Below are 139,987 nucleotides of genomic sequence, written 5' to 3' on the forward strand. Positions count from 1 at the left end.
GGAACAACCCCCCCGGCCCCCTCCAGAAGCTGTGAATGCTTCAACACTGGAGGTTTTTGAGAAGAGACTGGACAGCCATTTGTCTGAAATGGTGTAGGGCAGGGATTTTCAAACTTGGCCCTTTTATGACTTGTGGACTTCAACTCCCAGAATTCCTCAGCTAGCGTGCCTGGCTGAGGAATTCTGGGAGTTGAAGTCCACAAGTCATAAAAGGGCCAAGTTTGAAGACCCCTGGTATAGGGTTTCCTGCCTGAGCAGGAGGTTGGACTAGAAGATCTCCAAGGTCCCTTCCAACATCATCATCATCATCATCATCATCATCATCATCATCATCATCATTATTACTATTATCCTCCACCATGCAATCAGAACTGAGGAAGCCTCTTGGATGAGAAGCGAAACATCTTCAGGCCAAATTCAGGCCAAAAAAAAAAAAGACAGTCCAGTTCCTTTTTGAAAAAGCACCTTTGGGAGAACCATGACCTGGATGACTGAGAATGTCCACAGACATGGAACAATTTACGGTTTGTGGACTTCAACTCCCAGAATTCTCCAGGGAGCCATTTTGGCTGGGGGATTCTAGGAGGTGAAGTCCACCACATCGTACAGTTGCCAAGATTGGGGAAGACTGCTCTAGAGTTTTCCCTAACCCTTTCCCGCCACTTTTTCCTACCCACCATCGGCCTGTGTTTTGATGGCCCATCACAATAACAACGTGCCAGCCTACCTGTGACTGCAGCTTCACCATTGCTGCTTCCATCTCACTGTTGGATTCATTCAGTTCACTGATTTCGTTGTTTAACTGTTTGATTTCTTCGTCATTCTCTAGAACTTTTAAGACACAAGAGGGGAAGAAAACCACCATCATCCCGGTGACAACAATAACACCTTAGGTGTGTTTTTTTTCCAAACCCAGCCCCAGATGTATTCAAATATTTTCTAAAGAAAAGAAGATACAGGGGTGACATGATAGGAGTGTTCCAGTATCTGAGGGGCTGCCACAAAGAAGAGGTGGTCACATTATTCACCAAAGCACCAGAGGGAAGGACGAGAAACAATGATTGGAAACTGATCAAAGAGAGAAGCAAAACCTGGAATTAAGGAGAAACTTCCTGACAGTGAGGACAATCAACCAGTGGAAAAGCTTTGCCTTCAGAAATTGTGGGCGCTCCCATCACTGGAAGATTTTAAGAAGAGACTGGACAGTCACTTGTATGAAATAGTATAGGTTCTGCTGCTTGAGCTGGGGGCTGGACTAGAAGACCTCCAGGGTCCCTTTCAGATTCTATTCTATTCTATTCTATTCTATTCTATTCTATTCTATTCTATTCTATTCTATTCTATTCTATTCTATTCTATTCTATTCTATTCTATTCTATTCTATTCTATTCTATTCTTCTATTCTATTCTATTCTATTCTATTCTTGGAATTATAATGAATCATAAAAACAACAAATCAAACTCATCAGCCCCAAGAAATTAGGTTGGCCAATGCAGGTAGTCCTCGACTTACAACCACAACTGAGTCCATAATTTCCGTCGCAAAGTGAGTTTGGCCTCATTTTATCTTTTTTTGCCACAGTTGACTCACCGCATTTGTAAAGTGAATCATGCGGTCATTTAGCAAATCCAGCTTCCCCCATTGACTTTGCTTGCCGGACGCCAGCTGGGAAGGTCACAAATGGTGATCACGTGACACCCCCCCCACCCCCGGGACAGTGTAACTGTCATAAATTCACGCCAGTTGCCAAGTCTCCGGATTTTGATCATGGTGCAGCCGTTGTAAGGGTGAACACTAGTCATATTTTTTTTAATGCTTTTGAAACTTCAACTGGTCACTAAATGAGTAGGACAACCTTGGCTTTTTATGACTCGTGGACTTCAACTCCCAGAATTCCTCAGCCAGCCATGCTGAGGGAAAAGGGAGAGGTTTCCATGCTGAGCCATGCTGGCTCAAGAATTCTGGGAGTTGAAGTCCACGAGTCAGAAAAGAGCCAAGGTTGCCTACCCCTGACCTATAGGTAGAGGTAGTCCTTGCTTAATGACTGGTTGCCTAGCAACCATTTGAAGTCATGATGGAGCCCCCAAAAGATACCAGACTTCAAAGTTCCGATTGCCCCGCCCACTCCTTGCATTTTGGGTGCTGGGCAACCAGCTTGCATTTACAACTCTTTGCAGCATCCTGCAGTCACATGACCAGAATTTTTGATGGTGTTTTTTTTTTGGCCAGTTTTCGGTGTCCTGGTTTCTGGCAAAACCCCACCCATTAGATATAATGGCTTCATTTAACAACCCTCTTGTTCATTGAACGACCCTTGCCAAAAAGGTGGTCAAATCAGGCGCGGTTATTTGGTGACCCGCTTAACGACTGCCGTGGTCTACAGCTTTAATTCCCTGCTCATTTACGGTCGCAAATTGAGAACTACTGGTATTCATGATTAGAAATAGATTTCTTGAACAAAATTTCTTTGGAAAGATTATACGTTTCGTGGACGTGTTAGAGAGGTTGCAAAGAGAAGCAGAATCTGTTCATAACTGTGAGGGACTTCCGAGGTGCAAGGGAATGGGAATCCCTTTGCTGAAATTGTAGTGCAATTTTTAAACAAATTAAAGGTAAAGGTAAAGGTTCCCCCGCACATGCGTGCTAGTTGTTTCCGACTCTAGGGGCCGGTGCTCATCTCCATTTCAAAGCCGAAGAGCCAGTGCTTGTCCAAGGACATCTCCGTGGTCATGTGGCCGGCATGACTAGATGCCAAAGGTGCACGGATTGCTGTTACCTTCCCACCGTAGTGGTCCCTATTTTTCTACTTGCATTTTTATGTGCTTTCGAACTGCTAGGTTGGCAGAAGCTGGGACGAGTAACAGGCACTCACTCTGTTACGTGGCACTCGGGATTCGACCCGCCAAACTGCCGACCTTCTGATCAACAAGCTCAGCGTCCTAACCCACTGAGCCACCGCGTCCCTATATTAAACAAATTAGGTAGCTCAAATTTAACCTGTATAGGTTATCCTGACCAGAGAAGAATATTAATATGGTGGTTATGTACAATGTATAAAACAAAGGTGCATGAATGGATGATATTACCTGGCTGGGTAATGAAATGGCTGCAAGAAAATAACCAAGCTCAGAGAGAGAGAGAGAGCACCCGGCACCCCAATGTTAGATTGCTCTGCCCCCGAATTACAAAACTAGCTGAATAATAAGACAAATTATTTTTTACCATCGCTGGTCTTGAATTTAGCATTGAGTATATCATCCCCTGAGATTTTCCCTTTTTTTCCAGCAAAAGTCGCTCTTGGACACCCCGATAAGCTGAAAGAAAAACGAAAAAAATTAGAACTTCCAAAAGGAGCTGTAACCACGAAATAATTCAAGCTCAATTGACATGATGTAGTACGGTATATGTTGAAAAAGTGTGTCCTAACTTGTTCTCCTTCCTTCTTTCCTTCCTCCGTCCTTCCCTACCATTTCCTTCTTCCCTCCCTCTCATCTATCTTCCTTCCTTCCTTCCTTCCTTCCTTCCTTCCTTCCTTCCTTCCTTCCTTCCTTCCTCCCTCCCTCCCTCCCTCTCCTCCCTCCCATCTTCCTTCCTTCCTTCTATCATGGTTCAAAGAACATTGGATGTTCTTGCTTTGACTCCTTCCTTCCTTCCTTCCTTCCTTCCTTCCTTCCTTCCTTCCTTCCTTCCTTCCTTCCTTCCTTCCTTCTTTCCTTCCTTCCTCCCATTTCCTCCCTCTCTCCCGTGATTCTGGGCAGCACACCACAGATAAAACAGAAAATATGAAAAGAGCAGTTAGAAATATAAAAGCCACATTAACGTGGGTAATTAAATCTTATTCCTTACAACAACCCAGAAGACCTCTGTTATCGACATCCCTTAATATTAAATCTGGCGTAGCTCGGTGAATTCATTACATGATCGTTAATCGGGTAGATTGAGTCAGGAAATGTTAGGAATGGACAAGCGGTCAGTTTCAAATCCTAGAATATTGCTAATTGTCGAAGGCAAGTATAAATTAGATAGCTTTTGATTTTGCTATACAGATAATCCTCGACCTACGACCGGAATTTCTGTGGCTGACCCGGGAAGTCGTTAAGTAAGTTGCGCCCAATTTTACAGCCTTTTTACCACGGTTGTTAAGTGAATCCTGCGGTTGTTAATGAATCACACAGTCATTTATCAAATCTGGCTTCCCCCATTGACTTTGCTTGTCAGAAGCTGGGTGGGAAGGACACAGATGGTGACCACGTGACCCCAGGAGACGAGCCGCTTGCCAAATGCCCAAATTTTGATGTTACTGTGGGATGTAGTGACAGTTATAAGTGTGAGGACCTGCTGTAAATCACCTCTTTTCAGTGCGGTTATAGCTTTGAACAGCTGGCTGCTAAACAAATGGTTTTACGTCAACTCTACCTGTATCACAAACAACAAGCAGTCACAGAGAAAATGTTATACTGTATGCCCTACAATATTCTTGCAGCAGTAATCAATTTAATTTCTGTGTGCTCTGTCCAGTGGTGGTCATGCATGCAAGCGCTTTTTTTTTGGAACGTTTGAAGAACGCATGAGCAACGGATGAATCATCAAACTGGTAGCATCTGATAAACTGCTCTCTCATTTTATTTTTGTTCCATCGGCTGTACAAGCCAACGTTTCCTTCCGTACCAATCACTACGATGACATTTCAGCCTCCAGCCACAAAAGCAGTATATTTTGCTTGCCTGCCCTGTCAATTTCAGGATTAAAGGTTACCATAAAAACTAACCAATCTCCTTTCCTTCTGCTTGGCTGATGGGAGCGTACGCTTGGATCGCTGTTCTAGTAAAGGCTTCTTTAAAGAGCCCTGGAGGCCCAGTGGTTAGAATGCATTATTGCAGGGAAATTCTGCCCACAGCCTGAAGTTTGATCCTGATAGGGCTCGAGGATGACTCAGCCTTCCATCATCCTGAGGTCAGCAAAATGAGGAGTCACATTGTTGGAGGCATTATGCAAACAATGCTTACATTGTAAACTGCCCGGAGAGGGCTGTAAAGCAGGCGTCCCCAACCTGTGGCCTGTGGCCCGATAGCGGGCCGTGGCCTGCTGGCTACTGATCCGTGGGACAGGCTGGCCAGTGTGTGCGTATGTGCATGCACACCCCCTCACTTGCATTAGCACCGTGGCCGTGGGGCGCTAAAACAGGAAGCCGCACCACGGGGTGCAAAAATGGGCTGCTGCTCCACCTTGGGGTACAAAAATGGGACACCATCGCAGCACAGGGCACAAAACCAGGCTGTCGCCACGCTGCAAGATGCAAAAATGGCCACTGCAGTGCCGCGGGGCGCAAAAACAGCCGTAGCAGTGCTGCAGGGCGCAGAAACAAGGCACTGCGCCATGCGAGAATGGGGCAGGGCTAGTGAGCATCACGCAGGCACTAGCCCCGCCCCGTTTGTGGCACAAACGTGCTCGCAGCCCCATGCTCACCCATGCGCACGCACATAAAATGCTTCCCTCTCTCTTTTCCCTCCAGTCTGCCAACTGAGAAAGGTTGGTGACCTCTGCTGTAAAGCACTACCGGCCAGTATATAAAAACTAAATCCTATTGTTTGTGAAGACCAAAATATTTGGTCAATGACTGCATTGCACCCAAGTACCGTCTTTGCTATATCCTTCTTGACATTACAGGTAGTCCTCAACTTACGACCACAATTGAGCCCCAAATTTCCATTGCTAGGTGGGACCGTTGCTAAGCTCCATTTTATGACCTTTCTTGCCACAGTTGTTAACTGAAGCACTGCAGCTAAGTTAGCAACCCCGTTGTTAACCGAATTGGCTTTGCTCGTCAAAAGGCCGCAAAAGGAGATCACATGACTGCAATCGTCATAAATATCTGCCAGTGGCCGAACATCTGAATTTTGATCACGTGATCACGGAGATGCTGCAGGGGCAAGTCATCAGTCACTTTTTTCAGTGCTGTTGTAACTTCAAATGGTCACTAAACAAGTGGGGCTAAGTCAAGGACTAACTGCATGAACTTTGTTCACTGTCTTAAGTTATCAGCCGTGGTTGCGCAGTGGTTAGAATGCGGTACTGCAGGCTAATTCTGCTGACTGCCAACTGCCAGCAGTTCGGCAATTTGAATTTCAACAAGCTCAAGGTTGACTCAGCCTTCCATCCTTCCGAGGTTGGTAAAATGAGGACCCAGATTGTTGGGGGCAAGAGGCTGACTCTGTAAACCGCTCAGAGAGGGCTATGAAGCGGTGCTATTTCTATCTATCTATCTATCTATCTGTCTGTCTGTCTGTCTGTCTGTCTGTCTGTCTGTCTGTCTATCTATCTATCTATCTATCTATCTATCTATCTATCTATCTATCTATCTACCTACCTACCTACCTACCTGTATGTCTGTCTATCTCTACCTACCTACCTATTTAACTTGTCTGTCTGTCTGTCTCTCTCTCTCTCTACTTACCTACCTACCTACCTACTATATCTATCTATCTATCTATCTATCTATCTATCTATCTATCTATCTATCTATCTATCTATCTATCTATCTATCTATCTATCTATCTATCTATCCATCCATCCATCCATCCATCCATCCATCCATCCATCCATCCATCCATCCATCCATCCATCTATCTATCTATCTATCTATCTATCTATCTATCTATCTATCTATCTATCTATCTATCTATATCTGTTCCAATCTATCTATTAGAATGCAGTATTGCAGGCTAACTCTGCATTCCACTGCCAGCAGTTCGATCCTAAGCGGCTCAAGGTTGACTCAGCCTTCCATCCTTTAAAGGTCGGTAAAAATGAGGACCCGTATTGTTGGGGGCAACAGGCTGATTTTGTAAACCACTTAGAGCTGTAAAGTGCTGTGAAGTGGTATATAAGTTTAAGTGCTATTGCTATTGCTATTTGTAAAAACAATAAACGCAGGATACAAATAAATAAAATAAAATAAAATAAAGAAGTCCGGAACGAACCCCCAAATTGAACACCAGCTCTGTCTGTGGAAGGGTTGCTCCACTGAGAGTTAAAGGTGACTGTTGACCCACACATCTGGTATAACAGAACCCTCAAAAATAATTAGGGTTAGGGTTAGCGCTAGGCAGATGCTATTCTGAGAATTTTTTTCTTGGAAAGGATTCACTCGTGCAAATGTTTTCAGTTCTGATTTTAAAAATAGAAGATCACTGAAAAGTTTGGAAACAGAATAACAGAGTTGGAAGGAACCTTAGAGGTCTTCAAGTCCAACCCCCTGCTCAGTCAGGAGAGCCTATACCATTTCAGACAAATTGTGGTCCAATCTCTTCTGAAAAACCTGCAGTGTTGGAGCACCCACAACTTCTAGAGGCAAGTAGTTCCACTGATTAATTGTTCTAAATGTCAGGAAGTTTCTCCTTAGTTCCAGGTTGCTTCTCTCCTTGATTTGTTTCCATCCACTACGTCTTGTCCTGCCTTCAGGAGCTTTGGAGAAGAGCTTGACTCCCTCTTCTTTGTAGCAGCCCCTGAGATATTGGAACACCGCTATCATGTCACCCCTGGTCCTTCTTTTCATCAAACTAAAGGTAAAGGTAAAGGTTCCCCCGCACATGCGTGCTAGTCGTTTCCGACTCTAGGGGCCGGTGCTCATCTCCGTTTCAAAGCCGAAGAGCCAGCGCTTGTCCGAGGACGTCTCCATGGTCATGTGGCCGGCATGACTAGATGCCAAAGGCGCACGGAACGCTGTTACCTTCCCACCGTAGTGGTCCCTATTTTTCTACTTGCATTTTTACGTGCTTTCGAACTGCTAGGTTGGCAGAAGCTGGGACGAGTAACAGGCGCTCACTCTGTTACGCGGCACTCGGGATTCGACCCGCCAAACTGCCGACCTTCTGATTGACAAGCTCAGTGTCCTAACCCACTGAGCCACCGCGTCCCCCTTCATCAAACTAGACATACCCAATTCCTGCAATTGTTCTTCGTATGTTTTAGCCTCCAGTCCCCTAATCGTCTTTGTTGCTCTTCACTGCAGTTGAAGAAAATGTGTTTGACTGACATGACATTCATTTTCAAACAAAATATTTTTGCCTTCTTTGAGAGGAGAAGGATTGATTTCTCTAATTCCTGCTTTTTTATTATTTTTCTCCTTTGTCAGGGGGAGGAAAATTAGAAAAAGAAAACATCTATTTTACATTTGTGCTAAATTTGTTGCTCAATGGCATCTTTCCCCTCGAGTTTATAAGCAATATTTTTTATACATCCATTAGAAATTCATTATCACATGAACAGCCTTGCATTTGGGTAAGAATTTATATACTAGAGGAACTCGGTTGCAGATTGCCCATAAAAAGATACAGTCATACAACTTGGCCATAAAATGAAGTTTTTAATGGAAGTGAATGCTTGATGTCTCCTAAATTTGGATTTCTATATTACATTGTTAAGATAGTCCTCGACTTACGATCATAGCTGAGACCAACATTTCCATTGCTAAGCAAGACGGGTGCCAAGTGAGTCATGCTCCGACTTTACAACCTTTTTTGCCACCGTTGTTAAGCAAATCGCTGCACTTGTTAAGTGAATCTTAGGGTCAATAAGCAAATATGGATTTTTCCATTGATTTTGCTTGTCAGGAGCTGACTGGGAAGATCACAAATGCAATCATGTGGGACGCTGCAACTGTCATAAGAACACGTCAGTGTTGTGATATGATATGATGTGATATTTGTATTGCTTGTAGTCACTCTATAAGAGCTAAAGTGCGATAGATTTAATAGTTCATTGTTGTTAGCATATGGTTGTTTATGATTGTTTTTACTTTTATACCTTATATTTAGCTCTGGGAAGTCGGGGACGGGGAGGGTGGAAGGGGAGGGTGGGAGGGTTGGGTAGGGCTGGGAAGGGGGTGGGTGGGTGGGGAGGGGTTGTTAAAGATAAAATGTATTGAAAAACCTTTCAATAAAAAAAAGAACACGTCAGTGGCCAAGCGTCTGAAATTTGATCAAATGACTATGATGATGCTGTGACAAACATTAGTAGGAGGACCTGATGTGAATCACTTTTTTTCCAGTGCCAGTGTAACTTCAAATGGTCACTAAAGGAAAGGCTGGTCACTAAAGGAAATTGTACTGTACTGCTCAGGACTTAGATTTGAGCATTCCACAAGATACCATTATTAAGAACAATTCTAACCAGAATTCGCCATACAGATAGTCCTCGACAGTTATTTGTACATTCAAAGTTACAATGGTGCAGAATGGAATGGAATAGAATGGAATGGAATGAGAATAGAATAGAATAGACTAGACTAGACTAGACTAGAATAGAATAGAATAGAATAGAATAGAATAGAATAGAATAGAATAGAATAGAATAGAATAGAATAGAATAGAATAGAATAGAATAGAATAGAATAGAATTGGAAGGGACCTTGGAGGTCATTTAGTCCAACCCCCTGCTCAGGCAGGAGACCCTATACCAGTGATGGCAAACCTTTTAGAGACCGAGTGCCCAAACTACAACCCAAGACCTACTTATGTATCGTTGGGTGCCGGGTGGGCGTGGCCCATTGGGTTGGTGTGGCCCATTGGCTGGGCGTGGCTGTGGTGTTAACGGCAGACTGGGTTTGGACTAAAAGGTTCAATCAAGCAATTCCAACTTTGCGAGATCTTTTTTTGTCCCGTGAGAAGTTGAAATTGATTGATTGATTGAACCTTTTTTTTTTTGCACACGGCTGGCGGAGGCCTAAAGCGAAAAGGTTTTATAAAACCCAGCTGAAGGCCTAGGACTGGGGCGACGGTGTGCGTGCCCACAGAGAGGGCTCTGCGTGCCACCTGCGGCACGCGTGTCATAGGTTCGCCACCACGGCCCTATACCATTTCAGACAAATGGCTGTCCGTTCTCTTCTTAAAAACCTCCAGTGTTGGAGCATTCACAGCTTCTGGAGGCAGGTTGTTCTACTGGTTAATTGTTCTCACTGTCAGTAAGTTTCTCCATAGTTCCAGGTTGCTTCTCTCCTTGATTAGTTTCCATCCATTGTTTCTTGTCTTGCCTTCAGGCGCTTTGGAGAATAGCTTGACTATTAAATTAAATTAGACATATCCAATTCATGCAACCATTTCTTCTATGTTTTAGCCTCCAGTCCCCTGATCACCTTTGTTGCTCTTCTCTGAAAAAAGAGCAACACTTATGACTATTACAGCGTCCCCATGGTCATGTGATCAAAATTCAGACTTGGTTTGGCAACTGGCTAGGAGTTATGATGGCTGCAGTGTCCCCAGAAGTCATGGAATCCCCTTTTATGGGGATTTTTTATTTTTTTTATGGGGAAACCAGATTCACTTAACATCCGTGTTACTAACTTAAGAACCACAGTGACTCAGTTAACAACAGTGGCAAGAAAGGTCATAAAATGGGGCAAAACTCACTCCAGAACTGTCTCGCTTAGCCACGGAAATTAAGGCAAGGGCTCAGCTGTGGCCGTAAGCTGAGGAGCACCTGTAGTAAAAATGGGCATAAAACAGGGATATTTAATCTTTATAGAGATTTAATCTTTATAGGGGCTGCCACAAAGAAGAGGGTGGGGTGGGGTGTCAAGCTATTCTCCAAAGCGCCTGAAGGCCGGACAAGAAGCAACGGATGGAAACAAATCAAGGAGAGAAGCAACCTGGAACTGAGGAGAAATTTCTTGTGTGAACAATTAATCAGGGCAGGGGACTTCAAACTTGGCCCTTTTATGACTTGTGGACTTCAACTCCCAGAATTCCTCAGACAGCTGAGGAATTCTGGGACTTGAAGTCCACAAGTCATAAAAAGGCCATGTTTGAAGACCTCTGAATCAGGGGAACGACTGTCCCCGAACCCCCCCCCCCCCAAGAAATTACGGATGCTCCAACACTGGAAGTTTTGAAAAAGAAACTGGAGGGCCATCTGTCTGAAATAGGGTTTCCTGCCTGAGCAGGGGGTTGGACTAGATGACCTCCAAGGTCCCTTCCAACTCTAATTGTTATTGTTATTATGTCGCGCCGGATGCTTGAAATTTACCTTCTGTGAGTGAGGAAGCTTCCGTTGGCGTGGCCCGAGCCATCGCAGCCAGGAGTTGGGCAAGTGGGACCCTCATTCTTGAGCGACTTCCACGAAAAGGAGGAGCCATTGAGGGAACTTTCCTTCTGTCTCCGGGCTGCAAGGGGACAGCCTGAGGCACTGCGATGGGAGGCGTATTTGCCACTGATGTGTCCGAGTCCAACACAACCAGGAACAGGGCACCTAGAGGAGTACAAAGAAGTCTTAAGGAATGGCAACTCAGAATAGGAACCCCAACCCCTCCCCCTCCCCATCTTATGGAATCTGATTCACTCAGAGGCCTGAGCCCCCCCCAACTTAAGACCAGTGGTGGGATTCAGCCGGTTCACACCGGTTTGGTAGAACCGGTAGCTAATTTTTTGTTGCCCGGGCCTAGAATGGACGTCCGGAAACGGCATCCATGCAGAGAAACGTTGGTTCACATATTTCAGGGGTCTTCAAACTTGGCCCTTTGATGACTGAGGAATTCTGGGAGTTGAAGTCCGCGAGTCGTCAAAGGGCCATGTTTGGAGACCCCTGACGTATTTGAATCCCACCATGGCTTACGACCCTGCTGGAGCCCAGCGTTTCTGTTGCGAAGCGAAGCGTTTGTCGAGTGAAATTTGACCTCTCCATTTTGCGACCTTTCTTGCCACAGCCGTGAAGTGAATCCCTGCGGTCGTAAGTCGAGGACTACCCGTATCCACCTGTTGAATCATTCCCAAGGACTAGTTATGATTATCACTGTAATACACGTCAATTCAAAAGCATACACTAGTGTCTGCTACAGGGTGGTGCTGTTAAAAAAAAAAGAGGGGGCGTGTATAAAAGAGAATATTTGGAGCTCAGGTGTTGAATTGTGACCAGCTCAGCAGCAGCAGCAGCAGCAGGAGGAAGAGGAGGAGGAGGAAGAGGACTGTTGGGTCCTTGGTGCTCTCTGAGTTTGGTGGTTTTTTTGCAGATGTTTCATTACCAAATTAGGTAACATCATCAGTGCACTGATGATATTACCTAGGTGGGTAATGAAACGTCTGCAAGAAAACCACCAAGCTCAGAGAGCACCAAGGACCCCACAGTCTCCCCCTCCATCTCCTCTTCTCTGCACCCCCTACTCCCTTGATGGTGCTACCTAGTTTGGTAATGAAACATCTGCACACTCATTGTTGTCCTCCTCCTCCCCCCTCCCTCCCTACAAACCCCCCCTCCTTTCTAGCACTGATGGTGCTACCTAGTTTGGTAATGAAACGTCTGCAAGAAAACCATCAAGCTCAGAGAGTGCTAAGGACCCCAGAAAAGGGAATCTTATTTGGGGGGGGATCACGACCACACTGGAGGTGGCAACTAGGCCGACAGCAAACCCCCCCTTTCCCTCTCACTCCCTGCCCATCTTTCATTCTCGTATCGCTCTATTCTCATCGTTTTCTTTGTCATTGTTTATTCCATTGTTCCACTATTTTGCTACTGTTACGTTTGCCCTTGTTTTCATTGCTCCCTTCTTATTGCCATAAGCCTCCTGGAATAGCCCCACGGCGGGACGGGCAAGAATAAATAAATTTAACAAATAAAATAAATCTGACGGAATAGAACGCGAGCTACCCCTTTAACGCAGCGAAACCATTAGGAATCTCAAAGGCAATCGTCAACCTATATACTGTGGTTTGGCTTGAGTTTCATTACTCTATGTTTCATTGTTATCTCCATCAGCATTTTAATTTTATTCCATTCGAAGAAAGCAAGCGGAGGAGTTGACGACTGGGAAGCCCATCGCGGCTATTTCATTCCCCCTCTGAGATAATTCGGAAACCCTGATCCTGTTTTAAATCACGTGCAAATGTGGCACAATTCACCTATAATATCCCTGCGAGCAGGTTGCTGAGTACATTCATAACAGCCCCGTTGTTTATGTGTTCGCAAGGAATTGACGGAAATCTCCGGAGAAAGAGGGAAAGAGAAAGAGGGAAAAGCGAAGGCGACAATTAGAATCGGCACTCAACGGCACGACCGTTACATATTTTACGTTGCTAATTTAACTTTCGTTGGATTCGTATTATAAAAATAAAAAATAAACCAGCATCTTGTTGGCGCCAACAGCTGGCTTGAGATCTACTGAGGGCGTTTGTCTGTATGAGGTTGTGGGAGAGAGTTTCAAAATGTTTTCTGGCTGTTTTTAATGGGACGGATGGCAAAGGATGGCCAATTAAATACTGGTCATCCTCAATTTATGACTGCAATTGATCCCAGGATATTTGTGGCTAAGCGGAAAAAAAAATTATGAAGTGAGTTTTGCTCCATTTTACGGTGTTTCTCGCCACCGTCGTTAAGGGGATCACTTCAGCCGTTAGGTTAGAAAAACACAGTTGTTAAGTCAATCTGGCTTCCCCATCGGAAGGTCGCAAAAGGAGAATCACATGAGCCCTGGGACCCTGCAACCCTCACAAGTACGAGTCAGTTGCCAAGCGGCCGAATTTTGATCCTCTGACCACGGGGATGCTGCAACGGTCGCAAGTGTGAAAAACGGGCATGAAAAGGGTGCCGTTGTAACTCTGAACGATCCCTAAACAAACGATTGTAAGTCAAGAGCAACCTGTAATTCAGAGAAAGTAATACAGCTGATGTCAAATTGTTCTTCAAATAGAGATGTGGAATGATGTGCAACAGGGAACTAATTAGGATTGTGATCCTAAAAAAAAAAAGGTGTGTGTGTGTGTGTGTGTGTGTGTCCGTCAAACCCTCCCTTTCCTTGTTTAGGTTTATTACGTTTATTAAAAAAAAATTTTTATACCGCCCTTCTCCCGAAGGACTCAGGGCGGTGAACAGGGCATATCATAAAACTACAAAAATACAAAAGTTAAAAAAAGAATAAAATTATTGCCCACAGTAAAAACAATAGAAAATATATATAAATATTAAAACCCTAAATAACTCCCCATCAGGCCAGGCCAGCTTGTTCAAATAAATGGGTCTTTAACCCGTGCCGGAAGGAGCGGAGATCCGGTGCCATCCAGAGCTCAACCGGCAGCTGATTCCACAAAGCCGGAGCGCCCACAGAGAAGGCCCTCCCCCTGGGGGCCACCAGCCGACATTCTCTGACCGGTGGCACCCTGAGGAGGCCCTCTCTGTGGGAACGCACGGGGTGGAGGGGAGTCGACGCCGGCAGCAGGTGGTCCCCGAGGTATTCCGGACCCATGCCATGTAAGGACTTAAAAACCATCACTTGTGATCCGGTTCAGATGCCATTGGAGACAAACAGCAGTTTGCGTTAACAACCACCACTAACGTGCAATCAATTTGAGCAGAAGAGTTTGTTCACATGGGAAAACAGAGACAAACCGAGTGCCTGGGGTCGGTAGTTCTAGTTTAAGAAAGAATCTTACAACAGCTGTAGGATTCTGCGTGGTGCTATAGCAGGGCTGGAAAGAATGAGGGACGGTGAACCCACTTCAAGTGTTATGCAAATGCCAGGCGTGGCAATTCTGATGATGGCTGGGAGGTAATTAATTGACCCTTGTGGTCGAACCATGGCAGCATGGGCAATTCCTAGACCACAGGTCTGCAACCTGCGGCTCCGGAGCCGCATGCGGCTCTTTCAGCCGTCTCCTGCGGCTCCCAGTCTTCTGCCATGTGCAGTCCAAAAAAAAAAAAAGTGGGACTAAAAAAGTTCAACCAATCAATTCAAATATGCAGGGTAGGTGCATATCTCGCCTTGGCTCCCACTCTTCAGTCAAAGCCTGTTCTGCGCATGCGCGCATGTACGTGCATGCGCACACATTTTTTGCGGCACCCAGTTTATCCTTTTCTGAGGGAACCGGTTCCGAGTGGCTCTTTCACTGTTTCAGGTTGCTGACCCCTGTCCTAGACTGTGGCTGGATTTTAAACACCCTCTCCTGGCAGGAATTCAGACCTCGGGGAGGGGGGGGTAGAGAAATGCATTTTTTTTTCTTTTTCAAATTGTATCCTGCTGCGGCAGGTGGGGGGGGGGAAACAGGAGGAAGAGAAGAGGAACAGGGAGATGGAGGGTGACATGCTGTGATCTCACCTGCCCTGACATACAGGTAGTCCTTGACCTGCAACCATCGACCAATGAAGGAGAATTAATTGTAGCTCGGGGTTGAAATGAGGGGGTCCTGGATGCTCTCTGAGCTTGCTTGTTTTCTTGCAAACATTTCATTACCCTAACTAGGTAACATCATCAGTGCTAGAAGGGAGTGGGGGGCATGGGGGGAGGAGGAGGAGGAGGGGGAGGACTGTGGGGTCCTCGGTGCTCTCTGAGCTTGATTGTTTTCTTGCAGACGTTTCATTACCCAACCAGGTAACATCATCAGAAGGGAGTGTGAGGGGGGCATGGGGGGGAGGAGGAGGAGGGGGAGGAGGGGAGGATTGTGGGGTCCTTGATACTCTCTGAGCTTGATTGCTTTCTTGCAGACGTTTCATTACCCAACCAGGTAACATCATCAGTGTTAGAAGGGAGTGTGGGGGAGCATGGGAGGGGGAGGAGGAGGAGGAGGAGAGGATTGTGGGGTCCTTGATACTCTCTGAGCTTGATTGCTTTCTTGCAGACGTTTCATTACCCAACCAGGTAACATCATCAGTGTTAGAAGGGAGTGTGGGGGAGCATGGGAGGGGGAGGAGGAGGAGGAGGAGAGGATTGTGGGGTCCTTCATACTCTCAGAGCTTGATTGTTTTCTTGCAGACGTTTCATTACCCAACCAGGTAACATCATCAGTGTTAGAAGGGAGTGTGGGGGAGCATGGGAGGGGGAGGAGGAGGAGGAGGAGAGGATTGTGGGGTCCTTGATACTCTCTGAGCTTGATTGCTTTCTTGCAGACGTTTCATTACCTAACCAGGTAACATCATCAGTGTTAGTAAAGGAGTGTGGTTTGCTGCGGGTTTATATTCCAGCGTCTTGCCTGTCTGGGTGGGTGGGAATGATCTTAGGGATTCTTCGGTTGGGCTGTTCACTAATGGCTCTTTGGCACTTTCTTGACTGGAGTATGGCTTGCTTGGTGGTTGGTCTGAAGGTGACCAAGGTTTAGATCAGCTCCAAGGTCACCTTCAGACCAACCATCAAGCAAGCAATGCGCCAATCGAGAAAGATTCATTTAAAAACTGCACCGATTCACTTAACAGCTATGGGGGGAAAAAGGTGGCAAAATGGGGAAAAACCTCACTTAACCTTGCTTAGCGATGGAAATGTTGGGCTCAGTTGTGGTCGTAAGTTGTGGACTACCTGTATCATATTACCCACAGAGGCAACCAAGAAGGAGAAAGGCGGTTTTCAGAAATAGGCAACAGACCCTGTTTTTTTTCCCCGAGAAGCAAAAACGCTCGCACGAAATCCATACGTTAGTCTGATGCAACGCAATGTTTGCATTACGAAAAAGTGTCTACGTGCGAACATGGCCCAGGCTGAAAGCTGAACCTTTGTTAGATTTGCTTGCTTTTTTTATAAACAGATATGGACTGGATTCACACAACATGTTGAATCAGATCGGTAGAAGTTCTTTCAGTGACATTTGTGCAATGTGTTAAGCTTGCTAAGCGTTCACTTGATTTTGTTCTGGCTTAAGCGTGTTAGGTAACTGCGGGGACGGTTGGTGTGGGGCTCAATTTTATTGCGTTAGCCCCCCCCTGACATGGGTTAATGGTGTGACTCTCAGATTTAAAGGTCCCCAAAAACAGGAGAGGTGTTTTCGCATCTGCATGCATATTAACGTGCGTGACATTTGCGTAATTTGCATTTTATTATCCATGACATTTTGAGTCACTTGGCCCCCAACAACCTCAGTTTTCTGGAGGACCGTATCTCTGATAATACTTCATTTTCAAGCGATCCTGTGGAAAGGGACCAACACTCTCACTTCACGAATGAAGGTGAATCTACGTGTCCCGGGATAATGTTGCAGGATCCAATCTGGGTCGGTCACTGGGATTGGGGTTTTTGTCTTCCAAGCTTTTGGACTTGTGCTGGATCCCATCCTCAGGGAGTTTCTCTCCACCCTGGAGAGGAAGACAAATTCTCTGGTCCCGCTGACTGACCAAGATTGGATCTCTTAATTCAACATTATTTCATTCCCTTGTCCACTAATCCTGGTATACCGTGTTTCCCCAAAAGTACTCTTCCCCCAAAATAAAGCCCCAGCTGATTTTGGGGGGAGGGTGGGCTTAATATAAGCCCTCCCCCCGAAAGTAAGCCCTACTTAAGAGCCTGCGCAGATGGCCGCCCGCCGATTCTGTCTGGTTTCCACCATAGACATGAGGTAAGGGAGGAGGGGGAGCTGCCAGTACCTCGGTGATGAGGCAAAGCACGTGCCCCGCTAGCCAACGATATACCAGTTCCTTACTGCTGCCCGGCTTTTTCCACGGCCAGTTTTGGCCAGCCACGGCTGTTTGCTGCTGGCCGTGGCTGTTTGCCACCACACTTGTCTTGCACAATGACGCTGCCATGAGGCTGTGGAGCAAGCCAGGCAGTGGTAAGGAACCGGTACACTGACACGTGGGTCAGATGGGGGGAATCCGTCAAGCCGAAAGGCCTCCCAGACTCAGAACGGCCCACCGGAAGTGCATGGATGCCACTTCCGGAAGTCCGTTCTGAGCTGGGGAGGTCTCCCAGGCCCAGAACAGCCCACCGGAAGTGCATGGATGCCACTTCCGGAAGTCCGTTCTGAGCTGGGGAGGTCTCCCAGGCCCAGAACAGCCCACCGGAAGTGCATGGATGCCACTTCCGGAAGTCCGTTCTGAGCTGGGGAGGTCTCCCAGGCCCAGAACAGCCCACCGGAAGTGCATGGATGCCACTTCCGGAAGTCCGTTCTGAGCTGGGGAGGTCTCCCAGGCCCAGAACAGCCCACCGGAAGTGCATGGATGCCACTTCCGGAAGTCCGTTCTGAGCTGGGGAGGTCTCCCAGGCCCAGAACAGCCCACCGGAAGTGCATGGATGCCACTTCCGGAAGTCCGTTCTGAGCTGGGGAGGTCTCCCAGGCCCAGAACAGCCCACCGGAAGTGCATGGATGCCACTTCCGGAAGTCCGTTCTGAGCTGGGGAGGTCTCCCAGGCCCAGAACAGGCCACCGGAAGTGCATGGATGCCATTTCCGGAAGTCTGTTCTGGGCTTGGGAGGCCTCCACGGCTCAGAACGGACTTTTGGAAGTGGCGTCTACTTTTGGAAGTGGCGTCTACCAGTTGTTCAGGTATTTGAAACCCACCACTGCAAACGAATGTAGCTTTTGGTAGTTGAGGTAGCACCTGCTCAATAAAATCACTTTTGTGAACGGTTCAGACATTTTTCCCTCACTTACTTCATCAGTTCAGGATCCTCCTTGTCATCCTTTGTGGGTGGGATTTTCATTCCACTTTTCTTGGCACGAGGGCAACCTGATAAACTATAGGATTTTTTTTAAAAAAAAAACAACAGAAGAAAATAAAATGGACATCACAATGAGTTTGGCAAATTCCTTCCCATCCTGATGCTGGTCGTCTTTGATGGACAACGATTCGTTTAGCGACTGTTCGAAGTTACAACAGCTCTAAAAAAAAACCTGGTCCTTGCACTTATGACCGCTCTGGCTCGGTGACTTTGGTCAATCACCAGGAGATGGTGAGTTCTAGTCCTCCTTAGGTGTGAAAACTGGCTGGATGAATTTGGGCCAATCACCAGGAGATGGTGAGTTCTAGTCCTGCCTGAAGTGTGAAAACAGCTAGGAGACTTTGGGGCAGTTATTCTCTCTCAGTCCAACCCACCTCACAGGGTTGTTGTAGGGAAATCAGGAAGAGTAAGGGTATTACTTTTGCCTGCTGCCTTGAGTTACTTGTAACAAAAAATAATAAAGGCAGGATATAAGTAAATACAGGTAGTCTCTGACTTACAGCAGTTCATTTAGGGATCGTTCAAAGTTACAATGGCACAGGAAAGAGTGACTTGTCCATTTTTCACGCTTACAACCATTGTGGCATTCCCCCGGGTCACATGACCAAAATTCAGATGTTTGTCAACTGACTCATACTTATGACGGTTGCAGCGTGTTGGGGGTCATGTGATCACCTCGTGACTTTCTGACAAGCAGAGTCAAGCAGATTCACTTGACAAACCACGTTACTACCTGAACAATTGCAGTGAGTCACTTAACTGTTGGCAAAATGGGGCAAAATTCACTTAACAATTTTCTCACTTAGCAACGTCAATCCTGGGCCCAGTTGTGGTCATAAGTTGAGGACTACCTGTAAATAGCTAACTAATCCTGGCAAAATTGGACGTGAGTAAAGAAAGAGGAAGTTCTACTATCTAAATAATTCACCGGCTGACCCCCAAGTTGGGGAAATTTTCCTTACACATACCCCTTACTCCCAGGAAAGTATTAATTGATGGGGGGGGGGGGAAGAATCCTTTTCTCCTGAAAATGAACATCTTATTTTCATCCTCACACCGAAAGGAACCAATTCCCCCCCTTTGATGCTCCCACACGTGCTTTGATCCGATAATTTCCGTTTCCACACCTCAGAGGGGAGGCAAGCGGTAGTGAAAATTAAAAAAGAAAATGAAGGGGATGAAAGTCGTTTGCACTGAGGGGGTGCAGCTTTTACAATTAATAGTGTCTGGCTAGGAAGGTACTTGCTAGCAGATGGCAGATGTTAATGGAGCTGTTGAAATGGGAGACAGCCGAGGTCCGCATTAATGTTTGAAAAAGATAATAGGAGTCATAAATACGGTGGTGTTATTAACAGGAACTTTGCATCAGCTAAAATCTGAGCCTTTCATCTTTAGGCTGCTGCAGAGAAGGCAAGCGAATCCGGTCCTGGGAAGTTTAGCTTTGTTTGAAAATCAGATTGAAGAGACGATAGTCGGATTCATCTCTTGCTAATTTTTCCAAATACATTGCGATTTGTCTATTGCGCGAAGGGGGAAAAAAAAGATGTCGAGACTTTGGAAAAAATGCAGAGAAGAGCAACTAAGACGATTAAAGGCCTGGAAACTACAGAAGAACAGTTGCTGGAATTGGGTATGTCTAGTTTGATGAAGAGAAGGACGAGGGGGGACATGATAGCAGTCTTCCACTATCTCGGGGGCTGCCCCAAAGAAGAGGGAGTCAAGCTATTCTCCAAAGCACCAGAAGGCAGGACAATAAACAATGGTTGGAAACTAATCAAAGAGAGAAGCAACCTGGAATTAAGGAGAAACTTCCTAACGGTGAGAACAATTAACCAGTGGAACAGCTTGCCTCCAGAAGTTGTGGGTGCTTCATCACTAGAGGTTTTTCAGAAAAGACTGGACAGCTTCCTGTCTAAAATGATCTTGGGATCTCCTACTTGAGCAGGGGGTTGGACTAGAAGACCTCCAAGTTCCCTTCCAGCTCTAATCTGAACTGAACTGAAAGAGCAACTAGAAATGGCTGCGGAATTGAAACTAAATTATTATTATTTTTTGAGGAATACATACGTAATATATATTTTAGTCACATCCTGTCCAGTTCTGTAGGCTCAGGGCAGGAAGTTGGAAAATTGCAGAGGGGAAAATTATTGATTTTTATTGCCTTAGAATGTTCCTTAGCATCGGGTGTTTTGTTTTGTTTTTACTTGAATTTGACTGGCTTCTCTCTAACAGCTGTTTTATACCGTTCATGCCAACAGAGGAAAATATTTGTAGCTCAGAGTTGAACTGACGGGGTCCTTGGTGCTCTCTGAGATTGACTGTTTTCTTGCAGACGTTTCATTACCCAACCAGGTAACAACATCAATGCTAGCAAGACAATAGAGTACAGAGAAGAGCAACAAAGATGATTGGGGGACTGGAGGCTAAAACATATAGGGAACGGTTGCTGGAATTGGGTATGTGTAGTTTAATGAAGAGAAGGACGAGGGGGGACAGGATAGCAGTGTTCCACTATCTCAGGGGCTGCCCCAAAGAAGAGGGAGTCAAGCTATTCTCCAAAGCACCTGAAAGAAGGACAAGAAGCAACGGATGGAAACTGATCAAGGAGAGAAGCAACCTAGAACTAAGGAGAAACTTCCTGACAGTTAGAACAACTAACCAGTGGAACAACCTGCCTCCAGAAGTGGTGAATGCTGCAACACTGGAAGTTTTTAAGAAGAGACTGGACAGCCATTTGTCTGAAATGGTATAGGGTTTCCTGCCTTAGCAGGGGGTTGGACTAGATGACCTCCAAGGTCCCTTCCAAATTATTATTATTATTATTATTATTATTATTATTATTATTATTATTATTATTATTATTATTATTATTATTATCAAAGTCAGACAGCACCAAGGACTCCGTACTGTTCATGGTTACGGCAGATGAATGGGGAACAAATACAGGTACCTGGCTCAACAGTAATAACTGTGAGAGGGATCTGGGAATCCTAGTGGACAATCACTTAAATATGAGCCAGCAGTGTGCAGCAGCTGCCAAGAAAAGCCAACCTAGGCTGCATTAACAAAGAGATAGAATCAAGATCACGTGAAGTGTCAGTACCACGTCATAATGCCTTGGTAAGGCCACACCTGGAATACTGCATCCAGTTTTGATTGCCACAATATAAAATAAACATTGACCATTGCCTTCAGAAGTTGTGGATGCTCCATCACTGAAGGTTTTTAAGAATGACACAGCCCTTTGTCTGAAATGCATAGAATCAAAATCACGTGAAGCATTAGTACTGCTTTATAAATCCTTAGTAAGGCCACATCTGGAATAATGCATCCTGTTTTGGTCGCCACAATACAAAAAAAGATGTTTGAGACATTGGAAAAAGTGCAAAGAAGAGGAAATAAGACGATTAAAGGTCTGGAGATTAAAACATATGAAGAACAGTTGCAGGATTTGGGAACGGCCAGTCTAGAGAAAAGAAGGACTGGGGGAACATGATAGCAGTATTCCAGTATTTGAGGGGCTGCCGCAAAGAAAAGGGGGCCAATTTATTTCCCAAAGCACCAGAAGGCAAGACAAGAAACAACAGATGGAAACTGATCAAGGAGAGAAGCAACCTGGAATTAAGGAGAAACTTCCTAACAGCGAGGACAATTAACCAGTGGAACAGCTTCTGTTCAGAAGTTGTGGATGCAACAACACTGGAGGTTTTTAGGAAGAGACCGGACAGTCAGTTGTTTGAAATGGTATAGGGACTCCTGCTTGAGCAGGGGGTTGGACTAGAAGACCTCCAAGGTCCCTTTCAACTCTGTTGTTAATGAACTGAACACGAGTGAGGCTTTCTCAGCCATTGGTTCAGCTGAGACCACAGCACTTGCTTCATGACCACTGCGAAAAATGTTGTAAGATCGGGTCAGTCACAGGGTGGCCCAATTTATGACTCTCACTACTTACGACTTTAATGATCGGGCTCCATTATGGTTATAACTCGAGGACTGCCTGTATCTGCACCACCCTTAAAAAAAAATCCCACTAGTGCTCAGATTAGCCTCGACTCTGCTCACCTTTGGAAACCTTTGAAGCCTTGAATATTTCCCTGTTATGGTGATCGGGGGAGTAAGTGAGCCCACCCTGCCTGTGTAGGGTTTCTGTGGCAGCCATTTTCTGTCTGAGTGGGTAAAATGTCCTTTTTTTTTTAATCTTGTGCTTTTAAGCCTTTGATAGATGCCCTGAGTCAGATTAGTGAGATGGGCGGCTAAATAAATCACTTTTAAATAAATGCATAAATAAGTAGGATAGGATGGAGGCAAAAGATCAAGATGGTGGCCATGATCAGGCATTGGATTGTGTAGCCACCATCTTGACTTTTTTTGACCTCCTTCAAAAGAGGCCTGGGCTTATGAGTTCCCCCAAGGCACTAATTCCCCTCTTCTCTGTCTGCCATTGGCCTCATTTTTGTATACACATTTTCAACTTACCTCCTATGTGATGCATAATTTCCTGTTATATGACCCGACCCATCACAGCCAGGAGTTGGGCACCTGAGAGGAAGAAGAAGGAGGAGAGGGAGGGAGGGAGGAAGGAGAGGGGAGGGAGGGAGGGAGGGAGAGAAGAAAGAAAGAAAGAAAGAAAGAAAGAAAGAAAGAAAGAAAGAAAGAAAGAAAGAAAGGGAGGGAGGGAGGAAGGAGAACAAGAAGAAGAAGAAGAAGAAGAAGAAGAAGAAGAAGAAGAAGAAGAAGAAGAAGAAGAAGAAGAAGAAGAAGAAGAAGAAGAAATATCATCATCATCATCTCAGGATTGAGATAGGAAACTTTTCTTTTTTTAATGTAGAAAAATTTCAATGAAGAAAATTCCAGTTCAACATCAACATGATTGTAAATCTGCTGTCATTTGTCACTGAAGACATGTTGGCTCCTATGATTCTAGGAGCACAGAAAAGAGAAAGAAAGAAACCATAAAACCGAGGGGATGGGTGGTCCTATCAAATTTATTATTATTAAATGGGAGATCTGAAGCAGTATTTAAGACGAGAACAAACATTTGTGCTGGAGCCAGCCTCGTGACCCATCCCGGGCTGCATAAACCAGCCAGGAGGGGCACGGGTCCAACAAACACGTGGTGGAGCTCAGCTTCCCCATGATCCTGTCCACATCTTCAGGAGTCACAGGATCAAACTCCTCCCAGATAATATCGACAAGATAGGCCCTCTCTTTCAAATCTAAGATTGTCTGAATGTGGGTAGGCATGTCAAACTGCCTGCCCATGGGCCAGATGCGTCATGCCAAAACCACGCCCACCCCATTGCCGGCAATGGGGAAAAAGTTGCGATACATCATGCAACGTCATATGATATTGTGAATTTGACATGCCTGGTATAGGGTTTCCTGCCTGAGCAGGGGGTTGGATTAGAAGACCTCTAAGGTCCATTGCAACTTTATTATTACTATTACTACTACTACTACTACTACTACTATTATTAAAGGTAAACGTAAAGGTTCCCCCGCACATGCGTGCTAGTCGTTTCCAACTCTAGGGGCCAGTGCTCATCTCCGTTTCAAAGCCGAAGAGCCAGCGCTTGTCCGAGGATGTCTCTGTGGTCATGTGGCCGGCATGACTAGACGCCAAAGGCGCACGGAAGGCTGTTACCTTCCCACCGTAGTGGTCCCTATTTTTCTACCTTTTTACGTGCTTTCGAACTGCTAGGTTGGCAGAAGCTGGGACAAGTAGCAGGCGCTCACTCTGCTACGCGGCACTCGGGATTTGACCCGCCAAACTGCCGACCTTCTGATCGACAAGCTCAACGTCCTAACCCACTGAGCCACCGCGTCCCTTAAACTATTGTTGTTGTTGTTGTTGTTGTTGTTGTTATTATTATTATTATTATTATTATTATTATTATCTTGCCAGCCAGCTTCTAGCAAGCAAAGTCAATGAGGGAAACCAAACTTGCTTAAGGAGCATTTCATTCATTTATCAACTGCATTATTATTATTATTATTATTATTATTATTATTATTATTATTATTATTATTATTATCTTGCCAGCCAGCTTCTAGCAAGCAAAGTCAATGAGGGAAACCAAACTTGCTTAAGGAGCATGTGATTCATTTATCAACTGCATTGATTCGTTTAACAAACATGGCAAATAAGTCATAAAATTGGGCACGGCTTGCATAACCACAGAAATCCTGATCCCAATTGTGGGTTGTAAATTGAGGACTATCTACAATTGACTGTTTGCCTTAATTTCCCATTATATGTTATAATTTTTTTATTTTTATTTCTTCTTTTTTTTGCCAAGTATCAGAAAAATGCAGATAAATCTGTGCTTTGAAAGCCATGAATGGGCTGAAGACGATGACAATGATTTATTTAATATCCTTTTTTCTGGCCTGGGGGAACATAGGGAGGAGGAATTTTTATGACTTCTAACTGGATTAATACAGGTAGTCCTTGACTTACGACCACAACTGACCCCAAAATTTCTGAGACATTTGTCAAATGAATTTTGGCTCATTTAACGACCTTTCTTGCCACAGTTGTTAAGTGAATCACTGCAGGGGTTAAGTTAGTAGCATGGTTGTTAAATGAACTTGGCTTCCCCCACTGGCTTTGCTTGTCAGGTCACAAAACGGGATCATGTGACTCCAGGACGCTGCAACTGTCATAAATACAAGTCAGTTGACAAGCATCCGAATTTTGATCATGTGGCCATTGGGGATGCTGCAATCATTGTGTGAAAAATGGTCATAAGGCACATTTTTCAATGCTGTTGCAACTTTGAATGGCCACTAAATGAACTGTTGTAAGTCAAGGACTACCTGTAGACTCCTATTTTTTAAAAAAAATTTTTTACACAGGGATGGAAAGGATAGCTGCACATCGGGCTAACAGTGTGGAAATATACTCTCTGGAATTGCAATACAAATAGTTACCACTTCACAAGGGTGGCAAAAACTCCTTCAGAATCAGAGGGGAGAGTGTGTGATTAAAAGGGACAGGCGTCCTGAAGGCAAAATGATAATTTCCACACAATGACTTAGTGTTCCCCATAAACATATGGACTAACTTTCACCTCCTTTTGCATTGAAAATCTTTGAACAATTCTCTCGGAACTCCTTATATACAATAATTCACAACTTTGCTAATGTAATTAGCACCTTATTAAGTCACCCGGCAACTTCTGGATCAAGTTGCAGGTAGTCCTCGACTTACGACCCACCATTGAGCCCAACACTTCTGTTGCTAAGCGAGACATTTGATAAGTGAGTTTTTGCCCCCTTTTACGACCTATCTTGCCACGGTTGTGAAGTGAACCGCTGCAGCTGTTAAGGTAGAAACGTGGTTGTTAAGTGAATCCGGCTTCCTCACTGCTCGTCAGAAGGTCATAAAAGGGGACATGACGGCCGTTATAAATATGAGCCGGTTTGCCAAGCATCTGAATTTTGATCACGTGACCCTGGAAGATATTGATTCGGCCAATTCAAAGGTCACCCCAAGAATAGGCAACCTTCTATATCTCTCAGCTTGATTAACCGACCTTCTGTGATTGGCAATTGCAGGAATGAATGGATCTTAGGGCATGGGTAGGCCACCTTGGCTCTTTTACGACTCGTGGACTTCAACTCCCAGAATTCCTGAGCCAGCATGGCTCAGCATGGAAACCTCTTCCTTTCCCCTCAGCATGGCTGGCTCAGGAATTCTGGGAGTTGAAGTCCACGAGTCATAAAAGAGCCAAGGTTGCCTACTCCTGTCTTAGGGAAAATGTTTGCGATTCATGACACAGCGCGAGTTGATCAAAAGTCCTGTCTATGCACAGCATTCAATTTGTGGTGCCCCTGGTGCCCTCGGAACGCGGTTGTTTTCTTCCAGACGTACGATGACAAAACTAGTTGACGAAGACTCAGTCATCCCGGTAGAGATATCTGGAAGTTGAGTCACAGCAACCGGGCTTCTGCTTTTGCTGGTTTGAAGTGTTTTTACTGCTTATCCGCTGGATAATACAGGACGTCCTCGACTTATGGCCTTAACTGAGCCCAAAATTTCCATAGTGAAGCGAAACATTTGTTCAGTGAGTTTTGCCCCACTTTATGACCTGTCTTGCCACAGTTGTTAAGTGAATCATTGCAGTTGTTAAGTTAATAACACAGTTGTTAAGGGAATCTGGCTTCCCCATTGATTTGGCTTGTCAGAAGGTCGCCAAAGGGGATCACTGTGACCCAGGACACTGCAAACGTCATAAATAAGTGTCAGTTGCCAAGCGTCTGAATTTTGATCAATCAGTCAACCAACCAACCAACCAATCAGAATGCAGCTGGGAGGGACCTTGGAGGTCTTTTGTCCAACCCGTGCTCAAGGAGGAGACCCTATACCAGGGGTCTTCAAACTTGGCCCTTTGATGACCTGTGGACTTCAACACCCAGAATTCCTCAGCCAGGCACGTTGGCTGAGGAATTCTGGGAGTTGAAGTCCACAAGTCATCAAAGGACCAAGTTTGAAGACCCCTGCCCTAGACCATCTCATATGATCATGTGACCATGGGGATGCTGCAACGGTTGTCAGTGTGAAAAATGGTCATAAATCCCTTTTTCAGTGCCTTCCAGTGCTTTGGTGACTTCCAACGGTCACCAAACGAATGGTTGTAAGCCAAGGACTACCTGTGGACTGAAGAAGCTAGTTGAATAAGCAACTAAATCTTTCAAAACCAACAAGCAAAGAAGTCCGATTACCCAACTAGGTAACATCATTAGTGCTAGAAGGGAGTAGGGTTTGCCCTTAGCTTTTATATACCAGTGCAGGAGTAGGCCACCTTGGCTCTTTTATGACCCGTGGACTTCAACTCCCAGAATTCCTGAGCCAGCATGGCTCAGCTTGGAAACCTCTCTTTCCCCTCAGCATGGCTGGCTCAGGAATTCTGGGAGTCGAAGTCCACGAGTCATAAAAGAGCCAAGGTGGCCTACTCCTTGTACTAGCGTTTCCTTGATTAGGCTGTTGTTTGCTCTTTGATGGTTTGTAGGTCGGTAATTCCTTGATCGTAAAAATGGGTGGAAAATAAACGCCAATATTATCTATCAGCTGACCACCTTTGAGAAAAAGATTTTTATTTGATTTTTTTAAAGAAAAAAGATTGTTTATGTGACGACTAAGGAGATGTTCAGTCATCCAGGACGCAGTTGTCCCAAAGATGTTTTTTCAAGAGGCAACTGGACTTTCTTGTTTTTCTTGGAAGACGTTTTGCTTCTCAGCTGAAGAAGCTTCTTGGATGAGAAGCGACACGTCTTCAAAGAAAAACAAGGAAGTCCAGTTGCCTCCTGAAAAAAGCACCTTTGGGATGACTGCTTAGGTGACGCAACCATTTGCCTGAACGTGGGAAACAAACCAGTAGAAAAAGACCCCAGATGCTTGATGCAGGGTGAGTGAGACTGGTTACATTCATGCTTCAAAAATGAACAAATTGTTGACCCAGACTTAGAGGACAGTATTAATTGTGAAAACGTGCAAGGTGGCCCCGCTCTCTCTGGCCACTTGCAGAACCATGAATGCAAGGTCATAAAAGGACAGCTAAAGGAAATGCCCAATATCCTAACCCGCCCGGGAACATCTGGTGGCTGAGGGAAACACCTAAACCAGCCAAAAGGGAACATCTGGTGCCTTGGGGGAACACCCAAAAGGGCACATTTTTAGCTACTTCTGCTTTCTTCCTTCTTATCTACAGCAGGGCTTTTCAACCAGTGGTACGGGTACCACCTGTAGTACATTGGCACCTGGCAGGTGGTACGCACCGCACGAGCCTGAGTGAGAGACAGCTGGAGCTGCAGGACTGTAAGAGCTCAGTGGAAGTGCCAGGATCAGCACCAGGCTCCAGCTGGAGCTCGGCACTGATCCTGGCACTTTTGAGCCCAGAAGAAGCTCCGATCAGCTGGAATGTTGCAGCATCTGCAGGGTCTTGTGATTTACATTCAGATGCTTGGCAACTGATTCATATTTATGATGGTCACAGTGTCCCAGGGTCATGTGAAGTGACCAAAACCTGCTGCAATCACCCACCAGAGGGGGGGGGGAATAAAAACCAAACACACCCCCACCCCACCCCCGCTGCCAATCCTCAACAGAAATGCTCACAACAATGAAAACCTCGGACAGGAGGAAGAGCACCACTGGGAGGGCAGGCAGGTGTCTTGCTCAGCTGTGGCTTGGGGGGCACTTTTCTCAGTGCCATTGTAACTTCAAACAGTCACTAAGCGAACTGTTGTAAGTCGAGGACTACCTGAACTTCATCATTTTTTTCCTTTTTTTTTTTTGGTCATCAAGTTTTTGACACCTTGCTAGGCGACTGGTGGTACTCGGATGTTGCCATATCCTAAAAGTGGTACAATGGGTGATAAGTTTGAAAAGCCCTGATCTACGGTGTGCCAGCCTTAAAGGGCGAAGTCTTTATCTTATGTGTGTCAGCTTTGCTGGGTGGATTGCTTATGTAATCAAAGATGGTATAAAAATAAGGCTTTTCTGATATTTGGGGCTTTTTCTCTTTTTTTAGAGAAGCCCGTCTTTGTTCAGCTGAATAAAAACGTAAAGCTTGAAGGCAACTTCTGGTTTCCTGTCTTTTTTTTATCCAGCAAAACCTCAGCATAGCATTGTGTGCTTTTTTTCTCTGAATTCCCCTTCCTTCTGCAAATACAATTCCACTCAAATATATACCGATGAAGTCTTGCCATTATTCTGACCCTGCTGAATACAGGTAGTTCCTGACTTACGACTGGCCACTTAACGGCTGATCGAAGCTACAACAGATCTCCTCGGAGCTACGTACAATGTGGTTTCCAAGTTTCAATGGCTGCCCACCTGTGGTCACGTGACTGGGCATTTGGCAACTGCTCCGCTATTATGGCCATTTGGATCCCATGGTCACATGATGGTGATTTGTGACATTTTTTTTTGCCGGAAACTGGTGTTTACTTCCTGTTTCTGTCCAAAAAAAACAACAACACCACCTACAGGGTGTAATGGGTTTGCGTAACAAGCGTGGCCTTCTCTTGATGACTGCGGTGTTCATTTAAGAATCACTGTAAAAAAACAATTGTAAAATTGGTTGCAGTCATAGTGACTTGATTAACAACTGCCACGACTTACGACAATAATTCCGGGTTCAATTTTGATCCTAGGTTGAGAATTACTCGTAGTAACTTTGAATGCAGTGATGTGTAAAGAAGACTTAGCTAATCGAGTTTTAATGATGCCGTCATCTGCAGACAGAACTGATAGAAATTCTCAAGTGTAACTGAGGGAGAAGCTAGACCAGGGGTAGGCCACCTTGGCTCTTTTATGACTCGTGGACTTCAACTCCCAGAATTCCTGAGCCAGCCACGCTGAGGGGAAAGGGAGAGGTTTCCAAGCTGAGCCATGCCGGCTCAGGAATTCTGGGAGTTGAAGTCCAGGAGTCATAAAAGAGCCAAGGTTGCCTACCCCTGAGCTAGACCGTTCTTTGAAAAACCTTGGACCCTTTTTCCAGTGTGGACCAGGCATTTGCTGTCTTCGTAGTTTGTGGTCCATGAGTTGTCAACTCTGCTAACAAAACCAGCGCTGTTAGACAGGAGACGTACTGCTAATATTGCATTGTTTACTAGAAAACCATTAAAGAGATTTGGGGGAAAAATAAGTTGCATTAGTCAAGGATGCCCAATCAAAATCTGCCTGAGAGTCAAATATATAAATAAATAATAAATAAATAAAATTCAGGCAATTTTTCCCACCATCATCCACCATCATCCAAACTCCATCTCTCTTTGGTTGGATGGCCAATCAAAATCTGCCTGAGATTCAGGCAATTTTTCCTACTGTCATCCAAACTCTGTGTCCCTTCCCAATCCAAAACAGGTAGTCTTTGACTTACGACCAGAAAAGTTTCCATTGCTAAGTGAGTTCAGTGAGTTTTGCCACATTTTTACCATCTCCCTTGCCACAGTCGCTAAGTGAATCACTGCGGTTGTGAAGTAAGAAACGCAGATGTTAAGTGAATCTGGCTTCCCCATTTGACTTTGCTTACCAGAAGTGTTGCCAAAGGGGGATCACATGACACACGCACCCTGGGACACTGCAACCGTCATAAGTACATGCCAGTTGCCAAGCGTCTGAATTTTGATCACGTGACCGTGGGGAATGCTGCAACAACGGTCGTAAGTGTGAAAAGCGCTCACTTTTTTCGCGGCTGTTGTAACTTTGGCCACTAAACCAATGGTTGCAAGTCAAGGACTACTTGGTACTCGGTAGGTAAAATCAGCTCCCAGGCAGATTTCGGTTTTAAAGGGAAATTGCAAGCAAAGAATAAGAAGCGGGGAGGGATAGGGAAAAAGAAACAGAGATCTGAGTTTAGCGCAAACATACTTGAGGTCAGCAGAGTGGGCAGCCATGAGGTTTCTGAGACTCTTGTCAGCAAGAGGACAACCAGAAAGGCTGAAAAAGAAGAGATGGAATATTTGGGTAAGCTAAAAAAAAAAATAGTTGGGAAAATCAAAGCAAGGGGAAGAGGGAATAGACAGGGCTGAGCAATTGGAGCAACTTTATAACTGGTGGACTTCAACTCCCAGAATTCCTCAGCTGCCTGGCTGGCTCAGGAATTCTGGGAGTTGAAGTCCACTGGTCATAAAGTTCCCGTAGTTGCCCAGCCCTGGAATAGAACCAAAGTATCCACACTTTTTTTATTTTTTTTTCTTAAAGAAAAGATTTTTTTAATTTTTATTTTTTGTTTTAAAGAGACGGTCACAATCCGAAAAGAGTAAGGGTAGGTAAGGTTAACTAACCTGCGATGAGAAGCATAATTTCCCGTGATGTGTCCGCTGCCATCACAGCCTGGGGTAGGGCAACTGAACGAAAATAATTATGGGGAAAAAACGTGAGTGGCCAAAAAATATAAAGAAACCAGTAAGATTCGTGCATATGTGAAAAAAAATAGATATCTAAAAATAGGAAAAAAAGGAGAAGATACGGTAATCTCTCTCTTGCTCTCTCTCACTCTCTCTTTTTGTCATAGAAATTTGGGTGGTTGGAATTATAACAGAGTTTTGGGGATTTTTTAGAAGTCCAATCAGCTTCTCTGGGGTGCTGGACAGCTTTGTAGAGCTACATCTGGTGAGCAGCAATATTATATTCTTACTAAGCCCCCCTCCCCAGCACCTCACCCCCACGCCCCCCATGACCCTCACGATGTAACCTCCCCATCACAAGACCCATCAGGTGTGAAACCCATGTTTCACACCTGACCCACCACAAGACCCTCACTTGACATACCCACACCTGATCCATCACAAGACCCACAAGACCCTCACTTGACACACCCACACCTCACCCATCACAAGACCTACAAGACCCTCACTTAACACACCCACACCTGACCCATCACAAGACCTTCACTTGACATACCCACACCTGACCCATCACAAGACCCATCACAAACCCTCACTTGACACACCCACACCTGACCCATCACAAGACCCTCACTTGACACACCCACACCTGATCCATCACAAGACCCATCACAAGACCCTCACTTGACACACCCACACCTGATCTATCACAAGACCCACAAGACCCTCACTTAACACACCCACACCTGACCCATCACAAGACCCTCACTTGACACACCCACACCTGATCCATCACAAGACCCATCACAAGACCCTCACTTAACACACCCACACCTGACCCATCACAAGACCCATCGATCACCTGACCTGATGTGACCTCACCATCACATACCTACTGACCACACAAAGCCCTTATAAACAGACACTGAAGCATCACTAGACACCCCCTTACTGTAACTCCACTGAAGATGCTACCTAGACTGGTAATGAAATGTTCAGAAACCAACCCACAAGCTCGGTTAACGAACCTTCACTTATAATCTTTTATATATCTACAAATTTACCTATCATATTCTTTTATACAGAAGTCCTTGACTTACAATGGTTCATTTAGTGACCCTTCAAAGTTACAACGGCATTGAAAAATGTGACTGATCACCGTTTGTCAGAGTTACGGCCTTTCCAGCATCCCCATGATCACGGGATCACAATTCAGATGCTTGGCAGCTGCTTCATATTTATGACGGTTGCGTTGTCCCAAGTTCATGTGATTCCCTTTTGGACAAGCAAAGTCAATGGGGGAAGCCAGATTCGCTGAACAACTAATTTAAGAATGGCAGCAATTCACTTAAGAACTCTGGCAAGAAAAGTTGTGCAAAAAGTGTGGAAAACTCAGTTAACAAGTGTCTCACTTAACAACAGAAATTTTGGGCTCAAAAATTGTGGTCGTAAGTCAAGGACTACTGATGTATCTGCCTAGTTTGCAAACAGAATCCTGAAGCATCACCTTAAGGCAGGGGAAGGCAACCTTGGCTCGTTTATGACTCGTGGACTCCCAGAATTCCTCAGCCAGCCATGCTGAGGGGAAAGGGAGAGGTTTCCCAGCTGAGCCATGCTGGCTGAGGAATTCTGGGAGTTGAAGTCCACGAGTCATAAAAGAGCCAACGTGGCCTAAGGGGAGGAATGATAAATTGATTGCTGTTTAAAGACAAATCTTCCCCAAGAAGTAAGTAATTTGACATCCTGATTTCCCATAATGTGCCAGAGAAAATGGAGAGAGGATTTGTAAAATTAGTTCACAGCCCATGCTATGGATAAAATGGGAATAGGCCATAGATTAGACCTGGGCATTTTATGATCCTTGGTCTGGCCCACGTTAGGTCAATTGGACATTAGAAATCAAATGTAAATAAGTGCATGCCACTGCTAGCTATTTATTTATTTATTTATTTATTTATTTATTTATTTATTTATTTATTTATTTATTTATTTATTTATTTGATTTATATACCGCCCTTCTCCCGAAGGACTCAGGGCAATAAAAATAAGAATACAGGATACAAGATTTAAAGTTAAATGATTGTGCCCAATGTAGTAAGTTAGTTAAAAATAATGTTAAAACCCCAAACCCATCAGACCAGGCCGGCTTGTTCGAATAGATAAGTTTTTAGATCACGCCGGAAGGAGCGAAGGTCGGGGGCCATCCGTAGTTCAGCCGGTAAGCAGTTCCAAAGGACTGGTGCGCCCACCGAGAATGCTCTCCCCCCGGGGGTCACCAGTCGACATTCTCTGACTGGTGGTACCCTGAGGTAGTCCTCGACTTAGGACCACAAATCCTGAGTCCTTCGGGAGAAGGGCAGTATAGAAATTCAATTAAATAAAAATAAATAAATTGAGCCCCAAATTTCTGCTGTTAAAGAGACATTTGTCTGAAATGAACAATATATGTATTGTATATATGACAGGATAATTACTATATAATGAAATGGGGAAATGTGGGCTACCCGAAAACTAAGTTTTCTTCTATATATTATAGGCTAGTTCGGATTATTTTATTCCAATTAAATAAAACGTAAAAACAGGACATGGATATGTATATGTGAAAATATAAAGAAAATTGTGCTAATTGATTGCGTTATAATTAGAAATGTATTCATTTGATTAATTTGACTATGCTATCATAATTAAGGGCATTGGAGAGGGAATTCTTGTTGATGTAACTTGACCTGTCTACAAATGACTTGTTATTTACTATTGTTTACTATCAATTACCCAACCTCCGTATTGCTTCATAAATACCTGGATGTAAAATTAAAAAAAATCAATAAAATTTGTATTAAAAAAAAAGAGAGACATTTGTTAAAGTGAGTTTTGTTGCATTTTACAAAGTTTCTTGCCACAGTTTTTAAGCGAATCACCGCAGTCGATAACTTGGTAACCCGGTTGTTAAGTGAATCTGGCTTCCCCCATTGACTTTCCTTGTCAAAAGGTCGCAAAAGGGGATCACGTGACCTCAGGACACAGCAACGGTCATAAATATGAACTCAGTTGCCTAGCATCTGAATTTTGATCACGTGAGCATCGGGATGCTACAAAAGTCATAAGGGTGAAAAATGGTCATAAGTCATTTTTTCAATGCCGTTGTAACTTTCAACGGTCACTAAATGAATCATTGTAAGTTGAGGACTACCTGTATTTCAAAGGCAACTGCTGGGTTCCCCCCCCCAATTAATGTAGGTGCATGCTTGTGTGTCTACCCATGTTTCCCCCAAAATAAGACTGGATCTTATATTAATTTTTGCTCCAAAAGACTCATTTGGGTTTATTTTCTGGATAGGGCTTATATTCAGGGAAATAAGGTACTAAATGCGTCCTTCTGGTTGATTATCTCTAATGGGGCTTATTTTTGGGATGGGGTTTATATTACAAGTGTCCTGAAAAATCATGCTAGGGCTTATTTTCCGGTTGGGTCTTATTTTCAGGGAAATACGGTATGTATTTTCACAGCCCTATTGGTTCAGCCTTCCATAACAGTACCAATTTCTCATACGCCCCCTTGGGAAATTTAACTGCCCTTGCCGTGTTATGCCATGACGGCTTGGTTACAGAAAGGGATCAAGCTGGCTTATCATATGAAGTAGTTACTGAGTGGTTCAAAGGTAAAGGTAAAGCTTCCCCCGCACATGCGTGCTAGTCGTTTCCGACTCTAAGGGCCGGTGCTCATCTCCGTTTCAAAGCCGAAGAGCCAGCGCTTGTCCGAGGACGTCTCCGTGGTCATGTGGCCGGCATGACTAGACGCCAAAGGCACACGGAACGCTGTTACCTTCCCACCGTAGTGGTCCCTATTTTTCTACTTGCATTTTTACGTGCTTTGGAACTGCTAGGTTGGCAGAAGCTGGGACGAGTAACAGGCGCTCACTCTGTTACGCGGCACTCGGGATTCGACCTGTCAAACTGCCGACCTTCTGTTTGACAAGCTCAGCATCCTAACCCACTGAGCCACCGCGTCCCTCACTGAGTGGTTAGCAGCTGCCTATTCTCAGCTGGAAAAAAAAATCACTTCTTTTACGAGATCCTTGGTGCCCTCTGAGCTCGGCTGTTTTCTTGCAGACGTTTCATTACCCAACTAGGTAGCATCATTACTACTTTCTTCTGGCTCGTAAACCTGGAGGTGGCAAGACCCACAAAGATGTTAAGGGATCTGGAGGCTAAAGCATGCGATGAAGGCAACTCGGTATGTTTAGCTTAATGAGGAGAAGGCTTAGGGGTGACATGCGCTAAGAGCTGTCCCAGAAAAGAGGGGGCTGACTTATTTTCCAAAGCACCTGAGGGCAGGACAAGAATCAACGGATGGAAACTAAACCAAGAGAGAAGCAACCTAGAACTAAGGAGAAATTTCCCGACAAGGAGAACAATTAATCAGTGGGACAGCCTGCCTCCAGAAGCTGTGAATGCTCCAACACTGGAGGTCTTCAAAAAAAGATTGGACAACCATTTGTCTGGGATGGTATAAGGCCGTGGTGGCGAACCTATGGCATGCGTGCCACAGGTGGCACGCAGAGCCCTCTCTGTGGGCACGCGCGCCGTCGCCCCAGTCCTAGGCCTTCAGCTGGTTTTTATAAAACCTTTTTACTTTAGGCTTCCGCCGCTGTGTGCAAAAAAAAAAAGGTTCAATCAATCAATCAATTTCAACTTCTCGCGGGGAAAAAAAAGATCTCGCAAAGTTGGAATTAACTGGTTGAACTTTTTAGTCCCACCCAGTCTGCCGTTACTACTGCAGCCAAGCCCAGCCAATGGGCCACGCCCAGCCAATGGGCCACGCCTAGCCAATGGGCCACGCCCACCCGGCACCCAACGATACATAAGCGGGATTTGGGTTGCAGTTTGGGCACTCGGTCTCTAAAAGGTTCGCCATCACGGACTCCTGCCTTGGGCGGGGGGGTTGGACTAGAAGACCTCCAAGGTCCCTTCCCGTTGTATGACTCTATGTTTTACCATGTTGCATGAACCATGCCTTCACATTAAGCCATCATATGGTTTATTTCTTTGTCAAATGCAAGGTTATACGAACTCAACCGTTGGATTCTGTTAACCTGCCATCGTTGTCTCTTCCATTATCAGATGTGGCTATGAGGTCAGTGGTTAAGCAGCTGGAAAGCTCCTTTAAACCAAGTAAATGTTCCAAAAAGATTTGAACATCTTGACTCTTGTACCACAGATTCTCTCAGGCTCGTCAACTTTTTAATTCGAAAGGTGAGAACCGTGCCAAGTCCTTTAATATTGTAGCTAAGCAGCTAAATCCTCTTAACGATTAACCAGAGGCTGAAGTTTATCTCAGCTCCCTAGAATATTAAAAGTAGAGAGGCTAGACGAGTTGAGGAGTAGATTTCAGGGAGAAAAAAAAATTGGTTTTTAAGAGAATCTACAACCACAGGGAAAGAGTGCCAATGAAGGTATTCGTGTAAATATAAACTCTTATCCTTTTTTTTCTTTCAACGTTCCTAAAAGCTAAAGCAAAGAAACTTGCTCACGATTTTTACCTTGCCGTGTGTTGTGTATTTATTCCAATAGACGCATTACATCCATTGCACACCCCCTCCTCCCCTTTTCCACTTGGAAAAAAATCACACCTCCAAATATGAATTTCAAAGACTCAACAACCCGTGAGGATCTAACAATCGCAAATGCTACTTAATCCTTCTGTCTTACAATTTTATCCACCACCACCCCTCAACCTTCTGCAATCGCAGGGCAGGAGAAACGCCGCTCCGCCAAGAAGGTTGCAAAGAGGGCGGGACATTTCAGAAGGGGTTGTGACAGTGTGCAAACAAGGAAGCAAAGCAATATGTTTAGGAAAAGTTGTTTTCTGCTCCCAGAGCATCACCAAACATTCTAGCATGAATGTAAATAAAATGCATTTATCACCGCTTCAAACAGGCGTACGTTTGGGGTGGCTCTGATTAACCGCTCCTATCCCCCCCACCCCAATTCTTAAATCGTGGCAAAGCTTCAATTTAAGAAGAGACCCTATGGAACGGCTCTTCGCATCAACATATCAGGGACAGCTTTGGGGTTAAATAAAATCCTTCCTCTATGAAACCTGAATGAATCTTGGCTGGGATTTTGAATGCAGAAACATAGAAAACGGATGGCAGAAAGAAGATCTAGTGATCCATGGAGTCTGTCCTTTGAGATTTTTGTTATTTTTTAAATATAAGCGGGGGGGGGGAATGATGCTCTCTGAGCTTGGTGTTTTTCTTGCAGACGTTTCATTACCCAACTAGGCAACATCATCAATGCTAGAAGGAAGTAGGGTTTGTGGAAGAGAGGAGGAGGAGGAGGAGGAGGAGGAGGAGGAGGAGGTGGAGGAGGAGGAGGACTCTGGTGTCCTTGGTGCTCTCTGAGCTTGGTTGTTTTCTTGCAGATGTTTCATTACCCAACTAGGCAACTTCATCAATGCTAGAAGGAAGTAGGGTTTGTGGAAGAGAGGAGGAGGAGGAAGAGGAGGAGGAGGAAGAGGAGGAGGAGGAGGAGGAGGATGACGACAACGACAACGATGACTCTGGTGTCCTAGGTGCTGTCTGAGCTTGGTTGTTTTCTTGCAGATGTTTCATTACCCAACTAGGCAACATCATCAATGCTAGAAGGAAGTAGGGTTTGTGGAAGAGAGGAGGAGGAGGAGGAGGAGGTGGAGGAGGAGGAGGAGGAGGAGGAGGAGGACTCTGGTGTCCTTGGTGCTCTCTGAGCTTGGTTGTTTTCTTGCAGATGTTTCATTACCCAACTAGGCAACTTCATCAATGCTAGAAGGAAGTAGGGTTTGTGGAAGAGAGGAGGAGGAGGAGGAGGAGGAGGAGGAGGAGGAGGAGGAGGAGGATGACGCCGACGACAACGACGACTCTGGCGTCCTAGGTGCTGTCTGAGCTTGGTTGTTTTCTTGCAGATGTTTCATTACCCAACTAGGCAACATCATCAATGCTAGAAGGAAGTAGGGTTTGTGGAAGAGAGGAGGAGGAGGATGACGATGACGACGACGACGACAACGACGACTCTGGTGTCCTAGGTGCTCTCTGAGCTTGGTTGTTTTCTTGCAGATGTTTCATTACCCAACTAGGCAACAACATCAGCGCTACAAGGAAGTGGGGTTTGTGGAAGAGGGGAGGAGGAGGACTGTGGGATCCTTGGTGCTCTTGGAGTTTGGTGGTTTTCTTGCCCGACATTTCATTACCCAACTAGGCAACATCATCAATGCTAGTCATTTTTGACATACTTAATTATTATTTTTAAATTTAAATTTATTTACTTATTTATTTAGTTTTATTTTTTAATTTTTGGCCAGATGATTGACATAGCCCAAGCATGTTTCAGCTCAGTTATTGATGACCGATCCGCTACCTCGGCTGGAAGCTGGTTTCAAACTTCTACCACTCTTTCGCACTTTCTAGCGTGACCTTTGAATGTCTCAAAGACATTCATCCAGCCAAGTTATCTCTTCTTTTGTAGAATTGCGTGCCAGAGTCCTACGGTGGGGCAGGCCCCTTCAATGGAGCCCGACCCCTGCCAAGTACAGGAATCTAGACGAAAGCAAACTAGAAGAGAGCTGGGGACTCTGTGGCAGTAGGTTTCTGGTAAATTAGAAGCCATTTGTGAACTTTCTGCGAGTTACAATACAATCATAGATGGTTAACAGAACTGTAACTGTGGAAGTTAGCTTGCTGTCGGGACTACCCGTTAACTGCTTTATTCTATAGTAGACAAGATCAGAGGTCACCAACCTTTTTGGTTTGGCAGCCCGGAAAGGCAGGCACCTTTACACACGCGCACGGACACACAAAGGGGCCATGCATGAGCGCACATGCATGTGCAAACAGGCCACATGTGAGCGCATGTGCACATGCAAACGGGCCTGTGCGAGCACCGCAAATTTGGTGATGCTAGCACTGGCGGGACACTTGGGGGCGGGGCGACGCTAGCACCAACGGGATGCTCGGGCAGCACAAGCATGAGTGTGGAGGTTGAGCGCATGCACACACACGCGTGCACTGGCCATCTCTTCAGGCCACTGCCCGGTAATGGGGACCCCCGAGATAGATGGTAGGTCAAACTGGTTGACCGATAATAGATTTTTATCTTTGAAATATTTTTTTAATGCCGTATACTGGTAATTCAGTAAACAGAGATCTAGAAGTTCCTAAACGGTGGACCTGTTTCGCAACGGTAGTGCGGGGGAAACTATTACTGCTGAAATATATTTATCTGTAGTTCACCAGAGCGGTACAATTATGTGTACAGGAAGTCCTTGACTTACAACCGTTCATTTAGTGACCATTTGAAGTTACAACGGCACTGAAAAAAGTGACCCGTGACCGTTTTTCATAATTAACGACCGTTGCAGCATCCCCACCGTTGCACCGCCAAAATTCAGATGCTTGGCATCTGGTACTTACGACAGTTGCAGTGTCCTGGGGTGGGGGGTGTCCTGTGATCCCCTCTTGCGACCTTCTGACAAGCAAAGTCAGTGAGGAAGCCAGATTCACTTAACAACCGAGGTGCTAACTTCACCCCTGCAGTAATTCACTTAACAACCGCATCAAGGAATGGGGCAAAGCTCGCTTAACAAACGTCTCGCTTGGCCACAGAGATATGGGGCTCAGTTGTGGATGTAAGTCGAGGACTACCCGTATCTTTGTTATTTCTGTGGTTAGGCGCATTTTTTTTCCTGGTGTTGTGATTCAGGGTCAGCCTGTGGGTTCGGCAGTTGGGTCGGACTACGACTCAGAGGAGGAGGGGGGTGTTGAAGATCTTGCTGATGATTGCCCTCAGCCAGGCCCCTCCCACCTGCTCACGACGGAGACCCAGCTGTGTGAGCCTGACAGTGTGGATGAAGATGACCCACAGCTGGCCCTGTTCAAGGATGCCCGACGCAGGAGGCAGTCAAGTAGGAGTAAACAGAGGAAGGCTGTGGGACTTCTCGGAAGGAGGGAAAGAGACGCCACGCCCTGAACTCTTTATAAAGGGAATGTGTGGGGAGGGCTGGTTTGCTGAAAGCAACCGCTCAGATAGTGTTTCAAAGCTCCTGTATCTTGGTACGTGTCTTGTTTGTTTTTGTAATAAATTTGGCAGACGTATTCCAGCCTCTTGCCGTTTATAAAGGGGTTGCCTTTTCTGCAAGGCCGGTAGCAGGCTGGTACAGAACACCTGGTTTTGTTGTCTTTGGTTGCCTTTCCCCCCCCCCCTTTTTTTTTCTTTTCTCCTTTTTACGTTTTCTGGTTTGGTTTTGTTCTCTCTCTCTCTCTCTCTCTCTCTTTCCTTTTTTGGTCTTTTAACTTTGGAAATAAAATAAACGTTTTATAAAGGGAGAGGGAGGAGCTTCTCCCCTTTGGGGATCTTTTTGGTACACGACTGCTTAGCCAAGCGGCCAGACTCACGTGAGTAACTCTTTCTTGATTTCCTTGGACAGGAACTTAAGCTTGAAGTTGGTTAAGGTGATCTCCCCGGGATATTTTCTTTCTTCAAAGTTTTCTTCGGGGACTTCTTGTTCGTCGGCTTCCGAGGAGGTGAAGGAATGAGCAGCGGGTTCTGACTGCAAAAAAAAAAAAAGCAAACCCAGTTAATTTTCCAGAGGGAGTAGAGGGAGCTTCGCAGAACTACCCCCAAGGCACTTGGGGCAAAACTCCAGAGAATTCCTGAGTGGGGTTCGCGAGTTAAAATGTGGGTTAAAACATGGGAAGGCAAAGAGAAAAGTCAGCAGAGTCGATTCTGGCTTATAAAGACACTGAGGAGATTTATCCTGAGGATCGGAGCACCCTGCAGATCCACGGTGGCGATAAAGCTCCCGAAGTCTGTGAATTTTACGGGAGGAAAGTTATATTAGTCTACGGTAGCGAGAAATCAAGAGGGGTCTGATAAGAGCCAGTCTCTGGCTGGCCTAGAAACCAGACAACAGCCAATCACCAGGAGACCGTGAGTTCTAATCCTGCCTTAGGCAGCTGACTTTGGACCAATCACCAGGAGATGGTGAGTTCTAATCCCACTTTAGGCATGAAAGCCAGCTAGGTGATTTTGGGCTAATCACTAGGAAACCATGAATTCTAATCCTGTGTTAAGCATAATAGCTGATTGGGTGACTTTGGGCCAATCACCAGGAGACTGTGTGTTCTAGTCCCATCTTCCGCATGAAAGTCACCTAGATGGCTTTGGGGCAATCACCAGGAGAGGGTGAGTTCTAGTCCTGCCTTAGGGCATGAAAGCTGGCTGGGTGACTTTGGCCCAATCACCAGGAGTTGGTGAGTTCTAGTCCTGCCTTGGGCATGAAAGCTGGCTGGGTGACTTTGGGCCAGTCTCCTTCTCTCAGCCCAATCCACCTCACAGCATTGTTGTTTTGGGGAAAATAGGAGGAGGAAGGAGTATTAGGTGTTAGTTATAAGCTAACGTGCATAAACTAACACCTCAGGTTAGTTATAAACAATAATAAAGGTGGAATAAAATTCAAAGAAATAAAAGGAACATCTTTTCTGACTAACAAATGCTATTGGGTTCACTCCAGATCTCTTCCCTTCAATGCTTGATCCCATGGGACCTTGGAGATGCACCACCTGAGATTCCAGGCACCCCGAATTTTAATCTTCCAGAAGTCCATGAAGATTTGGGTTCTTGCCCAAAGCTTTGGGCTAGGAAGGGGTTGAATGAGGGGGAGTCAATGATATGGGTGGTCTGGTTCCTGATGTATGTTTGTCCTATTTCAATCTTGTCATTTTCATTGGCGACTCTGTCTAGGATTTTATGTGAGATGAAAGGAAGGAAGGAAGGAAGGAAGAAAGAAAAAAAGAAAGAAAGAAAGAAAGAAAGAAAGAAAGAAAGAAAGAAAGAAAGAAAGAAAGAAAGAAAGAAAGAAAGAAAGAAAGAAAGAAAGAAAGAAAGAAAAGAGGCAGAAGTATTGGTGAGCTGTAGTTTCCTTCACCAGATACACAGAAAGGCCAGTGAGCTGCAGCTAACAAAACGTTTGCTCGGTTTGCTTTTACTAAATTTCAACAATTTTTTTTACCAACATTTGTTGGAAAACATGCTACCAGATTCCTGATGTTAAGCTCAGCTTTTTCAATCTGCAATACACATGGAGAAGCTGTGTTGTTTCTTCTCAGTGCCTGTAATGGCATGAGCGAAAGACCCCGGGAGACAGGGTGAAGAATAATCAGATAAGAGACAGCATAGCCTGCAGCTGTATAGTGGGCCAGATAAGAACCTCACAAGAGACTTTTCCTATTTCCTCAGGCTGCAAAGAACATTGCTCTTTCAGACTCACATGTATCTTTACAGTAAAGTAGAATTACTTTATCAGGTGGTGTTTCCTGCCGGGCCTACCCGTTAAGACTCATAACGTATAAGACCCTGATCACCCAAGAGGTGTTTCCTCTGGCTGGACATAACATCCTTCAATATAAGTGCCTACGGTGTCTTGCAAGCACAATTCAGTTAATACAGAAATATGCCAAACAAATAATCCTTCCTCCTCTCTGCCCCCCTCCCTCCTCAATTATTTTATTAGAAGAGGCAAACAAGACATTAAGAAATGCACACATCAGCTGGGTGCAATCTAAATTGTGGGCACTAAGGCAATTTAAACCTTCAAAGATAACAATTTATATCAAGGTTAAATATAATTTCCAAGACGTTAATAAAGGTAACGTTGTACGTTGGAGTGTACAGCTAAGGATGGTATTGATCGACCGTTGCAAAGCACATTCAATTGTTTTCTGATATTAAAGAAAGGTTTCCATCTGGAGTGCAATGCTTAATCCAAAGGTCTCCGCTGTATTGTTGTACATTATTGCTTATAAATGTTAAATGACCTTTTTCTTCCAATGGGCAGAAAAGCCCCATTCTTTGAAAAACTGCTTGCATTTTCAAGGATACAAGTGAACAGGAATTGACATTATGTTAGCGTGTATGTTGTGTCTTTAGATTGCGGTACTGGCACAACTGGTATAAGTCCCAGCAGACAGCACTTGGCTAATCTTGAGAAAGTTAAGCAGAATGAAAGTTTGCAAGGAAATCCCAAGCAAAACCGGGAAGAAAAATATCCCAGAACATAGCAAAGAACCTTGAGACGCCCATTAAGACATCTGGGACTGAGTCAACACCTGGCTTTCTATACAGATAGCCCTCGACTTAACAACCCTTAGTTTAGTTACCTATCTCAGCCTAAGCCACCTCACAGGGTTGTTGTTGTGGGGAAAATAGCAGGAAGAAGGAGTATTAGATATGTTCACTGCCTTGAGTTATTGGTTAAAAATAATAAAGGTGGGATGTAATTAATTAAACACATCTGTTCTTAACTGATTCTGTGCTTAGGTAATCTGTGTCAGCTGATCACAGGATGTAGACCCATTTTTGAGGATTATCTGTAATCATGGTTGGTGCTTCTTGTCTGGACCAACTCAAATGGCTGACGAGTGAAGGCGAATATACGTGGATAGTGTTGTAGGTTCAGTGGTGGGATTCAGCCAGTTTGCACCAATTTGGTAGAACAGGTAGCTAAATTTTTGCTGTACTCAAAGAACCAGCTGGCTTCCAGAAGTCTAGTCTAGGCCTTGGAGGCCTGGAGGCCTTCCAGGCCTAGAATGGACCGCCGGAAGTGCGTGGATGCCACTTCAGGAAGTCCGTTCTAGGCCTCGGAGGCCTAGAATGGCCCATTGGAAATGCATGGATGCCACTTCAGGAAGTCTGTTCTAGGCCTCGGTGGCCTCCTAGGACTAAAATGGCCCACCGGAAGTGTGTGGATGCCACTTCCGGAAGTGCATTCTAGGCCTCGGAGGCCTCTGAGGCCTAGAATGGCCCATCGGAAATGCATGGATGCCACTTCAGGAAGTCCATTCTAGGCCTCAGGGGCCCAGGCCTGGATCGAATAAGAGAACCGGTTGTTGTTCAGGCATTGGAATTCCACCACTGTGTAGGATCCAATCTGGGTTGGTCACCGGGACCAGAGGTTTCCACCTTCTGAGCTTTTGGATTTGGGCTGGAGCCCATCTTCAGGGAACTTCTGTCTAGCTAGTGAGAAGTTCCCTGAAGATGGGATCTAGCATGAATCCGAAAGCTCAGCAGACGAAACCTTCGGTCCCGGTGACCCGACCCAGATTGGATCCTACATCAAAGGGTTGACATCGACCTTGCTAGTCTCAAAATAGATCTTCCCCCGCCCTCACCTTTACAGTCCAAGAAACAAGGGCAGGAGTAGTCAACCTTGGCTCTTTTATGACTTGTGGACTTCAACTCCCAGAATTCCTGAGCCAGCATGGCTCAGCTTGGAAACCTCTCCCTTTCCCCTCAGCATGGCTGGCACAGGAATTCTGGGAGTTGAAGTCCACAAGTCATAAAGCGGCCTAGGCCTAAGCCAGGTGTAGTCAACCTTGGCTCTTTTATGACTCGTGGACTTCAACTCCCAGAATTCCTGAGCCAGCATGGCTCAGCTTGGAAACCTCTCCCTTTCCCCTCAGCCTGGCTGACTCAGGAATTCTGGGAGTTGAAGTCCCACGAGTCATAAAAGAGCCAAGGTTGCCTACCCCTGAACGGGGGTCCCTTTTGAGATGCTTGCTCCCCTGCCCAACCCCTCTCTTCCTCCTGTCTCCCCTCCCCACAGCTTACTCAGGGTTCAGGGCTGAGTCTTCTCCCCACCCTAAGAAAGGTAAGCAACATCCGAGGAGCCTTGCAACTCCTCCTCCAGTTTACCTCCTCCAGTTCCTCTTCTCGCTGTCGGTTTGGTTTGGTGTAGTCAATGGGCCCGTCCCACTCATCCTGGCGAGAGGTGTGGCTGGACTGGGGCGAGGTGGCACTGGTGCAGTTTTGGCGTTGGGACACGTCGGGGTATTTGATGCTGGGGCTACTGCTGCAGCTGCTGCTGCTGGGGAAGTTGCTTTCGCGTTTGCGATGCTTGTTCATGCTTAAGTCCAGAGTCCCGTTTTCATCCACTTCAATGTCCGTGGGCTGAAAGGTGGAAAGTTTTGACAGCTCATTTACGAGGTCTTCTTTCAATCCTGCAAACTCAAAACCGGCTGTTTTTCTGGACACCCTCCTGTTGGGGGTGGACCTAACTGTCTTACACCGGAATTATCTGTGGCGTGCTTGGTGCTCTCTGAGTTTGGTTGTTTTTCTTGCAGATATCTCATTACCAAACTAGGTAATGCACAACATGGTGGGGAGAGAAAGGAATAAACGAGGTACAAGACCGAACACATGGCGCGCCCTGCCATACATCAAAAACATTTCGGAAGCAGTAGAACGTAGCTTCCGAGATCTGCAAGCGGGCATCGCACGCTGCCCAGGGGCTACCACGCGACAACAAATTATGCATTGTAAAGATCACTTATGCACAAATAAAAAGGTATTAATCTAACCGTCTGGCTTGTATCCTATTTAGCGAAGGGCACGCCGGGCTAAGACCCTTATTATGATTCACAGCTTACATTTTTATATTGCCAGCTGCCCAGCATTGCTGTATCAGTGAGGGTGGCATACAAATTAAACAAACAAACAAACAAACAAACAAACAAACAAACAAATAAATAAATAAATAAATACAGGTAGTCCTCATGATCACAATTGAGCCCAGAATTTCTGTTGCTAAGTGGGACCTTTGTTAATTTGAATTTCTTGCCAGTTGAGTAAGCCTCAGTTGTTAAGTTAGTAGCACAGTTGTTAAGTGAATCCCGTTGAGTTGGCTTGTCAGACGGTCACAAAAAGGGATCAGATGACCCCCCCTCCCCCCGGGACAGTGCAACTGTCATAAATGTGAGTCACTTGCCAAGCATCTCACTTTTGCTTTGAAGAAATTTCCTGAGAACTAAGAAGAAATTTCCTGAGAACTAAGAAGAAATTTCCTGAGAACTAAGAAGAAATTTCCTGAGAACTAAGAAGAAATTTCCTGAGAACTAAGAAGAAATTTCCTGACAGTTAGAATAAATAACCAGTGGAACAACCTGCCTCCAGAAGTTGTCAGTGCTTCAACACTGGAACTTTTTAAAGAAGAGATTGGACAGTCATTTGCCTGAAAGGATATAGAGTTTCCTCCACGAGCAGGGGGTTGGACTAGATGACCTCCAAAGTCCCTTCCAACTCTCTATTCTATTCTATTCTATTCTATTCTATTCTATTCTATTCTATTCTATTCTATTCTATTCTATTCTATTCTATTCTATTCTATTCTATTCTATTCTATTCTATTCTATTCCATTCCATTCCATTCCATTCCATTCCATTCCATATTCTATTCTATTCCATTCCATTCCATTCCATATTCTGTTCTATTCTATTCTATTCCATTCCATTTTCTATTCTATTCTATTCCATTCTATTCGATTCTATTCCATTCCATATTTATTCTATTCTATTCTATTCTATTCTATTCTATTCTATTCTATTCTATTCTATTCTATTCTATTCTATTCTATTCTATTCTATTCTATTCTATTCTATTCTATTCTATTTTCTATTCTATTCATCATCATCATCATCATCATCATCATTATCATCATCATCAGTTGGAAGGGACCTTGGAGGTCATCCTAGTCCAACCCCCTGCTCAGGCAGGAAACCCTATACCATTTCAGGCAAATGGCTGTCCAGTCTCTTCTTAAAAACTTCCAGTGTTGGAGCATTCACAGCTTCTGGAGGCAGGTTGTTCCATTCTATTCCATTCCATTCCATTCCATTCCATTCCATTCCATTCCATTCCATTCCATTCCATTCCATTCCATTCCATTCCATTCCATTCCATTCTATTCTATTCTATTCTATTCTATTCTATTCTATTCTATTCTATTCTATTCTATTCTATTCTATTCTATTCTATTCTATTCTATTCTATTCTATTCTATTCTATTCTATTCTTGATCGCTGCAGTGACTGTGTGAAAGGCGGTCGTTAAGTCACTTTGTTCACAGGCGTTGTAGCTTGGAACGGTCCCTCAATGCACTGAGGTAAGTCCAGGACTCCTTGTCACGCTTCCATGGGGCTGTTCGCTCTCGCCTGCTCACCTTGCCGGAGAGATCTTGCTGCTTGGTGCTGAGGTTTTCAGGCATTTCCCAGCAGCGGGTGGAGAGGTTCAAAATGGCGGTGGCAGCCATGTGGGCGGCTTCGGCGTCATGGGAGTAGTCGAAGCCTGTGGACGAAGACGAAGCGTTCTTCACGTAACTGCTGGAAGGGCTGTGGCTGGGGGAAGTGGAAACCTTTGGAAAAGGTTTGCCTGTAAAAAGGGAGCAAGAGAGGCAGAAAGGTGTGGATGGCTTCAGCCATTTGTTTATTTCTTGCTCCCTTGTCTTTCCTGCAGGAATTCAACACATGGAAAAACTCCTTCCTCTAATACTCCGACAGCAAGAACCCAGTTTGGTTTAGTGGTTAAGGCACCCAGGCCAGAAAGTGGGAAACTGTGAGTTCTAATCCTGCCTTAGCCATGAAAGTCAGCTGGGTGACTTTGGGCCAATCATCAGCGGACCGTGGGTTCTAGTCCCTCCTTAGGCATGAAAGTCGGCTGGGTGACTTTGGGCCAATCACTAGGGGACTGTGAGTTCTAGTCTCGCCTTAGACAAGAAAGTTGGCTAGGTGACTTTGGGCCAATCACTAGGGGACTGTGAATTTTAGTCCCACCTTAGACAAGAAAGTTGGCTGGGTGACTTTGGGCCAATCACTAGGGGACTGTGAGTTCTAGTCCCGCGTTAGACAAGAAAGTTGGCTGGGTGACTTTGGGCCAATCACTAGGGGACTGTGAATTTTAGTCCCACCTTAGACAAAAAAGTCGGCTGGGTGACTTTGGGCCAATCACAAGGAGACGGTGAGTTCCAGTCCCACCTTCGGCAAGAAAGTTGTTTGGGTGACTTTGGACTAATCACTAGGGGACTGTGAGTTCTAGTCCCGCCTTACACAAGAAAGTCAGCTGGTCTATATTGGTCCAATTGGCTGGACCACAAATAAATAACCACAACCCCCCGCCCCCGCCATAAATCCATTTTCCCAATGGCCGTCCATGACCAGACGCAACTTACATTTAAAGGCTTTAGGTGAGGTTTCACTAGACTGAATCTTTGGGGCAAGCATGCGTTTGCCAAAAACCTGAGCGTCAAAACTTGCATAATCGAAGGTGACTTTGGAGTACTTCTCCAGCTCCTTGGCCAAGTTGGCCCTTGGCGTGGAAGGAACCATGTTGGGCCTGTAATTTCCATACTGAGGCACCTCGAGTTGCTTCACAAAACACATAGGCCTGAAGTAAAGAGAAAGGAAAAGAGGGGACTTTGGTAAGAGGTTCACGATTCTGGGCGAACGTGTGAGAAACAACTTGGCTATAAGGGTCCCTGTCAGGAAATATACAGTCATCTTTCCGACAGAGGAGAACATTTGCAGCTCAGGGTTGAAATGAGGGGTCTTTGGCGCTCTCTGGGCTTGGTGGTTTTCTTGCAGACGTTTCATTACCCAACTAGGCAGTGTCATCAGTGCTAGAAGGGAATGAGGTTTGTGGAGAAGAGGGGGAGGAAAAGAGGGGGAGGAGGAGGAGGAGGAGGAGGAGGACGACTGTTGGGTCCTTGGTGCTCTCTGAGCTTGGTTGTTTTCTTGCAGACGCTTCATTACCAAACTAGGTAACATCATCAGTGGTAGAAGGAAGTGAGGTTTATGGAGAGGAGGAGGAGGAGGGAAAAGGAGGAGGAAGAGGAGGAGGAGGAGGAGGAGGAGGAGGAGGAGGAGGAGGAGGAGGAGGACTGTTGGGTCCTTGGTGCTCTCTGAGCTTGGTTATTTTCTTGCAGATGCTTCATTACCAAACTAGGTAACATCATCAGTGCTAGAAGGGCCTTATATACTGTATAAACAGAGAGCAAATCTCATCCCTTTTAGCACCAATGATGTTACCTAGTTTGGTAATGAAGCGTCTGCAAGAAAACAGCCAAACTCAGAAAGCACCAAGGATACCTCGTATTCATCCATTAAAGACAAACATAAACGTAAAAGGTAAAGGTAAAGGTTCCCCCGCACATGCGTGCTAGTCGTTTCCGACTGTAGGGGCTGGTGCTCATCTCCGTTTCAAACCCGAAGAGAGCCAGTGCTTGTCCGAGGACGTCTCCGTGGTCATGTGGCCAGCATGACTGGACGCCAAAGGCACACAGAACGCTGTTACCTTCCCACCGTAGTGGTCCCTATTTTTCTACTTGCATTTTTACGTGCTTTCGAACTGCTAGGTTGGCAGAAGCTGGGACGAGTAACAGGGGCTCACTCTGTTACTCTACTATTTTACAAACATAGGAAAGATCAAATCCAATCAAATCCAATCACAGTATTTTATTATAATATGAAGAAAGAATCATTTGGAATTATTTTCTGAGCAATTGGGAGTTGAGGCTATAGATACTGTTTGTGTTCAAATTTTTTTTTTCCTGGAACAGAATCCATTTAGAAACACATAGTATGAAGTATAAAAGGGAAAGGTATATAGCAAAATGGAAGAGATTATAAATATGCTTTTAGGAAACAATGAATGATTCTAAGTGTTACCAATTTTCATGTCTGATAGAAAACGTAGTGTCTTTAGAGAGCAATAGTAAAATCCTATACTACAGACTTAATTCAATAGAATGAAAGGGTTTACACCAATCCACAAACAGCTCAGGCATTATTGGATTTTATGACTTTGTCTGCTTTTGGAAGCTTTAATTTGATTTGTTCTGATTTATTTCTGGCTCTGTGCTTTTGATCTGAAGAAGTGACAAAGTTGGAAGTTCCACTTCTAGGCAACCTGTTTTTAGCAAGAATACTTGCTCAATTCACTTACTGGCTCCTGGACTTCAGACTTCAGTTTTTATTTCCCTCAACCCTGAAAATTAATGCTCTGTTATTGAACTTTTTAAAATTATCATTCCAGCTTTTAACATAATCAGATAACAGAAGATAACAGAATAATACAGTTGGGAGGGACCTTGTAAGTCTTCTAGTGACTAGTCCAGGGGTAGGCAAGCTTGGCTCTTTTATGACTCGTGGACTTCAACTCCCAGAATTCCTAGTCAGCATAGCCATAGTTGCCCACTTCCTCCCAATGGCTGGTTCAGGAATTCTGGGAGTTGAAGTCCACAGGTCGCAAAGGGGCCATAGTTGCCCTCCCCTGCAATGGGGGAAACTTATTTACTTAACGACTGTGTAATTCACTTAACAAACATGGCCAAAAAAAGGTTGTAAAAAGGAGTTCCATGGTGGCTCAGGAATTCTGGGAGTTGAAGTCCACAGGTCGCAAAGGGGCCATAGTTGCCCACTTCCTCCCAATGGCTGGCTCAGGAATTCTGGGAGTTGAAGTCCGCAAGTCATAAAAAGGGCGAAGTTTGAAGACCCCCGGACTAGAGATACCTCGTTCCCTTAATTGTTAATCATAGGGTTTAGCCTGAGAGGCAGAGATCTTAATCAATGGTGCTGGTAGTTCGGTAGTTCTAAGTAAAGCGATTTTTGAAATCAAAACCTTGGCACTTCCTTTGCAATTTGGCCCTGCAGCAGCTACCTCAGATGGCACATGGATGCAGTCTCTAATCAGCAAATCATGAGAAGTGCGGAGAGCCAGTTTATTAAACCATCGAATAATTAACTAGCGCCCACATCCAGTCCACCCAGCTGTGGAGAAATGTTAACACACCACAGAAAATGAAAAATGGGACGGCGGCGCGGGGGGGGGGAAAACTTTCTGTCCTTTCCATCTTCATAATGTCAACATAATCAGTGTGATTGTTGGGCCATCTGCATTGCTGTGTACACAGTAAGACGTGGCTTGGGACACTGTTAAAAACCGTTTTTGGCCTGTCAGCTCAGAATTAATGGACGCTACAGAAGACCTTCCAGATTCAGTGTGCCCTGACTGGGAATATTACATTTTTTTAATCGTTATTTATTTGACAGTCAGAGATGGATTAGTGGCTGGGAGGGATCCTGCCATTTCCCTAAATCAGGTGTGCCCAACCTTGGCATAGCTTGGCTGGGGAATTCTGGGGGTTGAAGTCCACAGGTCTTAAAATGGCCAGGCTAGGGCACACATTCCCTAAAGTGTAACTGGCTTTTTGAGAGGAGAAGGAGAAACAGAGGTTAGCTCCATTTGGCTGGATTACCTGAGGATCCGATCTGAATTCGAGTGATTTTTTGAAGGGTCGCTGGATGGAGGCTGTTGCTTCTCGTGAGTTTTGGCTAATTTTTCAGCAGCTGCAATGGGACAGCCAGATAAACTATTGGAAGAAAGCAAGGAAGAAGCAGAAGAAAAAAATAACAGGGAAGAGGAATGCAGGGATTAAATAAAATAAACACAATAAAATAAAATAGAATCGTTATAAGAAGGTGTGCAGCGCCCTGGAGATTTCAAAATATTCTGCCAAGAAAAAAAAGGCTCACGCAAGAATATCAACAACATTGTAAATCCTTCGAGATATATTGTGGGGGGAAAAAAACAATCCTAGTCAAGAATTAACCCAGCATAGAATGCTTGCACTGTTGAGCGCAGAAATCAGGCAGAAAATTTAATCACCTCAAAGAAAGGACAATGTTGACATATTTTTTTTGACAATTCCCCAGGTACTTTCTTAGTGGTGACATAATCCCTGCTTCTAAAAAAGCAGTACAGGGTAGTCCTCAACTTACAATAGTTCATTTAGTGACTGTTCGAAGTTACAACATCACTGAAAAAAGTGACTTACGACCAATTTTCACAGTTATGACCATTGCAGCATCCCCATAGTAACATATTCAAAATTCAGACGCTTGGCAACTGACTCATACTTATGACGGATGCATGGTCCCGGGGTCACGTGATCCCCTTTTGTGACCTTCTGACAAGCAAAATCAGATTCACTTAACAACCATGTTACTAACTTAACAGCTGCAGTGATTTACTGCTGTAAAATGGGATAAAGTTCACTTAACAAATATCTCACTTAGCAGCAGAAATTTGGCGCTAATTTTTTTTTTTAATTCCATTTATATCCCGCCCTTCTCCGAAGACTCAGGGCGGCTTACAAACTTAGCAGTAGCCTTCATTCTATGTATATGCCTGCTTATTAGGGCCTTCGCCCCCCCATGTGGCATTAATAAAGTCAGCTTATTGCCCCCAACAATCTGGGTCCTCATTTTACCTACCTGGGAAGGATGGAAGGCTGAGTCAACCTTGAGCCTGGTGGGATGCGAACCTGCACTAATTGCAGGCAGCTGGTGTTACTTAAGGAGGCATTAGCCCACTGCTCCACCAAGGCTCATAAATTGTGACGTAAGTCAAGGATTACCTGTACTATAGGAGTACAGGTAGTCCTTGACTTACAACCATTTGTTTAGTGACCATTGGAACTTATAGTGGTACTGCAAAAACTAGCCAGACCTTGTACTTTTGCAGCACACACACACCCCGGTCACATGATCAAAATGTGGGCCAGCATTTATTTACAACAGTTTTAGCATCCCGGAGTCATGTGATCGTCATTTGCGACCTTTCCCAACTGAATTCTGACAAGCAAAGTCAATTGGGTGGAAGTGGGCAGCATTGACCCCTTTACGACCTGTGGACTTCAACTCTCAGAATTCCTGGTGGCTGAGGAATTCTGGGAGTTGAAGTCCACAGGTCACACAGGGGCCATAGTTGCCCACTTCCTCCCAATGGCTGGCTCAGGAATTCTGGGAGTTGAAGTCCACAGGTCGCAAAGCGGCCATAGTTGCCCACTTCCTCCCAATGGCTGGCTCAGGAATTCTGGGAGTTGAAGTCCACAGGTCACAAAGGGGCCATAGTTGCCTTCCCCTGCAATGGGGGGAGCTTATTCACTTAATGACTGTGATTCACTTAACAAACATGGCAAAAAAGGTTGTAAAAAGGAGCGTGACTCATTTAACCATCACCCCATGCTTAGCAAGGGAAATTCTGGTTCTCGCCATTGGTTGTAATTACGGTAATTCCTGTAATTCCCTGTAACGGCAATTATCTTGCCTTAAAACTGAATGGAAGCATAAACAGCCAGGGAGGCTATGGGGGAGATTAAATTTAGGTAGTCCTCGACTTACAACTATTTGTTTAGGGATTGTTCCAACAGGACTGAAAAAAGTGACTCATGACCCATTTTCACATTTATGACTGTTGTAAGATCCCCACAGTCACGTGATTAAAATTTGGGGGGCTTGGCAACTGGCATATATTTATGACAGGGGTCCCAGGGTTATGTGAAACCTTCCCAGCCGTCTTCTTACAAGCAAGGTCAATGAGGGAAGCCCCATTTGCTTAAAAGACTGCACGATTCACTTCACAAATGCAGTGGTTCGGTTAGCAACGGTGGCAAAGAAAGGTCATAAAAATGGAACGACCTTCACCCCACCAATGCCTTGCTTAACAACGCAAATGTTGGGCACAGCTGAGCTCATAAATCCAGGATTACCTATGGTGAAAACCACAACATGCATATGGACTTCCTTCATTGTTTTGTCATCACATAGGTGCGAGAATATCAAACATTTATCTATGAGACCTTCCGAAAAGTTTCTTTTTTCCTCATTTCCAGAGAAAATTCTTTTTTGTGTGTGTGTGCAAATGAAGGCATCGTGGACGAGAGAAAAATGCAAGACAGTTTCTCATGCCACTCGTGTTTTCAGCCCTTTTCTAAGTTCTCTCTCTTTCAGTTCAATTGCTGTCCCAATCAGCTAATCATATTTGCTAAACAAACAGCTTCCTGACCCATTATTATTTCAAATATCTAGGATACAGTGGAAAAATCACCTACCTTCGGTGAGTATTACGGTTGCTATTTACATGGCCCTGTCCGGTGCATCCAGGTGTTGGGCATTTTAATACATTCTCGTGCATGGCCAGAACTTGAGAATTAAAAAGAAAATGAGAAGAAAGGTGAGAAAGCAATAATAGTAATAATAAAAGGAGAAGTAACAGACTTGGCAGGGACCCTGGAGGTCTTCTAGTCCCACCCCCTGCTCAAGCAGGAGACCCTAATCAAACATAATAATAAAAAAAAAACAGATCTGTGAATATCTAGAAACAAAGAAAGTCATAACTAGTAGCCAGAAAGGGTTTGTTAGACAGCTATTTGGCTGAAATGATATAGGGACCTTTCACACATGCGCGGGTGGGGCTGCTAGCTGCCGTCGGGGGTGCACGGCCATTTGCACATGCACACGGCACCAGCACATGCTGCATGCACGAACGGGGCCGCTAATGCCACACCAGTGCACGTGGCCCCGTTTGCATGCACACACGTGCGCACAATGATTTGGAAGCTGTGAGCACGGATGGGTTGGAGACCTCTGCTGTAGATAATAGATGTTAAAAAAAATAGATGAGATAAATGAGAGACATAGATAGAAGAGATGATAGAGATAGATAGATAGATAGATAGATAGATAGATAGATAGATAGATAGATAGATGAGAGACATAGATGAGATGGTAGATAGATAAGACAGATAAACCAACAGATAGACAGATAGATCAGGTAGATGATAGATGATAAAAGGATAGATATAAGAGACATAGACAGATGAGATGACAGACAGGCAGACAGATGTAGATGTTAAAAAGATAATGATAAAGAAACCTAGATAGAAGAGATGATAGATAGACAGATAAATGATATAGATAAGAGACATAGATAGGTGAGATGATACACAGACAGATAGATAAGATAGATGATAAAAAGATAGATACATAGATAGATGATAAAAAGATGAGATGATAGATGATAAAAAGATGAGATGATAAGATGGATGGATAGATAGATAGATAGATAGATAGATAGATAGATAGATGATAAAAAGATAGATGAGATAGATGAGAGACATAGATAGATGAGACGGTAGATAGATAGACAGACAGACCAACAGATAGACAGATAGATCAGGTAGATGATAGATGATAAAAGGATAGATAAGATATGAGAGACATAGATAGATGAGATGATAGACAGGAAGACACATATAGACGTTAAAATGATAATGAGATAAAGAGACATAGATAGAAGAGATGATAGATAGATAGACAGACAGACATAGATAACAAATGTAGATAGGTGAGATGATACGACAGACAGATAGTTGAGATAGATGATAAAAAGATAGATAAATGATAAAAAGATGAGATGATAAGATGATAGATAGATAGATAGATGATAAAAAGATAGATGAGATAGATGAGAGACATAGATAGATGAGACGGTAGATAGATAGACAGACAGACCAACAGATAGACAGATAGATGAGGTAGATGGTAGATGATAAAAGGATAGATAAGATATGAGAGACCCAGATAGATGAGATGATAGACAGGCAGACTAACAGATCATCCAGTCTGCTTCCTGCAGTGAAGTCAGATCTGTTCTCTGTTTCAAGGGATTGGGTTTCCATGTATATTTCTCAAACCTCTGATTCTTCAAAAGAAACATATATGGTTTAACCTCATTGACTTTTACGAAAAAAAACCTTGAATGTAAAGAAAAATATCTTTCAGAAGAACAGCACTTGCACTTATTTTTGTTTTTCATTTACCCATGAGGAAATAAACGACCAATGTTCCTTTCTCTTAGGGTGTTTTTTGGGGGTGGGTGGGGGTGGGTCTTCAGCCTTTGAAATGAACTGATAAGACAGATTGGGGTTTTTTTTATTGTTATTTTTCATAAGCTCACACCTTCTTTCTTGAGTGAGGATTATAAAAGAAATTATTTCAGAGTCAGAAATAGCAAATATTTCCCCTTTGGGGAAAAAGTAAATGAAACTCCACCACATCACACTGTCTTATTAAAATTTAAAACCCCTCAGCACCGGGCCTATTCAATTTTCTCTCCAAACATGTTGAGAAAAAGAACAATATCACTTTTCTTTTTTCTTTTCTTTCTTTTTTTTTACTGCATTCCATGGGCACCGATGCAGATAAAGTTGCTGATTTATCCCAGTTGAGCTGTAATAAATTAAAATAATAAATAAAATAAATAAATTAGGCTACCCCAGGCACTTTTGCTAAAGGATTCTTCATCCAAGCTCCATAATCAGCCTCAGGTTTTCCTCATTCTTCATGAGGAAAATCCACAATTTTCTGGAAATGGGCCTGGAGTAGTCTCACATTATATCCAACTAGTGTAGGTAATCCTCTACTTACAACCATTAATTTAGTGACCATTTGAAATTACAATACCACTGAAAAAAGTGACTTATATTTTTCACACTTTATGACCATCGCAGCATCCTCAAGGTCACGTGATCAAATTTTGGATGCTCAGCAATTGGCACATGAGGGATTATGACGGTTACCGTGTCCTGGAGTCATGTGATCATCTTTTGCCACCTTCTGATGAACAAAGTCAAAGGGGAAGCCAGATTTATGTCACGAACTTAACAACTGCACTGATTCACTTAACATTTGTGGCCAAAAAGGTCATAAAATGGGGCAAAATTCATTGGCTTTACTTAGCAACAGAAATTTTGGGTTCATCTGTGGTCCTAAGTCGAGGACTGCCGGTATACATTTTAATTTCACAATCTTCTTTGAGGATAAACGTGAAAGAAAAGAAAATTACAAGTGCTCCTCCACTTACACTGGGAAAAAAAGTGACTCACAGTTGGTCCTCGTGCTTACGACCGTTGTAGCATTCCTCACAGTCACATGACCAGAATTCAGGTGCTTGACAATTGGCATGTACAATGTTTTCCCGAAAATAAGACTTAACCATGAAAAGAAGCCCTAGCGTGATTTTTCAGGATGCTCGTAATATAAGCCCTACCCCAAAAATAAGCCCCAGTTAAGTTTGTCAGCCAGATGGACGCATTTAGTACCATATTTTCCCAAATATAAGCCCTAACTGTAAAATAAGCCCTAATGCGTGTTTTGGCGCAAAAGGTAATATAAGACCTGGTCTTATTTTCAGGGAAATACGTTACTTATAACATTTGCAGTGTCCCAGGGTGATGTGTAGTGACAGATTTTATTTTCCTGGGCTCCAAGATCACCGCAGATGGGGACTGTAGCCAAGAAATTAAAAGACGCTTGCTCCTGGGGAGGAAAGCCATGGCAAATCTAGACAGCACACTAAAGAAGCAGAGACGTCACCCTGCCAACAAAAGTGCGTATAGCCAAGGCTATGGTCTTCCCAGTTGCAATGTATGGCTGTGAAAGCTGGACTGTAAGAAAGGCTGAGCGCCAAAGAATTGAGGCCTTTGAACTATGGTGCTGGAGAAGACTCCTGCGAGTCCCTTGGACTGCAAGGCGATCAAACTGGTCAGTCCTAGAGGAGATCAAGCCTGACTGCTCTTTAGAAGGCCAGATCCTGAAGCGGAAACTCAAATACTTTGGCCACCTAATGAGAAGGAAGGACTCACTGGAGAAGAGCCTAATGCTGGGAAAGATTGAGGGCAAGAGAAGAAGGGGATGACAGAGAATGATGTGGTTGGATGGAGTCACTGAAGCAGAAGGCGTGAGCTTAAATGGACTCCAGAAGACGGCAGAGGACAGGAAGGCCTGGAGGAACATTGTCCATGGGGTCGCGATGGGTCGGACACGACTTTGCAATTAAAAACAACAACAACAGGGTGATGTGATCTCTTTTTGTGGCCTTCCCAACCGACTTTCAATGAGCAAAGTCAATAGGGGAAGCAGGTCCACTTAACGACGTGTCATTCACTTAAGGACTGCAGCAATTCGCTTAAGAACTGTGGCAAAAGTACTTGGCCACTACACGGATGATGGTTCATCAGCTGTTTTATAAGAATTGCCCTAACTGTTACAGCAATGTAGTGAATTTTAAGAGGCACTTACTCTCAGGAGGAATCCTGTCTTTGTGCGGGCAGCCAGACAAACTACGATGGTGAGGATAGAGTCCTGTGACGTGGCCGGTGCCATCACAACCTGGAGTGGGACATTTGATTTCACGCTTCTCGGGTCTTGAAGAATCTAAAAAACGAATGAAGAGGGTGCATAAACAAGCTTAAAATAAGATTTGGTTGGTGAGGGGAAACTAAGCTTCAATAAGAATCTTGAAAACAGGACATATAATGATTTCACGAGGTGGTTTTTACAAATACAGTGGAAATAAGCTGATTAAAAACATGTTATATGTTGATGTTATTATTGTGTGCATAAATACTAAAAATGTTTACATTCAACTTGGTTTGTACTGAAAACATTAAGAATTATATTTGTTTAATGTAGACAAAAGGAGAATATTACAGGAAGAAGAGAGGATCAGAAGAAATATATTACCAATGTACTGATTAATTGTAGAAATTAATTTATCATTGATTGTTTTAAATGCGTGAACCCAGACAACACACTGCTCACAAAGCACTAAAGATTGTTATTGTAAAAAATTAATAAAATATATTTTTGAAAAAAAGGGTTTGGTTGAGTAGGATTTCTCCAAGAAACATGTTCAGGCATGTGGAACCATTTTTGTTTTCCCTAAACGAAAACGAAAGAGAAAGAGAGATAAAGCCAGTTTAATCTATTGGCTATGGTACCAGGCTAGAAAGCAGGTGACGGTGAATTCTAGTAAATTGCCTGAGACATGCAAGTCAGCCAGATGACTTTGGACCAATCACCAGGAGATGGTGAGTTCTAGTCCCTTAGGCATGAAGGCGGCTGGGTGACTTTAGGCCATTCACCAGGAGGCGGGGAGCTCTAGTCCCGCGCTAGCCAGCTGGGCGACTTTGGCCCAGGCCCTCTCTCTCAACCCAACCCACCTCACAGGCTTATTATAGTTATGGGGAGAAGGAAAGTGTGCTGGATATGTTTGCCTGCCTTGAGCTATTTGTAAAAATAATAAAGGTGGGATATAAATGAAGGAAGGAAGAGAGAGAGAGAGGAAGGGAAGGAGGGAGGGAGGGAGGGAGGGAGGGAGTGAGAAAGGAAGGAAGGAAGGAAGGAAGGAAGGAGAAAGAAAGAAAGAGAAAGGAAGAGAGAGAGAAAGAGAAAGAAAAAAGAAAAAGGAAGGAAGGAAGAAATGAAGGAAGAGAGAGAGAAGGAAAGGAAGGAAGAGAAAGAAAGAGAGAAAGAAAGAGGAAGGAAGAAAAAGAAGAAAAAGGAAGGGAAAGAAGGAAGAGCGAGAAAGAAAGAAAGAAAGAAAGAAAGAAAGAAAGAAAGAAAGAAAGAAAGAAAGAAAGAAAGAAAGAAAGAAAGAAAGAGATGTCCAGATCAGATCAACATTCTGATCACCTGCTAGCCTTCCCAAGGGAACAATGTTTTGCCTCAGCAAGACACACAACGGGGTGGAAAATCACCTTATTTGCCTCATCCAGATGTCAGCGATGATACAAATTGCCTGGCTGGGAGACTTTTCATGACGGCTTCCTCCCCTTCCCGAAACCTTTCCCGATTCTCAAAGGTTCCCCAAGAAGCCGTGCAAAACGAAGCCACCCAAGCCCTTTCCTCTTTTCTCGAAGGAGCATTTCCTTCCCTTTTGTGTTCAAAGCAGCATTGGAAGAGAAATGTCCCTTCAAAGCTCTATAAGTGTGCCCACTTCATCCGGTTGAACTGGAACCCCGCCGTCATCAGAACTGCAGAAGTTGCCTCAGTTTAGTAACTCAAATGTCTATTTAATTCCAGGTTCCATCTCTGACAGGGATGAGCAAAGGTACCCTGTGGAAACAAGGTTCAGGCAGTCCTCGACTTACAACGCGTCATTTAGTGACCGTTCAAGGTTACAACAGCAGTGGAAAAAAAAGACTTATGACCATTTTTCACACAACCGTTGCAATGTCCCCATGGTCACGTGATCAAAATTCAGACGCTTGGCGATAAGTTCCTTTTTGCGACAGTTGCAATATCCCGGGGGGCCATTTTGCGACCTCCTGACAAGCAAATTCAAGGGGGAAGCCAGGTTTACTTAACAACTATGTTACTAACTTAACAACTGCAACGATTCATTTTAACAACTGTGGCAAGAAAAGTTGTAAGACGGGGCAAAACTCACTTAACAAATGTTTCACTTAGCAACATAAATTTTCAGCACAGTTGGGGTCGTAAGTCAAGGACTACCTGTATAATAAGTAAGAAGCTCCCTCTGGAGCAGGGGTAGGCCACCTTGGCTCTTTTATGACTCGTGGACTTCAACTCCCAGAATTCCTCAGCCATCCATGCTGAGGAGAAATGGAGACGTTTCCAAGCTGAGCCATGCTGGCTCAGGAATTCTGGGAGTTGAAGTCCATGAGTCATAAAAGAGCCAAGGTGGCCTACCCTTGCATCTGGAGACTTACTCCTTATCGGAAGCCCGGTATTGAATCCGACATCTGTCTTTAGAGCTACGTTCTTGATCCACTCCTTTCTTAAAACCAGCTTTTGCCAAAGGTAACTGCAACATTGGGAGGTTACAGAGTTAGTCCTCGACTTACAACAGTTCATTTAGTGACCCTTCGAAGTTACAACGGGACCCAAAAAAGTGACTTATGACCAGTTTTCACATTTACAACCGTAGCAGCGTCCCCAGGGTCACATGATCAAAATTCAGATGTTTCGCAACTGTTTTCATATTTACAACGGGATCGTGCGATTTCCTTCATGAGGCAACTGGACTTTCTTGTTTTCCTTTGAAGACGTTTCGCTTCTCATCCAAGAAGATTCTTCAGCTCTGACGGGATGGTGGGGAATGGAAGGACTTATACTCCTTGCAGACAGCTGGTCATTTGCCTTCTTTTGGAGAGTCATTGAGGCCACCTGGATCTATGTCATCAGGGTCACCTGAGTGGTGCAAATGGGTGTGGAGCCTTCTTGGAACTACTGAAAGGACGGTGTTGTAGACTGGAGATAGATGGTGTCGTATCTCTCCCCCTCTGTTGAGAGAGCGCTGTTCAATTTTGAAATAGATGGCCAGTCAGAGCTGAAGAAGCTTCTTGGATGAGAAGTGAAATGTCTTCAAAGGAACACAAGAAAGTCCAATTGCCTCCTGAAAAAAGCATCCTTGGGACAACTATGACCTGGATGACTGAGAATCACCATAGACATTTGCACGCTTTCTAACTGCTAGGTGCACAGGAGCTGAGGCAAGAACCGGAGCTCGCCCCATCTTGTGGTGCTGGGTCTCCAACCCAGGCTGTCAGCTTTGCAGCTGACAAGCTCAGCGTCTTTAACCCCTGAGGCATTGTGCCGAGCCATCTCTCCTTACCTTTGCTGTAATAGTTCTTCCTGATGGAGTCCAAGGTCTTGTTCTGCTTCTCCTCTGCTTGGAAATGTTTCGCGTGCTCTCCGGTCACCTGCTGGCCGGGCTCCCTCACCACCTTGACCTGTTCAGCTTTCAGGGCGATGGCCTGCTCCAACAGGCCCAGATTTCCCCGCGTCATCATGTCATACATCTCGGATTCATCGGTCACCGTGGACTTTTGGGAGTGGGAATCGTCGTCCTTTTCATCGTCTGACCTCACCTCCACAATGACAGAATATTCCGGCTTGGGGTTGACCATCGGTCTTTCACAGTTGGCTTGGGGGCTATCCTGAGAAATGTGAGGAGCTTCTTGACAGATTACCTCAGCCATCGCTTCCCCTTCTTCTTCCTCCTCTTCGTATTCTTCTTCTTCCTCCTCCTCCTCCTCCTCCTCTTCCTCCTCCTCCTCTTCTTCATGGTCTTCTTCTTCTTCATCATCCTCCTCTTCCTCTTCTTCCTCCTCCTCCTCCTTTTGCAGTTTGAACGAGTCCTCACAACTTGCCTCATCCTCCCGATGTTCCAGGCACAAATCACTGCTGCGCTCGCTGGTGACCTCAATGACTTCTTCTGCATCTTCTGGGTGGATGAGGATCTCCTTCTCGCATTCCTCCTCCACTGCTTCCTCCTCTTCCTCCTCCTCCTCTTCCTCCTCCTCCTCCTCCTCTTCTTCCGTTGCTTCTTCACAGAGTAGATGCATGGTGTTTCCCCCGCTGCTGGAGACTTCGCCTTCACTTTCCGACACTTTCCGTTCAGACACGAGAGTTCCTTCCGTTCTTTGGCCTAGATTGGAAAGAGAAGTTCTTCAAATTGTAGTAGCCAACCTTGGGGGGGGGAGGGGAATGTCCCTACTTTATTATGTGGTGTCTGAGGCTTTTGCACTGCAAGTCGAGGGAGATACTGGAGTGTCCTAGATGCACTCTGAGGTTGGTGGTTTTCTTGCAGACGTTTCCTGACCCAGCTAGGTAACATCATCAGTGCTAGAAGGGGGGAGGGCTTGGTCTCATATTACATTCTAGTGGCTTGCCCTATTAGTGTTGGTGGGAGTGGTCTAGGAGCCCAACTAAAGAACCTCCAAGACCACTCCCACCAACAGTGATGGCACAATCTGCTAGCTAGAATATAAATTGAAAGCAAAGCCCATTCCTTACTAGCACTGATGATGTTACGTAGTTGGGTTGTGAAACGTCTGCAAGAAAATAACCCAGCTCTGAGGGCACCAAGGACCCCTCAAAATGTAGCTCCTTTCTTAATTTTCTGGGTGAAGAACTTATGGATATATTATTCACAGCAGTGGTCCCCAACCTTTGCTGCTTGAACTTAACAACCCTTCATTTAGTAACTGAATGGCACTGAAAAAGTAACTTATGACTGGTCCTCACACTCATGACCATTGCAGCATTCCCCATGGTCATGGGATCAAAATTCAGGCACTTGGCAACGAGCACGTTCTTATGACATTTGCAATGTCCTGGAGTCATGTGATTCCCCATTTGAAGCCTTCCTTACCAGCTTCTGACAAGCCATGTCAATAGGGGAAGTGGGATTTGCTTAATAACCAGGCGATTCTATCAAGGTATTGATTTAACAGCTAACCAGCTTATGTAATGAAAGATGTAAGATGGAATGATAGAAATGACTCAGCAGGGTCTGTGTCCCTTTAACAGCCAGCAGGGTCTGTGTCTCTTTAGGAGCCTTTGTATAAAAGGAAGGCTCTGCTGCTGTGTTCTCTCTCTTCCGTTTCTTACTGTAATTGTAGTTTGTTGGATCCTGCTGTATTAGTCGTGTATGTGTATTGTTCCTGGTGTATGATATTGTAGATAGTGTAAGATAAAACACCATTTAATACAAACCACTGTTTACTGTGTTTACTCTGGGTTATCTCAGTGCAATAAGACTGTGCACGCTCTGACAGTCACTTTTACAACTGCAATGATTCATTTAATAACGGTTGTTAAGGTCAACAAATGAGGCACAAGTCACTTAACAACCGCCTCCCTCAGCAATGGAAATTCTGGTCCCGTGACTCACTTAACAACCGCCTTACTTATCAATGGAAATTCTTGTCCCAATTTTGGTCATAAGTCTACCTGTACACTGTTGGCATTATCAGAAGCAACCCCACACCTTCTTCCGAGGGAGGGCTGCTGGACGCTTCCTTTTGTGCAAGGGCTTCTCCTTCGTCGTCGTCGTCCTCCTCCTCCTCCTCCTCCAGGGTCCCCTCTGAATCGTCCGTCACAGAGTCCAACTTGGCTTCGGCTTCTTCACTCACATCGCTGTCGACATTATAGTCTTCGTCAAGGCTGAGCTTCAAGGGATGAGATTTTCTCTTGGCTGCCAGATGTTCTGCTTCTACGTGCTGAAGTTTCCTCTTCTTCGCCAGCGGGCAGCTTTGTAAACTAGGAGAAAGACAGAGAGAAGAGAGGAAGAGGGAGAGAGAGGGGGGGAAGAATAAGGGAAAGAGAAAGAGAAACAGAAAGAGGGAGGAAGGGAAAGAGAGGAATAGAGAGAGAGAGAGAGAGAAAACAAATAAGAGAAAGAGAAAGTGGGACAGGAAGGAAGAGGAAGAGAGAAACAGAAACAGAAAGAGAGGAAGAGAAAGAGAAAGAAAGAAAAAGAAAGAAAAAGAAAGAGAAGAGAAAGCGAAACAAAAAGTGGGAGAGAAAGGAAGAGGAAGAGAGAGAAATAGAAACAGACACAGAGAGACAGGAAGAGAGAGAGAGAAAGAGAACGAAAAGAGAAAGAATAAGGGGAACAGAAAGAAACAGAATGAGAAAGAGAGAGGAAGGGACAGAGAGAGAGAGAGAGAGAAAGAGAAACAGAAAGAGGAATAAAAAGAGAGAAAGAGAGAGAGAAAACAGAAAGAAGAGAAAGTGGGAGAGGAAGGAAGAGGAAGAGAGAGAGAGAGAGAGAAACAAAGAAACAGAAAGAGAGGAAGAGGAGAGAGAAAAAGAGAAAGAAAAAGGGGAAGAGAGAGAATCAGAAACAGAGAAAGAGAGAGAAACAAAAAAGAGAGGAATAGAAAGAGAGAGAAAAACAAAAAGAGCAAAAAAGAGAGTGGGAGAGGAAGAAAGAAGAAGAAAGAGAGATAAACAGAAACAGAAAGAGAGGAAGAGAAAGAAAAAGAAAGAAACAAAGAAGAGAAAGAAAAAAGGGGGAGAGAAAGAAAGAGGAAGAGAGAGAGAGAGAAAAATGGAAATAGAAACAGGAAGCAGAGAAAGAGATAAGCAGGAACAGAAAGAGAGGAAGAGAAAGAGAAAGAAAGAAAAAGGCAAAAAGAAAGAGAAAGAAGAGGGAAAGAGATGGAGAAACAGAAATAGAAACAGAGAGAGGAAGTGAGAGAAAAAGAAAGAAAAAAGAGAAGGAGATTGAGAGAGAGAGAGAGAGAGAGAGAGAGATTGAGAGAGAGAGAGATAGAGAGAGAGATAGAGAGAGAGAGAGAGAGAGACAGAGAGAGAGAGAGAGACAGAGAGAGAGAGAGAGAGACAGAGAGAGAGAGAGAGACAGAGAGAGAGACACAGAGAGAGAGAGAGACAGAGAGAGAGAGAGAGACAGAGAGAGAGAGAGAGAGAGAGAGAGAGAGAGAGAGAGAGAGAGAGAGAGAGAGAGAGAGCACAAGAGAAGGATCTCAACACAGTGTGGTAGTTGCAGGTGTCTACAGAACCAGAAGTCCATTTCCTATTGCTTTTAATTTGATGGAAGCTCAGAATTGTATACAAATAGCATGTTCACATCAGCCCATAATATTCTTAGCATGATCTGGTTAATGACCAATTGAATATTCAAGGGGTTGTGTTTTCCATGTTTTATTTATTTTTTTATTTTAATTCCATTTATATCCTGCCCTTCTCCGAAGACTCAGGGCAGCTTACAAGCTTAGCAGTAGCCTTCATTCTATGTATATGCCTGCTTCTTAGGGCTTTCACACACACCCCAAGCGGCATTATTACAAAGTCAGCTTAATTGCCACCCAACAATCTGGGTCCTCATTTTACCTACCTCGGAAGGATGGAAGGCTGAGTCAACCTTGAGCCTGGTGGGATGCGAACCTGCACTAATTGCAGGCAGCTGGTGTTACTTAAGGAGGCATTAGCCCACTGCTCCACCAAGGCTCTGTTATAAAACCTTCTCAGGTTATTATAGTTCAACTTTCTGGGCAGTTCTCATCTCTGACCCACTTGAATCGGTTCTTAATAGAATCCAGATTCTTGCTTCCTTACTTCAAAGAAGCATCAATCAAAGGCGCTCTTATTACTAAAACAGGTATTCAAAGACGCTCCCTTTTGCTGCTGCCATCATTATGAGTTATAAGGCAGAACTACAATTCATCATCTCCTGGTGACTGACCCAACGTCACCCAGCCACCTTTCAGGCCTGAGGTGGGACTAGAACTCATGATCACCTGGTGTTTGGCCAAAACTCACCAAGCTGGCATTCATGCCTAAGGCAGGACTGGAATTCCAGTCACCCAATGATTGGCCCTAAGTCAACCAGCTGGCATTCATGCCTAAGGGAGGACTAGAACTCACGCTCACCTGGTGATTGGCCCACAGTCATCAAACTGACTTTCACACCTACGGTGGGACTAGAACTCACGGTCTCCTGGTGATTGGCCCAAAGTCACCAACCTGACTTACATGCCTAAGGCGGGACTAGAACTCACAGTCTCCTGGTGATTGGCCCACAGTCATCAAACTGACTTTCACACCTACGGTGGGACTAGAACTCACGGCCTCCTGGTGACTGGCCCAAAGTCACCAACCTGACTTACATGCCTAAGGCGGGACTAGAACTCACAGTCTCCTGGTGATTGGCCCACAGTCATCAAACTGACTTTCACACCTAAGGTAGGACTAGAACTCACAGTCTCCGGGTTTCTAGACCAGCTCCTTAATCACTACCCCCACCTGACTGATAATAAGCTTGTGTTGGCCAGAATGGTGGTGCTTTAAAATGCTCTTGAAAGGGACAGATATTTCCCCTGGAAAATTGGCCACCATTTCAGAAGATGGTTTGGTGAACTGAGCTTCCTTGCTGAAATGTCTGAATCCAATGAAGGTGAGAGTGGGGGTGATGGAGTTAGAGCTTCCAACGGACAAGAAAACTTACCTCCTGTGTCTCGCGTACTTTCCTCGAATATGTCCTGATCCGTTGCATCCAGGAGTTGGACAGCTGTGTGAAGAGGGTGACACAAGCCAGAAATAAAAGCAGGTATAATTTCCAAATGTGGGGGAGGGGGAGAGAGAAAGAGAGAGAGAGAGAGAGAGAGAGAGAGAGAGAGAGAGAGAGAGAGAGAGAGGGAAAAATCAAATCAACTCAACTACAGGTGGTCCTCGACTTACAACTGTTTAGTGACCATTTAAAGTTACAACGGCACTGAATTACGACCTTTTTTCACACTTAGAACTGTTGCAGCATTTCCATGGTCGTGTGATCACAATTCAGATAGCGATAGCAATAGTGTTCTAGACTTATATACCGCTTAACAGTGCTTTACAGCCCTCTCTGAGTGGTTTACAGGGTCAGCCTCTTGCCCCCAACAATCCGGGTCCTCATTTTGCCGACCTCGGAAGGACGGAAGGCTGAGTCAACCTTGAGCCAGTCAGGATCGAATTGCTGGCAGTCGGCAGAATCAGCCTGCAATGTTGCCTTCTAACCACTGCGCAACCAGGGCCCTTCCTTCCTTCCTTCCTTCCTTCCTTCCTTCCTTCCTTCCTTCCTTCCTTCCTTCCTTCTTCTGGGTCCTCATTTTACTGACCTCGGAACGATGGAAGGCTGAGTCAACCGTGAGCCGGTCAGGATCGAATTCCTGGTAGTCGGCAGAGTCAGCCTGCAATGCTACCTTCTAACCACTGTGCCACCAGGGTCCTTCCTTCCTTCCTTCCTTCCTTCCTTCCTTCCTTCCTTCCTTCCTTCCTTCCTTCCTTCCTTCCTTCCTTCCTTCCTTCCTTCCTTCCTTCCTTCCTTCCTTCCTTGTCCTTATTTTGCCAACCTCTGAAAGATGGAAGGCTGAGTCAACCGTGAGCCGGTCAGGATCGAACTGCCAAACTGATGGCAGCCGGCAGTCAGCAGAGGTAGCCTGCAGTACCGCATTGCAACCACTACGCCACCACGACTCTCCTCAGCGATCCCCTTTTGTGACCTTCTGACAAGCAAAGCCAATGGGGAAGACCGATTCACTTAACAACTGTCACGAACTGAAGAGCTGCATTGATTGACTTAACCAGTGTGGCAAGAAAGGTTGTAAAATGGGGCAAAACTCAAGCACTGTCTCGCTTAGCCACAGAAATTTTGGGCTGAATGGTGGTCGTAAGTTGAGGACTACCCGGACATGGACAATGGGCAGCCCTTGAAGACAACATGGGGCCTCTGAATGTAGAGAGACATCTAAAGCATCTCAGAGAAGAGAGTCAATTCCCCTTTGGACTTTTCCTCTTGCTGCTTTCGAATGCAAAGCGGCTTTGTGATTTGCTAAAAATTAATGAAATGAGTCACCCCATTTAATTAAACGAAGGGCTCATTATCGTTTTATGAGTGTGTTTAATTAAAGATTTGCATATGTAAGAGCAGGCCTTTTAAAAGCAGGCAATTCCCACACTTAGCTCGTACGGATGGGGAATTTTATTTTATTTATGTGTTATAGTTTCTCTCTCTCATTCTCTCTCTCTCTCTCTCTCTCTCTCTCTCTCTCTCTCTCTCACACACACACACACACACAAACACACACACACACACTGATGTCCACCCACAATCACGTGGACTTTCTGCTCATCATTCCAACGTCTTTCAGACAATGATGAACAATTTGCATTCTTCGCTTAACTTCTGATTTTTTTGGTGGGGGGGTGGGCGGAATGGATTTCAAGCAGGAGAACCTAAACCATTTCAGACAGGTGAATGTCCAGTCTCCTCTTAAAAATCTCCAGTGATGGAGCGCCCACGATATCTGGTGGCAAGCTGTTCCACTGGTTGATTGTCCTCACTGTCAGGAAGTTTCTCCTTAATTCCAGGGTGCTTCTCTCTTCAATCAGTTTCCAACTGTTGTTTCTTGTCCTGCCTTCTGATGCTTTGGAGAATAATGTGACCCCCTCTTCTTTGTGGCAGCCCCTCAGATATTGAAACACTGCTATCATGTCTGCCCTATTTCTATTTTTCTTTAGACTAGCCAAACCCAGGTTTCGCAGCCATTCTTCGTATGTTTTGGTCTCCAGGCCTTGGATCATCTTACGTAGTTGCTCTTCTCTGAATTTTTCCCAAACTCTCAACATCTTTTTTTTCTGATATAGTGACCAAAATTGGCCGCAGTATTCCAGGTGTGGTCTTACTAAGGTTTTATAAAGCGGTACTAATACTTCGTGTGATCTTGATTCTATGCCTCTGCTTATACAACCCAGGATTGTGTTAGCTTTTTTGGCTGCTGCTGCACACGGCTGGCTCATAGTCAAGTGATCTCATAGTCATAGCTGTGATGTCATCACCCTACAGGTAGTCCTTGACTTATGACTGTTTTTTTTCCACCATCTGCTTGAAGTTACGACAGCCTCGGGAAACTCGCACTTACAACTGTCGCACAATCTGCGTGATTGCGTGATCACAATTTGGCACCCGGTTCACATTTAGGATTGGCTGCAGCTCCCTGCGGTTATGGGATCATGATTTGTAACCTCGTTTTGTCCATTCCTGGGAAAGTGGAATTTGCATAACGACGGCTGCGAAAACGGTCACAAAAAGGGTTCGACCGGACTTACAAGTGCAACAACTTACAACGGCCTCCCTGTGGTCACGTGATCAAGATTTGGGGGGGCGTGGCAACCGACACGCATTTTTTGACAACTGATCACGTGATCCCCATGGGCGAGCTTCCCAAGGGTCTCCTCACAAGCACAGTCAATGGGGGACACTGGATACGCTTAATGACGGCTGTAACTGCAGTGAGTCGCTTAACAGCCGTGGGGAAAAAAAAGTTCATAAAATCGGGATGACTCGCTTAACAACCAGCTGGCTTAGCAATGGAAGCATTGTGGAGCCGTGATCCAAATTATGGTTATAAATTGAGGATTGCCTGTTTTCCAAAGGCCAGGAGGGAATGGATGCCAAATGAAAGCACAACATCCCAACATCCCAAAAATTTGGTAATGGATAATCCTCGCCTTACAACCTGAAATTTAGGTTGCTAAGCACAATTGTTAAGTGAGTTTCGGCCCCCTTTTGCAACGTTTTTTGCCACAGTTATTAAGTGCATCACTGAAGCTGTCAAGTTAGCAATACGGTTCTTAAGTGAAACTGGCTTCCCCCATTGACTTTGCTTGTCAGAAGGTTGCAGAAGGGCATCACATGAACCCCCCCCCCCAGGACGCTGCAACTGTCGTAAGTACATGCCAATTGCCAAGCATTTGAATTTTGTTTGCACGACCATGGGATGCTGCAATGATCATAAGTGTGAAAAATCGTCATTAGTCACTTTTTTCAGTGCCATTGTAACTTGGAACTCCCTTCCTTCCTTCCTTCCTGAAATGGTATAGGGTTTCCTGCCTGAGCAGGGGGTTGGACTAGAAGACCTCCAAGTTCCCTTCCAACCTCTATTCTATTCTATTCTATTCTATTCTATTCTATTCTATTCTATTCTATTCTATTCTATTCTATTCTATTCTATTCTATTCTATTCTATTCTATTCTATTCTATTCTATTCTATTCCATTCCATTCCATTCCATTCCATTCCATTCCATTCCATATTTTCTATTCTATTCCATTCCATTCCATTCCATATATTCTATTCTATTCTATTCTATTCTATTCTATTCTATTCTATTCTATTCTATTCTATTCTATTCTATTCTATTCTATTCTATTCTATTCCATTCCATTCCATTCCATTCCATTCCATTCCATTCCATTCCATTCCATTCCATATTTTCTATTCTATTCTATTCTATTCTATTCTATTCTATTCTATTCTATTCTATTCTATTCTATTCTATTCTATTCTATTCTATTCTAATTCTCCTTCCTTCCTTCCTTCCTTCCTTCCTTCCTTCCTTCCTTCCTTCCTTCCTTCCTTCCTTCCTTCCTTCCTTCCTTCCTTCCTTCCTTCCTTCCTCTAAACAAATGATTGTAAGTTGAGAACTACCTGTAATATCTAAATTACAGATTTCAATCCATCCATCCATCCACCCACCCACCCATCCATCCATCAAAATAGAGCTGGAAGGGGCCTTGGAGGTCTTTTAGCCCCCCCCCCTGCTCAATCTGGAGACCCTATACCACTGCAGACAAGTGGCTTTCCAGTCTTTTCTTAAAAACCTCCAGTGATGAGGCACCCACAATGTCTGGAGGCAAGTAGTTCCACTGGTTAATCTAACAATCCACCAAATTATCCTGAATACAGCCCAAGTGCTCAGGATTCGTGAGGGGTGTGCCCTTGGGGCAAATAACAGAGTTTATTTTCTGTTCCTTCCTTATTAGAAAACCCCACGCCTCAAAGAGCAATGGGAAGCTTTGCAGGTCCAACTTCCTACGGTGTTTCTACTCCAAGAACAGGCTGTTATACAGATTACGGAGTGCCAAGCGCACGACTTGCCTGTTTTATTGTTGAACACATCAGCAGAGGTGGCCATTGCCGCCAAACCCAGCCCGGTTACACACAGCCATCGCTGCAGCTGTCCCTTAACTGCCTGATTAGCTGGACAATTAATCGACTAATTGAAGCCCAGGCTGTGCCCATGACAAAAGCAGAGGAGGCGACGGGAGAAAGACATTAACAATTTACAAGAAGGGGTGGGCCGCCCGCCTTCCAAGGATGCCGAGAAATTGGCAGTGGCTACACTTGTAAACGCAGCGGGGTACGGAGGAGAGGAACTGGAAGCAGTCAAGCACATGGAGTCACCTCCGTTGCCAGGTGCCACTTCTAAAGGTCTGCCCTACTTTGCAAAAAAAAAAAAAGTCAGTCTATCTTCTCAAATTTGGAAGAAGGGTGTGTATGTGTGTGTGTGTCAACCTATTTTCCAAAGCACCAGAAGGCAAGACAAGAAACAACGGATGGAAACTCGACAGGGAGAGAAGCAAGCTAAAACTACACAGAAATTTCCTAACAGTGAGGACAATTAACCAGTGAAACAGCTCGCCTCCAGAAGTGGGGAATGCTCCAACACTGGAAGTTTTAAAGAAGAGAATGGACAGCCATTTGTCTGAAATGTTATAGGGTTTCCTGCTTGAGTAGGGGGTTGGACTAGAACAGAGGTCCCCAATCCCCGGTCCGTGGACCGGCACCAGGCCACGGCATGTCAGAAACCGATCCACACAAATAAGCAGAGCCAACAAAAGAATACCAACAAAAGGCGGAATATGGAAGATAATAAAGATGAATAATACTACATCCACACTACATGGGGTTAATAGACATTAGCACCACTGAGAGAATTAAGTGCTCAGAACTATTACTCAGAGTAACAGTTGGAAGGGACCTTAGAGGTCTTCTAGTCCAGGGCTTTTCAACCTTTTCACCGATTGTACCACTTTTAGGATATGGCAGTATTCGAGTACCACCTAGTAAGGTGTCAAAAACTTGATGACCAAAAAACAAAAACCCAACCCTGTTCAAAGTTGCAATTGCACTGAAATGACTTATGACCATTTTTCACACTTATGACCGTTGCAGCATGCCCAGGGTCATATGATTTATATTTGGATGCATGGCAACTGATTCATATTTATGATGGTCACAGTGTCCCAAGGTCATGTAATAGTAGTAGTAGTAGTAGAGTTGGAAGGGACCTTGGAGGTCATCTAGTCCAATCCCCTGCTCAGGCAGGAAACCCTATACCATTTCGGACAAATGGTTGTCCAGTCTCTTCTTAAAAACTTCCAGTGTTGGAGCACTCACCACTTCTGGGAGGTAAGTAGTTCCACTGATTAATTGTTCTCACTGTAGGGAGGTTTCTCCTTAGTTCTAGGTTGCTTCTCTCCTTGATTAGTTGTGATCCCCAAAGCCAATGGCAGGGCTGCTGGTGGCCAAGTGCTAAGGCGGGACTTCCTTCCCTCCCTCCCTCCCTCCTTCCCTCCCTCCTTCCCTCCCTCCCTCTTTCTCATGCCCACCTGCTTCTGAAGGAAGAATTTGAAATCCCCCCCCATATTTTCTCTCTTCCATATATTCATCAAACAAGGAAACGCCTCCAGAGACAGAAAAGACAAGCCATTGAGGCAACTAGCTTAAAAAGGTGCATTCCCCACTTTGCAGCTCTGGAGGACTCTCTCACAGTAAGTCCTGCTCTGCGCCGGATCATTCCCTCCCCCAGTACACTTGGCTGGGCAGGGCTGCGTACCACCTGCCACGTGCTAATGTACCACAGGTGGTACGCGTACCACCGGTTGAAAAGCCCTGTTCTAGTCCAGGGGTCTCCAACCCCTGGTCCATAGACCAGGACCAAGAAGAGAAAGAGAAACAAAAAGTGGGAGAGGAAGGAAGGGGAAGGGAGAAAGAGATAAACAGAAACAGAAAGAGAGGAAGAGAAAGAGAAAGAAAATAGAAAGAAAAAGAAACAGAAAGAAAAGAAAGAAATAAAAAGCGGGAAAGAAAGGAAGAGGAAGAGAGAGAGAAAGAGGGAGACACAAACAGAAACAGAAAGAGAGAGGAAGAGATAAAGAGATAAACAGAAAGAGAGGAAGAGAAAGAGAAAAAGAAAAAGAGAAAGAGAAAGAAGAGAAAAAGAAAGAGGGAGAGAGAAACAGAAATGAAAACAGAAAGAGAGGAAGAGAAAGAGAAAGAAAGAGAAAGAGAAAGAAGAGAAAAAGAAAGAGGGAGAGAGAAAGAGAAATAAAAACAGAAGAAGAGGAAGAGAAAGAGAAAGAAAGAGAAAGAGAAAGAGAAAGAAGAGAAAAAGAAAGAGGGAGAGAGAAAGAGAAATAAAAACAGAAAGAGAGGAAGAGAAAGAGAAAGAAAGAAAAAGAGAAAGAGAAAGAAGAGAAAAAGAAAGGGAGAGAGAAAGAGAAATAAAAAGAGAAAGAGAGGAAGAGAAAGAGAAAGAAAGAAAGAGAAAGAAGAGAAAAAGAAAGAGGGAGAGAGAAACAGAAAGAGAGGAAGAGAAAGAAAGAAAAAGAAAAAGAAAGGAGAAAAAGAAAGAGGGAGAGAGAAAGAGAAATAAAAAGAGAAAGAGAGGAAGAGAAAGAGAAAGAAAGAAAGAGAAAGAAGAGAAAAAGAAAGAGGGAGAGAGAAAGAGAAAGAGAAATAAAAAGAGAAAGAGAGGAAGAGAAAGAGAAAGAAAAAGAAAAAGAGAAAGAGAAAGAAGAGAAAAAGAAAGGGGGAGAGAGAAACAGAAATAAAAAGAGAAAGAGAAAGAAAGAAAGAGAAAGAAGAGAAAAAGAAAGAGGGAGAGAGAGAGAAATAAAAAGAGGAAGAGAGGAAGAGAAAGAAAGAAAAAGAAAGAGAAAGAAGAGAAAAAGAAAGAGGGAGAGAGAAACAGAAATAAAAAGAGAAAGAGAGGAAGAGAAAGAGAAAGAAAGAAAGAGAAAGAAGAGAAAAAGAAAGAGGGAGAGAGAAACAGAAATAAAAAGAGAAAGAGAGGAAGAGAAAGAGAAAGAAAGAAAGAGAAAGAAGAGAAAAAGAAAGAGGGAGAGAGAAACAGAAATAAAAACAGAAAGAGAGGAAGAGAAAGAGAAAGAAAGAAAGAGAAAGAAGAGAAAAAGAAAGAGGGAGAGAGAAACAGAAATAAAAAGAGAAAGAGAGGAAGAGAAAGAGAAAGAAAGAAAAAGAGAAAAGTCACTGGTCCGCACAAACAAGCGAAGCCCCATCCGCGGGATGCAGGTGTAGCACACAAAACCACGCACCCTCCGGTCCACGGAAAAACCTCTCTCCAGGGAACCGGTCCTTGGTTCCCCAAAGGTTTGGGGCCTCTGGACTAGAAGAGGGCGTCCCTTCCCGTCTCTCGCTCTGTGTCGCCGAAGGCCCTTCAAAGGGATAGTGGAAGAACTTCAAGCCGCAAGCCCTAGCCCAGAAAACTGTATAGTAGTCTTCAGAAACTCGGCAGATTTGTCCAGACTCTGCAGGTTCCTCCTCAACTTAACCACCGGGCATTGAGTGACCGTTCAAAGTTACAAACAGCACTTAAGGAAATGACCAAACGGTTCCCACGCTGGCGAGCGTGGCAGCATTCCCACGTTCGGGTTGATCACAATTCAGGCTCTCGGCACCCGGCGTGCATTTCCAACAGCGGCAGCTTGCCTGATGGGCTTGCCTGATGGCCATTTGTGGCCTCCCCAACTGGGCCCTGGAAACGAAGTCGGCGGGGGGGGGGAGAGAGCCGCGTTTGCTGAAGACGCACAGGATTCGTTTAGCGACGGCCGTGATTCTCTTCGCAACCGTGACAAGGTTTTCATCACCACCACCCCCACCACCACCCCCCATCCCGTGGCGAAACAGCAAGCCGAAGACAGATCAGATCCTAAATAGGTTTCCTTACCTCACTTCCTGGCCAATGAGTTCTGTTGGTACTGCATGAGCAAACGGGGAAGAAGAGAAGAAAACAAGATCAAATAGAAAGAAGACAAGGCGGTTTTGAAGAAACTCACCGTGTCAAACGTAACCTACTAACCAGGCTAAATAGTAGTCACTTTGAAGGAGAATATTTGTAGCTCACAGTTGAACTGACAGGGTCCTTGGTGCTCTCTGAGCTGGGCTTGTTTCCTTGCGGACGTTTCATTACCCAACTAAGTAACACCATCAGAGTTAGAAGAGAGTGGGGTGTGTGGAGCTGGGAGGGAGGGAGGGAGGGAGGGAGGAGGAGGAGGAGGAGGAGGAGGAGGAGGAGGAGGAGGAGGAGGAGGAGGAGGAGGAAAACTTGGTGTTCTCTGAACTTGGTTGTTTTCTTGCAGACATTTCATTACCCAGCTAGGTAACATCATCAGTGCTAGAAGGGAGAGTGATGTGTGGAATTGGAGGAGGAGGAGGAGGAGGAGGAGGAGGAGGAGGAGGAGGAGGAGGAGGAGGACGACGATGACAATGACGACTCTGGTGTCCTAGGTGCTGTCTGAGCTTGGTTGTTTTCTTGCAGATGTTTCATTACCCAACTAGGCAACTTCATCAATGCTAGAAGGAAGTAGGGTTTGTGGAAGAGAGGAGGAGGAGGAGGAAGAGGAGGAGGAGGAGGATGACGACGACGACGACTCTGGTGTCCTAGATGCTGTCTGAGCTTGGTTGTTTTCTTGCAGACGTTTCATCATCCAAACTAGGTAACATCATCAGTGCTAGAGGAGTGTGGGGAGAGGAGGAGGAGGAGGAGGAGGAGGAGGAGGAGGAGGACTGTGGGGTCTTTGGTGCTCTCTGAGCTTGCTTGTTTCCTTGCAGATGTTTTATCACCCAAACTAGGTAACATCGTCAGTGCTAGAGGAGTGTGGGGAGAGGAGGAGGAGGAGGAGGAGGAGGAGGAGGAGGAGGAGGAGGAGGAGGAGGAGCAGGACTGTGGGGTCTTTGGCGCTCTCTGAGCTTGCTTGTTTCCTTGCAGACGTTTCATCATCCAAACTAGGTAACATCATCAGTGCTAGAAGAGTGTGGGGAGAGGAGGAGGAAGAGGAGGAGGAGGAGGAGGAGGAGGAGGAGGAGGACTGTGGGGTCTTTGGCGCTCTCTGAGCTTGCTTGTTTCCTTGCAGACGTTTCATCATCCAAACTAGGTAACATCATCAGTGCTAGAAGAGTGTGGGGAGAGGAGGAGGAAGAGGAGGAGGAGGAGGAGGAGGAGGAGGAGGAGGACTGTGGGGTCTTTGGCGCTCTCTGAGCTTGCTTGTTTCCTTGCAGACGTTTCATCATCCAAACTAGGTAACATCTTCAGTGCTAGTAAGGAGTGTGGGGAGAGGAGGAGGAGGAGGAGGAGGAGGAGGAGGAGGAGGAGGAGGACTGTGGGGTCTTTGGCGCTCTCTGAGCTTGCTTGTTTCCTTGCAGACGTTTCATCATCCAAACTAGGTAACATCATCAGTGCTAGAAGAGTGTGGGGAGAGGAGGAGGAAGAGGAGGAGGAGGAGGAGGAGGAGGAGGAGGAGGAGGACTGTGGGGTCTTTGGCGCTCTCTGAGCTTGCTTGTTTCCTTGCAGACGTTTCATCATCCAAACTAGGTAACATCTTCAGTGCTAGTAAGGAGTGTGGGGAGAGGAGGAGGAGGAGGAGGAGGAGGAGGAGGAGGAGGAAGAGGACTGTGGGGTCATTGGCGCTCTCTGAGCTTGCATGTTTCCTTGCAGACGTTTCATCATCCAAACTAGGTAACATCATCAGTGCTAGTAAGGAGTTGGATTTGCTGTCAGTTTATATTCTGGTGTCTTGCCTGTCTGGGGCGGGGGTGTCTTAAGGATTCTTCGGTTGGGCTGTTTACTAATGGCTCTTTGGCACTTTCTTGATTGGTGTCTAGTTGGTCTGAAGGTGACCTTGGTTTACTCTACGATGATCTGAGTGTGGATTACAGGTGGAGAAGCGCTGGAGTCTTTTTCTCTAATGGGCTGGTTGATTGTCTCTCTTGCACAGTCTATAGATCAAGGGTCTTCAAACCTGGCAACTTTAAGACTTGTGGACTTCAACTCCCAGAATCCCTGAGGGCTGGCTGAGGAATTCTGGGAGTTGAAGTCCACAAGTCTTAAAGTTGCCAAGTTTGAAGACGCCACTGCGATAGATGTATAGAAACCACTTTTCATGTTATAGGGAACTGGTCTATACTAATCTGAATCCCTGATCCTCATGAACCTGTACAGATAGCCCTCGATTTACGACAGTTCATTTAGTGACGGCTCAAAGTGACAATGGCAATGAAAAAAAAAAGAGTTACGATGACCCTTTTTCACACTAGTGACCACGGCAGCATCCTCATGGTCAGGCGATCAAAATTTGGATGCTTGGTGACTGGTTCATACTTATGACGGTGGCCGTGTCCTGGGGTCATGCGATCCCCTTTCCTGACCAAGCAAAGTCCATGGGGAAGCCAGATTCACTTAACAGCCGGGTTACGATCGTAACAACTGCATTGTTTCACTTAACAACAACTGTGGCAAGAATGGTTGTAAACTGGGACAAAGCTCACTTAACAAAAGCCTCACTTAGCAACATATATTTTGGGCTTCACTGTGGTCGGGGGCTCCCTGTAGGGCAGGGGTAGGCAACCTCAGCTCTTTTATGACTCATGGACTTCAATTCCCAGAATTCCTGAGCCAGCTATGCTGGCTCAGGAATTCTGGGAGTTGAAGTCCATGAGTCATAAAAGAGCCGAGGTTGCCTACCCCTGGCTTAATGCATTCCTGAATTTAACCCAGTGTTTTTCAAACTTGGCAACCTGAAGAGGTTGTGGACTTCAACTCCCAGAATTCCCCAGCCAGTCGAGAAGCTGAAATCCTCACCTCTTCAAGTTGCCAGGCTGAAGAAACATTGCTCTAGACCAGGGGTAGGCAACCTTGGCTCTTTTATGATGCCATGGACTTCAACTCCCAGAATTCCTGAGTCAGCTGTTCTGGCTCAGGAATTCTGGGAGTTGAAGTCCACGAGTCACAAAAGAGCCAAGGTTGCCTACCCCTGCTGTAGGGTGACTAACATTTCTGCAAAATCTTATGGTCTGAATACCCTGCCCTCTTGGCTGTCTGTTTCCTTCCCCATGGTAATAACCAGTCCAATTAACATTTCTGGGAAATGCAGTCCCTGGCTTTATGACTTAGGAGCCTCGGCATTGGCCCAAGAAAAGGCCTTGCCCTCTGGAGGCAACAGAATCCATCTACTTATTTAGATCAATGACCCAATGTCGCCACCACCGATTTGGGGTTAATTTGCTGCAGCTTCTGGGACAGCAAACTGAAATATGGTCCTGCCGTCTTGGCTGATCTATTTCAATTAGAGAACTGATTCCAAAAGGGACAGGAGAGGCCTTGATAATGGTGTTTCGAACTTGGGCCTGCTTTGTTGTCAGTAACTGCAGTTCTGTAAAGATGAATAGCTATCATCCATCTATCTATCTATCTATCTATCTATCTATCTATCTATCTATCTATCTATCTATCTATCTATCTATCTATCCGTCTGTCTCTGTCTCTTTCTGTCTCTATCTATCTTCTCTCTGTCTGTGTCTGTGTGTCTCTGTCTCTGTCTCTCTGTGTGCGTCTCTGTCACTCTCTCTCTCTCTCTCTGTGTCTGTCTGTCTGTCTCTCTCTCTCTCATCTCTGTCTCTCTGTCTATCATCTGTCTCTCTGTCTCTGTCTCTTTCTGTATGTCTCTATCTCTGTCTCTCTTTGTCTCTGTCTCTGTTTGTCTCTCTCTCTATACACACACACACACACACACACACACACACACACACACAAATCTGTCTCTGCCTCTCTATCAACTATCATTATCTATCTTCTATCGCCCTTTCTCCCTTCCTTTTCTTCCCATCTCCTTCCTTCCTTTTCTCATCCCTTCCTCCTCCCTCCTTTTCTTCCTTCCTTCTTTCCTTCCTCCCATTTCCTTGCTTCTTTTCATCTCCTTCCTTCCTACCTACCTACCTTTTCCTTACTTCTTTTCTTTTCATCTCCTTCCTTCCTTCCTTCCTTCCTGCCTGCCTGCCTGCCTACCTTTTCCTTCCTTCTTTCTTTTCATCTCCCCCTTCCTTCCTTCCTTCCTTCCTTCCTTCCTTCCTTCCTTCCTTCCTTCCTTCCTTCCTTCCCTTTGCTTTCAAAGCCTGAAAACAAATAGGCATCAAGCTCAGAGTTAACAAGTTTCCTCCACTCCTTGCACCCATCAGCCTTGCGGGCTTGAGTACTTCCCCTCCCTGCCAGATGCAAAACTTCAAAGTCTCTCCCTGCAATAAAAGCAGTCTGCAGTTGTCTAGCAAATCAGGGCTGTATGGCTGGTTTTTAAAGAAGGAAAAGGAGCGAGGGAGGAATTAGAAGACCCGACTGGAACAAGGGTGTCTGGGTTGAATGGCCATTTGAGTCACTTGCCAAACCAGCCTGTTGAGAATAATTGGGAAGGGGATGCGGCTGTGCACAAACTACACACAAAGACACACAAGGTCTTCTCCTCAGGCAGGTCTTCATCCATTCAAACCAGCCTGGATGAATCATCTGATTCCACATGGAGAGTATAACAAAACCCCGGATTCCACATGGAGAGTATAACAAAACACTTACCTCTAATTGCCTTGGACCGTGTTCGTGCTCGTTTATCGTCATTCTCTAAACTCATCTGGAATCCAATAACAATAGAAGTCAACATTTTGTTCAATGAGAAACATTTTACAGTCAAAGTTAAGGTGTTTCTGTAAAATTGGGATGGCCCAAAGAAAGTGGGAAAGGTCTAAGCCAGGAGTAGGCCACCTTGGCTCTTTTATGACTCGTGGACTTCAACTCCCAGAATTCCTGAGCCAGCCATGCTGAGGGGAAAGGGAGAGGTTTCCAAGCTGAGCCATGCTGGCTCGGGAATTCTGGGAGTTGAAGTCCACAGGTCATAAAAGAGTCCAGGTTCCCACTCCTGGTCTAAGCAAAGGGTGTCCAATCTTGGCCACTTTGAGACCTGTGGACTTCAACTCCCAGAATTCCTCAACCAACATGGATGGCTAGAGATTTCTGGAAGTTGAAGTCCACAGGTCTTAAAGTGGCCAAGGTTGGACACTTTTGGTCTAAGCCAGGGGTAGGCAACCTCAGCTCTTTTATGATTTTTCACTATCACACTTATGACCGCTGCAGCATCCCAAGGATCGTGCTGTCAAAATTCAGATGCTTGGCAATTGACTTATATTTATGATCGCTGCAGTGTCCTGGGGTCACGTGATCCCCTTTTTGTGACCTTCTGACAAGCAAAGTCAAGGGGGAAACTGGATTCACTTAACAACCGGGTTCCTAACTTAACTACTGCAGTGATTCACTTAACAACCATGGCAAGAGACCTTGTAAGAACAGGAAAAAATTCACTTTAAAAAATGTCTCACTTAGCAAGGCTAAGAGCCTTGGTGGAGCAGTGGGCTGGTGCCTCCTTAAGTAACACCAGCTGCCTGCAATTGTTGCAGGTTCGCATCCCACCAGGCTCAAGGTTGACTCAGCCTTCCATCCTTCCGAGGTAGGTAAAATGAGGACCCAGATTGTTGGGGGCAATAAGCTGACTTTGTAATAATGCCGCTTGGGGGGGGGCGCGAAAGCCTTAATAAGCAGGCATATACATAGAATGAAGGCTCTTGCTAAGCACATTTGATTTGTGCTTAGATTGTAAGCCGCCCTGAGTCTTCGGAGAAGGGCGGGATATAAATGGGATTAAAAAACAAAACAAAACATAAATTTGGGGCTCAATTCTAGTCGTTAGTTGAAGACTATCTGTGTATAGAAGCTGACATCTCAGGTTTGACAGAAGTAAATGAAAGGCGGTCTTCAAAAATTTAATATCAAAAGAGAAATTTAAAATTGAATTTGCTGCAGTGGGAATTTACTGAGTGGAGACGAGAACCAGGAAAGGAGAACACAAAGAAAGGATGCTAAGTGAAACACATAGGCAAAAATTAGCTGGGTCTTAGTGGGAAAAGAAGAAGGCAAGCTCTAAAAACATCTGTAACAGAAGATAACTAGCAAAACAGGAAAGAACCCATTTTTTTCTAAGAGGTCATAAAAAAGAGGGGGGGTCAGAACTCAGTCAACTGAGCATGTGCAATTAGTTGATTAATATTAACTGACACACCTTGCATAATTTATCTCTTAATTTTAATGTACATGGGATGTATGATTTAGTATGTAGCAGGAAATATGTATTGTGATTCAGGGTCAGCCTGTGGGTTCGGCAGTTGGGTCGGACGACTCAGAGGAGGAGGAGGAGGGGGGTGTTGAAGAGCTTGCTGATGATGGCCTTGAGGCTCCGCAGAGCCCTCAGCCAGGCCCCTCCCACCTGGTCACGACGGAGACCCAGGTGTGTGAGCCTGACAGCGTGGATGAAGATGACCCACAGCTGGCCCTGTTCAAGGACGCCCGACACAGGAGGCAGTCAATCAGGAGTAAACAGAGGAAGGCAATGGGGCACCTCGGAAGGAGGCAGAGAGAAGCCACGCCCTAAACTGTATAAAAGGGGAATGCGTGGGAGGGCTGGTTTGCTGAAGGAAACCGCTTGAAAAGCTCCTGTTTCTTGGTTCGTGTCTTGTTTGTTTTTGTATCAATAAATTTGGCAGGCTTAATTCCAGCCTCTTGCCTTCTTGTAAAAGGGGTTGTCCCTGCCTTTTCTGCAGGGCCGGTAGCAGGCTGGTACAGAACAATATGTAGGAGGCGGTCGCAAAGAGTGTAACCTCATAGTACCTCAGCCAGTGGGGAAAGAGGAGGGATGTGGCGGCCGGGACAGGGCTGTATAAAGAAAGGAATATTTTGGGTTGAAACTTTGGAGAGAACCAAGTTTTGATAGCTTCACTCCCCGCTTATTGCAATAAACGAAACAAAAGGCCTTCACTGTGCCTTGGCTGGTTATTGGTCAGGCGAGCTTGCCTCTGCTCACGAAGGAAAGTAGCCAGGAGCGCATAACAGTTTGAAATGATGGCAGCCTTCATTGTGATTGTAACCAAAATGTCCTAGTTGAAATACACATGGATTCATCACAGAATTGAAAGGGTGGTTTATTCCCCAACGAAAGGACAACTTGTGTTAGCTCTCCCTCCCTTCAACCTATGGATGTCAGCAATAGCTGGAATAAATCTATTCCCCAAATATGCAGATATTTGCAGAATGCTCATCAAACATTTGACTTATGCCTGCCCCCCCATCCCCACCGCTACTCCCCATGAGATCTAATTTCAACACTTCATGGCTAATTTTGATATTTGATTTCAAGATTGGATATCTGGGGCGAACTTGATAGAAGCCGCATCATCTTGTATTGTCTTTCACAATTTGATAGCTTATTAGAAGTTCACCTTGTCAGGTCTGCAAAAGGGAAAATAATTTTAAAAATCCAAGACAGCTAAGAAAATAATTCTTGCACACGTGTGGGACACTAGCACCGCTGCCAGCATCACACAGGCGCCGGCAGCCCACTTGTGCATGCGTGCGTATGATAGCGCCATCGTGCCTGTCTGTGCATGCGCGCACGGGGCCGCACGTGTTCACGTTTCCCTGCTGCTCCCTTTCCTTCTGGGATGTAGCGGGTTTTGGACAATCGAAAAGCAATTGTGCTTGCTAAAACTGTTCTAAAAAGTTGGTAAAATTTGGAAGGTTTAAGGATATAATTTTATCCTTGTGGGGCTATTTAGACAGTCCCAAAGTCTGGTATTGCTGATTTATTTTAGATGCTTTTTATCTTCCTTAATGGTATGCCCACAGATACCTTCATCCCTGCAGGAATATTCACATGTAATAGAGAGGTAAACAAAGGAAGTATTACATCTGATCCCCAGCAGCCCCATAGAAAACATGTGGGTTAAGCCAGGGCTTTTCAACCTTTTCACCCATTGTACCACTTTTAGGACAAGGCGACATCCGAGTACCACCAGTCGCCTAGCAAGGTGTCAAAAACTTGAGGACAAAAAAAAAAAAGGAAAAAAGTGATGAAGTACAGGTAGTCCTCGACTTACAACAGTTCGCTTAGTGACTGTTCGAAGTTACAGTGGCACTGAAAAAAGTGCCCCCCCCAAGCCACAGCCGAGCAAGACACCTGCCTGCCCGCCTGGTGGCGCTCTTCCTCCTGTCCAAGGTTTTCATTGTTGTGAGCATTTCTGTTGAGGATTGGCAGCAGGGGTGGGGTGGGGGGGTGTTTGGTTTTTATTTCCCCCCCCCCCATCTGCTAGGTGGTTGCAGCAGCTTTTGGTCACATGACCCTGGGACACTGTGACCGTCATAAATATGAATCCGTTGCCAAGCATCTGAATGTAAATCACAAGACCCTGGAGAGGCTGCAACATTCCAGCTGATTGGTGCTTCTTCTGGGCTCAGCAGACATGCCAAGATCAGTGCCAAGCTCCAGCTGGATCCTGGCCCTCATCCTGGCGCTTCCGCTGAGCCCTGACAGCCCTGCAGCTCCAGCCATCTCTCGCTCAGGCTTGTGCGGTGCCGCCACCAGTTCAGCTCATTCCCCTCCCCTGCTACCACTTTTCTAGGATGGTCGCGTACCACCTGCCAGGTGCCAACGTACCACAGGTGTTACCTGTACCACTGGTTGAAAAGTCATGGCTTAAGCCAAGGGTCTTCAAACTTGGCCCCTTTATGACTTGTGGACTTCAACTCCCAGAATTCCTCAGCCAGCATGTCTGGCTGAGGAATTCTGGGAGTTGAAGTCCACAAGTCATAAAAGGGCCAAGTGTGAAGACCCCTAGCGTAAGCAATAGAACATAGAATAATAGGATTGAAAGGACCTTGGAGGTCATCTAATCCAACCCCCTGCTCAGGCAGGAAACCTTATACCATTTCAGGCAAATGGCTGTCCAGTCTCTTCTTTAAAACTTCCACTGTTGGCGCATCCACAACTTCTGGAGGCAGGTTGTTCCACTGATTAATTGTTCCCACTGGCAGGAAATTTCTCCTTAGCTCTAGGTTGCTTCTCTCCTTGATGAGTTTCCATCTGTTGCTTCTTGTCCTGCCTACAGGGGCTTTGGAGCAGGGGTCCCGAATGCCTGGGCTGCCCCCCCCCCAGTAGGCTGCAGGCTGTGCAAGTGGCCAGCGAGCGCAGCTGCGCAGCTCCAGTGGCGCAAGTGGCAGGTGCTAACACTTTCACACCCAGCCTCTTTCCAGAGTCTCAGCATCTTTTTTATATCGTGGAGACCAAAACTGTATGCAATATTCCAAGTGTGGTCTTACCAAGGCATTATAAAGCGGTATTAAGTCTTGAGTACCAAAGTTAAGATACATAAAAATATGGGCTAGAGATAATACTTCTGTTAGGTGGATTCACAGCTGGTTGAAGGATTATTCCCAATAATCCTTGACATCAGCTTGGAGCAAAGTACTGTATCAGTGACTAAGCGTTGAGGGGGAAATTATCAAGTCTGCAGATGGCATGAAGATGGCAGGTTTGACTAATATTTTAAGTAAAAGAGAGGAGGTTCAGGAAAAAACTAAACAGGCTTTAGTGGTTCAACAGGAATAATAATAATACTAACAACAACAACAACAACAATATAACAACAACAACAACAACAATAATAATAGAAAGAGAATCGCTGCTCAACACAGTCTGTATATATAGCTAAGATATTGCAGTGGAGTTTGGCTTGGACAAATGTGCCACACTTACTATCAAACAAGGAAAAATAGTGAAAACTGAAGGAATCAAGAGGCCCCACGAAAATAACATTAAGAGTCTGGATGAGGAAGATTACTACAAAGACGTGGGTGTCCTTCAAGCTGACTTGGGTATCCTTCAAGTTGGAAGGTACCTTGGAGGTCATCTAGTCCAACCCCCTGCTCAGGCAGGAAACCCTATACCGTTTCAGACAAAGGGCTGTCCAGTCTCCTCTTAACAAACTTCCAGTGTTGGAGCATTCACAGCTTCTGGAGGCAAGTCGTTGCACTGGTTAATTGTTCTAACTGTCAGAAATTCCATAATGCAATATATATATATATATATATATATATATATATATATATATATATATATATATATGTAGATCTAGAGTCTCGGGTTTCTTCCCGCGTTCCTTTCATCTTCAGAAAGTTGTGGCGACGTTTCGACGAAATCCCATCCGTCATCATCAGGCCGGAGTGTTCCTCCTGCTGCTTCCAGGAGCAATGCGTGGTCTGGCTGTTCCTTTCCTTCCAACTGCCGGTGGGGCTGTGTTCTGAGGCGTGGCTGTCTTCTGATTGGGTGGATGCGTGGTTGTCTTTTGATTGGTTGGAGGCGTGGCTGTCTTCTGATTGGGTGGATGCGTGGTTGTCTTCTGATTGGTTGGAGGCGTGGCTGTCTTCTGGTTGGGTGGGGTGTGTTCTGAATGGGTGGGGTTTTTTGTTGTGTTGTAATATCCTGAGTGTTGTGATTTGGTGTCCTGAGGAGTGGGCTGTGTAGTGGCCTCCAGAGCTTTGGTTTGGCTCCGAGTTCGAGGACCTGCTATGTATCTCTGGTATGGGTCAGTCAGGTTCGTGTGTGCGTTCTTCTGTTTGGGTGATGGCACTTTTGCTTGACTTGTTCTGTCTTTTATGTGGGAGAGTTTTTGTTCTGGGTGTGGATGAGTCTTGCTGGGGCTGGTGGCATTTGGGGTTGTTTGTTGGTTTTTTAAATCCTTGTTTGCTGAAATTCGAATTTCAGCAAACAAGGATTTAAAAAACCAACAAACAACCCCAAATGCCACCAGCCCCAGCAAGACTCATCCACACCCAGAACAAAAACTCTCCCACATAAAAGACAGAACAAGTCAAGCAAAAGTGCCATCACCCAAACAGAAGAACGCACACACGAACCTGACTGACCCATACCAGAGATACATAGCAGGTCCTCGAACTCGGAGCCAAACCAAAGCTCTGGAGGCCACTACACAGCCCACTCCTCAGGACACCAAATCACAACACTCAGGATATTACAACACAACAAAAAACCCCACCCATTCAGAACACACCCCACCCAACCAGAAGACAGCCACGCCTCCAACCAATCAGAAGACAACCACGCATCCACCCAATCAGAAGACAGCCACGCCTCCAACCAATCAAAAGACAACCACGCATCCACCCAATCAGAAGACAGCCACGCCTCAGAACACAGCCCCACCGGCAGTTGGAAGGAAAGGAACAGCCAGACCACGCATTGCTCCTGGAAGCAGCAGGAGGAACACTCCGGCCTGATGATGACGGATGGGATTTCGTCGAAACGTCGCCACAACTTTCTGAAGATGAAAGGAACGCGGGAAGAAACCCGAGACTCTAGATCTACACATACAGACACCCGCGAGAATCTACGAAAACATATATATATATATATATATATATATATATATATACGTCAATTACTTGTTAACTATATATATATATATATATATATATATATATATATATATATATATATATATATATATATATATATATATATATATATATATATATATATATATATATATATATATATATATATATATATATATATATATATATATATATATATATATATATATATATATGTATATGTCAATTACTTGTTAACTATTTAGATTACCTTGCTAGGCCCCAAACATGGGGCAAATCTTTATTTCCTGTTTCAGCCTATCTTGAAGGCCATCGAACAGGCAGTAGTCACACCGGACAGCTCATATATTTGTGTAAATTACTAACAAAGAATTAAGGGAGACTGAAATGCATTTCAAACTTATTAGTTTTCATCAGTCAGCTATACCCTTCTGAGATTCGAACCTGGGCTGATTGCACATTAGGCAGTTGTTTTTACCTTTTGAGCCACAGGATCTCTCTCGCTCTGTTAGCTTCTGCAAGGGGAGATATGTGTCAATTACTTGTTAACTATTTAGATTACCTTGCTAGGCCCCCAACATGGGGCAAATCTTTATTTCCTGTTTCAGCCTATCTTGAAGGCCATATATATATCTCAACACTAAGGTAAACAGAGACTAACCCCAAGATTAATATATTAAACAGTAAACAACAGCCTAATCAAGGAACTGCCAAAAACTCAACCCACTAACACTGACAGGGCAAGCCACCTCTATAAACAGAGAGCAAGTCTAGCCTTGACGATGTTACCTAGCTGGGTAATGAAACGTCTGCACAGAAACAATCAAGCACACAATTTGAAACAAGAATAAAGGAGCAGGGAGAAGAACTTTGAATCTTACGGGGTGATTGCTGGAAAGGTAAAGCGTTCACAGATTTACAAAATGTTATCAGGTTGGGCTGTATGATCCTTAGGGGGGGATGCTTTTCCATAGAACAGCCACATGTATTATAAACAAGGTATCCTTGGTGACCACCTGTTAAGCATAAGCTAGCAGTGTTAGGCAGCTGCTAAACAGACAAATGCTATCTTGAGATGAATTAATAGAATAGAATAGAATAGAATAGAATAGAATAGAATAGAATAGAATAGAATAGAATAGAATAGAATAGAATAGAATAGAATGGAATGGAATAGAAGCTGGAAGGGACCTTGGAGGTCTTCTAGTCCAGCCCACTACTCAGGCAGGAAACCCTATACCATTTCAGACAAATGGCTGTCCAGTCTCTTCTTAAAAACCTCCAGTGTTGGAGCATTCACCACCTCTGGAGGCAGGTTGTTCCACTGGTTAATTGTTCTAACTGTCAGGAAATTTCTCCTTAGGTCTAGGTTGCTTCTCTCCTTGATTAGTTTCCATCCGTTGCTTCTTGTCCTGCCTTCAGGTGCCTTGGAGAATAGCTTGACTCCCTCTTCTTTGGGGCAACCCCAATTAATTCAAGCAGAGTCCCAACCTGGCATTCATTACCCTGAACAGATTCTATTCGGACTACAACGGTGTCCTTTTATTATGATTTATTTAAGTATATCCCACCTTTATTATTTTTACAAAAAAACTGAAGGCAGTGAACATATCCAACACTCCTTTCTTTTCCTGTTTTTCCTCACAACAACCCTGCGAGGTGAGTTGGGCCAAGAAAGAGGGACTGGCCCAAAGTCGCCAAGTCGGCTTTCATACCTAAGGCGGGACTAGAACTCATAGTCTCCTGGTGATTGGACCAAAGTCACCCAGCTGGCTTTCCCGCTTAAGAAGGAACTAGAACTCACTATTGCCTAGTGATTGACCCAAAGTCTCCCAGCCGACTTTGATACCTAAGGCGGGACTAGAACTCACCATCTCATAGTCATTGGCCCAAAGTCACCCAGCTAGCTTTCATGACTAAGGCGGGACTACAATTCACAGTCAGTTGGTGATTGGTCCAAAGTCACCCAGTGAGTTTTCATGTCTAAGACAAGACTAGAACTCACGGTCTCCCACTTTCTACCCTGATGCCTTAACTCAGGGGTCTTCAAACTTGGCCCTTTTATGACTAGTGGACTTGAACTCCCAGAATTCCTCAGCCAGCGTGCCTATATCTTCCTTAGCAATGGGAATGTTGGGCTTACTTATGGTTGTAAGTCCAGGACTTACCTATATGTCTAGTCTGTCAAAGAGAAGGATTAGGGGCTGACAGGATAACTGTCTTCCAGTATTTGAGGGGCTGTCATGGAAAAGAGGAGATTGGCTTATTCTCTATAGCAAGGGGTCTTCAAACTTGGTCCTTTTATGACTTGTGGACTTCAACTCCCAGAATTCCTCAGCCAGCGTGCCTGGCTGAGGAATTCTGGGAGTTGAAGTCCACAAGTCATAAAAGGGCCAAGTTTGAAGAGCCCTGCTAAGCGCCATGGCTTTTGCTGTGTAACACGAGCAGAAAGTTAACTTACTTTAGACCCCTTTTCCAAAGATCGCAAGAACAGCAGAAGTCTCTACTAGTCCGTCCTAACTCTTTTTCCAGCTTCTTTATATGGAAAACCACGATTATTACTTTTCTTCTGAAGGGCGAGATCACGTTCTGGGCCTTTGCAAAACGTCTTTGCGTGAACCCGCACCCATTTCCCCCCCCTCCCCCTTGCTGCAGGTTGACGTGCAACATTTTCCAGGAAAGCATTCCCACCAGAGGTTGATAGATGCCATACATCACCCTCCATTGTTTGGTTTAAAATGCTGAAGGTGGACGAAGTGCCCTGAGGCCTGCTCAGTTGAAATTTCCATGTATATTATCCTCTCTCGTATGGTAATCTTGCGCGAATCCACCATGATGCACCCTTTGTGAATTTGCTTATGGGGCCATTGGAGGGGGGGAAGGCGAAAGAAATAAAAACACAGGCGTCAATTTATGCATCCTCTCAGGCCCGGCCCTGCCAAAGCCACCCCTTCTGCGCCCCGCATTTATTACCACCTTTCCAATAACCCAAGAAGACAATTACTATAATTTCTATTTTTAAAGCCTCGATTCCCTCTGGACCAATGGCTTCCATTTAAAGTGTGGAGAGGAGCAGGTGTCAAAAGGACTTCATTACATTTACGAGCCTTTCAAATATGCCATTCCTGGCGTTCGGCGGAGTTAATGCCTTCCGATGCACGTCTCACAATAGAATTAATATTTTTGATTGCCGGGTGGCTGGGCGTGTGATTCCTTCCCCTCTTCCTCCCCACCCCCCCCCCCCGCCCCCGCTCCCCTTTGAAATGAAATCTAGCCGGGTTTTCTTTTGTTTTGTCACTTTTTCCATGGAAATTGGCAAACATTTGGCTGCTGCCTTTTCTGCCTGCTTTGGCAATTTGCTCCTCAAGGAGACGGAAGGAAGGAAGGAAGGAAGGAAGGAAGGAAGGAAGGAAGGAAGGAAGGAAGGAAGGAAGGAAGGAAGGAAGGAAGGAAGGAAGGAAGGAAAGAAAGAAAGAAAGAAAGAAAGAAAGAAAGAAAACGGAGGGAGTGAAGAAGGAGACAGTGAAGAAGAAAGTAAGCAAGCAAGGAAGAAAAGTAAGGAAGAGAAAAAGAAGGAAAATGGAGGGAGAGAAGAAAGGAGAGAGTGAAGAAGGAAGGAAGGAAAGAAAGAAAAAAGAAAGAAAGAAAAAAGAAAGAAAGAAAGAAAGAAAACAGGGAGTGAAGAAGAGAGTGAAGAAAAAAGTAAGCAAGCAAGGAAGAAAAGTAAGGAAGAGAGAAAGAAGGAAGGAAAATGGAGGGAGAGAAGAAGGAAGGAGAGAGGGAAGAAGGAAGGACGATAAATGTTAATATCCATATTGGATTTTCTGCAAACCTCTTTTCCACTGGTCCTTCCTCTCCCCTCCCCTCCCCTCTCTTCTCCTCCTCTCTTCTCCTCCTCTCTTCTCCTCTCATCCCTCCCTCCCTTTACTTCCCACCATTTTTGAACTGCATGTCATAAGCAACCAAAACAACAACTCGCACAGAATGTGTTCCGTGTCGAGGCACTCTCTCTCTCTCTCCTTGATTTAAATTCTCCTGACATTCCTCCCTGGGTGAGTTTTGTTCACAGCTGAGTTAACTAGCAGTTGGCTTACTTAACCCACCCCACCTCATTTTATCCTCCCAGTTTCTCTGCCAAAGTCGCGGGCCCCCACCACCAATGTGAGGAGAACGTTGCGTTCCCCCCCCCACCCGCCGCTTGGAATCTTGGAAGCTCATCCATTAGAAACCACTCTCCAGTCCTCTCAAGGCCACAAATTAAAATTTACTGCTGTGTAATAAACAGCCTAACAAGACTTGGCTGTCAGTTTTCATTTGCATAAACAAACGGTGCAAATAAAACATTTAACTGCAAACCATGCAAAGTGCTCGCCTTGAGGAGGAGGAGGAGGAGGAGGAAGGAGACAGGAAACCGTCCAGGGACGGAAAAGGGAGGGGGGGTGTCCTACGGAGAGGGTGGCCGTGGCACTGAGAAGTCCTAGTTGTTTTGTATGTTTGCGGACTTCCATATATCCTGTTCAGGTATCTAGCGAGAGAAGGATGCTACGAGTGTCCAGAAGTGGGTCAGTTAGTCCAGGCTAGCCCCATGCCATCTGCAGGGAAAATGACCCTCAAAGAAGAGGGGGGTCACGTTATTCTCCAAAGCACCAGAGGGAAGGACAAGAAGCAACGGTTGGAAACTGACCGAAGAGAAAAGCACCCTGGAATTAAGGAGAAACTTCCTGACAGTGAGGACAATTAACCAGTGGAACAGCTTGCCACCGGAAATCGTGGGCGCTCCATCACTGGAGCTTTTTTAAGAAAAGACTTCTCTGAGATGGCATAGGTTCTCTTGCTTGAGCAAGGGGTTGGACTAGAAGACCTCCCAGGTCCCTTCCAGCTCTATTCTATTCTGCCCCAGACCGGCTTACTCTGGATTTCTAAAATCATTTCATTAAAAGAGAATATTTGTGGCTCTTGTTTTAAACCAGATTTAAAACAAACGAACCAGCAAATCAATCAATCAATCAAACAGGTTTATCTAACTCTGTTCATTCTGTTAAAAGCCTGATTAGCAAATTAACACATTTTCCTCAGTTATGCAATATAGTGAGCAGTAAACTTTATAACTGGATGAGCTGGGTGTGTGTGTGTGTGTGTACCCTACACCAAGACCCACACACCTACACACGCTTCTAACCCAGAGGTCTCCAACCTTTTCGGGCTCATGGCCCTGAGGGAAGGTGAGCAGTTTGGAAATTAGTGTGCGTGCATGTGCATGCCGCAGCACTACCATCCCCATTTGTGCATGCGCAAATGGGCCGTGCACACCCTCCTGCCGCTAGCGTCCCTGTTTGCACATGTGCAAATGGGCTGTGCATACCTGCCCGGCACTAGCTGCCCTGTTTGCACATGCACAAATGGGCCGTGCACACCCGCCTGGCGCTAGCGGCCCCGTTTGTGCCCATGTGCATGTGCAAACAGGACCGCGGACACTAGAGAGAGTGGGGGGAATGCACATGCGCACGTGCGTGCACTGGCCAGCCATTTCCACAGCCTGCTGGCCAAGAGGCCAAGGCCCAGTAGTGGGCCGCGGCCCATAGGTTGGGGACCCCTGCTCTAACCGATGCCAACACCAACACTAAATAAGTAAACCATGATGCTTTGGTGCAGTTGCTGAGTTGGTAACTGTTCTGGGCACAAGTGTTGCCAGACAGCCAAAAGATCTTTTGTGAACTTGCTGGTGTGTCACTGTGCAAATTGACTGACCTCAAACACTTGAAATCGGGCTAATGGGAGGTTTTTGGTTTTTTTTTTAAAAAATCCCATTTATATCCTGCCCTTCTCTGAAGACTCAGGGCGGCTTACAATCTAAAGCACAAATCAATGTGCTTAGCAAGTGCTTAGGAGTTAGTCTGCTGTTAACTCGACTATAGCAAATGGCTTCAATCCAGCAATCCAGAGCAGCACCCTGAATGAATCATAGAATAACAGAGTTGGAAGGGACCTTGGAGGTCATCTAGTCCAACCCCCTGCTCAGGCAGGAAACCCTATACCATTTCGGACAAATGGCTGTCCAGTCTCTTCTTAAAAACTTCCAGTGTTGGAGCATTCACCGCTTCTGGAGGCAGGTTGTTCCACTGGTTAATTGTTCCCACTGTCAGGAAATTCCTCTTTAGTTCTAGGTTGCTTCTCTCCTTGATGAGTTTCCATCCGTTGCTTCTTGTCCTGCCTTCGGGCGCTTTGGAGAATAGCTTGACTCCCTCTTCTCTGGGGCAGCCCCTGAGATATTGGAACACTGCTATCATGTCCCCCCTGGTCCTTCTCTTCATTAAACCAGACATACCCAATTCCAGCAACCGTTCCTTATATGTTTTAGCCTCCAATCTCCTAATCATCTTTGTTGCTCTTCTCTGCACTCTTTCTAGAGTCTCAACATCTTTTTTTACATCGTGGCGACCAAAACTGGACGCAGGATTCCAAGTGCGGCCTTACCAAGGCCTTGTAAAGTGGTATTAATACTTCACGTGACCTTGGCTCTATCCCTCCGTTAATGCATCTTAGGATTGCATTGGCTTTAATAATAAGTAAGTAATAAATTAAAACACTCTTGGAGAAGTTCCTTCTTCGCCATCCTTGCAAGGACAGGAGGACTCTTTCAGGAGAAGATTTCTTTTGCTCTGGCATCAGGACCTGGGATGCCAACTGGAGCAGCTGCCCTCCACTAACTTTGTTTCGTCCATCACAAGTAGATGCCTTGTTCCGGGGGTGGTGGGGGTGGTGGTGGGAGACACAGGCCACCGTGTTTGTGTGGATCCCACTAAGGATGGACCGATTTCCGCACAAACGCCCCCCAATTCTCGCCTGGCAGGAGAATTTAGCCTGAACTTTTGACAGTTCCGCCGTTTGCTTTTCTCTCCTTTTCAGAAAGTTGCAGCTGGATCTCTTTTTTTTTAAGGCCTTCCTGTCTGTAGACAACAAACCTCCATTTTACTTTTGGCAAACTTCTTCCTTCCCGTTTAAAAAGACTTCCATTGGGGGTTTGCGAGAATGAAGGCTCATTCATGGGGCGCGTGCAAAGAGCCCTTGTTTTTTTTTTCTTCCCCCACCTGGTCTTTTAGCAACTCCTTCCCATGGGCCTATCTCTTAAAAAGGGGTCATTTTAATTCAGGTTTGTTTTTTTTTGCAGTCTAGAGTTTGTGGCTTTGCTGGTCTGCAGTGGCCTTTTTGTTCTCATTTATTTATTTCTTTTAATAGGAAAGGAATTGGAAGCCAAAAGCCACTTCCTTGGCTTTTGCTAAGGTAATGGCTTTCCAAGCGAGAATGTTAAAACTGGAGATTAAATCAGGTTTCAGGCAAAGCCTCTTCTGCTCCCAATAAAATATTCCTGGAAATCTGGTGAAATGTTTTCTTATTAATTAAATTGAAAACAGCCTCGTGGCTGGAAACGCAATGGGAGAAAGGTCAAGTGCTTTCGCTTTTTGTTATTTATTCTGATTCAACTGGCTCTCCTTACCCAGAACTTTTTATTTTTATTTTTTTATTATTTTTTTTAAAAATAATAATAACAACATGGGGATCTTGGTAGGCTGACCATAACATTGGCCTCTGTCACGCATCCTGAAATTGCTGCTGCAGATCTTTGCATTATTTTCCCAAGAATTTTAGTAAAATTTATTATAAGATAAAAATATAAAAAGCAACAGAAGAGAGAGCTAAGAAAAAAAAGGCAGTTAGGGTTTTAAAGGGAAGAGAAAGAAAGAAAGAAAGATGATCGGGGGATTGGAGGCTAAAACATACAAGGAACCATTGCTGGAATTGGGTATGTCTAGTTTAATGAAGAGGAAGACTAGGGGTGACTTGATAGCAGCCTTCCATTATCTCAGGGGCTGCCCCAAAGAAGAGGGAGTCAAGCTATTCTCCAAAGCGCCCCAAGGCAGGACAAGAAGCAACGGGTGGAAACTAATCAAGGAGAGAAGCAACCTGGAACTAAGGAGAAACTTCCTGACAGTTAGAACAATTAACCAGTGGAACAACCTGCCTCCAGAAGCGGTGAATGCTCCAACACTGGAAGTTTTTAAGGAGGCCGTTCACATTAAACCTTTAAGTTTAGTTTTCGCTTGGTGCGCAAACCAAGGTCATCAGAGGCAGTTGTTAAACCAATCACAGCAGTTCTTAAGTGCAACAAAGCGCAACAAAGATGATTAGGGGACTGGAGGCTAAAACATACCAGGAATGGCTGCTGGAATTGGGTATGTCTAGTTTAATGAAGAGAAGGGCGAGGAAGGACATGATAGCAGCCTTCCAGTATCTCAGGGGCTGCCCCAAAGAAGAGGGAGTCAAGCTATTCTCCAAAGCGCCCAAAGGCAGGACGAGAAGCAATAGATGGAAACTAATCAAGGAGAGAAGCAACCTGGAACTAAGGAGAAATTTCCTGACAGTGGGAACAATTAACCAGTGGAACAACCTGCCTCCAGAAGCTGTGAATGCTCCAACACTGGAAGTTTTTTAGAAGAGACTGGACAGCCATTTGCCTGAAATGGTATAGGGTTTCCTGCCTGAGCAGGGGGTTGGACTAGATGACCTCCAAGGTCCCTTCCAACTTATTATTATTATTATTATTATTATTATTATTATTATTATTATTATTATTATTATTATTATTATTATTATTGAAAGAAAGAAAGAAAGAAAGAGAAGGGAGGGAGGAAGAAAGAAGGGAAAACGAGGGAAGGGGAAAAAGAAAGGGAAGAGGGAGGCAGGGAAGGAAGGAAAGAAGGAAGAAAGGGAGGAAGGAAGGAGAAGAGATGGGAGGGAAGGGAAGGGAAGAGGAAAAGAGAAGAAAAGAGAAGGGAAGAGAAGGCAAGGGAAGAAGGAAGGAAAGAAGAAACATCAACTTTTTGCTTTCCGTTTCTCAACGCATAGCAACATGGTGCCCCAAAAGGTAAGCTGAGCCTATTCCTTGAGATCCCACTCTTTGTCTAAAAAAATGAGAAATCTCCCAGAATCTTTTACAATGGCAGTCTAAGCCGCATTGTGATTTGGCTTCAAAATGAGCTTGGTGCGGCGGAAACTTTATTTATTTTTTATTTTTTTTTAAATGGCAAGGGAACAAGCACTGATTAGCCATTATCACTGGCTCATAATACTTCAAAAGGCCATTAAAGGTATGGAAAAGCAGCTCATTAAAAACAACAGCAGCCTCCAGGCTGACCGATTAGAAAGTGGCTGGATAACTCCAGTGCTTTTTTTGTAAAAGGAAAAGGTGCCGGAACTCACACATGTCATACAACCCGCCTTGCCTACCCTACAAGGTTCCATCCAAAAAAAGGTGCCGGGACTCCGTTCTGAGCGTTCTATGACAAAAAAAGCCCTGGATAACTCTGTCTTGGCTCGTGGACCCCCTCACCGTTGCCTCCTGTTTCTATTTTAATCACTTTCATCTAAAGAGAAAACTTTTTCTTTCTTTTTTATTTTCAACCAGGAAGAGCTTGAGCTACAAATAGCACAGACAGGAAACCTCCGTGGAAAATAATGCAAAGATCTGCAGCATGCTTCTTCGTTGCCAAAGGGAAGCCGTGCAAAAAAAAAAAGTCACAACGGCACATCAATTAAAAATGGAAGCTTGGGGAAGAAGTGTGGAAGTGGAATCCTGCAGTTCCAGCCCTCGTCCGTCCGTTCAGCAGAGCATCAAACCTTCCCTCTCACAGGAACTGGAAGTTATTCGGTTTTAAAGTAAGAGGAGCGGAATGGATGCCAGTGGTTAAAAAAGGGAACACGGGGGAGGCAGGCAGGCAGGCAGAGCAGAGTAGGTAATTCTGGGAATTGTAGTCTCAACAGATTTGGAAGGTAGAAGCCTGGGGGAGGGACGGGGAGGGGTCTACCTTAAAAGAGAATATTTGTAGCTCAGGGTTGAACTTGTGGGGTCCTTAAGTGTTCTCTCGGCTCGGTCGTTTGCTTGTAGAGACATTTCATTACCCAGCTAGGTAACATCATCAGTGCTAGAAGGGAGAGGTGCCTGTGAAGTGGAGGAGGAGGAGGAGGAGGAGGAGGAGGAGGAGGAGGAAGAGGAAGAGGACTGTGGGGTCCTTGGTGCTGGTTGTTTTCTTGCAGATATTTCATCACCCAACTAGGTAACATCATCAGGGCTAGAAGGGAGAGGTGCCTGTGAGGAGGAGGAGGAGGAGGAGGAGGAGGAGGAGGAGGAGGAGGAAGAGGACTGTGGGGTCCTTGGTGCTGGTTGTTTTCTTGCAGATATTTCATCACCCAACTAGGTAACATCATCAGGGCTACAAGGGAGTGGGGTTTGCTCTCTGCTTATATACAAGTGGCCTGTCCGTGTTGGTGGGACAATCAAGGAGCTACCAACTCAGACAAACTGACAATAAACCATAGCCTAATCAAGAAACCATCAAGAACACTCCCACCAACATTGACAGGGCAAGCCACTTGTAGATAAACAGAGCACAAACCCTACTCTCTTCTAGCCCCGATGATGTTACCTAGCTGGGTAATGAAACGTCTGCAAGAAAACCACCAAGCTCAGACACACACACACACACACTCACACACACACCAGGACCCGCCAAGTCTCCTTTAGCTGGAGGCTTTATGGATTCCTTCCATCAACTTTGGAAGTTATCTGCAGGGCTAGAGATCTTCAAGCTAACCCTCAAAACGTGGGCCTACTATCCCAACTCAAGGAAAGGCACTCGGGTGTCGTTTCCACAACTTGGGTTTGGGGAGTGGCTTCCTCACCTTGATGTGTCTCTTGTGGAGGTTTGGGGCTGACTCGCAACTGTTGATTTTCTCCCCACGGGTCCACCTTTGACTCAGCAGTTTGCCTCGGAACTCATTTTCTAAGGAGAGAAGAGAAAGTGCACATCATCAGAAGAGGATATTTTTAGCTCAGGGTTGAACCATGAGGTCTTTGGTGGTCTCTGAGTAGAAGGCAGGGTGGAGAGGAGGAGGAGGAGGAGGAGGAGGAGGAGGAATGTGGGGTCCTTGCTGCTCTCTGAGCTTGGTTGTTTTCTTGCAGAGCTTTTATTACCCAACTAGGTAACATCATCAGTTTTAGAAGGGAATGGGGTTTGCACAGATGATGTATAGAATAGAATAGAATAGAATAGAATAGAATAGAATAGAATAGAATAGAATAGAATAGAATAGAATAGAATAGAATAGAATAGAATAGAATAGAATAGAACAGAAAATGAATAGAACAGAATAGAAATACAGAATAGAATAGAATAGAATAGAATAGAATAGAATAGAATAGAATAGAATAGAATAGAATAGAATAGAATAGAATAGAATAGAATAGAACAGAGGATGAATAGAATAGAATAGAAATACAGAATAGAATAGAATAGAACAGAGGATGAATAGAATAGAATAGAAATACAGAATAGAATAGAACAGAAGAGAGGATGAATAGAATAGAATAGAAATACAGAATAGAATAGAACAGAAGAGAGAATGAATAGAATAGAATAGAATAGAATAGAATAGAATAGAATAGAATAGAATAGAATAGAATAGAATAGAATAGAATAGAATAGAATAGAATAGAACAGAACAGAACAGAATAGAGCTGGAAGGGACCTTGGAGGTCTTCTAGTCCAGCCCCCTGCTCAAGCAAGAGAACCTATACCATCTCAGACAGGTGAATGTCTAATCTAGTTGGGCAATGAAATGTCTGCAAAAAAAACAACCAGGTTCAGAGAGTACCAAGGACCCCATGCACACCATCAGTAAGAAGCCGGGGTATTTTTTAATTAAATTTCCACATCATCCACTTCACCTAAGTGACTCTGAGCACTTTACAGCAGCACAATAAAACCATATAAATACATAGATAACAGCATAGCTCGGGGGTCCCCAACCACCAGCAAGTGGGCCGCACAAACAAGCGAAACTCCATCCTCGGGATGCAGGCAGCATACAAAAACCACCACCCCCCCACTTGCTTCCGTGGAAAAACCTTTCTCCATGGCACCGATCCCCGGTGCCCAAAACATTGTGGACCTCTGGCCTAGCATAAAAACAAGAGTTTTTTTTTTAAAAAAACTTAGAAGATTACGTAAATCAGGTTAAAATTCAAAAGTTAGGTTAACAAGACAGCAAGAGTATCCTCAGGTCCCCAGCCATCGGTGGGGGCTGCAATTGTACTTTTAGATCCCCATGATAATTGGCAAAGCCAGGTGTTGAGGCTCTTCCAGTAAGCCAGAAGAAGTGGGGGGGAGGGCTCACCTCACCTTGGGGTGGTGTTGGTGGTAAGATTTTCCATAGGGTGGGGGCAGCAGCTGAGAAGGCCCTTCTCTTAGACCCCACCAGTCCAAATTCCTTGACTTATGACCAGTGGTGGGATTCAGCCGGTTCGCACCAATTCGGCAGAACCGGTAGCTAATTTTTTGTTGCCCAGACCCAGAACGGACTTCCGGAAGCGGCATCCACGCAGAGAACCGGTTGTTCACCTCTTTGAATCCCACCACTGGGTCTCCTGCTTGAGCAAGGGGTTGGACTAGAACAGACATGTCAAACACAAGGCCCGGGGGCCAGATCCAGCCCGCGAAGTGGTTTCATGTGGCCCGTGAAGCCATCCTGGAAACAGTGAGGGAAAGGCCCCCGCTGCCTTGGCCCCAGCCCAGGCCGGCGGGAGCCAATGTACAATTTCGTGGTGGCCATCTATGCTGAAACGCATTCAGTGCTAACTCCACAAGGCTGTCTGGAAACAGCGAGGGACCGGCCCCTGCCGTGTCGGCCCTGCCCCCTGGGCACACGCTAGGGAGGTATCACCCTTTGTGAGGAATGAAGAGATGCACCATTGCCTGGAAGTGACCAGCACACGGCCCTGCCTACTTCGGGCAGGCTAGGGGCTGGGCAGCGTTGCGCTTCTCTTCAGATTCATGCCACCCGGCTCAGGCTCTCGGCACTGTGAGGAGAGCGCCCCATTGCCTGCCAAAACCAGGTAGGCTGGGGGCTTGGCAGCATTGCGCAGGTAACATCCACTCTCATGCTGCTCGTGGCATCCCCTCCCCCAGAGCCCACCAAGCTGGATATGTGAAGTAGGCGAGGGCCATGTGCTGGCCACTTCCAGGCAATGGTGCATTTCTTCATTCCTCACGAAAGATGACACTTCCCCAGCTGCGTTTCTTGCCTGCTTTTCTCCCTCCCTCATCTCAAATATTTTCCCACCACTCTTAGGAAGGAAGGAAGGAAGGAAGGAAGCAGAGGGAGGGTCTGAGGGAAGTCCTGCCTCAGTCCTTCCCTGCTGCCCTTTCACCATCCTCTTGCCCCCTCTTCCTGGCATATCCTGGGGGGATCTCCCATCCTATTGCTAAGGAAGCTTTGGATACAAAGCCAGGTCTCCTCACATGGAGAGGGAATGGGCCTCCCTCTTAACTTTGCTCTTGTACCCATCATGAGCAACCTGGCTAAGGAGAACAAGCACAGCAGCAGCCTTGAGGGCTGGGCTGGGCATTTGACCTCCGTGCCACCGTCCAGCCCCCTCTCCCCGCATGGCCTGAGAGGAACAGTGAGGCTCCTCCAGTGGACCATGCCTTGGCACTTGCCCCGGTCCCATCTCCTTCTGCCAGAGACCCTCAGATCTGTCCCACTCCTGCCCAGGCCCCCATAGGCACCCTTGATGCCAATGATGTAGAGCTGGCCACACCCACCCAGTAGGCCATACACACTCTAGCCACGCCCACCCAGGGCACACCCACCTGGCTCCTGAGGGCAACCCCAATGCTGATGTGGCCCTCAATGAAATTGAGTTTGACACCCCTGGACTAGAAGACCTCCAAGGTCCCTTTCCAGCTCTGTTCTGATTGATTGATGAATTTAGGATGCAACCGTTCCTTCGATATCCTAGTCGTCCTAGGGGTTACATGACAGCAGTCTTCGGTTACCTTCTGATATTAAATTTTTAACTTTTATGATATGATGCTACATTATATATGATATCATAACGATATTGGTTTCCCTCGGACATAAAGAGACCTATTCAGTTTCAACAAAATGCTGATTCGTGGACCGTTTGTGGGGTCGTGGCTACCCTTGAAAGAAAACCGCCTTGTCAGCTTATAAACCATTTGCAACGTTTCTGCTCGCCTGCGTTATTTCCGGCCACGTTGACTTGCCGTTTTTTTTCTGCTCAAGGGCATCTGCGGGAAATCGAAAAAGTCCAGATGGGGGTTGCGACCAGGTGATCAAAGTCCTGCCCCACCCACCCCCATTTCTAACTGGGCATAGGTAAAAATGGGAGGGGCTGCCATCTTGACTCTTTCGACTTAGCTGACATCGACTCTCTGGCTTAAAATAAAATACCTTTTGCTTATCGTGCATGTTTTACATCAGAGGTCCCCGACCTCTTGGGCACCAGGGACCGGTTCCGTGGAGAGAGGTTTTTCCGCGGACCAGAGGGTGCGTGGTTTTGTGTGCTGCCTGCATCCCGCCGATGGGGCTTTGCTTGTTTGTGCGGCCCGGTTGCTGGCATGCCGCGGACCGGTAGGGCTGGAGACCCCTGTTTAACATTACAGGGAACCCTTGACTTACTGCCATTTATTTCCAGTTAAAACAAGACTGAAAAAAGAGTGATTTAGCAGTGGTCCTCACACTTAAGACGGTGGCAGCAACCTCAAGGTCATGCAATTAAAATTTGGATGCTTGACAAATTTACGACTTTTGCAACATTCCCAGTCCTGCCATTACTACTTGCGAGCTTCCTAGCTAGCCTTCCGATAAGCAAAATCAACACGGGAAGCCAGATTAAGTTAACAACACAATTCACTTATGGACTTCAGTGATTTGCTTAACAATCATGGCAAAAAGGTAGTAGAATCGAATAAAACTCGCTTAACAACTGCCTTGTTTAGCGACAGAAATTCTGGCCATCTGACCAGGGGGAGCTTTTGGAAGTTTAGAACTGGGTCATAAATATCTAAAAAGGGAGGTCCATCGTGGCTTTGAATGGTGGCAAAACGACCGGTCATAAGTCAGGGACAGCCTATAACCTTTCTTCTTTCAGGAAGTGCTCAGATAGAGCTTGGCTAGAACATAGATGACAGAATAAGACCACACTTGGAATATTGCATCTAGTTTTGGTCATCACAATATAAAAAAGAAATTGAGACTCTGGAAAGAGTGCAGAGAAGAGCAACAAAGATGATTAGGGGGCTGGAGGCTCAAACATATAAGGAACGGTTGCTGGAACTGGGTATGTCTAGTTTAATGACGAGAAGGACGAGGGGTGACATGATAGCAGTCTTCCAATATCTCAGGGGCTGCCCCAAAGTAGAAGGAGTCAAGCTATTTTCCAAAGCGCCTGAAGGCAGGACAAGAAGCAATGGATGGAAAGAGAAAAGCAACCTGGAATTAAGGAGAAATTTCCCGACAGTGAGAACAATCCATCAGTGGAATGTTTTGCCTCTAGAAGTTGTGGGTGCTCCAACACTGGAGGTTTTTAAGACGGGATTGGACTATGGTTTGTCTGGAATGGTATATAAAGAGTCTCCTGCCTAAGCAGGGGGTTGGACTAGAAGACCTCCAAGGTCCCTTCCAACTGTTACTCTGAATAATAATTCTGAGCACTTAAAGCTCTCAGTGCCGCTAATGTCTATTAACCCCATGTAGCGTGGATGCAGTGTTATTTATCTTTATTATCTTCTACATTCCATCTTTTGTTGGCATTCTTGTTATTGTTATTCTGTTGCTTTGTATTTACGCAGAATGCTTTCGTACCAGAGACAAATTCCTTGTGTGTCTCATCACACTTGGCCATGTGGGAAGCAGCTCCAAACCAAAGGCTCCAGAGGGTATAAAAACCCACTCCCTACATGTGGTCAGTCCTTTTTCTTTCTGCCAGACCATCTTCCTGTCTGGTTCTCCTCTCCAATAAAGTACAACCTTCTTCCCAAAGCAGTTGCCCTGTTTATTCCCAGCTTGAATGAACCACGATGAAGACCTTTCTTCCAACAGCCAAATAAAGCATCCAATCCAATCCAATCCAGTCCAATCCAATCCAACTCAACCCAACCCAACCCAACCCAACCCAACCCAATCCAATCCAATCCAATCCAGTCCAGTCCAGTCCAATCCAATCCAACTCAACCCAACCCAACCCAACCCAACCCAACCCAATCCAATCCAATCCAGTCCAATCCAACTCAACCCAACCCAACCCAACCCAACCCAATCCAATCCAATCCAATCCAATCCAATCCAATCCAATCCAATCCAATCCAACAGATCTTACACCTGGCAGGGATCCTGTATTGATTCTGCACTGAGTAAGGGTTCCCCTTGAAGTCCCTCACCAATTCTATCAATCCCTTGAACTCGGTTGGGGTGAAAGTATATAATTGCCTCAAAGTCACTGTAGGGTACCTTCCGGAAACCTCAGTTTCTCTAGCCCTCAGCCCGGGGTTATAGCTGTGGGGGTGGGGTGGGGTGGGGAATAGAAAAGAGCAGGCTTTCATGGGCCTTGTTCACAGATCATATTATGCCTTGGTTCATTTAACCATAGTTTGTTGAAGAAACCATAATGGACCGATTCACAGCTAATTTGCTGCCTTCGTTAGCAATAATGGCCCAGTGGAATGAAGAAACTGCAAATTGCAGCCAATTTGAGCCTGGAGGCTTTTCTGGGTAGAAAGAAAGAAAAAAAAAAGCATTAAGCAAAATGACTTGTAAAAGCAACAACAAACCAAAAGCAAAAGTTCCTGGTAAAACAAACTTTTGCCGTTCACCAGCAGACGAGGAATATTTGCTACTTGTCCCATGTTGCTAAGGCACGTATTGCACTTCATAGACTACGTTTAAACTTGGCAATCTTAAGATGGATGCACTTCAACTCCCAGAATTCCATGCTGCTGAGGGAATTCTGGGATTTGAAGTCTGCACATGTTAAAGTTGCCAGGTTTGAAGAACACTGGCCGATACTCTAACACAGGCATGTCAAATTTGCGATGTCACGTGACGTCGCACGACGTATCATGACTTTTCCCCCATTGCCGGCAATGGGGTGGGCGTGGTTTCGGCATAACGCATCTGGCCTGTGGGCCGGGAGTTTGACATGCCTGCTCTAACATCAGGAGTCTCCAAACTTGGCAAATACAAGACTTGTGGACTTCAACTGCCAGAATTCCCCAGCCGGTTTAAGCTTTGTGGACTTCAACTGCCAGAATTCCCCACCCAGTTTAAGCCTTGTGGACTTCAACTCCCAGAATTCGCCAGCCAGTTTAAGCCTTGTGGATTTCAACTCCCAGAATTCCCCAGCCGGTTTAATACTTGTGGATTTCAACTCCCAGAATTCCCCAGCCGGTTTAATAATTGTGGATTTCAACTCCCAGAATTCCCCAGCCGGTTTAATATTTGTGGATTTCAACTCCCAGAATTCCCCACCCGCTTTAAGCCTTGTGGATTTCAGCTCCCAGAATTCCCCACCCGGTTTAAGCCTTGTGGATTTCAACTCCCAGAATTCCCCAGCCAGTTTAAGCCTTGTGGATTTCAACTCCCAGAATTCCCCAGTCGGTTTAAGCCTTGTGGACTTCAACTCCCAGAATTCCCCAGCCGGTTTAAGCCTTGTGGATTTCAACTCCCAGAATTTCCCAGCCAGTTTAAGCCTTGTGGACTTCAACTCCCAGAATTCCCCACCCAGTTTAAGCCTTGTGGATTTCAACTCCCAGAATTCCCCACCCAGTTTAAGCCTTGTGGACTTCAACTCCCAGAATTCCCCAGCCAGCCATTCTTGGTTGTAGGTTTGGTGTCCATCACATTGTTTAAATTCAGCTGTTGAGTCCATCACAACAATCGTCTATCATAGGCCAATGTAGGAAGGAAAGGATGAGAGCCACACATGGTACACAACAAGCTTGCTAAGCAGCTGGCTTACCTCAGACCCGTACGATGTCCTAATTTCCCAGCACGCCCCAGGTGCAGTATGTCAGTAGCGAATTATGGGAAATTAAAATGGTGAAATCAGTTGCCTAGTGCTGATTGAGGAGACTTGCTGCTATTCCTTCCCATTTTTTTCTTCTTCATGTGGTCTCTGCTATTGGTAGTCCTTGCTTAATGACAAGTCACTTAGCGACCATTCCAAGTTACGAAGGATTCCTCCCCCAGAAAAAAAGTTACCCCAAACCTAATTTTGAACTTTTGATTGCTGCACATATATCCTGATGTCCAATGATTGTATTTTGGGTGCTAGGCAACGAGCTCCCCTCTATGGCTGCTTACAATCCAGCCGTCCACATAACCACAATTTTCTAAGTTGTTTTTTTTTGGCCAGTTTCTGATTATGTCTGATTTTCATCAAAACAACACCACTTACATAAAATAGATTTACTTAACGACCACCGTCTTTGCTTAACAACTGCAGGAGGAGTAGGTGGGCGGGAGAAGTTGTAAATTCCTGAAGAGTCACATAGCTAACAATTAATGATTTACAACTGTAATTTCAGGCTGAGTTATAGTCAAAACTATGAAGACTACCTGTATAGCAGCATTTCAACTCCATTAATGCAGAAGACACTTTTGCAAATTGGGGAATTCTATTTGTTCTGTTTACATCATAATTTGATTTCTTTTTTAAAAGTACCTTTGCCTCCACAGCCCCCTGCACAGTGAGAGAGACTTCTATGAATATATAATAATCTGCAGCCTTCGCAAAGCAATTTTCCCAATTTAGTAGGCATGCTACTATAATTCAGTGCATTAATATATGCCCCCTTTCCCCTTGATCTTCCCATACTTCAGAGAATCACAGATCTCTGGGAATAAATGAGTTTTCATAAATGAGTTTTCATCCAGATATTAAGAAGCAGGCAGTCTGTAGAAAATCAATGTCGTGATCTCTTGCTGTTTGAGGCGAGAAACACAGGCACAAAAGTGGAGAAAAGGGCTACCATCGGCTTGACCTAGCGAACAAATAAAAACAGCCTCTAAAAATTCCAGAAGGAAAAAAAGAGGAATGCCAGCTAAATCCCTACCTTAGCTTAGAATCATTGATTCCTAAACCTATTTTGGGTGGCCTGCAGCCCTTGAAAAGTGGGGTGGAAAACAAGAAATGAAGAAATTTTACAGGAAAACATCTATAAGGTCGCATGCCTTGAGCGGGGAATTGGACTGAGGTCCCTTCCAGCACTATGATTCTATGTTTTTTTTTCTTCCTAGCTAGCTGTAAGCAGAATAACAGAATAACAGAGTTGGAAGGGACCTTGGAGGTCATCTAGTCCAACCCCCTGATCTGGCAGGAGACCCTACACCATTTCAGACAAGTGGCTGTCCAGTATCTTCTTAAAAACTTCCAGTGTTGGAGCATTCATCGCTTCTGGAGGCAGGTGGTTCCACTGGTTAATTGTTCTCACTGTGAGGGAATTTCTCCTTAGTTCCAGGTTGCTTCTCTCCTTGGTTAGTTTCCATCCGTTGCTTCTTGTCCTGCCTTCGGGCGCTTTGGAGAATAGCTTGACTCCCTCTTCTTTGGGGCAGCCCCTGAGATACTGGAAGGCTGCTATCCTGTCCCCCCTTGTCCTTCTCTTCATTAAACTAAACATACCCAATTCCTGCAACCGTTCTCCATATGTTTTAGCCTCCAGTCCCCTGATCATCTTTGTTGCTCTTCATTGCATTCTTTCTAGAGTCCCAACATCTTTTTTATATTGTGGCGACCCTAACTGGATGCAATAACCAAGGCATTATAAAGTGGTATTAACCCTTTGTGTGATTCTGTCCCTCTATTAGTGCAGCCTAAAGCTGTGCTGGTGGCTTCTTTGGCAGCGAATTACCAATGCATGTTTATTGCAGCAAATTTTATTTTATTTATTTTATTTTAATTCCATTTATATCCCGCCCTTCTCTGAAGACTCAGGGCGGCTTACAAGCTTAGCAGTAGCCTTCATTCTATGTATATGCCTGCTTATTAGGGCTTTCACACACACACACCCAAGCGGCATTATTACAAAGTCAGCTTATTGCCCCCAACAATCTGGGTCCTCATTTTACCTACCTCGGAAGGATGGAAGGCTGAGTCAACCTTGAGCCTGGTGGGATGCGAACCTGCACTAATTGCAGGCAGCTGGTGTTACTTAAGGAGGCATTAGCCCACTGCTCCACCAAGGCTCCTAACATCTCTGGCTAGAAATATTTAAATTTATTTATTTATTTATTTATTTTTGGGACCTATATGCCGCCCTATCTCCCGCAGGACTCAGGGCGGCTTACAACAATAAAAACAACAATACAAAAATTAAAAAAGAATTAAATAACAGCCCCAAAATAAATTAACTACAGTTAAAAATTAAAACATATTTAAAAACCCATCATCAATCCAGGTTACCCTCTGAATGACTAATCTAGTGCCGGGCAGGGGAAAAAAATCTCCTCCCCCCCCCTTACACCAGTTTGGTTGGTGCAGGAGAATTCCTTCGGCTGGTTGGCCTTTTTTGCACAGATTTATCAGTGAAGTGACTGTGGGGGTGCAAGTTTTTGGTTTCAAAAAAAAAAAGAAAGAAAGAAAGAATGAAAGAAAAACAGATGCTGGCAGATAACACCTGCCAGCAGCTCCTTGAACCAAAGGCTTCTTATCCTGGGATGGTTGCTGGGCAGCTGCAGATTGGGGGGGGGGGGAGAAAAAAATAAACTAAATGCATTTAGGTTAAGGGATTGCTGAACAGGTGCAAGATGGCCCACCTGCCTTTTCTGAACCATCTTTTTGTCTTTTAAATACAAAGTGCCTCTCAGCCTTCCTGAATATTGCCAGCATCACAGAGAGTTGGTGTCAGTTTGTCCCTCGTGTTTTCCTAAGAGATTCTGCCTGGTCTTCCCTCTCTCTCTCTTTCTCTCTCTCTCTCTCTCTCCCTCTCCCTTCCTCTCCCTCTGTCCCTCTCTCTCCCTCTCTCCCCCCTCTCTCTCTCCCTCACCCTCCCTCTATCTGTCCCTCCCCCTCTCTTTCCCTCTCCCCCCCTCTCTCCCCCTCCCTCTCTCTCTCTTTCTCTCCCTCTCCCACCCCCTGTGTAATCTCCTCCCAAGGGGCCTTTTTTTCCAGGAATGGTGTTACTAAACAGGGAGCCTTCTCCTTAAGAACTCTTTGGACCTGAATGGACTGAAATTTACCTGGGATTATTGTTTAAAAGAGAATTTGTTTAAAATTATTCTTTGATGGTAGCTAAGGTCCCGGAGTTTGTCTGAAATAGATAAAAGTCTCTGAGATGTGGGGTGCTTGATGCTCTCTGAGCTTGGTGTGTGTGTGTGTGTGTGTGTGTGTGTGTGTGTTTCTTGCAGACGTTTCATGACCCAGCTAGGTAACATCATCAGTACTAGAAGGGAGCGGGGTTGGCTCTCTGTTTATACCCAGTGGCTTACTGGATCAGCCTTTCTCTCAACTGGAGAATGTGAAAAGGTCATTTGTCCAGTGGGAGAACTTAATGGAGTCATGGTGGGCCATGGTGGTTGAAGGACTGGACTTGAGTTGAACAGGCACCATCTCTCCTGCCGGTCTACTGCTTAAGGTAGAAATGAAAAGAAGGGAGATCCACCTGTCAGGTGCCTGGTGTGATGATCAACATAAGCCTGATAACATTTCCTTTTGCAGGGTGCTCTCTGGGATGGTTTTCTTGCAGACGTTTCATTGCCAAACTAAGTAACATCATCCGTGCTGGTGGGGAGTGGGGTTTGCCTTTCTGTTTACATGCAAGCAGTTCCCCAAGGAACCATCGATTCAGACAGTAAACAACAGCCAAATCAAGGCACCACCAACAAAATTCCCACCAACACCGACAGGCAAGCCACTAGTATACAAATGGAAAGAAAACCCATGGCCTCTCCAGCACTCATGATGTTACCTAGTTTGGGTGATGAAACGTCTGCAAGAAAACAACCAAGCTCAGAGAGCACCAAGGACCCCACAGTCCTCCCCTTCCCTCCCCCTCCTCCTCCTCCTCCTCTCTGCAAACCTGACTCCCTTCTAGCAACTGATGATGTTACCTAGTCGGGTGACGAGACATCTGCAAGAAAACCACCCAACTCGGAGAGCACCAAGGAGCCCACAGTCCTCCTCCTCCTCATCGTATTTCTCTTCCTCCCTCTCCTCCTCCTCCCTATGTCCCCCACTCCTTTCTAGCACTGATGATGTTACCTAGTCGGGTCATGGGATGTCTGGAGCACCAAGGACCCCACAGTCCTCCTCCTCCTCCCTATAGCCCCCACTCCTTTCTAGCACTGATGATGTTACCTAGTCGGGTGATGAGACGTCTGCAAGAAAACCACCAAACTCGGAGAGCACCAAGGACCCCACAGTCCTCCTCCTCCTCTTCCTCCTCCTCCTCCTCCTCCCCCCTATACCCCCCACTCCCTTCTAGCACTGATGATGTTACCTAGTCGGGTGATGAGACGTCTGCAAGAAAACCACCAAACTCGGAGAGCACCAAGGACCCCACAGTCCTCCTCCTCCTCCTCCTCCCTCTCCCTCTCCCTATACCCCCCACTCCCTTCTAGCACTGATGATGTTACCTAGTCGGGTGATGAGACGTCTGCAAGAAAACCACCCAACTCGGAGAGCACCAAGGACCCCACAGTCCTCCTCCTCCTCCTCCTCCCTCTCCCTATACCCCCCACTCCCTTCTAGCACTGATGATGTTACCTAGTCGGGGGATGAGACGTCTGCAAGAAAACCACCCAACTCAGAGAGCACCAAGGACTCTCCACTTCAGCCCTGAGCTACAAAGGTTCTCTTCCCTCAATCTGTCCCTTTGCACAATGTAAAGGAGGCTGCAGCCAAGGGCTTTTCAGCAAAGGAAGCCCGGCAACCAACTTCCCAAGAATTTATGCCATGTTTTCTTCTTCTCCATCCTCCCTCCCAGCACATCTTCCATCATATCGCCTGACAGTGCGCAGGCCTTGTGCATCGCCATTACACAGCAGTTAAGCCTCCATTAATAGGCTTTAATGATCAGTCATTAGTGGCGCAACAAACAGTTTAACATTCTGCATGAGGGTTGAAGAAGAAAAAACAACAAAAACCGGCAGGCTCTCCGCGAGCTGCCTTTTTTTAAGGCATCCCTCACGGCTTGGCTTAAGGAAATACACAATACAGGTAGTCCTCGATTTATAACAGGTCGTTTAGCGACCGTTCAAAGTTAACAACGGCACTGAAAAAAGTTGGTCTTGGGACCATTTTTCACACAACTCTTGCAGCATCCCCGTGGTCAAGGGGGAACAAAATTCAGGCGCTTGGCTACTGACTCATATTTATGACGGTTTGCAGCGTCCCGGAGTCACGTGATCACTTTCTGGGGACCTTCCGACAAGCAAAGTCAATGGGGAAGCCAGATTCACTTAACCACCGTGTGGCTAACTTAACCACTGCAGTGATTCACTGAAAAGCTGTGGCAGGAAAAGTCATAAATGGGGGCAAAGCTTGCTTATTAACCGTCGTCTCGCTTAGCAACAGAAATCTCAGGCTCAGTTGTGGCCGTATTTGAGGACCTCCTGTATTTGGGTGGGATTGAAAAAAGGGGAGACGCCATGACCTTACTGGGGAAGGCAAAGCAAGGCAAGTTTCACCACAAAGGATAATTGAGCAAGGCAGCGTTTTGCTACAGAAAACATATAATGCAGAGTAGCTTAACGCCACATGATGGAGGACAGGTACAGAATTGCCCCAGCTTCCCCTTAACCAAACGATCCATGTGGTAAAACTGTCGTTGGTAGGAAACCTGTCTAATAGTATGCATGTGTGTGGGGCTTGGTACAGGCAATCCTTGACTTACAGCCATTCATTTAGTGACTGTTAAAAGTTACAAGGAAGGAAGGAGGGAGGGAGGGATGGAAGGAAGGAAGGAAAGAAAGAAATAGAGAGATGGAAGGGAGGGAGAGAGAGAGGAGAAATAGATGGGAGGGAGGGAGGGAAGAAGGAAGGAAGGAGAAACAGAGAGATGGGAGGGAGGGAGGGAGGGAGGGAGGGAGGAAGGAAGGAAGGAAGGAAGGAAGTTGAAATACAGAGATGAAAGGGAGGGAGGAAGGAGAAATAGATGGGAGGGAGGGAGAAGAAGGAAGGAAGGAGAAATAGAGACATGGGAGGGAGGAAGGAAGGAAGGAGAAATAGAGAGATGGAAGGGAGGGAGGGAGGGAGGAAGGAAGGAAGTTGAAATAGAGAGATGGGAGGGAGGGAGGGAGGAAGGAGAAATAGATGGGAGGGAGGGAGACAAAGGAAGGAAGAAGAAATAGAGACATGGGAGGGAGGGAGAGGAAGGAAGGAAGGAAAAATAGAGAGATGGGAGGGAGGGAGGGAGGGAGGGAGGGAGGAAGGAAGGAAGGAAGGAAGGAAGGAAGGAAGGAAGGAAGGAAGGAAGGAAGTTGAAATAGAGAGATGGAAGGGAGGGAGGAAGGGAGGAAGGAGAAATAGATGGGAGGGAGGGAGAAGAAGGAAGGAAGAAGAAATAGAGACATGGGAGGGAGGGAGAGGAAGGAAGGAAGAAGAAATAGAGACATGGGAGGGAGGGAGAGGAAGGAAGGAAGGAGTTTGAAGTTACAATGGCACTGAAAAAAGGAGATTTATGACTTTTTATACACGTATGACCATTGCAGCATCCTCATGGTCATGTGGTCAAAATTCCGACGCTTGCCACCTGATGGCTTCCATGTCCCGGGGCTTCAGTCTTTGGGGACGTTATTCAGCCCTGAAGAAGGCACCCTGATTTGGGTTCACTGATGCTTTCCTTCCAGGAAAAAGAATGGATCGTTTTTTCCAAGAGACGTTCTTGCTTTAAAAGCCTGGCGGAATCTCCTGGATATAATTTCCAGTCGCTTCAGGCAAGAATTTACTCCCCAGGCCATAACCAGCAAGTCACCATAAATTATTTGCTTTGTACAAATTGCAGGATAACATCGCAGGATTTAAAAAAAACAAAACAGAAAACCCCGTACAGACGTCGTCGGGAGTCTTCGAGCACATTTCTTATGCATGTGTTATATAGGACAGGAACTGTATTTATTTTTTCCCCCACCTCTTGGTTTAAAGCAGTACAGGGTAGTCCTCGGCTTATGACCACACAATGGAGCCCCTAAATTTCCATTGCCAGGCGAGACCGTTGTTCAGTGAGTTTTGCCCCATTTTATGACCTTTCTCACCACAGCTGTTAAGTGAGTCGCTGAAACTGTTAAGTTAGTAACATGATTGTTAGGTGAAATTGGCTTCCTAGGAGGGTGGATGTTCTCAGTTGCTTTACAGGTCGTCCTTGGTGGACGGCCATTCATTTACTGCTAAGTTTGTAAGCCGCCCTGAGTCTTCGGAGAAGGGCGGGATATAAATGGAATTAAAATAAAATAAAAATAAAATTTAGTGACTGTCTGAAGTTCCAATGGCACTGAAAAAAAATGGTCCTCGCACTTATGACTGTCACAGCATCCCCATGGTCCTGGGATCAACATCGGGTTGCTTGGCAACCAGTATGTCTTTGCAACAGCTGCCTGCCTTCTGCAGCGTTCCCAGCCAGCTTCCGACAAACACAGTCAAAGGGGGAGGCCGGATTTACTTAACAAATGCAGGGATTTGCTTGACAAAAACATGCTAAAACAAGTCCAGTAACCATGCGGATTCAGTGGCCGTAGGTGTGAGGATGAGACATAACTCACTTTTTCCAGTGCAATTGAAACCTCCTCGGTCATTAAACAAATGGTTGTAAGTTGTACAGCTAGTCCTCAACTTACCACCACAATGGAGCCTAAAATTTCTGTTGCTAAGTGAGACATTTGAGTTTTGAGCCGTATTTACGATCTTCCTTTGCCTCAGCTGTTAAGTGAATCACTGCAGTTGATAAGTTAGTAACTCGGTTGTTAAGTGAACCTGGCTTCCCATGGACTTGGCTTGTCAGAAGTTTGCAAAAAGCTTGAATAGAATAGAACAGAACAGAACAGAAAAGAATAACAGAATAGAATAGAAATACAGAAAAGAGTAGAGTAGAATAGAATAGAATAGAATAGAATAGAATAGAATAGAATAGAATAGAATAGAATAGAATAGAATAGAAATATACTGCTCAAAAAAATAAAGGGAACACAAGATAAGACATCCTACTATTGAGCAGTATACATAATATAGAATAGAATTACAGAACAGAATAGAAATACAGAATAGAATAGAATAGAATAGAATAGAATAGAATAGAATAGAATAGAATAGAATAGAATAGAATAGAATAGAATCTTTATAGAGAATAGAATAGAATAGAATAGAATTACAGAATAGAATAGAATAGAATCTTTATAGAGAATAGAATAGAATAGAATAGAATGGAAAACAATAGAATAGAATTACAGAATAGAATAGAATAGAATGGAATGGAAAGGAATGGAATAGAATAGAAATATAGAATAGAATAGAAGGAGCTGGAAGGGACCTTGGAGGTCTTCTAGTCCAACCCCCTGCTCAAGCAGAGAAAGGGGATCACGTGACCTTGGGACACAGCAACGGTCATAAATACGAGTCAGTTGCCACGCATCTGTATTTTGATCACCTGACCATGGGGATTCTGCAACGGTCCTAAGTGTGAAAAAAGGTCATAAGTCACTTTTTCAGTGCCGTTGAAACTTTGAACGGTCGCTAAATGAACTGTTGTAAGTCGAGGACTTACCAGTATACACATCCCGTCAAGGTTTGTTTCCTTACTCCTGGGCGGATTTTTCCAGTTCTGTACCACCTCTCTCTCTCTCTCTCTCTCTGGAGCATTGTTTTCGCTTTCTGCCTCATCAGCCCTGTATCTGTGATGCAAAAGTAAATTACTGACTCCGTGCAGTTTTAGCTATTTATTTATTTATTTTCTCCAGGCACCGGCGAGGTTAAATGATGTGATAATAGTAATAATACTGTACGGCAAGCCTCTGCAGCGGCAGCCAGGGCTCTGAAACGTGCCATTTGCATTTTTAAGGAAATACTTCTTGGAGACAGCCTGGGTGAAAGGTCAGCATTTGCATATAAATGGAAAAGAAAGTCTGAAAAATGCCGGAAGTTACATCTATATCATTTTTTTTCTCTCTCGGCTTCTGAGCCGCTCTTGGGGAGATTAAAAAAAAAAAAAGGCCCGCTTTGCATTTCGTGGGCTATTGAAGGCAGAAAAATGGCAGGAGCTTCAAAATGCAATGAAATTAAAAAAAGAAAAAGAAAAAAGCAAGACATTTTCCTTTGCATACCTTCCTTCCTACTCCAATATAATAAAAGTATCCGGGAGGGACAAATTCACACTTGACTTTCGAAAAAGGTTTAACAAAGAAAGACAGGCAGAGCGTTCGGTGGCTCTTAGAAGGAAACGCAGAAAAGATTTGGCCTTCCACTTTCATAGTTTTGCCTATTTTTAGTTTTGCAATTCTCCACTTGACAGGTGATCACATGACCTTGGGACACAGCGACCGTCATAAAAACGAATCGGTGGCCAAGCAGCTGAATTTTGAACGCATGATCGCGGGGATGGTGCAAAGGCTGCAAAAGTGAAAAAGAAGTCAAAAGTAACTTTTTTCCCAGGACCTCTGTAACTTTGAAAGATCTGAAGAGAAATGTTTTACGCCTGAAGAGAAAGGTTTTGGATCAGGGTGTGTGCTACCTGTTGTAATGTATGCCGGTGAGGCATGGACCCTAACCTCACAATCGATACAAAAGCTACAAAGAGTGGCTGAAACAGCCATGGAAATACACATGCCGGGCATCACAAGTCAAGACAGAAAAAACCCACAGATGGATTAGAGAACAAATGAAAATATATAACATCATCAAGAGCAGGGGGTCTTCAAACTTGGCCCTTTTATGACGTGTGGACTTCAACTCTCAGAATTCCTCCGCCTGGCTGAGGAATTCTGGGAGTTGAAGTCCACACGTCATAAAAGGGCTGAGTCTGAAGACCTCTGATCAAGAGGGTAAGATAATCGAAATGGAAATGGGCTGGTCACATAGCAAAGAAGGACTGATGGCTGGTGGACCAAGGCAGTCATAGAATGGATCCCACTTGATCAAAACCGTCCATGAAAGAGACCTAAAGCAAGATGGATGAGCAACATCAGCAAGTATGGTGGGCGCAACTGGCAAAAGAAAACTCAGGACCATCGGTTGGAAACATGCAGAAGAGGCCTTCATCCTGCTGTGGATGGAGAATGGCTAAAATGATAGAACAGAACAGGACAGAACAGAACAGAACAGAATAGAATAGAAGAATGGGATAGGATGGGATGGGATAGTGCAGGTTTGCATCCCACCAGGCTCAAGGTTGACTCAGCCTTCCATCCTTCCGAGGTAGGTAAAATGAGGACCCAGATTGTTGGGTGCAATTAAGCTGACTTTGTAATAATGCCGCTTGGGGTGTGTGTGTGAAAGCCCTAATAAGCAGGCATATACATAGAAGGAAGGCTACTGCTAAGCTTGTAAGCCGCCCTGAGTCTTCGGAGAAGGGCGGGATATAAATGGAATTAAAATAAAAATAAAAAATATGGAACGGAATGGAACAGAACAGAACAGAACAGAATAGAAATAAGCAGTGCTTTTTTTTGTAAAAGAAAAAGGTGCCAGAACTCACATATGTCATACAACCTGCCTTGCCTACCCTACAAGGTTCCATCCAAAAAAGGTGCCGGAAATCCATTCTGAGCATTCTATGAGAAAAAAAGCCCTGGAAATAAGAATAGAATAGAACAGAACAGAACAGAACAGAACAGAACAGAACAGAACAGAACAGAATAGAATAAAGAATAAGAATAGAATAGAATAGAATAGAATAGAATAGAATAGAATAGAATAGAATAGAATAGAATAGAATAGAATAGAATAGAACAGAGCTGGAAGGGACCTTGGAGGTCTTCTAGTCCAGCCCTCTGCTTGAGCAGGAGAACCTATACCATCTCAAACAAGTGACTGTCTAGTCATCCATTTAATGACCATTTGAAATTATGACGGTACCGAAAAAAGGAACTTATCACTGTTTCTACACTTACGGCCATTGTTGCATCCCCATGGTCACATGATCAAAATTCAGAAGCTTGGCAGCCGGCTCATATTTATGACAGTTGTGGTGTCCCGGGGTCACGTGATCCCCTTTTGCGACCTTCTGACAAGCAAAGTCAATGGGGAAGCCAGGCTCACTTAACAACTGTGTGACTAACTTAACCACTGCAGTGATTCAGTTAACAACAGCGGCAAGCAAGGTCGTAAAATGGGGCCATACTCATTTACCCACTGTCTTGCTTGGATGGTAAGTCAAGGTCTATCAAGATTTGGAGACTGCCCGTCTCACACACAGAGTGACTCTGGGCAGCGTACAAAGAAAACATAACCACCATATAAATATTGTATTTCAGTAGGAGGCAATTAAAACCCGATAACATTTTTTATTTTTTTTTCCTCACCAGAAAAATGAGGCTGCTCTAAAAATATGCAAGAGGGTGCATCACGAGACATACAGTTTTAATTTTCATTCTTTTGACTGTGCAGTGAAGCCCGCTTTCACTTAACAACCGTGTTACTAACTCAGCAAGTGTAGCGATTCGCTTAACCACGGTGGCAAGAGAGTTCGTAAAATGGGGCAAAACGCACTTCACAAGTGTCTCGCTTAGCCACCGAAACGTTGGGCTCAATTGTGGTCGTAATTCGAGGACTCCCTGTGATAGCCATTTCCTAGCTACATCCAGCTAATTAAGCTGAAGCTACAAAAACCCAGCTTCCTTGCCACCAGCCTTGAATTGCCACTTAGGACTAAGCCGTGGATTGCTTTTACCCTGACTTCTGCGTTTTCTCAAGACTCTTCCAATCTCTCACCTACGTTAGAGTAGCAAAACTGGGTTGTGTGTGAAATAAATCTGGCCTTTTTATAGATTTCTGACAAACCACCCACCACCACCGCCACCCCACCCACTAGCAACTGCTTTATGATGAATTGGAAAACTTCAAACCGCCTTAGGAACAAGCTACTAATAGGGCTGTTTCCTCCTATATTTAACTTCCTGACCTGAATGCCGTAATCTGAAAAGCTCCCGCCCCAGTAAGGCCAGGTGGGTGGCTACCTGGCTGTGACAGGTTGTGAGAAGGGTAGGTGAGGAACAGAAGGAAGGTGAGACAACAACAGCCAAGAGACAGGAAGGAAGACTAATAAATAATAAAGCTGGAAGGGACCTTGGAGGTCATCTAGTCCAACCCCCTGCTGAGGCAGGAAACCCTAGATCATTTCAGACAAAGGGCTGTCCAGTCTCTTCTTAAAGACTTCCAGTGTTGGAGCATTCACAGCTTCTGGAGGCAGGTGGTTCCACTGGTTAATTGTTCTCACTGTCAGGAAGTTTCTCCTTAGTTCCAGGTTGCTTCTCTCCTTGGTTAGTTTCCATCCATTGCTTCTTGTCCTGCCTTCGGGCGCTTTGGAGAATAGCTTGACTGCCTCTTCTTTGGGGCAGCCCCTGAGATATTGGAAGGCTGCTATCATCTCTCCCCTCGTCCTTCTCTTGGTTAAACTAGACATACCCAGTGTTACTCAACCTGGGGCAACTTTTAAGGCAGGTGGACTTCAAGTCCCAGAATTCCTCAGCCAGGCTGCTGAGAGTCGAAGTCTTAAAAGTTGCAGGTCTGAGAATCCTTCTCCTGAGGTGTTTAGAGGCAACAGTGTGTAATTCAATCTGAATTTCATCAGGACGTGATACTTAGTATTCTTACTTACTTACTATCCAACAAGTTACTATTCATAACTTGTTGCATAAACCAGGGGGTCCCAATCCCCGGTCTGTGGACCAGTACCGGTCCGTGGCATGCCAGCAACCGGTCCGCACAAACAAGCAAAGCCCCATCCACGGGATGCAGGCAGCACACAAAACAACGCATCCTCTGGTCCGCGGAAAAACCTCTCTCCATGTTACTGGTCCCTGGCGCCCAAAATGGCACGGGCCCGGATTATCTAAGGGAACACCTGCTGCCAGCGTCAATTTCCCATCGTCCTGTGCGCTCCCAAAGGGAGGGCCTCCTCAGGGTACTGCCGGTCAAGGATTGCCGCCGGCCGATCCCCAGGGGGAGGGCGTTCTCTGTGGGCGCGCCTGCCCTATGGAATCAACTGCCAACGGAACTCCAGACTGCCCCCGACCTTCGTTCATTTCGCTGGGACCTAAAAACCTGGCTCTTTGAGCTATCTGGTCTGGACTGAGGGGTTTAATGTTTTTAAATTGTGATTTAATTTTTGTGGCTAGACTTAATTTAATTTTATTTTAATTTTATATTGGATTGTTTTTAAATTTTGCCTTGTAAACCGCCCTGAGTCCTTTGGGAATAGGGCGGTATATAAACCGAATAAATAAATAAATAAATAAATAAAAGGTTGGGGACCTCTGGCATAAACAACAACCCAGTCCAGGTGGCAGATAATTAGTGTCAAGGCCTGTCCATCCTTCCTTGGGTGAGATCAAGGAGCCAAAACTATACCTAGTCCTTGAATTAATGACACGGTAGTTATTAATTGTTGTAGTCAGCTTACTTTTTTTTTTACATACATTTTTATTAGTTTTTTTTTATAATCACAGTGCTTAAAATATTTATCAGCAACATATTGTCTAGGTTTCAATGTCTAATTTGCTAATACATATTAAGTTCTTTTCTCTCTGCCTTGTTTATCTTCTAGCCAATTATAAACAGTATTCCATGTTCTAAACTGAATCTTCTTTCTCGTTCACTATCAATGTCAATCTATCCATTTCTGCATACGCTTAAGGTTTTTTTTAATTAATGCTTCCTCTGCTGGTAATTCTTCGTTTTTTCCAATATTGAGCAAATGCAATTCTTGCTGCAGTTAATATCTGTAAAATTAAATAAATACACTCTTTCTCATAATCACCTACAATTATACCTAATAAAAATAATTCTGCCTTACTTGTTGTAGTCAACTCACAAAATTCACTCCGTGGCCATTTGAAGTTACAACGACCCTGACTTATAGCCATTTTTCACACGACCGTTGCAGCATCCCCAGGGTCATGTGATCAAACTTCACACACACACTTGGCAACTGACTCATATTTATGACGGTCGCCCTGGGGAATCACGTGATCCCCTTTTGCGACCTTCTGACAAGCAAAGTCCATGGGGAAGCCAGATTCACTTAACAACCCTGTTACTTGTTTAACGACTGCAGTGATTCACTTAACAACGGTGGCAAATAGGGTCATAAAGGTCATTGTTAACAGGCCAATGCTTTGTATGTACTCCAATTAGACGTTTTATATTTTTTTTTGCTGGTGTTTTAATGGTTTTTTCCTGTTTTCATTGTTTTAAAACGATTTTTTTTAAAAAAGGAAAGATTTTAACTGTTTCTGAATTGTGAGCCGCCCAGAGTCAATTGGCTGAGATGGGTGGCTACAGAAATCAGATTTAATAAATTAAAATATGCAAATGAAATGGGGTGAAACTCGACAACCGCCTCGCTTAGCAACGGAAACTTTGGACTCAGTTGTGGTCTCATAAGCCGTGGGCCACCCGTAGACCTCTGCACTGTGCAGGAAATAAAATACAATAAAGTGAAACCTGCCCTAATATTTCTGCAAGGAAACTTAAGCGTCCTTCAGGCAGGAGCTGAGTAAAAGAGTGCAACAATCCAGCCTCAGAAATCTTGCTTTTAAGAAGTGTCAATTCTTTTCCTTCTGCTTGTCAAATCAAAGACCTCCTTCTGAGTCAACCTACCGTTTAAGCCAGAGATATTTCCTGTCCTCCGTAATAATACTCTCCGCAGGTGCATTGTTAGGCAGCTTCAGAAGTCCCTGGTTGCTTAAAATACTTGACTTTTCTCTTTAAGTCAGTGCAGCTTATGTAATGAGATTCTGGCTGCAGGAGAGGACAATTTACTCTCCTCTATTCTTAGCGCCGAGGTTTTTCTTCAAGAGGCATTTGATGAAATCTGCAACTGGACAAGTATCTTAGCTAAAGGGCTACAGGGCAAATTCTCCTGCAGCTGCTGAGTGGAAAGGAGGAGGAGAGGAGCAACCTGGAATTAAGGAGAATCTTCCTAACAGCGAGGATAATTAACCAGGGGAACTACTTGCCTCCAGAAGTTGCGGGTGTTTCATCATCGGAGGTTTTTTAAGAAGAGACTGGACAGCCACTTGTCTGAAATGGTATAGGTTCTGCTGCTCGAGCAGAGGCCTGGACTAGAAGATAGAATCAAGAACACGTGAAGTACTAATACCACTTTACAAGGCCTTGGTAAGGCCACACCTGGAATATTGCATCTAGTTTTGGTCACCACGATGTAAAAAAGATGTCGAGACTCTAGAAAGAGTACAGAGAAGAGCAACAAAGATGATTGGGGGACTGGAGGCTAAAACATATAGGGAACGGTTGCTGGAATTGGGTATGTCTAGTTTCATGAAGAGAAGGGTGAGGGGTGACATGATAGCAGTGTTCCAATATCTCAGGGGCTGCCCCAAAGAAGAGGGAGTCAAGCTATTCTCCAAAGCATCTGAAGGCAGGACAAGAAGCAACGGATGGAAACTAATCAAGGAGAGAAGCAACCTAGAACTAAGGAGAAACTTCCTGACACTTCGAACAATTAACCAGTGGAACAACCGGCCTCCAGAAGCGGTGAATGCTCCAACACTGGAAGTTTTTAAGAAGAGACTGGCCAGCCATTTGTCTGAAATGGTATAGGGTTTCCTGCCTGAGCAGGGGGTTGGACTAGATGACCTTCAAGGTCCCTTCCAACAACTTCTTCTTCTTCTTCTTCTTCTTCTTCTTCTTCTTCTTCTTCTTCTTCTTCTTCTTCTTCTTCTTCTTCTTCTTCTTCTTATTATTATTATTATTATTATTATTATTATTATTATTATTATTATTATCTCCAAGGTCCCTTCCAGCTCTATTCTGAAACTATTTAACAAACTCCAGAATGCAAACTTTTCAACTTTGCTTCTGAATGTCCTCAGTTACAGGCAGTCCTTGACTTACAACCAAAATTGAGCCCAACGTTCCTGTTGCTAAGCGGGACAGATGTTCAGTGAATTTTGCCCCGTTTTAAAACCTTTTGTTGTAACAGGTGTTAAGTGAATCACTGCAGCTGTTAAGCTGGAAACACGGTTGTGAAGCGAATCTGGATTCCCCGTTGATTGTGCTCGTCAGAGGGTTACAAAAGTTGATCCCGGGTCCCCGGGGACGCTGCAACGGTCATAAATATGAGCCAATTGCCAAAGCGTCTGAACTTTGATCACGCGACCATGGGGATGGTGCAGCGGTCGTAAGTGTGAAAAACGGTCACAAGTCCCTTTTTTTCAGGGCTGTTGTTACTTTGGACAGTCAATAAATGAATGGTTGTAAGTTGAGGATTACCTGTACTTAGTGAAAACTCTGGGTGTTTCAATTCTAAGATATTTGGATCTCGACTACCCCAGAAACGTTGCAGGCCCAAAACCCTGTCCCACATTTCAAGCATCCAGGTATGTTCCAAATGCGTTGGCTTTGGATAGCGAGATGGGCAGCACATAAATTAAATAAATAAATCTGAAGGTATGGGAGCCTTATTTATTTATTCATTCATATCCTGCCTTTATTATTTATACAAATAGCTCAAGGTGGCAAACGTACCCAACACACCTTCCTTTTCCTATTCTCCCCACAACAGCAAACCTGGGAGGTGGGCTGGGCTGAGAGAAGCCATTTGCCATTGCCTTCGTCCTGCGCTGAGATAGACGGACTGGCCCAAGGTCTTCCAACTGGCTATGCCTAAGGCCAGACTAGAACTCACAATCTCCTGGTTACTAGCTTCATACCTTTCATCTGAATGTCTTTCTCTCTCTGGCTAAGATCATCTTAGCATTCCTTTATTAGAGGGAGTTTCCTTGAACCTCTGGCTAATATGCATTGATGCAGTAGAAAGATGGCTACATACAGGTAGTCCTGAAAACTGTCTCCTGGTGATTGGCCGAAAGTTACCTAGCTGGCCTTCATGCCTAAGGTAGGGACTAGAACTCACTGTCTCCTGGTGATTGGCCCAAAGTCACCCACCCAGCTTTCATGCCTAAGGTGGAACTAGAAGTCACCACCTGCTATTGATTGGTCTAGAGCAAGGGTAGGCCACCTTGGCTGTTTTATGACTCGTGGACTTCAACTCCCAGAATTCCTGAGCCAGGATGCTTTAAGACAGGGGTCTTCCAACTTGGCCCTTTTATGACTTGTGGACTTCAACTCCTAGAATTCCCCAGCCAGGATGCTTTAAGACAGGGGTCTTCCAACCTGGCCCTTTTATGACTTGTGGACTTCAACTCCCAGAATTCCTCAGCCAGGATGCTTTAAGACAGGGGTCTTCCAACTTGGCCCTTTTATGACTTGTGGACTTCAACTCCCAGAATTCCCCAGCCAGGATGCTTTAAGACAGGGGTCTTCCAACCTGGCCCTTTTATGACTTGTGGACTTCAACTCCCAGAATTCCCCAGCCAGGATGCTTTAAGACAGGGGTCTTCCAACTTGGCCCTTTTATGACTTGTGGACTTCAACTCCCAGAATTCCCCAGCCAGGCATGCTGGCTGAGGAATTCTGGGAGTTGAAGTCCACAAGTCATAAAAGGGCCAAGTTGGAAGACCCCTGGTTTACCAGAACGAGCAAACGAAATAGGAAAGCCTCAGGCAAGTCTTGTTTCAGAACCTTGATTTTTAACCTTGCACTATCCAACTCGATCGGGACATTTTATTTCATCCTTCCCCCCACCCCCCCAAACGTAGCCTTGGCAAAAATTCTCCCCTCGCCCCAGGATATCTAACATCTGATCAGAGGATGCTGGAGGCATTTTTTAAAAAAATTCTATTCCAGTGGAAAGAAAACAAAGAGAGAGGAGGAAAAACACCGAATGCGCTTGGGATCCTGCCAGTGTTCTGACACCATCTGCGTTCTTCGTTCACACCATTTGTTAATATTTTACCCAGCATGCCTAAACAAGACGCAAGGAATGTGTTCAGTAGCAACCTTTCTCTTCAATGGAGCTAGCCCTGTTAGTAATGAAAATGGCCTCTTCAAAGAATGTTCTGCGTATTTGGGGCGCCTTATTTGAGGGGGGAGTTCCACGCTGTAGACAGGGTTCTCCCCACCTCATGCTATTATCTCCACAATACAACCATACAAATCATGTCTTTTGCCAGTTCCTTTTCTGGGTGTGGGGTTGTTGTTGTTTTTTTTTGGCTTGTTGAGAGCTAGGGTCTAACCCAGGGGGTCTTCAAACTTGGCCCTTTCAGGACTTGTGGACTTCAACTCCCAGAATTCCTCAGCCAGCGTGCCTGGCTGAGGAATTCTGGGAGTTGAAGTCCACAAGTCCTAAAAGGGTCAAGTTTGAAGACCCCCTGGTCTAACCCTTCAATTACGCACTGTGGGTGACCCACGTTCACTGCATCGCCAACAAGGAGCAAAACTGCCAGTGTGCACAGCCAGCCAGCCACGTATGTGCGCGCCAGACGTCTGTCTGACATTTCCCCAACCCAAAAATGTAAGGCCAATTTGACTTCAGACAACCAGGCAAAGCTATGAGTGCTAGATCCCAGGTTTTATGCAGCAATGACTCAGAATAGCAGAATAACAGAGTTGGAAGGGACCTTAGAGGTCTTCTAGTCTAACCCCCTGTTCAAGCAGGAGACCCCTATACCATTGCAGACAAATGGTTGTCGAATCTCTTCTTAAAAACTTCCAGTGATGGTGCACCCACAAGTTCTGAAGGCAAGCAGTTCCACTGATTAATTGTTATAACTGTTAGGGATTTTGTTCCTTAGTTTTAGGTTGTTTCTCTCCTTGATTAGTTTCCGTCTGTTGCTTCTTCTCCTGCCTTTAGGTGCTTTGAAGAATAAGTTGACTTTTTGTGACAACTGATAAGTTAGTAATCCAGTTGGTAAGTGAATCTGTCTCCCCCGTTGACTTTGCTTGTCAGAAGGTCGCAAAAGGGGATCCTGTGATCCCATGACCTTGGGACACAGCAACGGTCATAAATATGAACCAGTTGCCAAGCATCTGAATTTTGATCACGCGATCATGGGGATATTGCAAAGGTCGTAACTTCGAAAAATGGTTGTAAGTCAATAATAAAAAAAGCTTCTTTCAACACGTAAAAAAAAAAAAGAAAAAAGTGAAGGAAATGATTGGTCCATTAGTGGGGGAAAGTGGCAAGAAGGTGACAAGCAATAGGGAGAAAGCAGAACTATTTAACTCGTTTTTTGCATCTGTCTTTACACAAAGGGAAAAAACAGTCCAACCTACCAAAACCAGTGCCATAAAAAACAGAATAGAAATGCAAGTTAAGATAGGCAAAAAAATGGTAAGTGAACACCTGTCCAGCCTAGACGAGTTCAAATCACCAGGGCCAGATGGATTACACCCCAAAGTTCTCAAGGAACTGGCAGACGTGATCTCAGAACCACTGAACTATATTTTTCAAAGATCCTGGAGCACTGGGGAACTACCAGAGGACTGGAAGAGAGCTGATGTAGTTCCCATCTTCAAAAAAGGGGAAAAATAGATCCTGGAAACTACAGACCTACCAGCCTGACCTCAATACCTGGGAAGATTCTGGAAAAGATAATCAAACAACGAATCAGTGAGCATCTAGAGGCAAACAAAATCATTACTAAAAGCCAATATGGGTTTGTCAAAAACAGATCATGCCAGACAAATCTTATTGCATTCTTTGACCAAGTGACAAAACTAGTGGACCAGAGGAATGCTGTAGATATGATTTACTTGGACTTCAGTAAGGCATCTGATAAAGTAGATTACAACCTACTACTTGATAAGAAAGAAAAATGTGGGTTAGACAGCATTACCACCAGATGGATTCGTAGCTGGCTGACAGGCCGTACTCAGCGTGTGGTCCTCAATGGAACCGCATCTACATGGAAGGAAGTGTGTAGTGGGGTGCCCCAGGGCTCTGTTCTGGGCCCAGTGCTCTTCAATATCTTCATCAACAATTTGGATGAGGGGATAGATGGGGAACTCATCAAATTTGCAGATGACACCAAGCTGGCAGGAATAGCCAACACCCCAGAAGACAGGCTTAAGATACAGGAGGATCTGGACAGACTTGAACACTGGGCACTATCTAACAAAATGAAATTCAATGGTGAAAAAAGTAAGGTTCTACATTTAGGCAAGAAAAACCAAATGTACAGGTATAGTATAGGGGGTACCTTGCTCAATAGTAGTAACTGTGAGAGGGATCTCAGAGTCCTAGTGGACAATCCCTTAAATATGAGCCAGCCGTGTGCTGCAGCTGCCAAAAAAGCCAACACAGTGCTAGGCTGCATTAACAGAGGGATAGAATCAAGATCAAGTGAAGTACTAATACCACTTTACAATGCCTTGGTAAGGCCACACTTGGAATCCTGCATCCAGTTTTGGTCACCACAATGTAAAAAAAGATGTCGAGGCTCTAGGAAGAGTACAGAGAAGAGCAACAAAGATGATTTAGGGGACTGGAGGCTAAAACATATAAGGAATGGCTGCTGGAATTGGTTATGTCTAGTTTAACGAAGAGAAGGGTGAGGGGTGACATGATAGCAGCCTTCCAGTATCTCAGGGGCTGCCCCAAAGAAGAGGGAGTCAAGCTACTCTCCAAGGCACCTGAAGGCAGGACAAGAAGCAACGGATGGAAACTCATCAAAGAGAGAAGCAACCTAGAACTAAGGAGAAACTTCCTGACAGTGAGAACAATTAAGCAGTGGAACTCCTTGCCTCCACAAGCTTTGAATGCTCCAACACTGGAGGTTTTTAAGAAGAGACTGGACAGCCACTTGTCTGAAATGGTATAGGGTTTCCTGCCTGAGCAAGGGGTTGGACTAGATGACCTCCAAGGTCCCTTCCAACTTTACTATTATGATTATGACTTTTTTCAGTGCCATTGTAACTTTCAAAGGTCAATAAATGAACTGTTGTAAGTCAAGGATTATCATATATATATATATATATATATATATATATCCTGTCGGAAAATTACATTCTGTGTTTGTTGTTTTTGTCACCACTAAAAACAATACAATATTCCTACAAATTGCTAAAAACAATTCCATATTCCTACAAATTGATTTAACAGATGTCTGGAGCCCATCCGCTTTTATTAATGAGAATAGTGTAAGAACAGAAATGAGGTCACTCTGCTTGATAGTTTGTTGAACAAGTCTTCAGCTCTTCCAAAGTTTTCCATTAATCCCAAACACAACAGATGTACGATGCAACTTTGCTGGGGGGGGGGAGGAGAGATTAAAAAATAAATAAAATCTCCTCTTTCTGATTCGCTCTTTCATTCAGCCTGATTAAAATAACTTGGCGATTTGTTGTTGTTGTTGATGCTGTTGTTGTTTTTATCATCTGCCTATTTTGGCATTAATAGAAACAAAGGGGGGGGCGGAAAGGAGAACTTTTCACAAAATGGTCAGGACGAGCTGGTTTTATAAAAGGAAAAGAAGGGAACCCCCCCAAAAAACCTAAAAAGGTAGAGCAAAAGAGGAAAATAGATAAGACAGCGAGGTTAGCCACAAAGCGTGCTGCTTAAAGAGATGAAATGAAATCTCTCTCCCAACAGTTTTTCCCCCCCATTTGAAAGTGTTTATTAATCTATTCTCTCTGAAGCCAAGAAAAGAAAGTTCAATCAAACACAAAGATCAAAGTTACTTTAATTCAGGTGAAAAATGATTATTTTCGCCCCCCTCTGGGTTGAAAAAAACACACCACCACACCAAAGGAGGACTGCGGTTTCATCATTCTCTTTAAAAAAAGATATCCATCAGTTGCCAGTAATAGCTTGAAGAGGTGACAGCCTCTGCTGAATTTCCCCAAATGGAACATTTATAAAAACTTGCCAGAAACATGGGAGGCAAGAGTAAAGCTTTTATTTTATTATTTTATTTATTTTATTATTTTTGCTCTTTCTTCTGAGCTCCCAGGAATGTTGGGGAATATTCAGGGGAATGTAAAGTAGGGATTGAACAGCTGCACCGCCTTAGTGGTGCTGTTCCATTCTACAAAAGGCTCTACGGCTAGTCCTCAACTTACAACGATTCATTTAGCGACTGTCTGAAGTTACAACAGTACAGGTAGTCTTTGACTTACAACCATTCATTTAGTGACTGTTCGAAGTTTACAGTGGCAGGGAAAAAAGTGACCCATGACTGTTTTTCATACTTATGACTGTTGCTGCATCTGGTCTGGTCACATGATCAAAATTTTGACTCTTTGGCAACTGACTCATATTTATGACGGTAGCAGTGTCCCGGGATCATGTGATCCCCTTTTGCGACCTTCTGACAAGCAAAGTCAACGGGGAAGGCAGATTCACTTAACAACCGTGTGACTAACGAGAGTGATTCACTTAAGGTCTGTGGCAAGAAAGGTCATAAAAGGGGGCAAAATTCACTTAACAACTGTCTCACTTAGCAACAGAAAGTTTGGGCTCTGTTGTGGTTGTAAGTCAAGGAACTGAACTGAACTGCGCCTGAAAAAAATAATTTATATCTGTCCCTCACGCTTATGATCTTTGCATCATCCTCGTAGTGACGTGATCAAAATTCGGGCAACTGGCAGGTTTTTACAACAGTTGCCATGTTCTGAGTTCAAATGATCACCATTTCTGACCTGCCCAAATGGCTTCTGATAAGCAAAATTAAGGGGGGGGGGAGGTGGATTTGCTTTATGACCTGGTGATTCACTTAACAACTTCAGTGATCCACTTAACAACTGTGGCATAAAAAGGTTGCAAAATCAGACACAACTGTCACCTTGTTTAGCATAAGAAATTCTGCTCCCAATTATGTTTGTAAGTCAAGGACCACATGTACAGGTTGTCCTCAATTTAGGACCACATGTAATCTTCCATCTTTTACATAAATTCTTCCTCCTGAATCTAGGCTGGACCAAAATATGGAAAATTTAGGGGAAAGAAGTCCTGTCTATTGCAGTTCCACTGTACTAACATTATGCGAATACCCTGCAGAACTATTTATAAAAGTACAAAATTAATCTGTGGAGCTTGCAGTCAACAATTCAGCACAGTCACGTCTGCGTAAGGTACTTAAGTAGGGCAAGAAGAGGAGAATGTTAGCCTGTTATGCAGACAAGGAAACTGGGTTAATTGATCACGAGGTAGCTAGATTAGCCCCCAACACACAATCATTAGGGGATGATCTAGAGAAGGTCAGAAATGGTCTTCAGGAAAATATACAGGAAGAAAACATGAACGTCGGCCAGGAAGAGAAAAATTCCATAAGGCTTTGAAGATTTCGATATTATACCCTTGTAAGGTTTTACTCTTAGCCTCACAATTGCCCCAGCATTACTCAGGAATTTACAAGAGCCAAAAGAAACTCCTGAGCCGAAGTTTCAGCAAGCAAACAACTTTTATTTTGATCAAAATAGAGTTGGGTGGCCACATCTCTCTTCCTGGCTGGTAGAGAGATGAAGGCAACAACCAGGAAAGATGTTTTCCACCTTTTATACCTTTCCAGAACAAAGAGATCCGGTCTTGGTACTAGGAACCAAAAGGTACAGAAAAATAATTCCTAGATCATGACTCATACATAACAACCCAGGCTCCACCACAGCTCCTTTCCCCCTCCCCTTACCATGCTCTTTTCATCTAAGCCAGGGGTGTCAAACTCAATTTCATTGAGGGCCGCATCAGCATTGAGGTTGCCCTCAAGGGGCCGGGTAGGTATGGCCAGGGTGGGCGTGGCCTACTGGGTGGGCGTGGCTAGAGTGCGTATGGCCTGCTGGGTGGGCGTGGCCAGCTCTGCATCCTTCGCATCAAGGGTGCCTATGGGGGCCCGGGCAGGAGTGGGGCAGATCTGAGGGTCTCTGGCAGAAGGAGGGTCTCTGGGCCAGGGCCAAGGCAGTGGGGGCCGTTCCCTCACTGTTTCCAGGATGGCTTCGCGGGCCGCATGAAACCACTTCGTGGGCCGGATCTGGCCCCCGGGCCTTGTGTTTGACATGTCTGATCTAAGCAATCCCCTGTACCTAAAGCACGAAACATTTCCTTTTATATAACTAATTTCCCAATATAAAGCACCTACAAAGCTGCTTGCACATAAACAAAGATGATTACAAAGTATCACTACTAATATCAATATTACTAATATCAACCTTAAGCATAATAAAATCCCTTCACCCTATAACAGTGTAACAGAGTTGGAAGGCACCTTAAAGGTCTTCTAGTCCAACCCCCTGCTTGAGCAGGAGAACCTATACCATTTTAGGCAAATGGTTGTCCAGTCCCTTCTTAAAAACTTCCAGTGTTGGAGCATTCACAACTTCTGGAGCTTTTTTTGCCACGCATGTTAAGTGAATCCCTGCGCTTGCTAAGCGAACCACACGGTTCTTAAACGAAACTAGCTTCCCCCATTGATTTTGCTTCGCAGAAGCCAGCTAGGAAACTCGCCAGCAGCGATCACGTGATCATGCCGCAACTGTCATAAAGACATGCCAGTTGCCAAGCGTCCAAATTTTAATCATGCGACTGGGTGGATGCTGTGATGGTGATAGTAGAAGAACTGGTTACGTCATTTTTTCCAGTGTGGTTATAGCTTCAAATGGTTGCTAAAGAAGGGTCATAAGTCCAGGTGATTAAGATGATTAATTAGAAAAGAAGCTTCATATTGATGTGGTTATTTGTAAAAGTACTAGAAAAATGTTTATATTCAATTGTTATCTACTAAAATCCTAACTAATGTACTAATATAAGGTTGATAAAAGAGAGTATTATTGGAAGAAGAGAAAATCAAGGAAAACTATTATGTACAGTAAGCATTAACCTTGTGAACTCCCAGGCTTCCTCCTTCCGTTATATATTCAAGATGGACAGTATTTAATATTTTATTGTTATGTATCTGTAGGGGTGTGGGTCTATACATATGTTGTATGTAGTATGTTTTGGGTGTGTGTCATGTATGTGTCTCACTTTGAGAGCGGGCAACTAAATTTCATTTTTGATGTGTGCCATTGTGCCCACAGTAAAAAATGACAATAAAGATTATCTTATCTTATCTTATCTTATCTTATCTTATCTTATCTTATCTTATCTTATCTTATCTTACGTTGTCTTATCTTATCTTATCTTATCGAATTATAGAAACTGATTGTTATTTTTTGAAAATATAAACCCGGACAACATGCTGTTTACCAAATATTAATGGTTATTATGTTAAAAATTTTTAATAAAATATATTTTTTTAAAAAAAGAATGGTCATAAATAGAGGACTACCTGTATTGGACATGTTTATTTCCCTTCCAACCTTATTATTCTCTGTTAATGGATGGGACCCAGAGCAAGGAAACTGCTAGAGCAGATGGTCCCTCAGATAGCCAGGCCCCATGCCATAAAGGCCTTGGTACACAATGCGACAAACTGCACCTTGAATTGCAGCCAGAGACTATTGACAGAAGCTAATGCAGCTCACAGAACAAAGGTGTTGCAGTTAGTCCTTGACTTATGACCTGTTACTCCAGGGAGTTGCTATCCACTGCATGATCGAAGGCCATCCTCATTTTTACATGGAAAGAAAGAAAGAAAGAAAGAAAGAAAGAAGAAAGAAAAGGAAGAAAGAAAGAAAGAAAGAAAGAAAGAAAGAAAGAAAGAAAGAAAGAAAGAAAGAAAAGGAAGAAAGGAAAGAAAGAAAGAAAGAAAGAAAGAAAGAAAGAAAGAAAGAAAGAAAGAAAGAAAGAAAGAAAAGGAAGAAAGGAAAGAAAGAAAAAAGAAAAAAGGGGAGGGAGGGAAGGAAGAAAAAAAGAAAGGAAGGGTTAAAGAATGAATGAAAGGAAGAGGGAAGAAAAGAAGATAGAAGGAAGGGGGAGGGAGGGAGGGAAGGAGGGAAGGAAGGAAGGAAGGAAAAAAGAAAGGAAGAGTTAAAGAATAAATGAAAGGAAGAAAAAAGGAAGAATAAATGAAAGGAAGAAGGAAGGAAGGAAAAAGAAAGAAGGCAAAAAAAAGAAAGGAAGGAAAAAAGGATTCTTTGCCTTGTTACAAACATCATCTTGACTTTCTCACACGTATCCCACTGCCAGAATGCCCCGGATTACTACTATACTGTACTATATTCCTCTTTTTTTCATTTCCTTAAGGTTGGGTTTATTTTAATCCCTATAATGGGTGTCAAACTCGATTGCATCACATGACGTATACAGGGGTCTTCAAACTTGGCCCTTTTATGACTTGTGGACTTCAACTCCCAGAATTCCTCAGCCAGTGTGCCTGGCTGAGGAATTCTGGGAGTTGAAGTCCACAAGTCATAAAAGGGCCAAGTTTGAAGACCCCTGACGTATCATGACGTTTTTTGCCTTTGCGGAGCCGGGGCGGGCATGGCCTGCCTGTGACGCAGCTGGCCCGCGGGCCGCCACTTTGACACTCCTGCTCTAACGTATTTATTTTTCATAAAAAGCCTGTGTTGTATTGTCTTCTTTTGTTACTTTTCACCAACATCGAAGTTTACAAAATGCAAAATAAACCAGAGCTGTTAACGGTGTGTCTTTTTTTTTTAAGCTCCACTGTTGATGCAACCTAAAATTACATGTTTTATTTATTTTTTTAATTTGCAGCCACATGTTTGATTTGCACAGAACTATTTCAAGACTCTTTTCACACATGCTTTTTGCCCAGGCAGATGTTCTCATCTTTATGCATTTGGCAGGTTTCCCGAGTTTTCTTTAAAAAAAATAATTGAATTATCTGCATCTACCCATTTCTCCAACCCGTGCAGATTATTTGGGAATTTTATTCCTGTATTCTAGGGTACAAACTATCCAATCCGATTTTAAATCTCCTGCAAATCTGATCAGCATTCCCTCTCTCCCTTCATCCAAGCCAAAAACAAAAATATAGTCCTCGACTTACGACCACAATTGAGCCCAAAATTTCTGTTGCTAAGTGAGACAATTGAGTTTCGCCCGATTTTACGACCTTTCTTGCCACTGTTGTTAAAGTGAATGGCTGCAGGTGTTAAGTTAGCATCACGGTTGTTAAGTGAATCTGGCTTCCCTATTGACTTTGCTTGTCAAAAGGACGCAAAAGAGGAATCAGGTGATCCCTGGACACTGCAACCGTCATAAATGTGAGTCTGAGTTTTGATCACGTGACTATGGAGATGCTGCAAAGGTCATATGTGTGAAAAATGGTCATCTGTCACTTTTTCCAGTGCAGTTGTAACTTTGAACAGTCACTGGAAGTTTTTAAGAAGAGACTGGACAGCCATTTGTCTGAAAAGGTATAGGCCATAGGGTTTCCTGCCTGAGCAGGGGTTGGACTAGATGACCTCCAAGGTCCCTTCCAACTTTTATTCTTATTAAATCAACTATTGTAAGTCAAGCACTATTTTTTAGTAAAGGCCTCAGGATTCAGGACAAAAAACTCATCAAAACTCTGCCAGATCTGCCTCCAATTGATATGAATCTATGAAAAAAAAGGAATTATTTTTGCTTTGGATGCTTTTGAGCAATCTTAGGGAAAAATAAATAAACAGTGGCTGTTTCGTAGACTTTTAAGAGTCCTGGAAGAAATGTGAAAGCACCAAATCATCCTGCAACAGGAAATTCAGATTAAGCTCTGGGAAGGAACTGGGATTTTGGAATTTAATTTGGAATTTTTGAAGTTGAATCTTGCAAAACCCTCAGGTTTTTTTGCCCTCTCACTCCCGGTCCACCAGCTTAATTAGTGCATTTTTTTCCCTTTTTCCCAAAAAGAAATAAATAGTTAAGTCTTGCTGCAGGCAAGGTTGTCGGTTGTTAAATGATGGCTTATTTGTTAATCCCTTCCTCTCCAACCAGTAGGCGCGGGCTTGTACGTGTGCAATGCCAGAACATAGATGTCCAAGCTTTTAAAATGTCGGAAGTAAAATGGCAGCTGCGGTGACGCCGAACTCACGACACAACCGGCTCAGTTCAGCCAGACGCGCGGTGGAACGAAGCTCCTCCCGGCGCGCACGTGTGAACGCGATGCTCCTCCCTCCCCGTGTCCGGATCGCCCGCTCGGCTGGCGCTGCTGAGGGCTGGCAAATCGCGAAAGAGTTGTTGCAACTTGCTGCGCAAATGCAAGACCCGCCACAACGGCGTGCGAGAGGTTTTAAAAAGGAATCCCATTCCCGGGGATCGTTGAAATTTTGCAAAAAATCCGAGAGCAACCCCCCCCCCAGCGTCTTTTTCGGGGATTCTGAACTGGGAAGGTGGGGTGGAACCTCCATGGATAAAAGCAGTGTATCTGAACGACAGACGCGAATGAAGGCAACGCTTTCGTAGATGCTGGTCCAGCAAAAAAAATAAATAATTCTCTTGTAAATACTGCAAATGGTAGCTGGCCACTCAGGGAAAAATTATCTAGAGGTTTTTTTTTAAAAAAAATCCCACCTAACTAATCAAGGAGAGAAGCAACCTAGAACTAAGGAGTAACTTCCTGACAGTGAGAACAATTAACCAGTGGAACAACCTGCCTCCAGAAGCTGTGAATGCTCCAACACTGGAAGTTTTTAAGAGGAGACTGGACAGCCATTTGACCAAAAATGGTATAGGGCAGTGATAGCAAACCTTTGAGAGACCAAGTGCCCAAACTGCAACGCAAAACCCATTCATGTATCATTGTGTGCTGCATGGGCGTGGCCCATTGAGTGGCTGTGGCCAATTGGATGGGTGTGGCCAATTGGGTGGGCATGGCTGCGGTGGTAACGGCAGACTGGGTAGGACTAGAAAGCTCAATCAATCAATTCCAACTTTGCGAGATCTTTTCCCCCCCATTCCTCCCCCCCCAGAAGTTGAAATTGATTGATTGATTGAACCTTTTTTTTTGTACACGGCGGCAGAGGCCTAAAGCGAAAAGGTTTCATAAAACCCAGCTGAAGGCCTAGGACTGGGGCGATGGCGTGCGTGCCCACAGAGAGGACTCTGCATGCCACAAGTGGCAAGCGTGCCATAGGTTCGCCACCATGAGTACAGGGTTTCCTGCCTGAGCAGTGGGTTGGACTAGATGACATCCAAGGTCCCTTCAAACTTCTTCTTCTTCTTCATAATAATAATAATAATAATAATAATAATAATAATAATAATAATAATAATAATAATAATAATAATAATGCAGGCTGAAAAAACAAGAGTATTATAAAAATAACAGAAACAAAGGCAGAATATAAGGAAAAACGGCTGGATGACAGAATAAATAGATGGAAAACCAAAGTTTTGCATGGACAGCATTTGAAAAATATTGAAGAAAAATGTGATAACAACTTGACATGGGCATGGCTTAAGATGGGAACCATCAAGAAAGAATCGGAAGGCTTAATACTGGCTGCTCAAGAGCAAGCACTACAAATTAATGCCATGAAAGCGAAGATACAAAAATCTACTGACAGTCCAAATTGCCGACTTTGCAAGGACAAAGTTGAAACTGTTTCACATTTAATATGTGAGAGTAGCAAAATCGTGCAAAGTGATTACAAAGCTAGACATGACCGAGTTGCTAAACTAATCCACTGGGCATTGTGTAAAAAACTACAACTTGCCTGTGTTCGAAAAGTCATGGAAACATAGGGTGGAAAAAGTTGTCGAGAATGAGAGGGTGAAGATCTTGTGGGACTTCCGAATACAGACAGATCGCCATTTGGAACACAACCCGCCAGATATCGCAGTCGTAGAGAACCGAAGCGTACAGTTGATTGATATCGCTGTACCAGGAGATGCCAGAGTCGAAGAAAAAGAACTGAAAAAAATTATGAAATAATGCAACCTGGCCATCGAAACTGCGCGATTATGGATGAAACGTGTAACAGTGATACCCATTGCCATCGGGGCACTGGGAACTATGTCCAAAAACTTTGCAAAATACATCAAGAAATTGCAGCTTCCTGCAATAACTCCAGCAAAGCTACAACAAACTCCGCTACTCGGAACATCTTACATTTTAAGGAGATACCTGGCTGATCCCTAGGATGCTGGCAGCAACCTGTGTCAACCATTAGTGCCAAAGAATTTGAGTGTTCAGTTGACTGAGTTTCATGTTTTATGAATAAAAGTTTTATAATAATAATAATAACAACAACAACAATAACAACAACAACTCAAGGTGAAGAATATTTCCTCCTCCTCCTATGTTACCCAAAACAACAACCTTGTGAGGTGTGTTGGGCTGCAATGTTCAGAACAGATAGTCCTCCACTTTCCACAGTTCACTTAATGACTCTTTGAAGTTACAACAGCACTGAAGTGACTTATGACCATTTTTCACACTTAACTGTCGTAGGATCCCCACGGTCACATGTTCAAAAATTCAGATGCCTGGCAACTGACTCATTTTTGTAGGACGGTTGCAGGGTCCCTGGGATCACGTGATCCCTTTCTGCGACCTTCTGACAAGCAAACTCAATGGGGGAAGCCCGATTCACTTAAGAACCGTGTTACTAACTTATCAACTGCAGTGATTCACTTAACAACTGTGGCATGAAAAGTTGTAAAATGGGGCAACATTCACTTAACAAATGTTTCACTTAGCAACATAAATTTTGGCCTCCATTGTGGTCATAAGTCAAGGACTATCTCAGAGGTCTTCAAATTTGGCCCTTTTATGACTTGTGGACTTCAACTCCCAGAATTCCTCAGCCAGGCACGCTGGCTGAGGAATTCTGGGAGCTGAAGTCCACAAGTCATAAAAGGGCCAAGTTTGAAGAGCCCTGGACTACCTGTAAAGCAGTATTTCTTAACCTTGGCAACTCCCAGAATTCCCCAGTAAGCTGTGCTGGGAGTTGAAATCCCCACAGCTTAACATTGCCAAGGTTGAGAAACATTGATGCGTAGGAATACTCAATAATAATAATTAGCATTTGCTAATTGATAATTAGCCTTTTTGGGCCAAAAGAGGTGTATCTATCATTCTCCAACACCTTTTTCAGCTGGTTTTGATTTCTGGATTTATTGGCTGGCTGCTTCTTTTTTAAGACAACAAGTCAGCTTTTCTGCAATCTTTCCAACATGCAGGTAGTCCTCAAGTGACCACCACAACTGAGCCCAACGTTCCTGTCGCTAAATGGGACAGTTGTTAAGTGAATTTTGCCCCATTTTTATGACCTTTCTTGCAAAGATTTCAAGTGAATCATTGAAGTTAAAGTTAGTAACACGGTTGTTAGGTGAAGTTTGAGCATGTGACAATGAGGATGCTGCAATGGTCATAAGTGTGAAAAATGTCACTTTTTCAGTGCCCTTATAACTTCAAATGGTCACTAAAGGAACTGTTGTAAGTTGAGGACTACCTGAATCTGCAAATATTGTGGAGCTGAGCAATCGCAAGGAAAGAGATCCTTTGGAAGCAAGGCTTCCAGTGTTTATTGAGATTTTATGCAGCGCTAGCAGAAAGATTGGCAAGCTTTAATATCTCAACTTTCCTGCAATGTCTGTGCTAACTGTCCCCCCACTCTGAGCTGCTGACAAATTGCAAATTGTCTTGGGATGATTTTAGATGGAAAAATGCTGGGATGACTTTTTTTTTTCCAAAGGAAAGAACTGGTAGGTATGGGGCTGCAACATGCAAAATCTGTGGTTTTTACAGTCGCCCATAAATTAAGCAAAGAAAATCAAGGGTGAAGCATCACACGAAAAGCTAACAGAATAACACCAGAGTTGGAAGGGACCTTGGAGGTCTTCTGTCTAGTCCAGGGGTAGGCAACCTCGGCTCTTTTATGACTCATGGACTTCAACTCCCAGAATTCCTCAGTCAGCTATGCTCTTTTATGACTCATGGACTTCAACTCCCAGAATTCCTCAGTCAGCTATGCTCTTTTATGACTCATGGACTTCAACTCCCAGAATTCCTCAGTCAGCTATGCTCTTTTATGACTCATGGACTTCAACTCCCAGAATTCCTCAGTCAGCTATGCTCTTTTATGACTCATGGACTTCAACTCCCAGAATTCCTCAGTCAGCTATGCTCTTTTATGACTCATGGACTTCAACTCCCAGAATTCCTCAGTCAGCTATGCTCTTTTATAACTCATGGACTTCAACTCCCAAAATTCCTGTCAGCATAGCTGACTGAGGAATTCTGGGAGTTGAAGTCCATGAGTCATAAAAGAGCCGAGGTTGCCTACCCCTGGTCTAGTCCAACCCCCTGCTCAAGCAGGAAACCTTATACCATTTTAGACAGTGGTGGGATTCAAATATGTGAACAACTGTTTCTCTGTGTGGATGCTGCTTCCAGAAGTCCATTCTGGGCCTGGGCAACAAAAAATTAGCTACCGGTTCTGCTGAAGTGGTGCAAACTGACTGAATCCCACCACTGATTTTAGATGGTTGACCAGTCTCTTCTTAAAAACCTCCAGTGATTGAGCACCCATAACTTCTGGAGGCAAGTCGTTCCACTGATTAATTGATCTAACCGTCAGGAAGTTTCTCCTTAGTTCTAGGTTGCTTCCTTCCTTGATCAGCTTCAAACTGTTGCTTCTTGTCCTGCCTTCAGGTGCTTTGGAGAATAGCTTGACCCCCTCTTCTTTGGGGCAACCCCTGAGATATTGGAAGACGGCTATCATATTACCCTTAATTCTTCTTTTCACTAGACTAAAGGTAAAGGTAAAGGTTCCCCCGCACATGCGTGCTAGTCGTTTCCGACTCTAGGGGCCGGTGCTCATCTCCGTTTCAAAGCCGAAGAGCCAGTGCTTGTCCGAGGACGTCTCCGTGGTCATGTGGCCGGCATGACTAGACGCCAAAGGCGCATGGAACGCTGTTACCTTCCCACTGGAGTGGTCCCTAGTTTTCTACTTGCATTTTTACGTGCTTTCGAACTGCTAGGTTGGCAGAAGCTGGGACGAGTAACAGGCGCTCGCTCTGCTACGCGGCACTCGGGATTTGACCCGCCAAACTGCCGACCTTCTGATCGACAAGCTCAGCGTCCTAACCCACTGAGTCGCCGCGTCCCTAATTTCACTAGACTAAAGGTAAAGGTAAAGGTTCCCCCGCACATGTGTGCTAGTCGTTTCCTACTCTAGGGGCCGGTGCTCATCTCCGTTTCAAAGCCGAAGAGCCAGCGCTTGTCCGAGGACATCTCCGTGGTCATGTGGCCGGCATGACTAGACGCCAAAGGCGCACGGAACGCTGTTACCTTCCCACCGTAGTGGTCCCTATTTTTCTACTTGCATTTTTACGTGCTTTCGAACTGCTAGGTTGGCAGAAGCTGGGACGAGTAACAGGCGCTCACTCTGTTACGCGGCACTCGGGATTCGACCCGCCAAACTGCCGACCTTCTGATCGACAAGCTCAGCGTCCTAACCCACTAGACTAGACCTACCCAATTCCTGCAACCGTTCTTCATATGTTTTGGCCTCTAGTTCCCTAATCATCTTTGTTGCTCTTCTCTGCACTCTTTTCTAGATTCTAGGAGTCAGATCAGAGAACGGTACTCTGTTTAAAAATACTACAAAAATTATCGAAGCCCCTTTAATGTTATTTTAAATGAAATTATAATAAGCTTCTGCTTGATTTTGGGGAGGGGGTGTTTCCTCTGTGCTTGGTTGTTGTTTTCTTGCAGATATTTTATTTGTATTAATGAATTGTCTAGCCTGGTAATGAAACATCTGCAGGATAACAACCAAGCACAGAGAACATCAAGAACCCATCAGTTCAAACCTCAGCTATATACTGTATATATGGTTTACTATTGATTTTCTTTTCCTCTGCTTATCTCCAATCAAGGTTTCCACTGAGTAAAGTTTGCCTATCACCCAAGCCTCAATAGCATTCACTACCCAGTATTTTTCAACCTGGGAAAGTTTTAAGATGTGCAGACTTCAACTCCCAGAATTCCCCAGCCAGCCATGCGGTCTGGGGAATTCTGGGTGTTGGAGTCCGTACATTTTCAAGTTTCCAAGGTTGAAAAACACCAACTCATAAATGTGGCCAATTTTCAATGGTGTTTTTATTCTCAGTTAAAAATGGCTAGAGCTGGGGTCTTCCAACTTGGCAACTTTAAGATTTGTGGATTTCAACTCCCAGCATTCCTCAGCCAGCTGGGAGTTGAAATCCACAAGTCTTAAAGTTGCCAAGTTGGAAGACCGCTAAGTTAGAGACTCTTTTTTTCCCCCCTTGACCCTAATGAGGAAAAATCACAGGCATTCCTCTACTTACGAGCACAACTGAGCTTCAAATTTCCATGGCGAAGCATGACAGTTGTTAATGAGTTTTGGCCCATGTTACAACCTTTCACGCCACACTTGGCAAATGAATCACTGCAGCTGCTGAGTTAGTAACACAATTGTTCAGTGAATCTGGCTTCCCACGTTGACTTTGCTTGCCAAAAGATGGCCAAAGGTGATCACGTGACCCCAGGATTGCAACTGACACAGATCCAGGCCAGTTGCCAAGCGTTGGAATTTTTATCACGTGACTGTGGAGATGCTGCAGCAAGTTATAAGTGTAAAAAAAACAACAACGTAAGTCACTTTTTCCAGCGCCATTGAAACTCTGAACGGCCACTAAATGAATAGTGGTAAGTTGAGGATTCTCTATATGCACAGAAATGCAAAGCTACATCAATCCGCACCACAGAAAAAAGGACAGAATAAGTGATGGGAGGTAGCAGAAACGGCAAAGCTGACTGTTTTAATTCAAGAAAAAAAACCACAAAAACATATCCAGCTTTGTTTCTCCTAGGAAATCACTTCTGGATTTTGGGCTCAAGACAGAAAAAAATGAAGTTTTGATGTTGGTTTTGCTGATTAACATAGTTCCTATAGAAGTGGCCAGTATTTGTTAAATCGGCAAAGGAAAAAAAGTTGAGCTTGGGATTTTATTCTGTATTTTTTACACCCTGAAAAAAAAGGAAGTGCATGCTTTTTTTTTCTTCTCCCCCCCCCCCCGCACCTACACTTTTCTTTTTCCTTTCTTTCCTTTTCCTAGTTTCCTAATACTTGCATTTTATATTACGATCATTTTAATAAAAAAGAATATAAAAGAGCAGATTTATTAGCCAGCATTGCAACAGCACCTGACTTTGGCTTATTCACACAACACGTTACATCTGGTCTCCTGAGTACACTCATTATTTCTTCATTCACCCTTTTCTACCAGATAAAAATCTAATTTGGACTGAGTTTGTACATCAGCGTAAGCTATGATCTCGGCCCCCATCCAAAATAACATCCCTACTACACGATAACCAATTTGAACATCAATATTTCTGGAGAGGCAATGAAAGATGATGTCTGAACTTAGCAGCCAGGGATAAATAAGACTTTATTGTGGCAATATGTTTTTCAAATATGCACTCATATATTTTAAACGCATTGTCTCATGATTGCTTTTTTTATGTAGCAATCTTGTTTTTTTTTTATTTTTATGGAAGGTTATTACTCCTGATGGGTCCATGTGGATAAACTGAATTATCAGAGAAATGAAGATAGATACATTCTTAATTTGCTTATAGGTTTATTCCTTTTTTTTACACTGTTTTCTGCAGGACAACTCATGACAAAAACAAGACAACTGTGATTGGTATTGTAACAGCTGAAAAAAACAGGGTTGACCCCAGATATCAGTTACGGCAGACATGTCAAACACAAGGCCCGGGGGGGCCGGATCCGGCCCGTGAAGTGGTTTCATGCGACCCATGAAGCCATCCTGGAAACAGTGAGGGAACGGCCCCCACTGCCTTGGCCCTGGCCCAGAGACCCTCCTTCTGCTAGAGACCCTCAGATCTGCCCCACTCCTGCCCAGGCCCCCATAGGCACCCTTGATGCGAATGACGTAGAGCTGGCCACGCCCACCCAGTAGGCCATACGCACTCTAGCCACGCCCAC

At 44.7% G+C, this 139,987-nt stretch overlaps 1 protein-coding gene across 1 annotated transcript; it reads right to left on the reverse strand.

Moving 5' to 3' along the window:
* Positions 1–727: 727 nt before the first annotated feature.
* MYT1 (myelin transcription factor 1) lies at positions 728–79,591 on the reverse strand (the record flags this gene model as incomplete). Its single annotated transcript, XM_081346828.1, has 19 exons — positions 728–831; positions 3,224–3,315; positions 11,024–11,245; positions 18,333–18,416; positions 22,877–22,939; positions 30,780–30,848; positions 31,196–31,258; positions 40,684–40,838; positions 44,981–45,235; positions 47,284–47,492; positions 48,289–48,503; positions 51,373–51,486; positions 54,010–54,100; positions 58,040–58,174; positions 61,380–62,195; positions 63,540–63,811; positions 66,522–66,584; positions 74,866–74,896; positions 79,537–79,591. Coding segments are annotated over 19 exons (3,108 nt in total), but the record flags the coding sequence as incomplete, so codon positions are not given.
* Positions 79,592–139,987: the final 60,396 nt, after the last annotated feature.

This window comes from Vipera berus, assembly GCF_964194415.1.
Source record: "Vipera berus genome assembly, contig: HAP1_SCAFFOLD_80, whole genome shotgun sequence".
Lineage (NCBI taxonomy): Eukaryota > Metazoa > Chordata > Lepidosauria > Squamata > Viperidae > Vipera > Vipera berus.